This window comes from Triplophysa rosa, linkage group LG11 (genome assembly GCF_024868665.1).
Source record: "Triplophysa rosa linkage group LG11, Trosa_1v2, whole genome shotgun sequence".
Lineage (NCBI taxonomy): Eukaryota > Metazoa > Chordata > Actinopteri > Cypriniformes > Nemacheilidae > Triplophysa > Triplophysa rosa.
The window spans coordinates 739,505-861,400 of record NC_079900.1 but is presented as its reverse complement, the minus strand read 5'-3'; the positions used below and the strand labels follow the sequence as shown (position 1 = coordinate 861,400).

At 39.2% G+C, this 121,896-nt stretch overlaps 11 protein-coding genes across 21 annotated transcripts in view; 3 read left to right on the top strand and 8 right to left on the bottom strand.

Moving 5' to 3' along the window:
- Nucleotides 1-1,443: 1,443 nt before the first annotated feature.
- Nucleotides 1,444-37,876, bottom strand: LOC130561117 (gastrula zinc finger protein XlCGF57.1-like). 3 transcript variants are annotated; one of them, XM_057345259.1, is made up of 3 exons: nt 36,951-37,876; nt 3,971-4,178; nt 1,444-3,267 (listed from the first exon to the last, which is right to left on the bottom strand). In XM_057345259.1, exon 3 carries the CDS (start codon nt 3,263-3,265, stop codon nt 1,715-1,717), a length of 1,551 nt encoding a protein of 516 aa, XP_057201242.1. In that variant the 5' UTR covers nt 3,266-3,267; nt 3,971-4,178; nt 36,951-37,876; the 3' UTR covers nt 1,444-1,714. The 3 variants fall into 3 exon arrangements, with proteins under 3 accessions (XP_057201242.1, XP_057201243.1, XP_057201244.1); XM_057345260.1 differs by lacking the exon at nt 36,951-37,876 and adding an exon at nt 8,294-8,455; XM_057345261.1 differs by lacking the exons at nt 3,971-4,178; nt 36,951-37,876 and adding an exon at nt 8,294-8,473.
- LOC130561121 (zinc finger protein 501-like) lies at nt 9,938-14,197 on the top strand. The gene is made up of 3 exons (XM_057345267.1): nt 9,938-10,218; nt 12,597-12,900; nt 13,070-14,197. The coding sequence occupies exons 1-3, from the start codon at nt 10,060-10,062 to the stop codon at nt 13,996-13,998; spliced, it is 1,392 nt and encodes a 463-aa protein (XP_057201250.1). The 5' UTR covers nt 9,938-10,059; the 3' UTR covers nt 13,999-14,197.
- LOC130561218 (zinc finger protein OZF-like) lies at nt 15,251-18,958 on the bottom strand. Its single transcript, XM_057345403.1, has 3 exons — nt 18,763-18,958; nt 17,743-17,770; nt 15,251-17,613 (listed from the first exon to the last, which is right to left on the bottom strand). Exons 1-3 carry the CDS (start codon nt 18,956-18,958, stop codon nt 16,353-16,355), a joined length of 1,485 nt encoding a protein of 494 aa, XP_057201386.1. The 3' UTR covers nt 15,251-16,352.
- Nucleotides 17,502-42,584, bottom strand: LOC130561125 (gastrula zinc finger protein XlCGF8.2DB-like). 4 transcript variants are annotated; one of them, XR_008963787.1, is made up of 6 exons: nt 41,492-42,318; nt 38,404-38,611; nt 21,455-22,147; nt 19,252-20,838; nt 18,763-19,123; nt 17,502-17,683 (listed from the first exon to the last, which is right to left on the bottom strand). XR_008963787.1 is itself a non-coding variant. In XM_057345271.1 (4 exons), exon 4 carries the CDS (start codon nt 33,703-33,705, stop codon nt 32,416-32,418), a length of 1,290 nt encoding a protein of 429 aa, XP_057201254.1. In that variant the 5' UTR covers nt 33,706-33,707; nt 38,404-38,611; nt 41,492-41,618; nt 42,515-42,584; the 3' UTR covers nt 31,357-32,415. The 4 variants fall into 4 exon arrangements, 2 of the variants coding, with proteins under 2 accessions (XP_057201255.1, XP_057201254.1); XR_008963788.1 differs by lacking the exons at nt 38,404-38,611; nt 41,492-42,318 and adding an exon at nt 23,158-23,226; XM_057345271.1 differs by lacking the exons at nt 17,502-17,683; nt 18,763-19,123; nt 19,252-20,838; nt 21,455-22,147 and adding exons at nt 31,357-33,707; nt 42,515-42,584 and having other exon boundaries at nt 41,492-41,618.
- Nucleotides 42,585-45,108: 2,524 nt separating this feature from the next.
- On the top strand, nt 45,109-51,662 carry si:ch211-106h11.3 (CCN family member 1). The gene is made up of 5 exons (XM_057345280.1): nt 45,109-45,240; nt 46,374-46,587; nt 47,646-48,050; nt 48,465-48,643; nt 49,262-51,662. Exons 1-5 carry the CDS (start codon nt 45,181-45,183, stop codon nt 49,565-49,567), a joined length of 1,164 nt encoding a protein of 387 aa, XP_057201263.1. The 5' UTR covers nt 45,109-45,180; the 3' UTR covers nt 49,568-51,662.
- A 445-nt stretch (nt 51,663-52,107) lies between these two features.
- On the bottom strand, nt 52,108-55,541 carry ddx39ab (DEAD (Asp-Glu-Ala-Asp) box polypeptide 39Ab). Its single transcript, XM_057345273.1, has 9 exons — nt 55,416-55,541; nt 54,373-54,581; nt 54,155-54,282; nt 53,603-53,879; nt 53,391-53,509; nt 53,097-53,228; nt 52,642-52,896; nt 52,409-52,556; nt 52,108-52,315 (listed from the first exon to the last, which is right to left on the bottom strand). Exons 2-9 carry the CDS (start codon nt 54,578-54,580, stop codon nt 52,299-52,301), a joined length of 1,284 nt encoding a protein of 427 aa, XP_057201256.1. The 5' UTR covers nt 54,581; nt 55,416-55,541; the 3' UTR covers nt 52,108-52,298.
- A 31-nt stretch (nt 55,542-55,572) lies between these two features.
- On the bottom strand, nt 55,573-78,950 carry si:ch211-106h11.1 (volume-regulated anion channel subunit LRRC8D). 3 transcript variants are annotated; one of them, XM_057345230.1, is made up of 11 exons: nt 78,840-78,950; nt 75,919-76,050; nt 75,479-75,637; nt 75,260-75,392; nt 74,061-74,135; nt 73,547-73,639; nt 61,027-61,124; nt 59,889-60,743; nt 58,936-59,186; nt 58,304-58,681; nt 55,573-57,650 (listed from the first exon to the last, which is right to left on the bottom strand). In XM_057345230.1, exons 8-11 carry the CDS (start codon nt 60,738-60,740, stop codon nt 56,546-56,548), a joined length of 2,586 nt encoding a protein of 861 aa, XP_057201213.1. In that variant the 5' UTR covers nt 60,741-60,743; nt 61,027-61,124; nt 73,547-73,639; nt 74,061-74,135; nt 75,260-75,392; nt 75,479-75,637; nt 75,919-76,050; nt 78,840-78,950; the 3' UTR covers nt 55,573-56,545. The 3 variants fall into 3 exon arrangements, with proteins under 3 accessions (XP_057201213.1, XP_057201214.1, XP_057201215.1); XM_057345231.1 differs by having other exon boundaries at nt 75,260-75,297; XM_057345232.1 differs by lacking the exons at nt 74,061-74,135; nt 75,260-75,392; nt 75,479-75,637; nt 75,919-76,050; nt 78,840-78,950 and having other exon boundaries at nt 73,547-74,041.
- On the top strand, nt 70,340-80,125 carry LOC130561216 (zinc finger protein 383-like). The gene is made up of 7 exons (XM_057345402.1): nt 70,340-70,368; nt 74,001-74,129; nt 75,169-75,377; nt 75,453-75,601; nt 75,950-76,087; nt 78,774-78,939; nt 79,237-80,125. The coding sequence occupies exons 1-7, from the start codon at nt 70,340-70,342 to the stop codon at nt 79,461-79,463; spliced, it is 1,047 nt and encodes a 348-aa protein (XP_057201385.1). The 3' UTR covers nt 79,464-80,125.
- A 263-nt stretch (nt 80,126-80,388) lies between these two features.
- LOC130561124 (gastrula zinc finger protein XlCGF57.1-like) lies at nt 80,389-95,088 on the bottom strand. The gene is made up of 2 exons (XM_057345270.1): nt 95,023-95,088; nt 80,389-86,486 (listed from the first exon to the last, which is right to left on the bottom strand). Exon 2 carries the CDS (start codon nt 86,459-86,461, stop codon nt 85,133-85,135), a length of 1,329 nt encoding a protein of 442 aa, XP_057201253.1. The 5' UTR covers nt 86,462-86,486; nt 95,023-95,088; the 3' UTR covers nt 80,389-85,132.
- Nucleotides 95,089-101,220: 6,132 nt separating this feature from the next.
- LOC130561143 (gastrula zinc finger protein XlCGF7.1-like) lies at nt 101,221-106,375 on the bottom strand. 3 transcript variants are annotated; one of them, XM_057345302.1, is made up of 3 exons: nt 106,311-106,367; nt 105,757-105,799; nt 101,221-104,262 (listed from the first exon to the last, which is right to left on the bottom strand). In XM_057345302.1, the coding sequence occupies exon 3, from the start codon at nt 104,241-104,243 to the stop codon at nt 103,251-103,253; it is 993 nt and encodes a 330-aa protein (XP_057201285.1). In that variant the 5' UTR covers nt 104,244-104,262; nt 105,757-105,799; nt 106,311-106,367; the 3' UTR covers nt 101,221-103,250. The 3 variants fall into 3 exon arrangements, with proteins under 3 accessions (XP_057201285.1, XP_057201284.1, XP_057201283.1); XM_057345301.1 differs by having other exon boundaries at nt 105,757-105,894; nt 106,311-106,353; XM_057345300.1 differs by lacking the exon at nt 105,757-105,799 and having other exon boundaries at nt 106,311-106,375.
- A 5,809-nt stretch (nt 106,376-112,184) lies between these two features.
- LOC130561096 (NACHT, LRR and PYD domains-containing protein 3-like) overlaps nt 112,185-121,896 on the bottom strand; it is a 26,503-nt gene continuing 16,791 nt past the window's right edge. For both annotated transcript variants that reach the window (XM_057345221.1, XM_057345222.1), the window contains 2 exons: nt 116,172-116,218; nt 112,185-116,100 (listed from right to left, as the gene is read on the bottom strand). In XM_057345221.1, coding sequence (XP_057201204.1) covers nt 115,544-116,100; nt 116,172-116,218 — 604 coding nt within the window. In that variant the 3' untranslated portion in view covers nt 112,185-115,543. The remainder of the gene's footprint in view (nt 116,101-116,171; nt 116,219-121,896) is intronic.

The window sequence follows — 121,896 nt, the reverse complement described above, 5'->3', positions numbered from 1 at the left end:
TGAAGTTGATTTAAAACAGTTTTCACCAAAATTTTAGATAAAAAGGGGGGATTTGAGATTGGACGAAAGTTAGTGAGCAATGTCGGGTCCAAATTTTTTTTTTTTAAATATGGTCGAACTGTGGCAAGTTTAAAGTCATGGGGGACAGTCCCAGTATGGAGACATTTATTGATAATTGATAGTAAGTTGGGGCCAATGATAACAATAATTTGAAATGATTAAAAAAGAAAACGTGGTGGGATAACATCCTGAGGACACATTGTAGGTTCCAAACTAAACAGTGTTTTGGTTTAAGTATTCAGATTAACAGGCTCAAAAAGAGACCAAGTAGAACCTGAGTATGGGGCAACAGCTAGACAGCATAATAAAACAGCATTGGCACATTAGACAAAATTTGAGATATCTTGCCATCAAAATAATGAGCAAAATTCTCACACAACGAGACCGATGCATCATCAAAGATGGTGACAATTGGATGAAGTGCAGACTTAATAGCGGAAAATAAAATATTTGGCTTATTGCTGTTTTGTGTAATTAACTCTTGAGAAATATCTACTCTTTGCAGCCTTAGCCGCACGCTGAAATGCAAAGAGAGAATCCTGTAGGATTTTATAAAAGATTTGTAGCTTATGTTTTTTTTATGATATCAATAACTTGACGTGATCAAGTTAGCTCAGAGCGATAAACAGCAGACATCAGCATAGCGGCATTCCACCTGTCAATCAAGTGACCAGTATTGTGTAATTTCTGAATACAAACAAGATATATTTTACATGTATTGAGCACTGTTATTCACCAGTTTTATGATAAAATACCTAAAAAGTATTAAGAAGTATTCATAGGAACATTAGTACATAGATGGCTTGATCTGTAATGGATACAATCCCTATATCCCTGTACCTGTAACCAATGATTGTTTGTATAAATGTACTTAATGTCACTTTAAGCATTTTTTAAGCACATTTGAGCACAATGTAACAAGGTAAAATCCAGTCATGTTTTTAGAGGCCTAAAGTTTGAAGCATGTTGTGCTCTCTCTGAAACCTGGGGACATGGTTACTGTTTAAAAGTAACCATGATCACGCACGTATGCCAAGGTGTGTTTGGTGGTCTCGTACGGTGACCATGGCTTGTTTGGTGGTCTCGTGTGGTAACCATTGTATGCAAATTATTTTAAAAATGAGGTAATAGCCAGCGTACCACCATTAGATACGTACCTTGTTGCCTGGGACTTATTGGTGGCAGGCAATTAACAATTGGTTAATAAAAAATAAGAGATAACAGGAAAGTACCTGATTGGTTTCAGAAGAGACCACCTTTCAGAAGTTTCACTATAACTGTAGACTGAAAACACTTGGTTTTTAGATGACTTGGAACATCTCACTTTGTTTGGGCTCGAGCAAATAAAGTTAACTCCTTGACACCTGGACCTTATTTGTCTGAAAGATTTATTTGAACTACAAGACCAATAATTTTACCACAACACCGGCTCTAGCGGCCGATCGATGGTGATCTAGAAACAATTCCACACATTGATGGCACTGATGTTGTGACTACAACTGGACCGTTCTTGGTCGACATCGGCCTTCAATGGAAACATTTAGTTTCTCATGAGCTTTGAAACAGGTCTGTCGTGAGAAACTCTTTCCACAAACACTACACAAGCAAGACTTTACATTTGCACGTCCTCTCACAGGTATCTCTAGACAAACCTTTACTGCACTGATCCATTGAAGGGTTCCGCTCTAGTGTGAATTCTCATGTGTTTATTGAAGTTACTTGAGGCTGTAAAACTCTTTCCACACTCACAGCATGTGAACGGTTTCTCTCCGGTGTGAACTCTCATGTGTACCGTAAGTAAACTATCACATCTGAAAGTCTTTCCACACTCAAGGCATGCGTAAGGTTTGAACGGTTTCTCTCCAGTGTGAATTCTCATGTGTCTCTTAAGGTGACTCGTATTTGTAAAAGTCTTTCCACACTGAAGACATGCGTGAGGTTTCTCTCCGGTGTGAATTCTCATGTGACTCTTTAGAGGACCACCAGAAGTAAAACTCTTTTCACACTGTAGACATTTGTGAGGTTTCTCTCCAGTGTGAATTCTCATGTGTCTCTTAAGGTGACTCGTATTTGTAAAAGTCTTTCCACACTGAAGACATGCGTGAGGTTTCTCTCCGGTGTGAATTCTCATGTGTTCTGTAAGGTGACTTGTGTTTGTAAAAGTCTTTCCACACTGTAGACATGCGTAAGGTTTCTCTCCGGTGTGAATTCTCATGTGAATCTTTAGAGGACCACCAGAAGTAAAACTCTTTTCACACTGTAGACATTTGTGAGGTTTCTCTCCAGTGTGAATCCTCATGTGTTCTTTAAGGTGACTTGTGTTTGTAAAAGTCTTTCCACACTGTAGACATGCGTGAGGTTTCTCGCCAGTGTGAATTCTCATGTGTGTCTTAAGGTGACTTATACGTTTAAAACTCTTTCCACACTGTAGGCATGCGTGAGGTTTCTCTCCGGTGTGAATTCTCATGTGTGTTTTAAGGTTTCCTGTTTGTGTAAAAGTCTTTCCACACTGTTGACATACGTGAGGTTTCTCTCCGGTGTGAATTCTCTTGTGTCTCTTAAGGTGACTTGTGTTTGTAAAAATCTTTCCACACTGTAGACATGCGTGAGGTTTCTCTCCAGTGTGAATTCTCATGTGAAACTTGAGGCTTCCTGATTGTGTAAAACTCTTTCCACACTGTTGACACATGAATGGTTTCTCCCCGGTGTGAATTCTCATGTGTATCTTAAAGTGACCTGGGTCTGAAAAACACTTTTCACAGTGATGACACTTGAACGGTTTCTCTCCGGTGTGAATTCTCATGTGTATCTTAAAGTGACTTGCTCTTGTCAAACTCTTTCCACACTGTTTGCACGTGAACGGTTTCTCTCCGGTGTGAATTCTCATGTGTCTCTTAAGGTAACTTGTAGTTGTAAAACTCTTTCCACACTCAATGCATGTGAAGGGTTTCTCTCCGGTGTGAATTCTCATGTGTATCTTAAAGTAACTTGCTCTTGTCCAACTCTTTCCACACTGATGACATGTGAATGGTTTCTCTGCGGTGTGAGTTCTCATGTGTCCGGTTATTGGGGATCTCTTTCCAAGTTTTTTATCTCCTGTTCTCAGAGCTCCGTTTGGTGAAACATTCTGGGATTTTTGTGCACACTGATGTTTCTCATCAGCATCTTTTACTTCATCTTGACAGTCCTTATTCACTTCCATCATATCTGAAATGAACAAAACTCTGTGTTAACAACAGTTTTAAAACTGTACAAAACAACAGCACAAGACAAGATCATAATTTCATTTTCAGAGAACACAGTCATTAAGTGAGTATTGCTTTGGATAAAGTGTTTGCCATATACTGTAAGATGAGAACCTCCCAAGAGAATATTTTAATTCTATTCTGTTTAAATTACAACATAAAATGCACTCAGATGTTGCGGGACGCATTATGGTAATGAGATTACCAGCAGAAAAAAGCAATAGGATTAAAAAATAACTCATTTCTATGTTAAATTATTATTTGTGCAAGCCAGAGAACAAATTTATGTTTATTATAAAAAGTTGTGTCATTGAATTATATGTTCTGTAATTAAAACCATCACTTCCATGTAGTAGTCAGGTAAAAGGACATATGCATTCATGTTTTCTTTTTCAATTAGACAATAAAAAAACCAACATACTGATGAAAATGTGGAACAAAGGGTCAAAATGTTGTTTAAAAAACTTAAAGCAGAACGGGTGGTCACGATATTTCCATATGATTAATGAAATTATATTGAACTATACCAGATTACATCCATACAAAGTTATTAGATGTATTTTACTGCTAATCTTCTGCATTTATGGTCCACCAACAACCACTTAATTCATTAAAGTAGATTTTAAATTAATTCAGTAATAAAGCTTTAGAAACATAAAACCAACCTCTGTGTTCTTTAGTCCCTCAGTTTGTGTTCTGTGTAGTTCTGGATCTCTCGTGTTCTCAAGCTTCTCTTCCAGCAACTCCAACAACAGTCTGAAGATCTCAGTTCTGACACCTGAAGTGATTCTTCTGCTTGTTGGTTTCTGGTATTTATTGGTGGATTGATGTGGGAGGAGCTTCACTGAAGGTGTCAATCACTGTTTGTGTGAACTGGAGATGTTAGAGAGAACGATTCAGATTAGTCTTTAGCCAGGGGAGTAGCCGGCATTTTAAAAGTTGGCGGGGGACCCTTTTTATATATTAAAGCAATAAGCCCCACAAAGCAGTGGGTTAAGCCTGGCTCAGATTACAGGATTCTCGGCCAGAATTTACCCCGATTTCCCCTCCCGAGAATCTTTGAAAAAGTCCGAGGTTCGGCCCAGATTATCACGTAATGTGAGGCGTTCACAGATCGAATCTTACACCTCCCGATCTGCTCCGAGAGAGATCGGGGCCGCCCCGATCATATCAAACATGTTTGATATTTAGGATTTTAAATCGGGGTGATGACGTTGGTACTTTCGCAACAGCCAATGAGAGGCACATCTGCAAGGTGACGGAGGTGACTGACAGACCTTTAAAAATGTCGACCGCGAAAGCTCCTGCAAGGGTACGTTGGACAGCGGAGATGGAGGAACAACTTGTGGCAACAGCATGATTGTCTATATAATGTATCCTCCAAAACATACCACAACCGCACAGATAAGGAAAAGAGCTGGGGAGAAGTCGCGTCGGTTTTAAATGTACCGGGTAAGTTAACTGCTAACGCGCAGCTTGTAGTTTCGTTCAACAGATTGTTATTTGGCTATAGGCATACATATAACATGCGTTTATGTGTTTGTTTTTATGCTGTATCTTATAATCACATTGGCATTCATCTTTATTCTCGGCAGCAACTATTTTTTTTCTTCCGTTATTTATTAACATTAAACTTAAGCGGCTCGCCCAAAGCACAGTCATAACTTCAGCCCTAGCAAAAAGCATTATAGCACCCCCTGCTCAAAATACGTTCCCGCGGCTTTGGACAGACAGACAGAGAATCATTCAGAGAGCGACAAAGACGTTACACAACCGTTGCCAGGTGAGATCACGTGAAATTAACTTTGCGATGTCCCTTTGTTTACTTCTGTTTCCCGGTGAGATGACGTAAGAGGCGTCCTCTGGTATGATAATCTTAATATTATCCTGTAGTTTGGGTGTCTTAGAATGTCTTTTGATGTGCAATTATGAAATAAAAAAACTTCCAATCAAACTTTCTAAATTTTTATTTTTGCACTTGCTACCTTTAGGCTTATTTATAAACACAACTTTACGCCCCAACGTTTTCTTATCTGGACATTTCACATTCATAAATGCAAGTTTACAAAGGGCAAACCTATTTTTGTAGTGCTTGAAAAAGAGATTCAAATGTAGATGTGATGTCAACATCTAAAAATAGTAAACCCATTAAAACGGTTACTATTAGCTCCTTTTACAAAACTGCATATCCTATGGATATGTAAAATATGTGTAATTTAGTTGTACACTGATGAGTGTGAGCTTGTTTAAGATTTTAAATAAGAGAATCTGTCAAGATTCTCCTTATGTGTGTGCTGCAACCAGAATTTTTAATCTTTCCGGATTTTAAAACTCCTGTAGTCTGAGCCAGGCTTTACAGTGCATTTTATAACAGCTAAGGGCCTTGTGGCACGACACGAAGCACCTAAAACACCCTTAGCTGTTATAAAATGCACTGTAACCCACTGCTTCTTGACGCTTATTGCCTTTATAAAACTGTTATTCCATAGCAAGGTTTCATAAAATAAATTAAATAAAGTGATATTTAGGCTATGTAATGCGGTCAGCCGTTATAAATCGGGGTATTATATAACAGCTTACACCGTGTCTACACAGGACGCGGCACAATGCGACATGACTACCTGCTTGTTCTCAATGGGTTTGTGGTGTCGCGCTGCACCGCATCCAGTGTGGACAAAATTTGAAATTATAATGGATTCTAATGCGTTTCTAATATCTTTTGTTGTGTCACGTCGCGCCCTGTGTAGACACAGTGTTAGAACTCGGCTCAACCAATCAGAATCAAGGACCAGAACTGACTAATTATATATACACACACAAACACACTGTCACATATAATTAATATATTGCATATGTATATTTACTATATCTACAGGACATTGAGACTTACCAAAGCAGCATTCACCAGATTACAATGTAATATTTATATTTATGAAAAAAAACATTAAAATATATTATTTGCATACAATTTTAACCGCTAAACAGACGTGTTTCAATTGCACATACAACTAACATTATTCAAACGCTCTTTATTCTTGTTATAGATGCACAAACTAGTGGTGGGCGATACTGTAAAATTTGGTATCAATCCGATACCAAGTAAATGCAGGGCCAGTATTGCCGATATCGATATCGATACCAATACTCAACTCACTCAACTCAACTTTATTTATATAGCGCTTTTTACAATTTTCATTGTTACAAAGCAGCTGTACATAAGACATATTGACTATAAGCAAAACAATTAAAGTTGTACCTGCAAAAACAAGAAAAAGTTGAACACGGAAGACAGACATACCCACATACAAAACACCCCACACACACAATATGCACACGTACTAACAGTCATAGACATAGAGACACACACACACACACACACACGGATGCGCGACGCACACACACACATGTAAGTACGCACACACACACACGCTCAGTGAGAGCACACATTTAAGATAAAGGAGAGAGAAGCACAGGTCAAATATAACAGACTATAAATTCCTATATGCAATATTAATTAAGTAAAACTTTAAAATTCTAAAGCAGCCCCCCCGGCCAGGCAAATAGTGCAAAAACAGTATGCAAACGGTGGTGAGGAACCCAAAACTCTAATCGAGAAAAAAATATATATATATATACTTTTAGAAGCATTCTCTTGAACTTAAATTTACTTTCCTGTAGCTGAAGTGTCATGATTTTCAGATGAATGCATCATTAATATGCTAAATCTGAATACATTTTCATGACCACTAAAATATTTTGTGATTTGTGCTCTTAATGTGCATGTAGGCTAATTAATCATGTGCATGTTAAAACAGGACATATTTTAAACTAAATAAATATATTTATTTATTACTGTAATAGAATTTGCAAACATGAACTTTGCACCAAATTATTATTGGAAAATAGTAATAATAGATTGACGGGACAGAAAAACAATATATAACAAAACAATTTCTCCCTATCCCAGTACTACTTCTCTAGCTAATAAAAAATTATTACTGAAGAACAAAGATTTTAAAACTTCTTTTCCGTTTTTGTTCAGTGTTATATTTAGACACACTAATAGAACAAATTAACATGTCTACCTTTCATTACACTTTTTTAAAGTAAATTTATGAACAAAGTGCACACTATTGTTTGAAAAACAAAGTAAATTAAGTGCTTAAATAATAAAGTACTTTAACTCTCAATCTTTGGCTTTTTACCCCCAAAGCCCTACTGCCAGTGAAAGCAGTGAAATAACTCCACACGATGCTCATCTTCTTTCTCCTCTGCTCAAAGATATTAATATTAACATGCGCCACTGCCGTTACGATGAATGGGGAGGAATGACAACCTCTGCGCAGGCGCAGTAGATGAGGCGACCTCGAAAAAGGTGATTTTTAGCGCAATTTAAGCTTAGCAAACCAACATGTTTAACTATTGATCGGACATATGCTGTTTAGTTGTGCTTTTTGCCAGCAATTTTAGAAATATCTACCTTCCCCCATTCAAGTAGATAGGCCTGCGGACTTTGCTCTGCTTGCGCTTGGCGCTGCTGACTGAGTCACGTGATGGCGGACAACAAAACACAGCAGCGCAGGGAGGAGCAACGTGCGCAAAACTAGTCGTATGGGAAAAAGGTTTTCTATATTATACAATTGTTAGCTACATTAATAAATAAATAAAATCAGTAGTAAAAACACATTAGTATCGATATTTTTATGTTAGGATCGATCCTTTTCGATACAACCGCTGTATCGATACTTCAGGATCGATCCGCCCACCCCTAGCACAAACTGCGCTAAAAGTTTACGCGCACGCACATGATTCAATCGTTGTGTGGTGAGCGACTCCGTTCTTCTCCTTGCTTCAACTGCAAAGTGATAGAATTTTATCCTGTAAAACGCAGGTTTGCACCCTAAACAGTGCCCTTACTTCCACATACTCGTATCATACATGCTCGACACTACAGCAGCTTGTTTTTAACGTGTGTATATAGGCCATACCTTTCAGCAGCGCCAGTAGGACCCGTCTTCAGTTGCCGCCACAACAGAATACAACAGCACGCTTTTCCCGCTTCCATGTGTTTGAAGATAAACTGAAACGCGTCCACGAAACACGACTCGCCTCGTAACACTCACTTGTGATTGGCTGAATGTTAGTTCACTCAAATCTATGTAACAAACCAGGGAACGTGGGCGGTTTTTGATGGTGGCGGAGGTGTGTCGAATGAAGTACCACAGAGATGACGTATTTTCAATAGGGGCTGGCTCTAGCCGATGGGGCCAATAGGGGCTGGCTGCAGCCAATGGGGCGAGTGAAGCTCCACAGACTGGAAAAAAGAGACAAGAGAGGAATGCAGTTAAAGAATGCGCTCAAAAAATATCTAAAGAAATTCAAAATTTCTACAGCAAACTTTACTCTTCCACTTATTCGCAATTACATGCTGATGCCTTCTTTGATCCCATTAAGGAGTGGGTCCCCAAAGTAGATGAGGATTTAAAAAATGTATGCGATGCAGTCATTGATATGGAGGAAGTGGAAAAAGCAATGAAATGTTTGTCATTAGACAAATCACCAGGTTCAGATGGTATAACAAGTACTTTTTATAGGCATTTTTGGGAGCATATTAAAGACCTTGTTTTTCATATGTTAAAAGAAATATCCGAGTCCCATGTTCTCCCTACTACTATGAAACAGGGAATCATTAATATCATGTGAGTTATCAAGTATCATCATAATAAACACTTTATCAAAACCAACAAATTAAGGACATCCATCAGAAAAGGGACATAGCAAATTTTAGAAAACAAACTGTTAATATTACATTATTTTATATGATTAATATTTATGCTTATAACATAAAACAGTTTAAGAGAGATTTTTCTGAGATTTTTTGTTTTTCCCTCATTTTTTCCCCGTCCAACCATAGGAACAATTTGCATATTAATCTGTCAAATACCCAGAATTTAATGGAAAAAGCTAATAGTTCATAATGGTATTTTAATGGAAACCATTAGAATTGGGTTTCTGCTTTTATTTTCAGCAGTAATGCATCCTTGCTAAAAAATAGAAACCATCACAGAAATTAATTGTTGCCATTACGAACCATTAGCTTCTTCCATTAAAACCAACTACAAAATGTATTTTATTATTCCATAATGATTTAACATGATTATTTACCATTAAATCAATTAAATTATTGTTTTTTTCAGCATGGTTCTATAAGATCATCATGTTTGTAGTGTGTTCCAGGGGATTAAAACATGCAATATATATTTGAGACCTAGTGGAGAAATAGTAACTAATAATAAATGTGTAAAGTTGCACACAATGGAAATACTCAATAAAGTAGGCTAAATAGTTGGATTCGACAACTGATAACATCATACAAGACAATACAACATTTACTGTAGATGTCAAAAAAATGACTGATGACTTATTTTGATTATTTTCTATTGCGCTATTCTGGATGTCTGTGCTATTGTCCAGCTGGCATTTTCACCCCAAAATGGCTGCCGCGCTACCGAAGCGACACCTAGTGGCTGTTTCCCCAAAAGCACCAGAGTTTCGCCTCTTGGTATCTAACTGTGTGTTGTGTCTCCAGTCCAGCAGGAGTCGCTCTGCAGCTCTTCAGTCCGCCGATAAACCCACTAAAGAAAGAAAGAAAGTCAAACATCGAGCGCTGCGTGTTCACATCACTCTGATTTTCTCTCTTGAGTGTTTTAAACACAGTGTTGTGTGTGTGTGTGTGTGTGTGTGTGTTGTTGAGATGTTGAGGATGACGTCACAGATGTGCTGTAAATCAGTGGGAACTGATCTGTCCATGCTGGATATTGATGATTTCATCACAGAAATCTGTCAGCTGAAGAAAGAGGTGGCGTTACTGGAGGAAAAGCTGAGGACAAGAGGAGATGAACTCAACACTGAGGTTTGGACACATTCAACATCATTTACTGCTTTTAATGTTTGTATTTTAATACTGTTTTTAATCTCACTGTCATAGTTTATAGCTTTATCTAAATATATTCTACATACTACCCTGTACAATGTCTCTTATATGTTATTATCCCCCATTTTCTGTAAAATAGTCTTTATTTTATATATGCACAATTTAGAATCTTTTAGACTGTAAATCGTATTATATTGTATTGTCATTGTGTTGAATGTCTGTACTAGAAGCTTCCAACACCAAAGAAAATTCCTTGTGTGTGCAAGCACACTTGGCAATAAAGCTCTTCTGATTCTGATTATTGCCAAGTGTGCTTGCACACACAAGGAATTTTCTTTGGTGTTGGAAGCTTCTAGTACAGACATTCAACACAATGACAATACAATATAATACGATTTACAGTCTAAAAGATTCTAAATTGTGCATATATAAAATAAAGACTATTTTACAGAAAATGGGGGATAATAACATATAAGAGACATTGTACAGGGTAGTATATAGTAGAATATACATATTAACAGATTGTATGTACACTTGTGCAAATGGATAATTGTAGTAAGTAGATAGAGTAGTGTTATATACATGTATACATAAGATGTAGATATAATAAGGCACTATAGTGCACACTATAGGAGTAGTGGAAGTGGAATATTGCTCTTAAGGAGCAAGTTATCTGTTTAGGAGGGAGATTGCCTGGGGGAAGAAGCTGCTTCTGTGTCTGGAAGTCCTGGTGTTTGGTGCTCTAAAGCGCCGGCCAGAGGGCAGCAGATCAAAGAGTTTGTGTGCTGGGTGTGTGGAGTCAATGATGATTTTTCTTGCCCTGTTTTTCACTCTGGAATCGTACAGGTCCTGAAGTGTGGGCAGAGGAGCACCAATAATTTTCTCAGCACTACGAACTGTCCGTTGTAGTCTTCGTAGGTCTGATTTGGTGGCCGAGCCATACCAAACAGTAATTGAAGTGCACAGAACAGATTCGATGACCACTGAGTAGAACTGGGTCAGTAGCTCCTGTGGTAGGTTGAACTTCCTCAATTGACGGAGGAAGTATAACCTCTGCTGGGCCTTCTTTACAATGGAGTCTATGTGGGACTCCCACTTCAGGTCCTGAGAGATGGTGGAGCCCAGGAACCTGAATGACTCCACAGTATCCACAGTGCTGTCCAGGATGGTGAGGGGAGGAAGTGATGGAGGGTTCCTTCTGAAATCCACTATCATCTCCACTGTCTTGAATGCATTCAGCTCTAGGTTGTTTTGACTACACCAGGCAGCCAGCTGAGCAACCTCCTTTCTGTAGGCAGATTCATCACCGTCTTGAATAAGGCCAATGACTGTGGTGTCATCTGCAAACTTCAGGAGTTTGACAGAAGGGTCTGTAGAGGTGCATTCGTTTGTGTAGAGTGAATATAGCAGTGGAGAAAGAACACATCCTTGAGGAGCTCCGGTGCTGATGGTACATGTGCTGGATTTAAATTTTCCCAACCTCACTAGCTGCTGCCTGTTCGACAGGAAGTTAATAATCCACTGACAGGTAGAGGTTGGCACAGAGAGCTGGGTAAGCTTGGGCAGGAGGAGGTCTGGGATTATGGTGTTGAAGGCCGAGCTGAAGTCTACAAACAGGATCCTGACGTAAGTCCCTGGTCTGTCTAGGTGTTGTAGGATGTAATGCAGTCCCATGTTTACTGCATCGTCCACAGACCTGTTTGCTCGGTAAGCAAACTGGAGGGGATCAAGAAGTGGTCTGGTGATGTCCTTCAGGTGGGCCAGTACAAGTCTCTCAAATGACTTCATGACCACAGATGTTAAAGCAACAGGCCTGTAGTCATTAAGTCCAGATATTTTGGGTTTCTTCTGTACAGGGATGATGGTGGAGCGTTTGAAGCATGAAGGGACTTCACACTGCTCCAAAGATCTCTTAAAAATATTAGTGAAGATGGGCGACAGCTGCTCTGCACAGACTTTCAGGCAGGAGGGTGAGACATTGTCTGGGCCTGGTGCTTTTCTGATCTTTTGTTTGCAGAAAAGCTGGCACACATCCTCTTCGCAGATCTTAAGTGCAGGTTGAGTGTCAAGAGGAGGTGTTAATGGTATAGCAGAGATAGGGTCAGGGCGGGTGTGAAGGGTGAGACTCTGCATTTCAAAACGACAATAGAAGTCGTTCAGGTCGTCAGCCAGTCGTTGATTACCCATAGACTGAGGGGATGATGGCTTGTAGTTGGTAATGTATTTCAGGCCTTTCCACACTGATGCAGGGTCGTTGGCTGAAAACTGGTTCTTCAGCTTTTCAGAGTAGCTTCTCTTAGCTGCTCTTATCTCCTTTGTAAAGCTCTTCTGATTCTGATATTTTCCTCTCTGAACAGAAGTCCAGACACACACAGGACTCGGAGCTCAGCCTCACTTTACTCTGTTATACTGACACAAACCCCACAGACGCTCAGGACACTGTGTGTGACAGTAATCACACCTTGAATCAGGATGAATCTACTGATCAAACCTCCACAGAGTCTCTGGATTCTGTCTGTAACGCTGGAGAACAGCAGATCCTGAACACCAGACCACTCAACATGTGTTCTGTCACACTGATGGAGATTAAAACTGAACCCATAGTAAAGGAAGAACCGACTGATGAAGATGAGCATAATGATGATGGTTTTATTACTTCAGGTATGTTTCATCTGCTGTCTTTTCACAATATTTCATTTGAGAGTTTTCTGTTTCATAAAAGGGTTTTACATCACTTGAGTCACAAACGCACTAAAAGGTTTCTCAGTGGACACTGATGTAGTTTCAGATGTGCTGGAGGTTGTTGTTAACGCTGTTGTGTTTGTTTCAGATGAGAGCGGTGATTCATGTTGTGATGGAGAAACGGCCTCTACATCAAAACAGCGACTGACAGCACAAACTCTTTCCTGCATCACCTGTGGAAAGACATTCAGTTCACAGAGACGTTTAGAGACACATGAGAGAAAACACACAGAACAGAAACTCTTCACCTGCACCAGATGTGACATCAGCTTTCCTACCTTACAAGAGAAGAAACTTCAATCACAAGAGCACAGAGACCAGAAACACTTTCACTGTCAGCAGTGTGGGAAGAACTTTGCCTCGTCTTCTAATCTGAAAATTCACACGAGGACACACACTGGAGAAAAGTCTTTCCACTGCAGTGAATGTGACAAATATTTCACCACCAAAGGAAATCTTGTTATTCATCAGAGAATTCACACGGGAGAAAAACCGTACGCGTGTCCTCAGTGTGACAAGAGATTCAGCCACAAATCCCATTTGATGAATCATGTGCGTGTCCACACCGATGAGAGACCGTATGAGTGCAGTGAGTGTGGGAAAACCTTTAAGCAGTCAAGTTCTTTACAGAGACATGAAAAAACACACACCGGGGAGAAACTCTATCAGTGTTCACACTGTGATAAACGATTCCGTGATAAAGCTAATCTGATACGTCACGAGAGAGTTCACACTGGAGAGAAACCTTATCACTGCAGTGTTTGTGGGAAGAGCTTCACTCAACATAATAACTTACTAGAGCACCAGAGAATTCACACAGGTGAAAGACCTTACAAGTGTTCTCAGTGTGACAAGACCTTTGCTTATTCAAATGTCCTGAGAATCCATGAGAGACTTCACACTGGAGAGAAATCTTATCACTGCTCCATCTGTGGAGAGAGATTTGCTTATTTAAAAAGTTTGAAGACTCATCAGAAGAAACATGCTGAAGAACAAACTGCACTGGAATCATCATAGTGCTTTCTACTATTTTTGTGTGTAGAGTCTATAACCTTGCCATGAATGTGCCTAAAGGCTATATAACACGGCTAAAAGGAATATTATTGTTTGTTGTTTTAGATGTAATGTAATGTGTCTACAGGATTTAAGGTTGATAAACGCTGTATTTTCCACACACCGTGCATGTTTGTATCTCCTCTTTGCTCCGCCTCTCTGAAACGTGCAGATTCGTAACAAAGCTCATGGCTCTGAAAGCGAGGTGTGCTGTGATTGGCCAGTTCACCAGTGCGTAGTGATTGGTGGAATACTGCAAGCGTGTAACGCCTCTTACCATATTTGGAACATCAGGTTCCTCTTCAATTGTACTGACAGGTACGCCCACCTTACCGGAGTCTACATTTGGGCGGTCTCAGTCAAATCAGACCACCAACTGACGTAGATTTGTGGGGGTGTGGTTACACGAGGCGTCTCGGGCAGGTCTGGGTGAGCATTCACTTTTACATAGAATGACTCTTTTGTTCCCACACTTTCATTTCTGCAATTATACACGTCTAATACATGCATGAGCAACTTATAACACACCAAAGACACAGAAAAAACTCGTATTAACCTCACGTGTTTCATCGTCACAGATGAAAGGAAACATGGACGATGTCAGGTTCATTCTTGCTCATTTCTTGTGAAAATCAAACACTGTAAAAATGTTAAAGGCAGTGGTATTTGAAGTAAACGATTGTTGATCCTGAACATTTATGACTTATCTAAACTCCGAAAGTTGATCATTCTCTTTGAGTTTTATGTTCATGTCCAACTTCGGTGTCTAAGTGCATTGTTTACGATCATTCTGATGCGCATGAAGACAACAGTCGAGTTGTGTTTATTAAGAACTATAAACTCTGCTGGATGTGAGTCTGCAGGAGCAGAAACGAATTGCATTTTCTGTTAAACATGTTGCTGTTGTATTGAAGTAAATGACCTTTTAAGAACCGGCTAATGTGCTAAGTGATATCAATACCCTTATTTTTTCTATTCAGTGGAGGTTCAAACATATGCTACAAGCAAAGTAAATATCTGCATCGAATTTTCGTCATATTGTGTTTGTAGTTTGATGTCGTCTTAAAGCGACAGTTCATCCTAGAATTCAAATTTGTTGTTTATTTACTCGCCCTCAGGCCATCCAAGATGTAGGTGACATTTTTTATTGAATAGAACAATAAAGACGTTTTTAGGTAAACCTGCAGCCCTCTCTGCTTCATATAATGGATGTAAATACTCAACTTTATTTATATAGCGCTTTTACAATTTTCATTGTTACAAAGCAGCTGTACATGAGACATATTGACTATAAGCAAAACAATTAAAGTTGTACCTGCAAAAACAAGAAAAAGGTGAAAACACAGAAAACGGACACACCCACAGACACACACGCTCAGTGAGAGCACACATTTAGGATAAAGGAGAGAGGAGCACAGGTCAAATATAACAGACTATAAATTCCTATATGCAATATTAATTAAAACTTTAAAATCCTAAAGCAGCCCCCCGGTCAGGCAGATGCAAAAAACAGTATGCAAACGGTGGCGAGGAACCCAAAACTCTAATGGAGAAAAAAAACCTCAGGAGAACCCAGGCCCAACCAGGGGATTCCAGTTCCCCTCTGGCAAAAGCTGCTGCCTCTGCACAAGCTCGACGGTTTGGTCTTGTTTTGTGGTCGACGTCGGACAACAGAGGAATACAGTTAATTATGCCATTACTATATTTCCCTGGTTGTTCCTCTGTTGTCTGGTGTCGATCGCGGAACGGGACCGGGACCTGTCAGTTAGTAAAAAGAACTATGTAGGTCAAACGAAATGACAATACAAAATAGCAAATGATACCTTTCAAGCAAAGTCTCTTCCCCTCACATTTTATTAAAGAATACACAGTTCACGAGTTCGCCTGCCCATTCAGTCTTAACAGTTAAGTAGCGATAAGATACGAGAGGCCGTGCTATACTGTGAACACAAAATATGCTCATCTTAACTGCAAACTGTTATAAGCACAAGACGTTAATAATAATGATGTTGTATCTAACAAACATACAACACAAAACAGATTCATTTGAATTCATACACGAGAAAAGACATGAAGAGAATAACAGAATCATTTAAATTAGCACATAGTACACAGAAGAAAACTGCGAGGGGAATTATTCCAGGTTATAGATGCTATGATGATTCCAGTGCCGTTTGTTCTTCAGCATGTTTCTTCTGATGAGTCTTAAAACCTGTTAAATAAGCGAATCTCTCACTGCAGATGGAGAAGGTTTCTCTCTTCTCTCGTGGATTCTCAAGCTACCTGAATAAACAAACGTCTTGTCACACTGAGAACAATTAAGAACCACATTGAAGTCTCTGATGATTAAGAAGAGCAGTTTGTTGAGTGAAACGTTTCCCACAAACATTACAGAGATGAGGGTCTTCTCCAGTGTGATGATGTCTCTTGTGTCTCTCTAAATGGTGATGACGATTAAAACTCTTCCCACAAACACTGCAGTGATAAGGTTTCTCTCCAGTGTGGATTCTCAGATGAACCCTAAAAGTACTACGATCAGAAAATCTCTTTCCGCAGTGAGCGCAGACGTAAGGTTTCTCTCCAGTGTGAGTTCTCTCATGAGCTATCAGATTAGATTTCTGACGGAAGCGTTTCTCACAGTGTGAACACTGATAGAGTTTCTTCTCAGTACGTGTTGTTTGGTGCGACTTTAGACCAGTTTGTTCTTCAGCATGTCTCTTCTGATGATTCTTAAGACTTGCGAAGTGAGTGAATCTCTCTCCGCAGATGGAGCAGAGGTAAGGTTTCTCTCCAGTGTGAACTCTCTCATGAGCTATCAGACTTGATTTCTGACGGAAGCGTTTCTCACAGTGTGAACACTGATAGAGTTTCTCCTCAGTACGTGTTGTTTGGTGCGACTTTAGACCAGTTTGTTCTTCAGCATGTTTCTTCTGATGATTCTGGAAACTTGCGAAGTGAGTGAATCTCTCTCCGCAGATGGAGCAGAGGTAAGGTTTCTCTCCAGTGTGAATTCGCTCATGACGTAGCAAGCACGATATATTAACAAAACGTTTCTCACAGTGTGAACACGGAAAGAGTTTCTCCTCAGAGTGTGCTTTTTGATGTGACTTTAGATAATTTACCTGCTTAAAGGTCTTCCCACATTCACTGCAGTGATACCGTCTCTCATCTGCGTGTAATCGCACATGTTTCATCAGATTGCTTCCATGGTTGAATCTCTTGTCACAGTGAGGACACTCGTACGGTTTTTCTCCCGTGTGAATTCTCTGATGAATAACAAGATATTGTTTGCTGCTGAAATATTTGCCACATTGACTGCAGTGGAAAGGTTTTTCTCCAGTGTGTGTCCTCATGTGACGTTTCAGACTAGAAGACGAGACACAAGCTCTCCCACACTGCTGACAGTGAAAGTGTTTGTGGTCTCTGTGCTCTTGTGAATGAAGTTTCTTCTCTTGTAAGGTAGGAAAGCTGATGTCACATCTGGTGCAGGTGAAGAGTTTCTGTTCTGTGTGTTTTCTCTCATGTGTCTCTAAACGTCTCTGTGAACTGAATGTCTTTCCACAGGTGATGCAGGAAAGAGTTTGTGCTGTCAGTCACTGTTTTGATGTAGAGGACGTTTCTCCATCACAACATGAATCACCGCTCTCATCTGAAACAAACACAACAGCGTTAAGAGGTGCGTTTGCAACTTGAGTGACAAAAAAACACCTTTTATGAAACAGTAACTCACGTGACACTGAAAATGGGAAAAAAACAACAACAGATGATACTAGTGCTGTCAATCGATAAAAAAATCTGATTAATCACATATTTTTAATCACAGATTAATAAACAGATTTCTTTAACAGCATCATTTTATGAATGAAAGCCAACATTCTGATAGTAGTATTGCAACTGATGTCTCTATTAAATTGATTATTTTTTCTTTGTTTTAACATTAATTATTGCCATTTAACATTGAAGAACAGTATAACTGAGAGCTCTCATGTCGAACAGGTAGGAAATATACAGATCTCAAGTTCTCAAACACGTTACAGTCTTTAATTCTGTATTTAACTTAGAATTTAGCATTAAAGCTACAAAACAAATTGAATTCCTCTTTTCTTTTGTTCTTTGATTAACATTAATGACAGGACTCACAGCAGCGGGTTTAAGAATGCGGCCCCTTTAAGAGCTGCCGCTCTACAGCTCTGACGCCACTCCCATTTTCACAACTCTTTGCATTCATTTAGGATTTTATTTTACACGTTGAAATCTGTGCTTACGAAAATGCTAGACACAACGATCTTTCTGACATAATCGTGTGTGGTTTTCTGCATCCCACAGCTAGAAGCTGTCTATCGCTACTGAACGCTTCGAAGGAACCGTTTCAAAACCTTAAATGGTTTAAAGGCCTTTACATGAATAAAGGTCTTTGCACATACAGTCCGAAATTTTCGTATGCGTCTTTTCGTATTTGGCTCTCGTTTGTACGGCGTCTCTGAATTGTTAAAAAAACACCTCTCAAAATTCTTGACGGATGCGAAAAACGCAGAAAATCGAACCCTGTCCGAATTTTTTGATGACGGACGAAAATATCGGAGGCAGTGTGTAAATGTGATTGACACAACGTGAGGTCGTATTTAGTTTTTAACATGCGGAGATTTCGGACTCTTTGTGCAATTACCTTTAATCTGAAAAAAAAATCAATCACATGCGTTAACGTTGACAGCCCTAGATGATACATACCGGAAGGAATAAAATCATCATTCTCATCTTCTTCAGGCTGTTCTTCCTCTGATGTGGGTTCTGTTTTTGTGTCCAGTTTGATTGCAGGAACAAAATCATCATGATTCTCATCTTCATCAGTCTGTTCTTCCTTTACTATGAGTTCAGTTTTCATCTCCATCAGTTTCCTGCAGTCCACCAGTGTGACAGAACACATGTTGAGTGGTCTGGTGTTCAGGATCTGCTGTTCTCCAGCGTTACAGACAGAATCCAGAGACTCTGTGGAGGTTTGATCAGTAGATTCATCCTGATTCAAGGTGTGATTACTGTCACACACAGTGTCCTGAGCGTCTGTGGGGTTTGACTCGACCTTTACCACAATCTGACAAACACACAACACATCATCAGCACTGGAGCTTTATATAGAATATATGTGTGATGTCTCACTTTGGTTTAGTTTGACATGAATGACAGTATAAAAGCAGTAAATGATGTTGAATGTGTCCAAACCTCAGTGTTGAGTTCATCTCCTCTTGTCCTCAGCTTTTCCTCCAGTAACGCCACCTCTTTCTTCAGCTGACAGATTTCTGTGATGAAATCATCAATATCCAGCATGGACAGATCAGTTCCCACTGATTTACAGCACATCTGTGACGTCATCCTCAACACACACACACACACACACACACACACACACAACACTCTGTTTTAAACACTAAAGAGAGAAAATCAGAGTGATGTGAACACGCAGCGCTCGATGTTTGACTTTCTTTCTTTCTTTAGTGGGTTTATCGGCGGACTGAAGAGCTGCAGAGCGACTCCTGCTGGACTGGAGACGCAACACACACAACACTAGACTCACGAAGATCGTTTCATACATTCTTTGATTGTTTAGTGTAGAGGCTCTTTAGTCCAGGTGGAATATCCGCGTACTTTAGTTACTTTACATAAATGCCAAAAATGTACACAGTTGTATTTAATCTAGACGTTACTCTTCTTCATTTTGGATCTTATCAGTACGTAAATAATTAGAACATTAATGTACTGTTGATTTTATCCATCACCATCACATACAGAAGACACAAATCCAGGGATGCAAACACATCGGGGTCAAAAAAATCGCAATGATGCGAGACAACCCGCCCCCCATCGTTATACACCCTTACGAAAATTTACCATGGCTTTACTACAGTTCAAATTGAAAAACCATGGCTACTGTAGTAAAACAATGGTTATCACAAAATAACCATGGTTTTGAAAATCATGTTTTTTTGTCAAAACCATAGTAAACGATGGTTACTGTAGTAAAACCATGGTTTTGCCCTAAGTAATCAATGCACCAAAAACCACGGTTACTACACTTGTTAATTTTCGTAAGGGTAGGGCCTATATATATTTATACCACGGAGCTGTTGAATCCTTAAATCTGATTGGTTGACAAACGTTCTATGGGTATGCATTAACTTTCAGTTAAATGCACACCTATGAAAGTGTTCCAGGTCTGCTGACCGCATTACAGTTCCAACACATCGCCAAGTTTAAACAACAGAAGGTTATAGTGCAGCCTACCGGCCATCACACACACAGCACCTGCTCTTGATCTGACGTTTATCATGTCAAACTTTACTGTTAATGGAAACCTGTGTGTGGTTTCGTTTCTATCGAAGTCTACTTGAATTATAAACAGAGAGTGTCTTTGCAATAACTAAAATTATTTAAAAACTACAATACTAAATTCTCTCTAGAAATGCAATCAGAAGTTGTTGAAATTGAAAATTAACATATCTTTACAAAACAATGCTCCAAAGGGCGTTTCAGCCGCCATTTTATTTTTTGAGCTTGAGCGTTCTAGACCAATCACGCACCTCGCATGTTGTTATGGAAACGAGAGGTCACTGTCATTGGTTAGCTGTGAAAAGGGAGCTTGACGTCAGCGCTGTAGTCTCAACACGGCCGGGAGTGTAGCTATTAAATATATATATTCATAAAGAACTCTTGATAAAAATTGTATGGACACCATTGGATACCGTTTTGCTGATGTGTTTCGATGAATCTTTGTGCAGTTGCATTCTTTCAGCTCTGATGAAGACCTGTGTGCTGAAACACAAACTACATTCACTCTTTTTGACTTGTCCGCATCACAAGTTTTCCTGAAAATACTGAAATTGTTTTCAAGCCACCTTATTTTTGTGAAGTTGCGCGAGAATAACTATATCACCTCTGACCATCATGTGCTGTATTCTAATAACATCAGTCTGTTTGGAGCTACAGTATATTTTGCTGTACATTTATTGATTTAGCAGACGCTTTAATCCAAAGCAATTTAGGAATGAGGTGACATTTAACAACATAACACATGTTCTGATATCAATATCTTGACGTGATCAAGTTAGCTCAGATAAACGGCCGACAGCAGCGGCATTCCACCTGTCAATCAAGTGACCGGCTGTAGCGGCCGATCGATGGTGATCTAGAAACAATTCCACACATTGATGGCACTGATGTTGTGACTACAACTGGACCGTTCTTGGTCGACATCGGCCTTCAATGGAAACATTTATTTTCGCATGAGCTTTGAAACAGGTCTGTCGTGAGAAACTCTGGATCCTTCAATGGATCAGAGAAACTGATCCATTGAAGGGTTCCGCTCTAGTGTGAATTCTCATGTGCTTATTAAAGTTGCTGGAGTCTGTAAAACTCTTTCCACACTCACAGCATGTGAACGGTTTCTCTCCGGTGTGAACTCTCATGTGCTTATTAAAGTTACTTGAGGCTGTAAAACTCTTTTCACACTGTAGACATGTGAACGGTTTCTCTCTGGTGTGAATCCTCATGTGTTCTTTAAGGTGACTTGTGCTGCTAAAGCTCTTTTCACATTCATGGCATGTGAACGGTTTCTCTCCGGTGTGAATTCTCAAGTGTTCCTTATAGTTATTGTTTAATGAAAAACTCTTTCCACACTGTTTGCACGTGAACGGTTTCTCTCCGGTGTGAATCCTCATGTGTCTCTTAAGGTGACTTGTAGTTTTAAAACTCTTTCCACACTCACGGCATGTGAAGGGTTTCTCTCCGGTGTGAGTTCTCAAATGACCCATTAGGTGACTTGTAGTTTTAAAAGTCTTTCCACACTGTTGACACGTGAAGGGTTTCTCTCCGGTGTGAATCCTCATGTGTGTCTTAAAGTCTCGTTTACAGGTGAAACTCTTCCCGCACAGATGACACGTGAACGTCTTCTCATCACTGTCAGTTCTCATGTGTCCGGGTCTTAGGGATTTGTTTCCACACTTTTTATCTCCTGTTCTCAGAGCTCCTTTCTGTGAAACTTTCTGGGATTTTTGTGCACACTGATGATTCTCATCAGCATCTTTTACTTCATCTTGACTGTCCTTATTCACTTCCATCATATCTGAAATCAACAAAACTATCTGTTAACAACAGTTTTACACTTTTTTACACACATTATTTTAATTTTATTCTGTTTAAATTACAACATAAAATGCACTCAGATGTAGCGGGACACATTACGGTAATGAGATTTCCAGCAGAAAAAAGCAATAGGATTAAAAAATAACTCATTTCTATGTTAAATTATTATTTGTGCAAGCCAGAGAACAAATGTATGTTTATTATTTAAAAAAATGGGTTACTGAATTATATGTTCTGTAATTAAAACCATCACTTCCATGTACTAGTCAGGTAAAAGGACATATGCATTCATGTTTTTTTTCAATAAGACAATAAAAAAACAACAGACTGATGAAAATGTGGAACAAAGGGTCAAAATGTTGTTTAAAAAACTTAAACGATATTTCCATATGATTAATGAAATTATATTGAACTATACCAGATTACAACCATGCAAAGTTATTAGATGTATTTTACTGCTAATCTTCTGCATTTATGGTCCACCAACAACCACTTAATTCATTAAATTAGAAATTAGTCAGTTGACTTGACACTCTTTTATATATAATTAATGTATAGCATATATTTCAGCAGGACATTTAGACTTTAATTCACCAAAGCAGCATTCACCAGATTACAACGTATAGCCAAGACATTTATGAGAAATAACATTCAAATGTATTATTAGCCTATAATTTTAACTGCTAAACAGACGTGTTTCCATTGCACATACAGCTAACATTATTCAAACGATCTCTTTTTATATTACAAGTCTATTCTTGTTATAGACGCACAAACTGCGCTAAAAGTTTACGCGCACGCGCACGAATCAATCGTTGTGTGGTGAGCGACTCCGTTCTTCTACGCGCTTCAACTGCAGTGATAGCTCGGAACTTTTATTCTGTAAAACGCAGGTTTGCACCCTAAACAGTGCCCTTACTTCCACATACTCGTATCATACATGCTCGACACTACAGCAGCTTGTTTTTAACGTGTGTATATAGGCCATACCTTTCAGCAGCGCCAGTAGGACCCGTCTTCAGTTGCCGCCACAACAGAATACAACAGCACGCTTCTAATTCTTGAGTTATGATTTTTAATGGCGGTTGGCAAACCAAACTTAAAAGACGCATTCCCGCCACCTACTGGACTGGAGTGTGGAGTGGCGCATGATAGGTAATATAACAAAACTATAAATTAGGAAGAGGGCACTAAAATTCTGTTAATCAAATTAGTATCTTTTAAGAAATTAAATAATTCTTCGTAGGTTTTATACTGTTTTGGCCCATTGCCTAACAGTGTCTGAATAGATAAATCATCAAAACATTTAATGCGGAAATCTTTCTCTTAAATACGCCTCACACTTTATTAAGACATGTTCTACTGTTTCTGCCAGACCACTTGTTACATTTGCCAGTTTCATGTTTCCCAATTCTTAACAAACATTGATCCAATAGACAATGCCCAATACACATCCTTGATATTAAGACATCCTTCATGCTGTTTCCAAATTTCATTCTTTCAAAACCAACTGTTCCTAGATACCATATAAATGTCTGCCTTTCTTTCCATTGTCCCACTCCTTCTGCCATTTCTTTCTAATTTCATATGCAATTAAACCTTTGACTTCAGTCTTAAATACAATGTTAGAGCCTGTTTTGCCAAACTATGCACCTCTTCATTTCCTGATACCCCGAATGTGCTGGTATCCAAATAAAGTTAATACTAATTCCAGCTTGTCTTGTTATAAAAAGACTCTGTTATATTTCATAGATCAAATCTTGCCTAGTTGCCTAGAGGTTCCACTTGTTAAACTGTTAAGAGCAGATAAAGAATCCCTGCAAATCACTGACCTGATTGGTTGAACTTCTTCAACCCACTGTAGTGCTAAGGTCATTGCTATTAATTCGGATGAGAAAACTGATGTATAATTTGATGTTCTCTTCAAAATGTTTACTTTAAACTGAGGAATAAACACAGCTGCAGACGTAGTCCCAGAAACTGGATCTTTTGATCCATCAGTGTATATGTATTATAATAGACATGATCTATATACTGTTGTACTGTTATACTATTTTAAAAAAATGTCCTTGTGTCTATCCTCATGTAACTGGGCGTCTACTGAAGGCATGGGAAAAAGCCAAGGGGGAATTGCAGGCAGAGCCACAGAAGGAGGAGACGGACACGGGTTTCAAAAGCGTTCAAACACATGCTGCGCGCGCACGTAAAAATTTAAACAGCTCGGCTGAGTCCGAAATCGCATACTCAATGGGTAGGTACTTAATTTCAGTAGGTACGTACTCAACGGGGCTAAATGTGTACGTACTGTTTTCCCTGAATGGGTGTAGTATGAATGCGATCGGCCGTTGTCCGCCATATTGATGATCTTCTTCTCCTTTTTAATGGTGGGGAGCAAATTACGTTTGTGGTGCATGTCTATGAAGGTATTTCAGTAGCAAAACTTGAGAGAATGTAGAATTTAATTTGTAAACTTGTAAAGTAAGTATTTGTACCTGTACACTAAAATGTACACTCACAGCCCCAATGTGAAAACTTGTCAAATAAAAAACTGAAGTTGAATGTTGAGATTTGCACTCGTGGACAAAACTCACAAATCTGTCTTCTGAATTTGAAGTTGCAGAAAAATAGTCACAAACGTGTAAACTGGCATTTACAAAATACATCGGCAGATACAAATGCATAGCACATATTTACACGTTTTCCTAGATTCAGACTTGAATTGCAAGCACAAATAGGCATCTACAACCTCTCAAATCTGTCACTGCAGTTTCAAATCTTCCCGCCTTTTGCTACTACTGTCGCGATAAACCCGTTGCAAAACTAACTTGTGCACTTGAAAGCTCAGACGCGAGAGAAAGAGGTGCATTTGATGACGTCATGCGGCTGAGCCACACCGCCGCCTCAAGTTTTGCTACTGAAATACCTTCATACATGTCCTCCACCTACTGTACTGGAGTGTACATGGGCCAGAGATAAACCATGCCACATAATAACAAGCGCAACAACTTAAACTGTGAGAGACAGGTGCATTAACATCAGTAATGCTAACTTTACCTTCCATGAGTTTTCCCAACATTTGCAACATGTTTGTAATGCCTTCACAAAGGAGACGTCGGGCAGCTGCTCAAAGATCTCGCCTTAAGAGAGCACTGCTGATTTTATTGTCAAGGAATATAAGTATTATTGCTTATAAATTAAACGTACCCTAACCCTAGAAATGCATTGCTAGCCCACACCTACACTTGTGCACAATATTATTGATAAGTGCTGACCAATACTTGGTCAGCACTTAAACGCCCCCTTCCATTGATTGGACAACCAAAGGTCAGCAAGCGACTTCTTCGGTTGTCCCTCGGTTCCGAATAAATAGTCCTCCGCTGCTGTACAGTAGGGATTCTTAAAGTAGCCTATGTTTCATTGCTCTCATTAAACAACCGTCCACAAACCGTACGGGCTGGTCCTAGACTGGACTTTCCTCGTGCAACCTAGCGCATTTCATATAAGTCTTTATATCACAAATATTAATGTAGTTCGCATCCGCATCTTTTTAACTCTCCATGGTCTGTTGATTTAGATGTGTCAAATCAACCGTAAATCACGAAAATATAAGTTTACTCTCACATCTGTACGTTTTTAAATAAAAAATAATAATAAATAAACCGCTAAACTATGTGTTAGTGGGTGAGGTAAAACGAAATGACCGTTAATTTTTAAATGACGGGAGTGCGCGGCAGAGCGGAGTATGCACGTGCTCGAGCGCACACACATACAGTAAACAGACAACCACACTAAAGAAACACACATATTTTATTATTTTTCCAGCCATTAAAGGGCACATTTATTAATTTCATTTGGTCAGTATAACATGTTAATGTGATCTTATAATTTCTGTATTGCACATGTCACTAACCAGTTTTGACTATTTTTACCATTAAAAAAAAACCAAAAAAGAACCATCAGGGAACGTTATTTTCTGCTTATTTTCTGGATATTTAAAAAAACAGCCTGCAACGTTCTGGGAACGTTATTTTCTGGTTTCAAAAATAAAACCTGAAAAGAACGTTCTTAGAATATGTTAAAATAACCAAAAGGGAACCAAAAACTAACATTAGGGGAACGTTCTGTGTTTGCTGGGTTTAACTTGCGTATGGTTTTAATATATGTAACGTCTATGTCTACTTCGAAGATGCTTGTGTGCGTGGAACGCCACTTTAAGCTAGACATAATAAAACACTGCATTTTCACATCAAAATCACAAATATACTTTACTATGTAGCATCTTACAGGTTAACTTTACGCTACAGCACTTTATCAAATGCGACTGCAACGCAAAGAAATGCGTTGTTGGCTAGTAATACTCACATTTGATAAAACCTGCCTCGCAGTTCTCCGCCATGCTCCTGTATGAACTTGGGATATTGATATCCTAAGTATAACTATCCTGTATAACTATGGGATAGATAAGTATCCCAAGTATGGCCCTGTCCCAAATGGCGCACTCCGGTCTTGTGGACCTCCTCTGAGTCCACACTTGGTGACGTCAGGAAGTGCAGACCTATAGGGCACTAGGCACGAGTCCACAGGTACATGGGAGTGCATTTTGGGACAGATTTGAGGTCATCACACCGGAAAGAGCAAGTGGTGCTTTCTAACCTCTCTTGTGGTACTTTGTTGTCATTCGCTGATCAGTCTGCGCAGCGCCGCGTGAAGTCGACCACACTTGTTGTACCATTGTTGTTATTTGGGACTGGAGCTGCCGGTTTTTATTGTTCTGTAGTTCATATGTTGATATACCACCCGAGCATTATACAATAGATACTTATGTTTGTAATGCATTCATTTGTCATGACGTAAATGCAACTGCTTATGTATATGTATTTATTTGTAATAACTTATTTGTATTTGTAACTTAATATGCATATATGTTGTTATTTAATATTTCTCTGTAATGTAGAAGCAGTGTTGTTTAGCCTTACAGAACCCAGAGACAACTAGATATAGGCTAGATCTACAAAACATGGCCTTAAATAAGAAAATGCACTGCATTAAAAGTTGTTATTCTTGAATAACTGGATTAATAGAAAATAAATAAGCAATAATATGAATAAGTAACTAATTAATAAATTAATTTTGATTTTTATCAAAACATACATTTAAAAATGTAACCGTCATGTTTACGTATATGTCTGACATCCACGACAATCCTCCCATCCGTTCTGTGATTGGGCGCTCGCAAGGATTCCTGGGTAGGGGACTTCAGTGGAGTCTGCATCAATGTGGACTTCGCTGAAGACCGCATCGAGGGCACAAAGGAGGCGCTCGTGAGTATTTGGACTTGTGTATACTACTGTGGCGTCCGAAACCGCCTAATTACCTACTATATAGTGACACGGTTTGGCATGGAAAAGAACCCAAATGCAGGCAGGCGGTGGTGAAGGGGTTAAACAGGGATATTTATTAAATAATAAAACAAACACCCACGATGGGGAAAAACTAAACAAATGCAAAATACCACAAAACAAAGACTTCCCACGGGGGGCAAAAATAAACTAACAAACCAAACAGTGACACACGGCAGGGTAAAAACACAAGAAACTCACAGACCACGGCCAAGGCTAGGGACAGGAACGGGAACGGGAACAGGAACACTGAACGCAAGCACAAGGAACAGGTACACAGTACATACACAATCCACAAGCACAGGACAAAGAAACATGGGGGCATTTTAAAGGCAAGACAAACGAGGGATAATGACACAGGGCAGGTGGGAAACATTAGACACGGCAGGGAAGCAATACATGAAACGAGAGGGGCGGGGCCAAAGACAAGACACGAGAAAACACATGGAGTGTCAAAAGATAAACACCCCATGGTTTTCTCACACAAAACCAAAGGCTTTGTCATGACTCTGCCACAGGACCAAGAAAACCATGACTAAGTGAGGCAGAGCCATGACAATATAGTATGTGAAAACAATATAGTATGTCCCAAACCTCAGTAGTCATAAAAGAGTAGGTGAGAAATTCCTGGATGGCTTACTGGTCACGTCCACATTCTGAAGCACCCAGCGACAGATACTTGGGATACTACTATATCCCATGAGCCCACGGGAATTGATAAATTCAACTTCAAACAGGAGCATGGCGGAGAACTGCGAGGCAGGTGTTTTCAAATGTGAGTATTACTAGCCAACAACGCTTCTCTTGGCGTTGCAGTCGCATTTGTTAAAGTGTTGTAGCGTAAAGTTAAACTGTAAGATGTTACATAGTAAAGTATATTTGTGATTTTGCTGTGAAAATGCAGTGTTTTAATATTTCTAGCTTAAAGGGGCGTTGCACGCACACAAGCATCTTCGAAGTAGACTTAACGTTACATTAAAACCATATGCATGTTACAGACGCTTTTTAATGTCTGTGTAACATGTGACCTGTCATTTTCTCGATAAGTATTGCAAATGAGCACATCACAACATGAAATACACATCACAGTAATGGAGCTTATGTCTGTTAACATTCACTGCTTGCATAGATACATATAAGTAATGTAAATAAACATAATGTATATATTTTATTTGTCCATTAGTACTGATGATGAATTCAGGAAAATTTGAGCTGAATAAACAGCGAGTTAACACATGTTCCCTCCACATTTACATGCAGTATTGAGCACAAATCACAGAGGTCACTTGAATCTTGTTTGACTGTTACAGGGACAGATGAGCACACTCGTTAACATCACGACGGTGGCGACGGTGGTCAGCTGCGATATGGCAGTAGGATGTGTGGTTCAACAATAATTTGTTACAACAATAAATTGAAATAAAGCTTTGATTTATGTGATGTTTACTTGTATATGTTTTAATAATGATTAAATTAAATTATTTTCTTACATCAAATGCGCGTATTTTTATTCATGTTTATTCTATAGTTTTCTGTAAATAAAACATATTATATTACTTCATGCATTATGTCATTGATTCACTGAAAACGTATGCATTCACATTTTTGTAGTCTGTATTAATGCATAGATGACATATGGCAATACAATTAAATTTAATAGCCTATTTTAATACAATATATCATTTGGTCAGCACTTATCAATAATATTGTGCACAAGTGTAGGTGTGGGCTAGCAATGCATTTCTAGGGTACAGTTAATTTATAAGTAATAATACTTATATTCCTTGACAATAAATCAGCAGTGCTCTCTTAAGGCGAGATCGTCGAGCAGCTATCCGACGTCTCCTTTGTGAAGGCATTACAAACATGTTGCAAATGTTGGGAAAACTCATGGAAGGTAAAGCTAGCATTACTGATGTTAATGCACCTGTCTCTCATAACTTAAATTGTTGCGCTTGTTATTACGCCACATGGTTTAATCTCTGGCCCATGTACACTCCAGTACAGTAGGTGGCGGACATGCACCACAAACGTAATTTGCTCCCCGCCATTAAAAAGGAGAAGATCATCAATATGCTGGACAACGGCCGATCGCATTCATACTACACCCATTCACAGAAAACAGTACGTACCCATTTAGCCCCGTTGAGTACGTACCTACTGAAATTGAGTACCTACCCATTGAGTATGCGATTTGGGACGCAGCGCGAGGTTTCGGACATACTATTCGTTCGCATACTGCTTTTTGCCTACTATATAGTATGGCAGTATGCGATTTCGGATTCAGCCCTCGTCTGTTTAGTTTGAGCGATGCCATGTTTGGGTAGACACGCAACGCGGAGCGCTGCCAACCTCCAGCTGTTGCCACGCGGTGGTACTATCCTGTATGGTAATACAGAATTGGAGATCCTGGAAATATGCCTTAATCAGCTTTGTTACCTGCTCTGGAACGTGGAAGAAGTCAAAGGCTGTCCACAGCAGCTCATGTGGCACTGATCCAAAGGCATTGGCTAGATCTAGAAAAACCACATGCAGGTCTTTCTTCTCCTTTTTTGCCATTTGCAACCGGTGCCAGATGATGTTAGCATGTTTCAAACATCCAGAGAAACCCCCTATGCCCGCCTTCTGCACTGAAGTGTCAATGAAGTTGTTTCTCTTCAGAAATCCTGAGAGTCTATTGGCCACAACGCTGAAGAAAATCTTACCTTCCACATTCAAGAGGCTAATTTGGCGAAACCAGTCACTAGTGTCCATCTGGTGTTCTGGTAGCTGAAATGGGGGCATGTCCTCTGGAATGGAGATTGGCTCATGCCTCTGACTGTCGGAATACATTTTCCGTAGGTGTTCCTCAATATCTGTTATAGGTACTTTAACGGGTGCAAAGGTGATGCATTAACATTGACAAATCAACCGTTTTTAACATTGATTCAATGGTTTTCACGTGCTCTCTTGCTATCTGGGCTACTATTAATACAATATTATATATGTTATAGATTACTGGTTTCAGCTAAGAAAATAGATTACATGAGTTACTGTCGTGATTCTACACCTATCTTGTCATGTCTTCATTGATCTTGTAGCAGAATCACGGCAGGATCCCTTGTTTTATGTGAGAAGGCCATGAGTTGTTTACGTCTGTACATCTCATGTGTTTTCTCGTGTCTTGTCATTGGCCCCGCCCCTCTCATTTCATGTATTGCCTCCCTGCCGTGTCTCATGTTCCACACCTGCCCTGTGTAATTATCCCTCGTTTGTCTTGCCTTTATATACCCCCATGTTTCATTGTCTTGTTGCTCGTGCATTGTTTATGGTGTCTTCGGTGGCGATCCTTGTTTATTGTATCCTGTGCATACCTGTCTTCCCCTTGCTCGTGTTCCTGTTTTGGATCGTCCCGTCAGTCGTAGCAGGTGTTTAGTTTAGGTTATCTAGTGTTGTTTGTTTTCAGTTTAGTGTTAGTTAGTCGCCGTCCTGTTGTTATTTTATTGTATTATGTTTTCCCCCATCGAGGGTTTTGTTTTGTGTTTATTGTAATAAAAACCCACGTTAACCCCTTCATCCCCCGCTGCCTGCAATTGGGTTCTCTTCTGCACACATTTCATGACAAGTTACACCTCAGACGAGGAGGGCAGAGGGGCAGTGGCTCTAACCACCGGGCACTCCCCTGTAAACGACCCTGACCAACATGTGGTGTGTTGTGATATTTCAGTGCTGTATTCTAATAACATCAGTCTGTTTGGAGCTACAGTATATTTTGCTGTACATTTATTCATTTAATCCAAAACTATTTAGGAATAAGGTGACATTTATCAACCGATAAAGTGTGTAAAAACATAACAGTTTATTTTGCAAAATGTAAGATTTATTCATTAAAAAGGGTTGCTGCTCCGGTTAAGATCATTCACATTAATGTCGTAAATACTTCATAAACAGATTCACAGATGCTTGTCACTTAAGTTCATCTTTATAAAACAATTAATACATGATTTTAAAAGCATTAAGATGATCAAATCGAGGCATGTTGTCTGTACAAAGAGGGAGCAAAAATATATAAATGTAGGTTCCCATGAGACATTAATAAATTCACATTCATTTCATAAGAGGCTGCGCCTGTCTGTGTAAACCAGCTGAAGTCATTTTTGGTGATTTTCTATTTCTCTATAGTCTTATTGTAAATAATGTAAAGAACATTCTGCTTGAGCTTAACAGGAACAGGGGTGTGCTTACATAAATGTACTTTTTATGTTGAATGATGTCTATCTTAATTAAAATGATTTTGTCATTTCAAATAAAGTTAAGTATCAGTGTACGAGAGACTCATATTTTATTTTAACTTTTGTACTGATATCAATATCTTGACGTGATCAAGTTAGCTCAGATAAACAGCCGACAGCAGCGGCATTCCACCTGTCAATCAAGTGACCGGCTGTAGCGGCCGATCGATGGTGATCTAGAAACAATTCCACACATTGATGGCACTGATGTTGTGACTACAACTGGACCGTTCTTGGTCGACATCGGCCTTCAATGGCAACATTTATTTTCTCATGAGCTTTGAAACAGGTCTGTCGTGAGAAACTCTTTCCACAAACACTACACAAGCAAGACTTTACATTTGCACGTCCTCTCACAGGTATCTCTAGACCAGTGGTCACCAACCCTGTTCCTGGAGATCGACCGTCCTGCAGACTGCATCTCCAACCCTGCTTCAGCACACCTGTCTGTAATTATCAAGCAAACCTGAACACCTTGATCAGATAGTTCAGGTGTGTTTGATTGGGGTTAGAGCTGAAATCTTCAGGACGGTCGATCTCCAGGAGCAGGGTTGGTGACCACTGCTCTAGACAAACCTTTACTGCACTGATCCATTGAAGGGTTCCGCTCTAGTGTGAATTCTCATGTGTTTATTGAAGTTACTTGAGGCTGTAAAACTCTTTCCACACTCACAGCATGTGAACGGTTTCTCTCCGGTGTGAACTCTCATGTGTGTCTTAAGGCCGCTGGGAGTTGAAAAACACTTTCCACACTGATGACATGGGAACGGTTTCTCTCCAGTGTGAGTTCTCATGTGTTCTTTAAGGTGACATGTTCTCCTAAAAGTCTTTCCACACTGTAGACATGTGAACGGTTTATCTCCAGTGTGAATTCTCATGTGAATCTTTAGAGGACCGCCAGAAGTAAAACTCTTTCCACACTGTTGACATGTGAACGGTTTCTCTCCGGTGTGAATTCTCATGTGTGTGTTAAGGACACTTGTACTGCTAAAACGCTTTCCACACTGATGACATGGGAATGGTTTCTCTCCAGTGTGAGTTCTCGTGTGTTCTTTAAGGTGACATGTACTCCTAAAACTCTTTCCACACTGTAGACATGCGTGAGGTTTCTCTCCGGTGTGAATTCTCATGTGTCTATAAAGGTGACATGTACTCCTAAAACTCTTTCCACACTCATAGCATGTGAACAGTTTCTCTCCGGTGTGAGTTCTCATGTGTGTCTTAAGGCTACTTGTACAGCTAAAAGTCTTTCCACACTGTTGACACGTGGAAGGTTTCTCTCCGGTGTGAATTCTCATGTGTGTCTTAAGGCTACTTGCACATGTAAAACTCTTTCCACACTGTTGACACGTGAACAGTTTCTCTCCGGTGTGAATCCTCGTGTGTCTCATAAGGCTGCTGGTACTTGTAAAACTCTTTCCACACTGTTGACACGTGACCGGTTTCTCTCCGGTGTGAATTCTCATGTGCTGGCTAAGGACATGTCTAAAGGTGAAACTCGTCCCGCACGGATGGCATGTGAAGGGTTTTTCTCCAGAGTGAATTCTCTCGTGCTGCTTAAGATTACTTTTACTTCTAAAACTCTTTCCACACTGTTGACACGTGACCGGTTTCTCTCCGGTGTGAATCCTCATGTGTACCTTAAAGTAACCTGGGTCTGAAAAACACTTTCCACACTGATGACATGTGAATGGTTTCTCTGCGGTGTGAGTTCTCATGTGTCCGGTTATTGGGGATCTCTTTCCGTGTTTTTTATCTCCTGTTCTCAGAGCTCCATTTGGTGAAACATTCTGGGATTTTTGTGCACACTGATGTTTCTCATCAGCATCTTTTACTTCATCTTGACAGTCCTTATTCACTTCCATCATATCTGAAATCAACAAAACTATCTGTTAACAACAGTTTTACACTAGGGCTGCACGACAATTTATCACGATACCACTAAATCCGATTGTAATCAAGCTGGCTGCGATATGCAATGTGTCGATTTTTTTAATGCATAGCTTGTCCGTGAAGCACGTCTTTGGGATCAGTAGGAAATGCTGCTTGATCTAAAAGCAGTGCGAGTTAGAGTCACTTATAATGTGCATTTGAAAAAGCAACACCCGTCAAACATGATCATTATAAATATACTTTATTATCATAAAAATACCTGATGAGGCTTGAGTAACAGTGATAAAAAGATGTCCATAGGCATTTCATCTAGTAGGGATGGGGAGTCAACTCCAAAAGAGTCGATTCCTCAACTCTTAATGAAGTCGGAATCGACTCGTCGACTCCGTAATTTTTAATAGAGGTGCACCGATTGACCGGCAAGAGATCGGAATCGGCCGGTTTTTCGTATGATCGGCTCGACCGGTGACAGGCCGGTCAGTCTCACGTCTCGCCGATTCCAAGCCGATCTTCTGTTTCCAGTGATGCGGGCAAGAACGTCACAGCCGTCAGTACACTCAAAGGCGCAAGTAAACATGTAAACATGCGCGCGCACAGCCTGTCTTTCACGGCTCGTTTATACTCGCATGTGGGTCCACCGGACCGCGAGTCTCTGCTGACTGACGCGCATCTCTCATCTCTCATATCGCATCTCTCATATCCGCGCTGCACGCGCGTGCACACACATCATGTACTGTACAGACAAAAAGGTGCACTGTAGTTCATCTCTCGCTGCTCCGTCTACATGGGGTATGTATGCTAACAGTGATGCTATTAGCATCATGCTAAACTCTGACATTTCAGAAAAAATGAAATAAAGCAATGTTAGTTTCATAAACAGAAACAGACAAGAATAACGTTGAAGTATTTTATTGTTATCTTAGACTTTTGTGAGATGAGTACAAAAACGAAAAAGGTAAATTAAGTGACATGTTTAGTTATATTTTATTATTTGTACTTCTTTTCAGTCACAGAGTTATTCAATTTAAGAGTTGTTTGGTAAAGAGAAGATTCTGTAATTTAATGGATCTTAGAGAACTGCATTTAGGGAAATTGTAATGTTTAATCATTTATTCAATGAAAATAAAAAAAATTGTGTATTGAAGAAAAGTTAATATGGTTTTATATACAGTATACTGTCAATTATAGTTTGTGGATAGAAAATCGGAATCGGCAGGTTTCACTTGTAATAAAATCGGAAATCAGAATCGGCAAAGAAAATTGCAATCGGTGCATCTCTAATTTTTAATGTTGTCATTGACTCAAATCGGTTACATTGTCTTTGTGATTGGCGCAAAGCAACGAATAACATTTAAAAACCAATCAGGTAAAAGTCATACCTCCACTCTCTCTGACTACACGTTTACAGCCGATCCAAAACACTGCGTTAATCAGAGCATGAGCGACGCCTACTTGTTCGCTCACAAAAGTACACGCAATATTTCCCGTTCATTCTTCACCTTCAATCCGATCTCATTAAATTCTAAAAAATTCTTATTAAAAACTCTCCTATATTTCGTCTGTCCCTCTTCAAGCTTTTATTTCTCTAAACGACTGTTAAGACTTTGTAAGTTGCTTTAAATGAAAGCGTGGCGCTACGCTTAAATCTGAGTCTGTGCGCATAACTGGACACAAATCAAAATCAAGTTTGTGGAAACAAATTATAAAGCGTTTCATCCAGCTTAAAAAATCAGCAACAGTCAGGAAGTCACAAATCATATATAAAGTTACTGATGCTGGGTTATTATTATTATAGCATATTTGTTGGTTTTAAAATTACATGTTGATATTTTGAGTTATTTTGCAATGAGTTACATTAAGAATAGAACACAAGGTAGGCTCAATGCCTTTTTTTTAAAGTGTTGAACTTAGCCCAGGGTGAATATATAAACTCTTAAACGAAAATAAATAAATGTTTTAGGCTTGTTTAGCGCACATTTACGGAACCTCAATTCAAAACAATGAAACGCGGTGTCTTTACGTACAAAACATATTCATTTGTGTAACTGTAACTCTCCAAAATCGATGCAATAAAAAATATAAAAATAATAAAGGAAACGAAATGTCTTAGCCTTACCATAAGTCGGTTAGACCTGGGCTAGTCTCAGCCTCAGACGTCACGCCCACGATCCGTTGGCTGAACGACCGTCTGATACATTTGGCACACTTTTTTGGAAACACTTCAACGAGTTCGAAGTCGCAGGATTTCCGGGAGACGTGTGTCGTGTTCTTTAACGGTCCGTCGGGAAACAAAACAAAGCGGTCCGATCGAATTAGAAAGCTTCCGTGTTCATCAAGACCGACTAAACGCTGCTTTTTTAAAGTATGCGAGGTTCATAGTACAGATTCTTTAAAAGACGTCCAAGAGTTTTGTTTGAGGTACTTAGTGGAGTCTAAAAGAGATGTTTTAACCTGTTTGCCGACTGGATATGGGAAAAGTCTTATCTTTCAAGCCTTGCCGACCGTCTCCCAGAATTTGGAGGGGTACCATAGAGATACAATTTTGCTTGTTGTTTGCCCTCTCACATCTATTAATAGAAGATCAAGTAAAATACCTCGACGAGAAGAAGATATCCGCCGCATATGCGGGCCAAGATGAAAGAACAGACGCTGACATAGCAGTTGGACGGTTTAGTCTTGTGTTTGGTTCTCCAGAACTGCTTGTTGGAGTTAAAAAGTGGAGAGATATGCGCCAAACAAATGTATACCGGGAACGTCTTATTGGCATGGCTGTCGACGAAGTGCACACCGTTGTACAATGGTAAGTAATGCTGTTGTTCTCTGCCAAGTAGGTTTTGTGTATCTTCTGTTTTAATGCATACAACTTACTAAACAGCTGTTTTATGCTTACATTAGTTTGCTTTAGTTACATGTGTGTTTAAACCGGTGCTCTAGGAGACGCGCGCCATTGTAAAAGTAAATTGGGAGACGACCGTGAATTAATGATTTACTAGTTGCACATCGGTCTGTAATACGCCCTTTTCACAATGACGTCACTTAACTTCCGCCTTTTTGCAAAGCAGTGTATCATAGCATCCGTCTTGCAACAAACAAGAAAAAGAAGAAGAACTTCCGTTTTGCCGTCGCGCTGGAATTTAACAACAGTGAAAAAAAAACGGACAGAACACGTATTCAAGTACTTATCCTAGCACCTTCGCTAACACAAAAAGAAAACACTTACCTTCATAATCAAACAGGTACTGTTCAACAAAGAATTTGTATCCTTTCTCTAGCTTTGATCTTGTCGTTAGCGAAAAATTTTCTGCAAGACGTTGTACATCATCTAGACGTATTTGTGGCAGATGTGCAAGGGACTTGGTAAACTCCATTCTGAGGCGCTAGCGGAAGTAACTTCTTCTTCTTCTTGAGTTTTACTGGCGGTTGGCAAAACAGCTTATAGGTGCATTACCGCCACCTTATGAACTGGAGTGCTAGCGGAAGTAAAGATACACTGCTTCGCGGCAGAACGGAAGATGCGTGACGTCATGTGAAAAGGGCGTATTGTGGGGACATTTCCACGCCACTAAACATGACGCAGCACAAAACTATACTGGATTGGTAGCTTCACCTGTCAGTCATATTGTCTTTTGGGCGGGCCTTGACCAATAAAAGCGGCCAAAGTTACCAGACCTTCAGCATGAAAAACCACATCAGTTTAGGACCAGAAAGGAGTAACTGGTCTGACAGCACAAAAAAACTCTCTGTGATGGTGTTAGATGCACAAATGCATGTGTATTTGCTAGTGACTTTGGAGATTGGTTGCCAGCCCAACGTTCCCAAGCTGAAGTTCATTCATTTATTTTATATTCGTATTCCTGTGCCCGTTTTGAATGACAGTAAATGGAGGCAAAGTGTCGATTCCATCGACTCCAAAAGTGGGAGTCGACAATCGGAGTCGACTCCAAAAAACCCGGAACAGAACACCCCTACATTCTAGAACGTGTTATGGTCTTCTTCTGCAGTGCGTATTTGGAGTGTACGCACGAGAGCGCCCTCTGGCTTTCGGATGCAGCAGCATTTTCCCGTACTTCACTCAAGTGCATAAATCACGTGATATTTATCGTCGGTTTATCGTGACAGCCCTACTTTACACACACTATTTTAATTTTATTCTGTTTAAATTACAACATAAAATGCACTCAGATGTTGCGGGACGCATTACGGTAATGAGATTACCAGCAGAAAAAAGCAATACGATTAAAAAATAACTAATTTCTATGTTAAATTATTATTTGTGCAAGCCAGAGAATAAACTTGTTTATTATAAAAAGTTGTGTCATTGAATTATATGTTCTGTAATTAAAACCATCACTTCCATGTAGTAGTCAGGTAAAAGGACATATGCATTCATGTTTTCTTTTTCAATTAGACAATAAAAAAACCAACATACTGATGAAAATGTGGAACAAAGGGTCAAAATGTTGTTTAAAAAACTTAAAGCAGAACGGGTGGTCACGATATTTCCATATGATTAATGAAATTATATTGAACTATACCAGATTACATCCATACAAAGTTATTAGATGTATTTTACTGCTAATCTTCTGCATTTATGGTCCACCAACAACCACTTAATTCATTAAAGTAGATTTTAAATTAATTCAGTAATAAAGCTTTAGAAACATAAAACCAACCTCTGTGTTCTTTAGTCCCTCAGTTTGTGTTCTGTGTAGTTCTGGATCTCTCGTGTTCTCAAGCTTCTCTTCCAGCAACTCCAACAACAGTCTGAAGATCTCAGTTCTGACACCTGAAGTGATTCTTCTGCTTGTTGGTTTCTGGTATTTATTGGTGGATTGATGTGGGAGGAGCTTCACTGAAGGTGTCAATCACTGTTTGTGTGAACTGGAGATGTTAGAGAGAACGATTCAGATTAGTCTAGCTGGCATTTAAAAAGGCGGGGGGCACTGTAAATTGACATGAACCTTTATATATATATATATACACACATACACATACACATATATAATTAACGTATAGCATATATGTATATTTACTTTAGGGAAACAAGATTTTGCTGTTTCAGCAGGACATTGAGAGTTTAATTCACCGAAGCTGCATTCACAAGATTAGAATTTTTTTTTTTTAGATTTAGATTCAATTTATTGTCATTGCACATGTACAAGTACAAGGCAACGAAATGTGACCTCTGCATTTAACCCATCCAGAGAGTGGTGAACACACGTACCCCCGGAGCAGTGGGCAGCTATCACTGCAGCGCCCGGGGAGCAAGTAGGGGTCAGGTGCCTTGCTCAAGGGCACCTCAGTTGTTACCCGCCTGGGAATCGAACCGGCAACCTTCTGGTCACGAGTCCGACTCTCTAACCATTAGACATAATTGTAATTAACCTCCTGTTTGGATTATTTTAGTTGTGTCTCAGAGTCTGATATATCCTGACAATATTACTGTACAACATACAGTATCTCACAGTAACCGGCAACCTTCTGGTCATGAGTCCGACTCTCTAACCATTAGGCCACAACTGCCCTTCAATGTATTACAATGTATAGCCAAGATATTTATGAGAAATTAAATTCAAATGTTTTATCAGCCTACAATTTTAACTGCTAGAGAGAAGCGCTAAACAGACGTGTTTCATTGCACATATACAGCTAACATTATTCGAACGCTCTTTTTAAGTCTATTCTTGTTATAGATGCACAAACTGCGCTAAAAGTTTACGCGCACGATTCAATCGTTACTAATACTAGCACTTATTTCCTATCTCTTTACATTCTAAATTAAAAAGGTTAATAACATTTGCACACTGTTTCTCTTTTATTGAATTGGTTGCTTTGAATAAAAGTGTCTGCTAAATGATAACTGTTTTATGCTAAACTCATGCAGTGTGCTGGCAGTATATTGGTTTCAGGCTTTATCTGTTCAATTTCTTTGGTGTTATTTATGACGTGTAAAGATCCAACTGCTTACTCTTTAAAGTTTTTATTTCTAACTTTAACTCTCATTGAATGCAGAGATTGACTGTATGAATCTTTGGGTAGATGGCAAATTGATCAGATTCAATTTTAATCAACAAGTTTTCAATTAGATTAAAAACTGATCTCAGAATGAATCAATTCTGTTTGATTGACAATAAAAATCAACTTAATTCAAAAGAATTTCTGTTAAATTGTATGCAGCAACTCAGTTTAACAACTCAATTGAGTAACTTTCAGATTTTACCAATTACAACTAAGCACCAACCTATTTCAAGTCATCAGACTAAGCCCTAAAACTGATGGTTAACTTTTAGTTGAATGGTGTGTTTTAAATTACAAATATTGAAATCTGCATTTACCTCAGCCCATTTAAAACACAAAACATTTGTGTTTTAACATGTCCTTGTTTTGTGAGGACATTTACATGTTACATATCAGAATAACGAAGTAGGTGAAAATGGGAACAATGACGGCTATTAACGGCTATTAGCACTGATTAGTACTGAAACAAAAACTTTCACGATCATCAGCAGAAGACGGACAGCTGGATGTGTTTTCACAGGCGATTGTCAGTAACGATGAAGCAAACATCACTACTGACAAGACAAATATCAAAATCCTGATTTTTATTCTCAGTAAATATGAACAAAATATATTTTTTTGTGCGGTTTAGACACAAAGTAAATATACAGCTATCATTAAAATATCAAAGTGACACTTGTGGTGAGCGATGCATTGAGCAGTGTGTTGGAGAAACTACTCAGAAAATGTGTAATATAAACAAATCATATGAGACGAAAAACTGCTGTTATAAAATACAATGAAGTACTGTAGCTGTCACTGAATTAAAGTGTTTGTGTTTAAATTTCAGTTACTTTACAAAAGCATTTTGTGGTGAATGTATTTTGTAAAATATGTGTTTGGTGATGTAATGTTAAGCCATCAGGGTTCGTACGGTCATGAAAAACCTGGAAAAGTTATGAAATTTTAAAATCAAACTTTCCAGGTCTGAAAAAGTGTTGGAAAACGAATAAACCCAAAAAGTTTTGGAAAAGTCATGGAAATTGTCCAAAGAATACCTGTAAAAAATAAAATATGTTTAATTGCTAATTTTAACTAGTTGGTAAATCAGGTGATCTTGCGAACAGGCAAAGCAGAGGGAGTCCCAGCCAACATTTTTTTGTGGGCTTGAGGCATGGGCCCCAAGTGGGTTTGTCCACGGGTTCCATGTCGGCCCTATGTGAATTAGCCCATATGAATCCTACGTAGAATCTGAGTGGGGCCCATGTGGGACCCAAGTGGGGACATGCATAAGGCCCATATTGGTCCCACCTTATAAAGCCCATGTGGATTAAACCAAGGCCCTGTATGTTTAATGGAGGAGCCCTGCATAGTGTATACTTGAGTGGTTCTAGATGATGTTTTATGAGGTTTCCTACCTGGACAGTACAATTTTTGTTATTGTTAAATTGTAATTGACCTTTCCCATTCTTATGCTCTACCAAATACAATGCAATTTTTACTGATTAAATGATAACTGCAGCATTTGGATGTTGCTTTCTTAGATGTTAGTCTTCAAAATGAATAATCTACTACTTTATATTTGCCTGTACATCATAAACATAATAGGTGCATTCTGAAAATGAAAAACACATGGATGTTCAATATCAAATTTATTATAATTTTCTGATCCTTAACACAGAATATTTAACTCAACCTTAAAAACAGTCTTAAATGTTAAATTCATTAAAAATAGTTTGATAGATTTCAGATTAGAAAGGGTACTTTAAACTCAACTGAACAAAAAATATTTTGAACGCTTAAACTGCTGACAGTCTGATGTTTTGTGCCAGACTGCGTTAAGGGCTCTTTTTCCACCCCTGTCTCGTGCTCCAGTGGTTTCAGTCCACACCTGTAACAGAAGAACACAAATACAGTTATTTGATATGTCCAGCATCACATAGTTTACAGCACAAATGAGTACTCTACATGCTATCAATTTAATGTCAAACAATTCAAAAATGCATCACCTCACAATAACAGAATTATTAGTTGACAAGTACAGTATATACTATATAATCTTATGAACAATCTGTTATGTGTAGTCTGCATAATGAAGGCAAAGATGCTGCATCTATGTGCAGATCAATCATTTAACCCCCCTGGGGTCCGAGTGGGTTTTAAATCCTGGAGAAATTTTGTCATGTCCTGAGATTTGTGCTTTTTAGTAATGCACCCATATTTTAATACATCGTTATAAGTGGTGGGACATTATCACGTCGTGCTGTCAATCACTCTCTGGTAACGTTACGCTGAGAACCCTCAAAGGCTTTTCATTTATAATTAGCACTACACGAACCAGAAATATCACGCAAACAAAGCAAATACAACAAATCCGTGTTATATGATGTACATTGTCAGTAAAAAAACAAGGTTCTTGAAGAACACATTAACGTATTTAAAATGTAATGGGAACTAGCGTTAGCATTCTAGCACTACACAGGCTGCAGACAACGATAGCGCGGGATGCATAAATCTGGTCTCAGAACAGATTACAATTTAAGTCCTAACGTTACATCGTTTCTGACATCAGCCTTTTGAGCTTTACACGTCTGAGGAATTAAAAAGAATGGCATTAAATGGTTAAATATCGTAAATTAGTGTCACTCGTCATAGGCTGTGGTAAAGTCAATTCAATTTTACCTCAGGTGGAAAAATGGTAGGTACACACAGGCTTACAAAATGCAAAGGAAAATGACGGTCAAAACAGGGTTAACAAAAAAACGCTTAAGTAAATATGAATTTTACCTTCTTATTTTTGATTTTTCCAGTCCCGACTCGATAAACTTGCTGCTCGGTGGAGTTGCCAGCGCGCCACGTCTCTGCCAAAGATATCCTTCCGCCGATAAAGAAACTCCTCTGTAGTTTGATTTATTTAATTTATTTAAATCATAGCTGTCATTTAAACATTAAACATTTTCAACAAATGAATATTTAATTATGTGATATAAGAAAAATCTACCAAAACTCAGGAGAACTACTTTGTCAAGCGGAACAAAGTGCTCTCGGTCAGGGGTGTGCTCGACTGCATCACCTGCGCAAAGCAACCGGGTTATGACACAAGATACCGCGACATCGTTTCTAGGCAAGTGCTTCGTGATCGATCTCGCGGTAGTGTGACGTACACCGGTCGGTCTGCTCAGCTAAGTACGAAGTCGAAAGTATCTATCACATTGAGCAAGAACGTCGCTTGTGAGACTCATATAAATTGACCTGGATTTCTGCATTTATCTATCGTGGTTGATTTTCATACAGTTAGGACAGTGAAAGGAAGAAAATACTGATACAGGCCAATTGAATGAATTAACAAAAATATTCCAGAAACTCCATTTGCATGAAATACATAACAAAATCAGCCTAAATATCTGAGATATTTGTATGTTTAAAAGGATTATCAACCAAATATAATAACTTTAAAAAGTTCAAATGCATAATGTATTTTAAGCATGAAATCATATGCCAACTTGGAGCCCATGAAGGTCTCATATGGGCAAAGCTATGTGGGACCCATATTGGTATCCCACACGGGCCCATATGTTTTGCCCATCTTAAACCTATGCCCATGTGGAGCCCATATCGCCCAGATAAAACCCATATGGGGCCCACATACAAATGTTCAAATGTAAGCATTTAAAGGAGTTTAAAGGCATAATATGTATTTTAAGCATGCAATCTGTGTGCCCACATGCAGCCCATAAAGGTCCCATAAAGGCAAACCTATATGGGACCCACATTTGTAATCCCACATGGGGCCCATATATTTTGCCCTTTTTTATCCCATGCCCATGTGGAGCCCATGTCGCCCAGATATAACCCACATGGGGCCCACATACCAATGTTGGCTGTGATGTCGTTCAACCCGGAAACCGTAGCAAAACGTTGCGCACCGGTTTGAGCTTGAACATGCCCCTGGTCTTCAGATGACCTGGACACTGGTCATTTGATTAATGAATCTGGTCATTTCTATTTATGATGTTATTATAAGGAAAATTTATGATCAGAGTAAAATCTGTTATAATGTCAAGACGAATGCTATAAATCAGACTTCTGACAGCTATTAAACTGGAGGTTAATTCGATACCACAATTGCATTTATTTATTTAGCGCATCCTTTAAACGTTAACGGTCATTTCTTGTCTACTGATGGACTGATATAAACCTGTGCACATGACTCATTCAGAATAAATATAGCTTTTTTGTCTCGTCCGTGTGATGGAGTCGCTGCTCTCAGCTCCAGCAGAGGACGCTCTGTGTGTGTGTGTGTGTGTGTGTGTGTGTGTGTGTGTGTGTGTGTGTGTGTGTGTGTGTAGAGAACACACAGCTTCAGTTCAGAGGTGTTTCATGTGTTTACGCTGCTCTCTGACTTACCTGCCAAACAAACACAGGTGCGGAAATAACAGGGATTTGGGGGATTTTTGTGGGGTACCGGTGGAAAGAGAGGCAGGAAAAAGAACAAGTTGACTCTCTGTAGCACCCTCGGATGAAGTGTGTGTGTTGGGGTAAACAGATGCAAGAGGTGGTAGCGGTAGGTCACTACTGAGGGTGTGAGAGTAAAGTTTTACATGTGAAGCTGTTGGTGATGTTCAGATATAAATGACCTTTGACCCTGTAATTTGAACTGGAGTCGCTGCTGTTAACCCTCAGTATTAAACACAAGCACCAAATCACACGACCTGTTGAGGAGAGTTGTGATGGAGGCGGCGCTCTATCTGAACCTGTCAACAACCACCCAAAACCTCAAAACTTTAACTGGAAATAGTATGAAGGATTTCAGAACTGTTTCAATTACAAATTACATTTCTAACAACATAAATTGTAAACATTTTATGAGTCACTGACCCCTGAGAGTCACTGTAAAGATGATCAAAACAACATCATGTGACTGAAGTTTGTGTGTGTGTTTCCGGTGGTGTGTGAGGGTGTATTTGTGGAGTCAACACAGCAATTCCCGTTCAAGGTTAAAAATAACTGAAGGACTAAAATTCCTTCCTCTCTCTCTCTCTCTCTCTCTCTCTCTCTCTCTCTCTCTCTCTCTCTTTCTCGTGCAGGAGTGTTTTTCTTTCAACTTTAAAGCATTCATAATATTTATATTCACGCAAAAGTCAATAAACTGCAGCTCTTCGTCCATATTGCTTCAGTATTTTTATGAATGACTGCATTCATCGCTGGCCACGCCCCAAACTCACACATCATCCGTCTGCGGGCTCAAACCACGCCCCTTTAGGGAGACTGGCTGCACGCCCGCGCTTTGATTGGCGACAGGAATTCAAGTGGGCGGGGCTGAGCGACAGAGATATAAAAACGAGCCGAGGGACGAAAACAAGAGCTGCAAATGTGCGCGCTCACAGGAAAAAACGCGTTTACAGTTTTAATAAAATCCATTTAAACCTCAAACTGGAATTTACTGCTTTATCATGAAGATGAAGAATTTAATGTGTCTGATGATATTTATCATAATCAGCTTGATCAGTTCGGTAAGTTTGCTGTATGAAAAAGTTCTTTTTACAATCAAATACAAACGCCATATAGAATTTAACAGATCGGTACGGATATGCTGATGCAATTTTTTAAATATTTGAAGAGTTTGGTTTCAAAATAAGATTGTTATGTTTTATTATTGTGCAATCCAATTCATATCAGTCAAACTGCAGTTGGTTTGTTTTGATTTAAGCCAGAATAACACCTAAAATACTGCTAACCAACACAATAAAACACAACAAAAACATGACAACATAATAAAAAACATGATTTTTGCTAAAACGGAATGATCTAATTTTGGAACCAAACTCTTCAGTGTTTTAGAATGTTTTTATTTAGGCTATTATATAATATAACTGCTAAAAATGGTCTATTATAATAATCAGTTTGTTTATATTTAAATGTGATACAATTGTTTATATGTATTTATTATTATTTATATTTATTTGTTTATTAGTTTTGTAATATTTGTATTGCAAATGCATTGACAAAATGTTCACTGCTCTTTCATTTGTAAGTCACTTTGGGGGGAAAAGCATCTTCTAAAATAAATGAATGTAGAGATTAAAATGTCACCAAGAGTCTGTTACAAGTCTGAAGGATGGATGGTGTAGTTTATGATTTTTTTATTATTTTGTTGCTTTAAAAAGCATTTAAAAAAGGTAACATACAATACTGACATGACCTGTGACGTGTGGTCAGTTATATCAATTCAATAAGTTTTCTCAAGACCGAAGCTGAAATGATCTTCACACCTTTGAGAGTTCCACCCTTCACAGATCCTCTGAGAGCCCTGCTGCTCATAAATAGCCGAGCAACGGGATTAAAATAACCAGAGTGCAACAATCCAGCCTTATACCCCCCTCTATTACCCCACTCGCTCCAGAATCTGCCCCCAGTATCACAGAGTTATGCTTTGATCTCAGCAGCGATGGACAACATGAATCAGTCTGAATGTCTAGGGGCTAAAGATCTCAGCTCCTGCGACTTAACGTGCCGGGCGTTCACATGCCAGAGGAACAGGTGCAGTGATGTTAGAAATGAGCTGATAGACATCAGACGGGGAAACCTTCAATCTTCACTTGACATGATACCATTCAATCACAATCTGTCTGTCTGATCTGTGCAGGTGAAAGCAGGGTGTCCCGGCATGTGCGAGTGCCCGGCGGAGCGTCCCGTGTGCCCGCCGGGCGTGAGCGCTGTACCTGACGGCTGTGGCTGTTGTAAGGTGTGCGCCGCTCAGCTGAACGATGACTGTCACGCGGGACGACCATGTGACCATCACAAGGGTCTGGAGTGTAACTATGGAAACGACGTGGCCAGTCTCCACGGAATCTGCAGGGGTGAGTGACCGAATTGCTATGCAGTTAAGAGTCTGTGTGAATAAAAAGCATTTTATTTATCAGAAATTGTAGATGGTAGTTTAGATTTTAGGGCAGGTTTGGGAAACCCCTGACACAGATAATGAATATCACTGACGTCACATCTCAGGTTCATCTTCTTCACACAGGTTTCTCACATACAGAGGTTATTTAGTTCCTATATTAAGGAGGTTATTTGAGCTGTAAAGAGAGCTTTTTATTGGGTGGCTGGACACATCCAGTGACTGTGTGACGCTGAACGACATTGTAAACAAGTCAAAATTCCAGCACCTAAACATAGAGCCTCTCTCATAAAAGCAAAGGATTGAGTGTCTCTCTTTCTCTTTAACCCGTGGCGTGTAGTTTGTGTCTTTAGACAGCCAGCACTATCGGTTTCTTCATCTCTGACGTTTCCGGTGAATCATGGTCCATTTGTTCATATTAATATGTTGCCGTCTAAATAAAACGTTTTTTGGTGTATTTGGTGTTTTACCGAGGTTAATTTATGGTTTAACTGTAGTACACATGCTGTTTTGTTGTTTAATTTGTAGTAAAATCAAGGTTAATTTTCATAAGGTGCGGAGGTGACGGTTGTAACAGGATGATAACGTTTCTGGGTGTATTTATTTTAGACAGCTGTACACTTACAGACTTAAACTAAATGAACTTTGTCAAACCTTATGCTTTGCTATGATTCAGTATTTTACCTTAAAGAGAAATAGAAGAAATGCTGCTTTTAGCTTCAGGATCGTGAGTCTGGACCTGGAACAGGAATTCTGTAAAAGAAACCCAATCATTTTGTTCAAGTCAAACTTGGATTTTCTTCTGGCTTATAGCATTTTTAAAATGGTGTCAACAGCAAAATAACTAAAGACATTAATGTTCAGTAAAGAAAATCACTTGACAAATCTTTCAAGAACAATCCAAAAGTAATATGGATTATTTGACTCTCTTTAGCATATAATTGACCAGAACTTATAGTTATATCATTTTTTATTTATAGCATACGTATGACATCTCCCATGTCTTTTCTCTCACAGCCAAACATGAAGGGCGCTCGTGTGAGTATAACGGCCGGATGTATCAGAACGGACAGAGCTTCCACGCCGGTTGTAAACATCAGTGCATCTGTATCGATGGAGCCGTCGGCTGCGCGCCTCTTTGCCCCACTGATATTCCTGTGGCTACGCCCTCCTGCCCCGCCCCCCGTCTGGTCAAAGTGCCCAGCCAGTGCTGCCCCAGCGTGGACTGTCACAGCCAATCCTCCGTCCTGCCGCCCGTCTTCAGAAGGCCACAGTCGCCTCCGTACCTATTCCCAGACCTGCACACCTTCAAAAAGCCTGGACTGAAGCCACACCCCTACAGACCCAAAAACTCACTGAGCAACGAACTGATGGAGGTGGACAAAAAGTGGGAAACACCACGCAGTCGAAAGCACCTGCCAGGTGAGCGACTTTGCCAGCTAAACCAGCACAAGACCTACTAACAATGAAAGAATTATTATGCCGTTGTCGTATCGACATTTTTAGAACATTTAGCAATTACGTATCATGAATTCTCTTTTAAGGTTACTGCATAAACGTTTTGACTACTTTGAGAGAACCTTTAGTAAACGCTAGTCAAAGTTCTGAGACCGCTTTTGGTTTTGGTTCAATTAACAATCGGTCCCACTGTGAGCTGTGTGGCTTCTCCTCCACGTATTTCTGTGCGCGCTTGTGTTCAGAAGTCCATCAGAGGTTTTCCATTAGGTCCTTGTGCACCAGACCCACACACAGTTCATTCTGTATGCCTCACGTCTGCTGAATGGTGCCTGTGTACTGACCTACCGTCTCTCTCTCTCTCTCTCTCTCACTCGCTAGCATGGAAGCAGGCTGGGCGGCAATGCGTCATCCAGACGACAAGCTGGACACCTTGTTCCCGCAGCTGTGGGATGGGGGTGTCCTCTCGGGTCACCAATGACAACACTCAGTGCAAACTGGTGAAGGAATCCCGACTGTGCAACATTCGGCCCTGCAGCTCTGTGGCTGTGCCCGTGAAGGTAAAGCCGTCTCTTTCACTCTCTCTCTTTGATCCGACAAGTCATGAATCACCTGCGGCATAACGTGAGACTGAACGAAGAGACCTGAAAGAAAAAAACTTAGTGACAATAGACCATGAATCTGAAACACACTGTTGTGATTTGGAGAAGATCTGACGGATCACCGTGTTCAACAGCTCGTGTGTCACACCCACCCAACAGAATTGGACTCAATGTCTCCATTTCTAGTTTTGCTATAATTAGCGCTAACAGACCAAAAGCTTTTACCCAAGAGCACCTGTTAAAACCTACTGGTAGCTCCAAAGCCACTGCGGCTCTACACCGATGGTTGGGTCACACGGACACTATGGACAAACCCGACGCCTGCTGGGTTGTTCCAAAATACTGTTAGGTTAAATATGGACATTTTCTCGGTTCATTGAAACCAACGGTTGCATATTTTACCCAACCATGGATTGAAACAACCCAACCCAACCCTTACTTGTAATATTGACTAACAGCAAACAGCAAATGATGTAAGACTGCGTAGTTTCACTGTAGTCATTCTTGTCTGTGGTATGACCACATCTATTATGAATGCAATCATGTTTAACCCTGTGTCTACCCTGTGTTTTACAGAAAGGCAGAAAATGCTCCCGTACCCAAAAGTCTCCGGAACCTCTCCGTCTGCATCACGCCGGCTGCCGGAGTGCTCAGCTCTATCAGCTCAACTACTGCGGCATGTGCGTGGACGGCCGATGCTGCTCGCCTCGCCGCTCCCGGACGGCCCCCGTACTCTTCACCTGTCCCAGTGGCGAGCGCTTCGAGAGGGCCGTCATGTTCGTTCAGTCCTGCAAATGCAATGACGAATGCGGCCACCTGAACGACGTGGCCCTGCCTCCCCAGCGCTGGCTCTACGGCGACATGCATAAGTTCATCGATTAGCACCTGTTTTCTGGAAGTCCCCCCACCCTGCCCCGTCCCAGCAGATCCCCAATAGAGTAGCGTTTCTAACTGTAACCGAGTAGACGCTAGACCAGGGCCTTCAACTGGAATCCACATGGAGAAGGGGCCATTTTGGTTTCCAAATCCTTTGGCCAGGAGTGGATCGGAGCTTTAGAATAGATGCCCTTCCTGATGGACATCGCAGAAGGTTGTTGAACCCGGGTCGTAAATATATAGGAAAGAATTTTATGATTGGCTAGCCCTCACCGTGAGCAGCGATGCATTCTGGGGCATCCGCACAGGTGGACACGTGTAAACTTGTGCTGGTCGTCATGTGGACATTAAACATGTTCTTTGTTATTACTCATCATTGGAGGAACATAAGAGGATCGGAAACACTTGGGACCAACATCCGGCAAAATACAGAGGTACCTTGACAAGTCTCTGGAAGTAATCCAGGGTTTACCAGGGAGATATGGATTTGGCTCTGTTAAATGTAGACTCTCTGTTGAGTCCCAAACGAGATGTCTTGACTGGATTTGTACTCTGGGACTCCATCAACTTACTGAGGGACATTGGCCAAGCGCCACAGCACCCTGGCGTCAACACGCCAACTCCCCAACACCGAGCTAATTACAAATCGTGTGCAGGAAAGGAACTCAGTGACCCTCTGGTTGGCAATAAAATATGTTAAAAACACCAGCATCTGATGTAAACATGTAATTTAAAAGTAATGGGTGGGATGTTCTCTCAAACGCTGCTCTGTAATCTGCAATGTGATGCTCGTGTCTCAGGCGAATGGTGTTTTATGACCCATCTCTATTTCTGCCTGCTGGCACTGGTACATGAGATGATGGAGGTGATGTCATCCGAGTCGTAACGAGGGTTTGATCAGACATTGAAAGCCATGTTGACTTGGGGTTAAGGTCAAAGACTGATTTTGTTCCAAGATACAAATAAACATTTCTAAAAAAAAAAGTAGATCCATTTTGTACACATTCAAGTCACACGATAATGCCAGACTTGTGTGTGGTTACCATGGTATTACTATACTGTATCAGGCTGTTGCATTCTGGTCCAAAGAAGTGAATCCTCTAGTTCAGACCCCTCTAGCATCAAACTATATGCAAATGTTGGGTTGTTTTAATCCATGGTTGGCTCATTTATGAACAAACCCAAGTGTTGGGTAAACTAACTCGAGAAAATTCAAAATTCTTGTGGTTCGTGCTCAAATTGGACTCAATGTCTCCATTTCTAGTTTTGCTATAATTAGCGCTAACAGACCAAAAGCTTTTACCCAAGAGCACCTGTTAAAACCTACTGGTAGCTCCAAAGCCACTGCGGCTCACCATAACTACATTCAACTAAGAAATGTAGTTATGGTCACGCACTCCCACTGGAGTTTCCCATTATGGGCATTTCGGTAAAAGTCTTCTTTATAAAAGATAAAAAATCATACGCAATATATACATCTGTACCCAGAAATCAACGACAGAACAGAGTGTCCCCACACATACATAGGGATGTAACAATATTACCGATATTGTGTTATCGCAATAGCAAAATTCTCTCAATATTATCTCGGTCACATGACTGTATGAAACGATAGGTCTTCCCGGCTTGACGTAAAGTTAGATAAAAGAACAGATGTTACCTTTGGCAAGGTCCATCTGAAGTTATATCTTTTAAAAGGGATTTTTAGGTCATTTTACCCATCTCATACAGGCAAGCAAAAGTTATGATTAGAGGATGGGGAAAGGGGATGCTTATGGCACGTTTCCAAGTCATCATTGTCATTTTAAATATTGCAATAAATATATTTTTTCATGGACTTTATGCCGAGGTATTATCGTACAGTGAGATTTTGATATTGCCACATCTCTGCACATACACCTAGTGAATGTCTACAGGATTATGAACGCATGACAGACTGCTGGGTGACATTAAAGGTGCGAATTTGGTATACAGGAAATGACATCATCATTAGCAAAGAGCAACAGAAATTAGTTCCAGATTAAATCCTGTTTTAAAGTGATCTGTCATCTATTAAGGCTGAAGAAAACCACTCAACACAGATGAAATAAACTCATGTCAAACTCCCTGCAGGTGTGATTTTGATACGCCTAGCCCTCGTCTTGTGTTTCTGTAATATTCACATAAAGCATCTTTACTGCATTTGTACATTCAATTACTAATTTATCTCTCGTATCCAACTGAAAATAAGCTACTTTAAAGCACCTTTTAAAGCAACTTCAAACATATTAAGACTCGCTTCAGTCTTACGTTCAAGGTGCAGAAAATCTCAAAAGGAAGACGACGAAGCTTGGTCACTCACGGTTCGTGCTTTTCAAAGGACAGCCAACCGGTTAAGATTCGCTACATAAGGATTGAACAATTCAGATAAATAAAGAGGAGCCAAACCATCAAAGACCTCCTAAATTTTACAAATCAAGTCTTTTCCAGAAAATCATTTTTAATGATGCAGTACACCATTGATCCCTGTAGAAATTCTACCGTTACAACACTTGAGTAGATCGAAAACACATGACCAAGTCAAGTTGTAGTATAAAAAGATTTAATTTCATTAAAACCCAAAACACAAGTCAGAACAAAAATCATTACAGACATGATCATCGGCCAATCCAGAGACAAGTGAAAAACAAGCATGGGTTTGAGGTAAAAGGGTTTTAAAATAAGAGGCCGTGACCCAACAGCTGGTGCTTCAGGACCTTCATCTGGACTGTTCGACTGCACGAGAGAGAAGAGCAGAGAGAAACATCACCTACAACACACACGGATTACAGCAAACCACCACACAAGCAGAGATTCAGAGAGACTTACTGTACGTAGAAATGTCAATTTCCTCTGGTAACTCGGCAACGTTGACCTCAAATCGATCCTGCACGTCATTCAAGATTTTGGCATCTGCCTCATCAGAAACAAAGGTGACGGCTAAACCTTTTGTGCCAAATCGACCTGCACGAGCCACCTGAAATAAGATGAGACGCTTTCAAATCCACAGTCCTCAGAGGACGAGCAGTGCTTCAAGACTAATAAATCAAGAGTGTCTGTACCCTGTGCAGATACGTGTCTGAATCCTCAGGCATGTCGTAGTTGAAGACGATGTTGACCCTCTCAATGTCCATTCCTCGACCGAACAGGTTTGTAGCCACTAGAATCCGCCTCTGGAAGTCTTTGAACTGCTGATACCGTGACAACCTCTCCTCCTGCGCCATTCCTCTGTGGATGGCGATGGCGGGGAAATTCTGCTCCACCAGTAACTGTGAGAGCGCCACGCAACGCTGCACAGACTTCACGAATATCACCACCTGCAGGACAACGCGAGCATTACAACACCACTGTACTCAAAGACAGTTAACGTACAGAACACATTTGAGGGGAAACTACTGAACAGAAAACAATGTAGGATGAGACTCAAGCTGTGGCTTCAGAGCTATTAAAGTACTACAGGTTATCAAAGTTTAAGGAGCCATAACAATCTCCCCCGACAAAAGTCACCGTCGCTCACCTGGTTGAACTCCAGGACGTCGAGCAGGTCGAAGAGTTTGCGGTTCTTTTCGCTGTCCTTCAGTTTGCAGTAGTACTGCTGGAGACCGTGAAGGGTCAGTTTCGTCTCATCGTCCACGAACACCTCCATTGGCTGATAACACAAACAACAATCACACAATTAATCACTTACGAACACTAGCCGCGATCACTCGAACAACTGGAACATTCGTTCACTGTGAATTCACACAATAACAGCCTAAAGAAAAGTGAACGCAGGCGACATCAGGTTAGAAAAGAACACAGATTCGCTCACATCCTGCATGAACTTGCGGCAGACGGGTCGAATCTCTTTACTGAGGGTGGCGCTGAACATCATACACTGTTTCTCGTGGGGGGTCATTCTGAAGATATCCTGAACGTCACGTCTCATATCTGACAAACACAGAAAGGATTTTAAGGACGCCGTTGGTCTCGTTCATTTTAGAAGCTGTAGAGATTCAACTCCAATCGTGATCACACGCTCACCCAGATGCTCTAACATCTTGTCACACTCGTCCAGAACAAAGTGCTTGACGTTCTTCAGATTGAGGGTCTTGTTTCGGACCAGAGCGAGGATTCGCCCGGGCGTGCCGACCACGATGTGAGGGCAGCTCTTCTTCAGAACGTCCTCGTCCTTCTTTATAGACATGCCACCGAAGAACACGGCCACCTTCACCGTGGGCATGTACTTGGAGAAACGCTCATACTCCTTACAGATCTGAAACGCCAGTTCACGAGTGTGACACATGACCAGCACCGACACCTGAACAACACAAACAACCACGCGTTCAGATTAGGGTCGCGTCACAGTCAAGAATCTTTACAGTCAATGTCAAATTCCTTATGAAATATGGATGAAACCGCCAGCTTACATTGGATTTTATCAATGTAAAATCACCCATATCACGACAACATTTCACACTTTGTTCAATCCTCATTACAGCATCACATGTTTATGTATAACAAGAGAACAATCATTTCATTGAAGACTTGAAAAGTTTCCGCTGCAGATTAATACAGATTTCCGTTCGCACTGACCTGTCCATCCACAGGCTCGATCTGCTGTAGGGTAGCAAGCACAAACACGGCTGTCTTTCCCATACCAGACTTAGCCTGACACAGGATGTCCATGCCGAGGATCGCCTGCGGGATGCACTCGTGCTGCACTGAAAACAAGCGACAATTTTATATACACTTGTGATATCCAGAAACTCTAAAAATGAAAAGGAAGGTGTGAAAAAACACTCGGGCCATACCCTCAGACGGATGCTCAAAACCACAGTCCACGATGGCCCTCAGTAACTCTGGTTTGAGCAGAAAGTCTCTGAAGCCGGAGCTGTGGATGGAGACGTAGGAACCCTTCACGTCCTTCTTGCCCACCGGGATGTCGCTCTCCGGGGCTCCCTGAGGCTCCTCTTCCTCCTCATAATCCAACAGCTCGTTGTCAACGTCATTCTCGGCCATGCTGGAGTCAGGACATCAGACACATTAACACCTCAACAGCTGAGTCAACCGAAACAAATACTTCCTGTTAACCGGGAAGTACTTGGTTTTGAGGTCACAGCTTTGCAGTGAAACCTGTTTAACCTTCTGTAAACCACTATTGTGAAAACTACACTTGTTACTACAAAAATACAACGGTGTAGTGACTGTATTAGAGCTAATAACTCACATTTACCCTTAAATATGTCCAAGAAACTAGTACAATAACTCGTGATATTACCACGATACGATACCGCGCACACCCTCACTCCCCACCGGCTTCATACAGGCCTCTGTATATAATATGCAGCCATTCAAACGCGTAAGTAATCGTAATGTATAACTGAATTAAGCTACACAACTGGTATACACTTCTTACTGCTGAGATGGACACGATATGTTGCTTAGCAACAGTAAAACCCGTCCTGTTGTAGAACTATGCTGAATACAACCTTAAACGCGCGCAGACAATAGAGCGGCTCGCGCGAACCGGCGGGTAAATTACGGTAACCGAGAAAACGAACAAAAAAACCTCCACACTATGTTTAGGTTTACAACGCTCACCGGCACCATTCCCATAAAACGGCGAAACGCAATCATTAACGTAAAAAACAAACGAACGCGCACGCTGTTGTTAGCGCGCGCCGCTAACATGCTAACATCGACACAAAACAACTAACGTATTCCTTCTGAAAGAAGAAAAGCTGATAAATTGCAGTTGAATTAAAAAACAACACACAACGCTTTAGTAAATAATAAACTGTGAAAGAAAACAGGACGAATTTAATAAACACCCAAGTTGATAATTCCTCGTTACCTTCAGGTTACGGTGGACTTCAGTTGTTACTACACGAGCGCTGCTAGCTACCTAAAACCGCACGCGCCAGGCCGCGGTTTATACTTCCGTCCGGAAGTCCCGCCCACCGAATAACGCGCACGCTCATTGGTCTTCGTTCACGCCAATTCTAAACAAATCACAAGATGCAGCGACGTGATTGGATATTAGAGCTGCTTTTGTGAGAATCGCGTTTATCCTTTCATTGGACGGATGAGCGATAAGCGGGACTTTCGTAATTTCACAACACAAATTAAAATGAAGGCGAGAGATTGTAACGAAACACGGACATAATGTAATTAAAGAACTTGTAATAATGTTCAGTGTGCGTGTTAATTTGTATTTATTGTTTTATTTGTAGTAGAGCCATTGTTCATTTGAACCATTCTTTATGAGAAGTTTTTTGATCACAAAGCACAAGAGAAGCTCTACGTTAACATTTACTTAAAACGTTTTTGTCCAAACATTTTTTGGGTCAAAGTGTAAAACAATAAGTGTAGTCTACAAAGCTACTGTATGCTTGCAGGAATAGAGTTGTAGTTGTATGCTTTATACATTTTTAAGATTCTTTACGATATTTTAAAGTCACCACCACGTGACTTGTTAATAGTGACGTCATTCTCTTAAACAGCTTCTCTTTATCTGCATCCAGTTCCCTTTAGACCTGTGCTTATTTTTTAATACATTTTGTTAAGTCACTGTGCAAAATTATTATAATTTTTTATCTTTATTGAACAATTCTTTATGTTGATGTTGTCTTGTTTCATTTTCATTTTCTTTTTTTTCCAACCTATTTACTTGTTAATTATGTTACAATGTATTGTTTATTATCATAATTGAAATGTAAATGTATACTTCTTTATTCATAATAAAAAAAAATCTGCATCCAGTTCCCATGTATGCTATGTTTTTTTTATTCTAACCAAACTTTTGACTAGTAATGTACACAGAATCTCCCCTCTCATTATTTGCTGAAACTTCATTAAAAATCCAAATGTGACCACAACTCAACGTTTTCTTTTGTTAGCAGTGTGATCAACATACTGCATGTCTATGGATGTTAAAGAGCTTTATTTGAGCAAGATTAGTTCAGTTCGGTTTACGAGGAGGTTTTATATTCGAGACTCCAGCGCTGAGTGAAAGCTCCACTGTGCTGTGGAAAACACAGGAAAGCAGTCAGAATTGGGTCTGGATGGAGATTCTGAGGAAGGACAGGACAGGACGTCTTTGATCTGTCGAGGTAACGTGTGCATCAGCCCGTTTTCCACTAACAAACCTCCTCCACGAAGCCCAACACAACCCCCCAGCGCCAAGGGCAGCTCCTCCAGACAGTTTCCCCGTACATCCAGTCGAGAGAGCAGACGCAGACCGCCCAAACCAGGACCCAAGGAGACCAGCGAGTTATTAGACACGTTCAAGTTGCGCAGTTCCACGCAGTAAGCGAACAGCTCCTCGGGTAGATGTTCCAGCCTGTTCCCCATCAGATCAAGTTCAGCGAGGAGTTTCAGAGCTCTCACCTCCGCCGGCAGCTCCTCCAGGAGGTTTCCAGCCAGCAGGAGGCGTCGCAGCCGATGCAGCGTGAAGAGAGCCGACGGAAGATTCTGCAGCTGGTTGTGAGACAAGTCCAGGAGCTCCAGCGAGCGCAGAACTCCAACGCTGACGGGCAGTGCCAACACGTGATTGTGTGCCAACCGCAGACACGACAGATGGCGCAGGTGTTGCAGTCCCAGCAGCTCCTCCAGTGTGCGCAGAGCGTTGTGTCGCAGGTCCAAACTGCGCAGACCCGTCAGTGCCAGCAGTGCAGACGGCAGCCGTTCCAGCTGGCAGCCCTGTAACTGCACTTCAGCGAGTCCGGTCACACGTCTCAGTCCGGTCAACACCAGCAGTCTGGTGCCCTCGTTGTGTATCTCCAGTCTCATCAAACTGGCCGACACCTCGCTCAGCTCCCCGGGGATTTTCTGCAGCGTCCCGCGCAGCACCAGGACACGCAGGTGACGCAGCTGTCTCAGGCTGCAGAGGGCCCAGCCGCGTCCCATCCCGCCGTCGCTGCTCATCCTGCCGGTGAGGTGCAGCTCCTGCAGGCCGCGGAGCGAGTACATCCACAGCGGGATGTCAGCGGGTTGGGCGAAGGTGAGATGCAGCGTCTCCAGGTGCTCCTGCAGGTGTCGCAGTGCTCCGGGCTCCACTGATGCTGAGCAGTGATACAGATGCATCTCTCTGATGAATGAAGAATCATCAGTTACCGTCTCAATATAATCAGACTGTAATGAGGATGTTTGTATGGATTTTGTGTTTAAAACAATATGCACCGATCTTGAAATGAAAGATGAAATGAAATTAAAGTCTGAGACTTAAATCAAAGTCATATTACACATTTTACACAAGAATTGTATTGAAAAATACCATTTTAATTTCATGAAAAATGTAAATTCACAGCTGAAGACTACCACGTGTGTATTCATGTACAACTAGTTTAGGGTCACTTTACTGAAATATTTCTCATGATTAAAATTGTATTTAACAAAATGTGTTTTTCCAAATGAAGACATAAAAAATGTTTTTGAAATGGATGACGTGCGCCAAATACCGAAGAAAAATCAGTCAGAACACGTGAACACCATCAATACGGTTTAAATATTGTCATCTCAGGGTCAGACCCCAAAAATCTGCTTGATAAAATGACATTTCTGCAAATTCAATAAAATCTAGTTTTTGTGTGTTGTGAATTTTTTCATCACTCCCAAAGTTTTCTGATCAAATCTGCTCTAATTGATGAATGGAGTAGCGTAAAAACGTACATTGGTCTGAAGTCTCAGAAGCACCTGAAATGTGTGTAAATGTGGCTGTCTACACTATGTCATGTGTCATACCTGAGGGCAGTCATGTTGGATATCTGCGTTGTGAGTTTGGCGTCTGTGATCAGCTCTAACTTCAGCACCTGTAGCTGGTTGAGGGTGAAGAGAGCGGGTGGAAGATGTGGAAGAGCCACCAGCTGAAGAAGAGAACGACCCTCAGGGTCACATGTCATCATTGACCTCAGACGTTCAGATCCCCAGCGACGCTCCACGCTTTCCTCCAGCAGTCGAGTCTCGCTGACCGGTGACAGAAACACAGACAGACGCTGAGACAGAAGAGGATCGTACTGATCGGCCATGTGTAACAGAAACGCCAAATCATTGTGAAGATCCGGCACATCTAACATAGATCCTGTCTCACGCGGCTTCTGGAAGGAATACTGCCTCAAAGACCTGAGAAATCCAGAAAAAGAATCAAGGTTTCTTTTCCATAGCTCAGAAGATTGAGTTGAGTTCTCAGTTGTTGCTCTTAAAACTGCTCGGGACAAATAAAAAGAGAATTAAATGTGTAACACACTAATGCATACATTTAATGCAGTGGTCAGTGGTTTAATGCATAAGACTAATGCATACATTTCCATTTAATCTCACTGATGTATGGGAGAAATAACTGAGATAGTAAACAATGATATAACAAAACATCATACTTGTGAAAGATCCAGATGAGCGTGTAGACGGCGATGATGCCGAACAGGACGAGCAGTGAGATGTACGTCTGCATGAGTTTGCGCAGGATGGAGGAGAGCGAGTGACTGCACTGGTATGTGTTGTATCCGGTCAGCGTGTGTGTCTGCGGTCTGCAAACATGACTGAAAGTGATGGAGTTCAGCAGCGGACTCACGTAACTCACGATCAGAATGAACTTCAGCACTTTAAACACCGTCTGAGCCGTGTACACCTGCACACAAACAACAGCAACATCTCACATTCATACATGTCATGAAACATCCGTGCTGCTGCAGGTGTTCTAAATGGTTGGTTGGTAGTGCGTTGCTATATGGTTGCTAGGGTGTTATGGGTCATTACTGAGCTGTTGCTCCATTCTAAAAATGTTGGGTTGTAATATTGAAATATGAACAAACCCAACTGTTGGGTTATAAATGAACCTGTGATGGGTGGAAACATCCCAGCATTTTTTAGAGTTTCTAAATGGTTGCTGGAACGTTGCTAGATGGTTGCTAAAGGGGTTTTCAACGTGTTTCTCGTTGCCATGTCATTGCTATGTGGTGTCTAATGTGTTTTTTTAAGTTGTTATCTGTCAGCTTTATATTTGCTTAGGTGGTCTGGTTGGTTGTCAGTGTGTTGTTATGCAGTTGCTAGGGTGGTTGTCATGGCAAGTCTTTTTTTAGGTTATTAGGCCATTGCTTTACTAAAAGCCTGTAGCTTTACAGTTGCTAGGGTGTTCTGGGTGGTTGCTAAGTGAGAGAGGCTCTTGCTTTACAGCTGCTAATGTGCTCTGGTGGGTTGTCAATGTGTTGTTATGCAGTTGCTAGGGGGTTCTGATTGGTTTCCAGGATATTATAATGCGGTTGCTATGGTGGTTTTAGTATTTGACAGCGTGTTGATCAGTATTTAACTGAGTGAAATTAATTAGCGTCACCTTATAGATAACATCTGAGCTCTCGCAATGTGCACGGAACCTGCGGACTCTCTCGAACAGCGCTCGCGCCTGCTCACGATCACTGCGATCTAACGGTGCCGCCGCCCGAGAACCTTCCAGAGGATCCTGTGACGTCTGCGGGGGCATCACACGCTCCACCGGTGACAGACCAGAGAGTGTGGAGCAGCGAGAGCCGGCAGACGGGCACGGGGAAGGTTGAGTAGATCCGCTATCAGCCGCCGCCAGCAGGGGGCTGTCAGTCCCAGAGTCCACGCTTGACCTGCGTGTTTTAGAGGAACATGCTGCCTGACATTTGGGTCGCACCGTCTGTTCCGTCTCTGAGAAGCGGGCCGCGTCCAGTCTGGCCGCGTGGGACAGAGCCCGGGTCGTCCAGGGCGATTCGCAGCATTTGGCGAGGAGAGACAGAAAGTGCTCGATTCGGGCAGACGTCAGAGGAAAATGAAACCAGAAGCAGCCGCTGACCAGCAGAATCAACGTGTGCAGCAGCGTCACGTACGGCAGAAAGCGCGAGTACCACGGTAAAGCCTCGTGATAGCACACGTGACTGATGTAGACGTACTGCTGGAAGTCCAGGTTGGTGCGTCGACCCCTCGCCGGGCTGGTGAAGAGCGGGTCAGACTCGGGCTCTGTGGAGGAGCTGAAGTTACCGATGGAGGAACTCACGGGAACACACACAACACCGTCACGTGACAGCAGCAGAGTCCCCGCGAGGACGGACACCATCAGCATCAGCACCAGCAGATGATCCATGAAAACCTCCCACCACGGCTTTAACAGCTTATAACTGCCCTGACGCTCACCCATTGACCACAGCTCAGAGAGAGAGAACATCACCTGACATGACAGACAGAGAGAGAGAGAGTTAACTAATGACTCTACAAACACAAATCAAATCCAACGAAACTCGTTTCAACATTTGATGATTTGTTTTTGTTTTAATAAAGGAAGTTATGCTTTGTAATAGTGCAGTCCATTTCTACATTCACTTTTAGAATAAACTTTGAGAAAAACACACATTAACCTCTGAAATGTTTATAAAACACAAATATTGTTAAAGATTAAAGTAATACAATCTGTTACACTATTCAAATCCCAGATATGTTAAAAAAGTACTTACTCTGATGTGACTGTCCACTATTGTACAACTCCAGAGAGTTCAGTCCAGTGCAGACCGGATTCTTCAACAATACCCCTCAAACTTCACTAACTTTGCCCCTGTTTTCAGAGAGAGAGAGAAAGAGAGAGAGACACACTTGCACAGCTTTGAGATCACCATGGTGACCTGCACACAATAGCTGCTTTCACATCACGTAATGCAACACAGAAATTAACGTGATTTAAATAGACAGACTGTTACAATTTATACATACATGCTCATTTTTAATATTACAGTTTTCCTTCATTTTAAAAATATTAATTTCAAAAAGCGATTAAAATATGTTTGAAACACTTTTGGAGCTACTACAGAGTTGGCTTGTTGCTCTGCTCACTCATGTGTTTTATACATGTTGATGCAGGATGACTTTCTGTTGATCCTTTAATATCTACTAGAATTCTTTTGTTTCTAAAAACAATTAGGCTATATATTCTGAAAGAAATTAATACATAGGCGCTGCTAAAACAACACATTTCAGACCTGTAGGAATAAGTCTTGGGATCAAAGTGTTTTTAGAAATCATTAGGAATATAAATGTGTGCGTAATGTAGTTGAACAGCAGGTGTCAGCAACAGCTTCCTTCACGTCAATAAAAACTCCACTGCACTGGCTTCTTCAAGCACAAAACTAAACACAAATCTGATTTAGTCAGGTTTCTCTATGACTGTAAAAATGGATTTGTTGTTTCAACCTAAAAAAACTAACTAAAACTTTTAGTTAATTCAACATAAAAATGTTAGTTATTACGTGAATTTGATGCTAAATTGTTATGTTAACTAATATATTAAGTTGAATTAACTAAAACATTTAGGCAGCCATGTAACTTATTTTTTTAAGTTAAAGTAACAAATGATATCTGCTGAATCCCTGTGGCCTAATTATTGACTGAAAGAGATCACCCCAAAAATGAAAAGATTCTGTCATCGTTTATTCTCCCACATGTGTTTGTTAATCTGTATGTGACTCTTTTCTACAGTGAAACGCAAAAGAATATATTTTGAGAATAGAAGTCGTACAATAGAAGTCGATGGGGTTCAGTGTTGTTTGATTATCGACATTCTTCAAAATATCTTCTTTAGAAGAAAGAAACTCATACAGGACATGAGGATGAATAAATGTTGAGAGAATTCTTATTTTTTGGTGAACTATCCCTTTAAACATGCATTCAATTTGGCCCTCAATTTAGTTTACAACACCTAAAGTTGAAGTGTTCACAGACTACTACTAGTAAAATGCTGTTAGTATCTGTAGAGATGATAATATGAGAATGAATGTTTGATAGCGTGCAGGAACCCCCCCCCACATTCATAAAGTAACACCTTCAGTTCTCATGTGATGGGGATTTACAGCGAACCCACACATCTGATTATTTCAGATACAGTAACAACAACAACTGCTGAAATCAAATGACAAATCATCTTTATCTTTTCTTCATGACACCACTTTAAAAGCTTTAAAAGCTAAACATTTTCAGATTTTTCACACGAAGAGTGTGGAGGTGTAAATGAATGTAGATTGTCGAGATCAAATAATCTGGTTATGAGTAAATGTGATGAGAAATGTTTGAGTTGATAATGAGATCTTCAATTATATTGACTTTTGATTGCAGACAAATCTGAGCTCAGTTTGACACATTGTTGAGATGAGCGAAAGTTTCCATTATTATAATGTCATTGTTCTTTCTTGCGAGTTACAGCAAACCATGTGTCACATTTAAAGTGAAAATTCTGTCCGGACATTTTAAGAAAGCTGGTAACCGAACAAAGGCGATAACCATTGACTTCTATTGTGTAAACAAAAACACCAAATATAACCCGACAACCCAATACAATGTAATTGGACATTATCGTAAAAAGCTAATACATCCAGTATAAAATATATGTAAAAAAGTAATCAAAGCCACAGCAAAAAGACAATAAAACGATATTCACTGATCACATACTTGGCTCATTTTTAACTACAGTTTTAAGTTCATCTTAAACTGTGCAAAAGCAGGACATTGTCTTATATTAATTGCTAAGCTGTTCCAGCTAACAGCAGCTCTTACAGAAAAAGCCGAACGACCAAAGTTAGTACCTCTATACTTCACTTCACAAGTGTTTTTCTTACATTTACATTTACATTTACATTACGTTGAGCGACAAATTCATTCAGAGAAGAAGGTGAAAGATTCTTAACGATTTTATATATCAAACATGAGGATGTTTGATTTCTCATTTTTGGGTAAACTATCCCTTTAATGACCACGATTAAGCTGAACCTGAACAGACACACAAATCATAACAAGCACATTGACACAATTTCAAAGATTAAAGTGTGTGTGTACTTTCTGTGCTCGGATACATCAGTGTGTGTGTGTGTGTGTCCATCATCTCTTGCATGGACCTGTGGCTTCACACCTCTGGTTCTTCTACAGGGTGGAGTGTGAGTGTTCAGAGCTTCACGCCCTCCAGATTCATTCCTCTCTTCTATTAATAGTGCCGCGTCATGATACTGCAGAAGTGCATGTGAGCAGATCCATGTCAGTGTCTCTCTAAAGTTCATGTGACGCTCACGAAAAAATCATTGCAAATAATAAAACATTCACATTTTATCAGTTTGGCAGAGGCTTTTATCTAAAGTAACTTACAGCACACAGTCTCGACCAGGGGTTGGGAACCTTTTTTAACCAAAGAGCCATTTTTCTAGTTTTGGTTAATTCCATTTTGCAGAAACTACTATTATGTAGGGATGCACCGAATGTTCGGCCACCGAAAATGTTCGGCCGAAAATAGCAAAAAACGCAAGTTCTGTGAATGTGTGAAGTGGCCGAATAAACATTTTGGCAGTGCGTGTGTGTGCATGTGTGTGTGTGTGTGTGTGTGTGCGTGTGTGTGCGTGTGTGTGTGTGTGTGCGTGTGTGTGGAGCATTTTAAAGTGTCAGAGAACAGTACGGGACTTGCCGCACGGAAGTAAATGTCCGAATGAAAGCGTCTTTACCGGTCGGTCACTTTACTTCAGATGGAAGCGGGCTGTCTGACAGTAGCCCCGCCGCTCGCGACATCCTGTGACGTCATACAGTGGTCGCGAGCACACAGTTCCCTGTACTAAACAACTTGTCAAAGTATGTTCTGTGCACCTTCTGAGAGAACAGTGACAGTCAGCTTTTGTGGGCGGAGTTTGGAGGAGAGACGTGAACTGAAATGGTTGTCAGTCAACATCAGTCAGAATTGCTTGCATTGGATGTTTTTTTTTTCTCAAATCATTTTGCAATGTAGCCTATAATAATCCAACAGTTTTAGTTTATTCGTGTTTTTATCTTATAGGCCTAATGTGGAATGACAGTTTTTAATGAAGTGTTTTGTTGTAGGGGTTCAGAGTAACTTACATGACACTCTTTTAGCAGTCAGTTATAGGCCTAATTAATATAGGCTATTCATGAAGGGAGAGGGCTCAATCTTATATTAAGTTGTATTGTATTTTATTGAAAAGCCAGACAAATTATAAAAAGCACATTTTTGACTATTCAGTTTGTGCAATAGTGAAAAAAAATGGCTTAATAAATAGAAGAAATGCAAAAAACCATGTTTGGTATTATTCAGCCTTCGACCAACTGTTTCACATCATGTTCGGCTTCAGCCAAGAACTTTTGTTTTGGTGCATCCCTACTTATATACAGTATATATATGAAGAGTTTGGTTCCAAAATGAGACAACTCAGTTTTAATCATGTTTTTTATTATGTTATCATGTTTAAATTGTGTTTTATTGTGTTACACTTAGCTGTATTTTTTTGAGTTATTATGGCATAAATCAAAACAAACCAACTGCAGTTTGATTGATAGTAATTGGAATGCACAATAAAAAAACATGATTTTTGATTTTTTTATCTTAATTTCTTTTTTTTTTTGAGTTATCTCATTTTGGAACCAAACTCTACATATACATTTCAATGACTTCAATACTAATAACTTGATTTATGTCAACAGTCTCACTTATGGTCCCTGTGTGGATCAATTGTTCTTTTCCTTCGATAAGCTAACATGTCCACAGACAACTCAAAAACAGTGAAACAAACGAAACAGTCCATACATCTGAGGCTCCAAAAAAAGATTTCCATGACTTATAAACAACTTAAAGGTTTACATTAGGCCTCCATTTGATTAAACTTCATTATATCTCACATATAACAACTTTAAAAAGTGCTTGTTCCTGTAGTACTGATACTCACAAAATACTCCATGTGTGTCTTCTGCCTTGGCATGGGGTATGTTGATGTTCGACTTCTTGAAAGGCTGCAGACCGATCGGCGAATGTCTGACATCAGAGTATCGCGAGAACGTTTCGAAAGCACACAAATCTCTCTGCTCTCGCGGCACTCTGATGTCATATGCCGGCCGGTCTGCGCAATACCTTACGAAAGCGAACATAACTAGCGTCTTGCTAATAGCTTTGTAGTTCGGTTCGTACGTGGTCAAGACACTAAAATACCGGCATTGAAACTCCTCAGTCAACCCTGACAGCTGTATGTATGGACTTCATATGTGAGAAAGACTGCTCACACAAATATGTAAGGGATAATCCACAGCTAGCCGTGTGTTAAAGGGTTTTAAACGGGTCATATGACACGGCTAAAACGAATATTTTTGTTTGTTTTAGATGTAATGCGATGTGTATACACGATTTAAAGTTGGCTGTAAAAAACGCTGTATTTTCCACATACATGTTTGTATCTCCTCTTTGCTCCACCTCTCTGAAACGCCAGATTTTTAACAAAGCTCATGGCTCTGAAAAGCGAGGTGTGCTGTGATTGGCCAGTTAACCAGTGCGTAGGGACTCCTTTAATGCACGACATGGAGGCCAAGAACCACCCTACTTAAAGCATTATACCATGGTCATTTGCCAAGATAAAGCTTTTATTGATGTTTACGGTGTAATTTTAGATCGAACAGATGAAAATGGTGGTTATTTTGTCAGTACATTTCAAATGTAATGAAACTGACTAGAGCTACTAGTACATTAAAGGGTTTTAATGCACACCTTCCAGCCAATCAGAATCGAGCATTCAAACAGACCATGGTATAAGACGAGTTAAACACAGCACATCCATAATGACGCGTCGCAGTTTGCTTCCATCCGTTCACCTGATACTTTGCTGCATGATGTGTTTTTAAAACGTTTTACATGTGATTATAGCGAGGCAACGAGTTCTGTATCAAACACCACAGAGAGCCGTAACTTTCAACAATGCATGACGCTCGCTCTTCTAAACTCCTCGCGCTCTAGGTATCTTGAATCTGGGCGCGAAAGGTTACCATAGAAACGTTGTTGCGCATAGCACTGCATGCGTGTATTGGCCAGGACAACCTGAAATATTCATATATATTATGATGTTTTAACAATCAAATGATGGTGAAGGGTAAGGCCTGATTCACCTTTCGAGTCTTTTCCGCTCGCATATTCGTTATTTTAAATGTAGACACGCGGCAGGCGCGCGGAAATAGGGGGCGACGCGACGCGTTCTTTTGACAAGAACCAACCAGCCAATATAGACAAGATCAATTAAAATGGAGACACAGATGATCACAGCATAACTAAATCTAGTAGCAGAGTTATTGCAAGGTATTTTCAGTGCATATAATCCATACATCCTTTGTTTATACCTCGTCTCAATGGCTATCGTGGCCCATGGTTGCTTAGCGACGACACACGCCAGGAGAACGCAAAGTCCAGGCGCTTTGGAAAAAAAGGAGATCGCAGTGCTATGGAAAGCCAGGAGGGTCAAAAACGCGCGAATTTTAACACGTCAACAACGTGTAGAGTACGTGTTGTTCCATACAGTGCAGCTCGCACTGTTTTTCCACGCGGTTTTAGACGCGAAATGTTAATCGGGCCTAATACTGTGTTCACACCAAACGCGAGCAATCACGTTCCAGGCTCTTTATTACTCGCGGGAAAAGTTCGTTATTTTCGCGTGAGTGACGCGAAAACTCTTCGCACGAATTCATAGCTCGAGTTGAAAATGTTCAACTTGCGCGGAAGAACGCCTCAAACGCGCCGCCCGATTCGTGTCATTCGCATTCGTCTATGCGCGTCTTTGCATTGACTTGGTATGTAAACGTTACTACGCATGCGCACTTTTGTGACCCCACCTTAACTTCCGGTACACATTCACAAACAATAGAGTGCCTGTAGATTATTTCTGATAACAATCAAAAGAAAACGAGAAGAAGCGTTACTTGGCTTAACTTGTCTCTCCAATATTTTGAATTTAGACTGCGATACCAAGCTCAACCGCCAGGTGTCAGTGTACTATACGGTTTCTTTAAATGCGACCGAACTACAGGACCCATTCAACAAATTGTTTATTTAATAAAATGAACTTACAACAAAATTCAACAAATCTTTTATTAATACAATTATTATACAGTAAAAATATAATACAAATGAATATAAACATAAGTTAAATAAAATATAAATAGTTACAGTATATTATTAGACACTAACCAAACACAAACCGTAAATTAACTGGGGGTCAGGCGCACGCGTCCGATGAAACGGTGTATACAGGGCATGTCTTTTATCAGTATGTGTGAGGATCAAACCTTTGTGTTGCTAGCACAATGAGCTACAGGAAATGATTTCTGTGTGTTGAGAGTTGGGTTTATAATTCAATTCAAAGTCATATTAATAATAACTTGTTAACCCATTATTATCTTCATCTCTTTATGTTAAAATACACATGTACAGTAAGAGTTCTGTAGTTTCTGAAGGAGGATCTGAAATTGACTGTGAGTTTTTTCTTGTGATGATAGCGACAGAGAGTCTGTCAAATGTTCCGCACAGGTCTGATGATGTCACACAGTGAAACTGTGAGTATGTTGAGTACATCACAGCAGAGCCATTCCCACACCCACCAAAGAGCTCGCTGAAAATCCAGAAGACAAACCACACAGATGGTGTGAATACTGAACAGCTCATGAGATGGCAGAACATTGTAAAGAAATCGCATGGGCTTTTCTGAGACGATCTAATCACGCTATATGTCATCGTCCTTCACTAACTGCCTACAACTCTCAAACATTTCATCTGCTGACTTTTCTCACAAAACATTTTACACACTCACACATTTCAAACCATTCACAGCCTTGAGAAAGAAGAACACATGAGATCTCAGTTACACCACCGTTATGTCTCCAAGACATCAATGAGATTAAATACAGAGCAAATGGAAACTTTGGTTTGAATCTCATCTAATATCTCTCCTGAGAAGAAGAGACAAAATCTGACGAACGTCTCTGTCATTAGAGTTTGAGAAGAGATGTCGATGTGTCAAACTGAGCTCAGATTTGTCTGCAATTATTACGATATGAACTCAAATATTTCTCATCAAATTTACACACATTTTTTATTTAATTTTTTAAAAGTGTTGTCTGTTATTCTCTCTCATGTGGTTGTAAACCCGTGTGTGAGTCTTTCTTCAGTGGAACGCAAAAGAAGATATTTTGAGAAATGTGGTTTTGTGTTCATACAATGGAAGTCAGTGGGGTTCAGTAAAAAGCACATCACTCCATGACACTCGAAAGTGTTTTCAAAATTAAAAAGCCTTTATTGACACATGGCCTTATCTAAAATCGCATCGCACGTACAACGACGCGTTGAGGCGAACAAGCCATGTGTCAATAACGTTTTTTTTATTTCGAGTGTCTTGATGTGTTTTCTGATGAATTAAGAAACCCCAGATCCAAAGAGCACCGATTTATGGACAGTAGCATTCTTTGCAATTTTTGATGTATGATCGACGGGGTTCGGTGTTGTTTCAACTCGAATCAAATCCCTTTATTGTCACTCAACCGTATACACAAGTGCAACAGTAGGTGAAAAACTTGGCTGCAGTTCCGACCAACATGGCAGTATGACAGATTACAAGTAACAAAGAATTACAATACTTTACAGTGAACATTTCTTGTACAAGTGTTAGACCATAATATAACAAATGACACATAAAATCATGTTTAGAATGTTATCAACATTCTTCAAAATATCTTTTTCTTGTGTTCTGCTCACACAGGTTTGGAATGACACGAGGATGAATAAATGATGAAAGAATTCTCATCTTGGGGAGAAACTATTCCTTTAACAATCGTCTTGACGCATGTTTTGCACGAAAAGTATAGCAGGTCTTTCTTTTAAATGAACATGTTTAAAGATTAAACTACATAATATTAAAAACCTGAGTGTGGCCAAAGTGTCCAGATACTCTTTTGTGGTCACTGTGTGATGTGTTTGTGTGTTATGAGCAGGAAATGTTCTGTATATGTTTGCGGGTCATTATAAAGAGGGCCGTGAAGGTGTGTCGTGAGAAAGTCACACATTTGTTTGTCACCCGCTCATCTTGTCTTATCACTATAACCACAAACACAAGACCATGTGACCGTGCTCACTGACAGATAACTGACATCACGCCATGAAGCTCTCACAAAACTCTGCTTATCGACAGATTACACCACGAAATCTGTTGATACTCGTCAACGTTGTTAAACCTGCGGTGTGATATCACATCACAATAAACCTTTACATCTGAGGTTCATTTACATCTGTAGCACAAACACGCTCACGTTTATTCGTTTATCGTTAAAATCATTCAACAGAATGAGTAACACGTTGATGTGTTTACATGAAATCATATCATCATAGATTCAAGGTTCAGATTTAAGATAGTAAGATAAAAATGCTTAGTTACACGTATTTTTTATTTTATAAGAACATTTGAAAAGTAATAATGAAAAAATATATGTATTGTTTTTCAATTTAAAATGCATTTTGCTCATGCTTTACGCTCATTGAAGACCATTTGAGACACAGATGTAAAGCAGTGTGAGAGTGTGAACACACACACGGACACACACGCAAACAAACACACACGCGCACACAAACGTGCATACACACACAAACACACAAACACATGCACACACATACGGGCGCACACAGACACACACACACACCACACAAACAAACACACATGCATACACAAAAACACACGCACGCACACACACACACACGTGCGTACACAAACACACGCACATACAAACACACACGTACACATACACACAAACACACACACACACACACACACACACACACACAGGTGGGGAAATCTGGTTTCAATGAGAATGAACATGTTCAATCCCCCCACCACAAAGCCAGCAGGTTTGTGATTGTTATCGAGAGCACGTCTCTGTGTTTCAGGAGCGCTGGTACTGTGGTAAACGTGGTAAAGGGCTGTGTGTCTGCAGATGGAGCAGGTGAAGCACGGGGCTTGTGGGTAAGATCGAGCAGGAGCTTAAGGGGGAGATGGAGGGTCTGGTGGGCTTTTTCTTTTTGCCTTCATCTCCTCGTTTTTTCGCTTCGTCTTTTTGAACGTGTCTTTCTAGGAACTGGAAACACAACACACGGCACTTTCTCGTAAGTTGCTTTGGTTAAAGAAAGTGTCTTTCAGTCACAATGAACACAAAGTTAGGTGGGGGGTGTTGCAGAAACATCAGAAACACATTTCTCCCACTATTCAGAGTCAAATGATGCCTTGTTTTAACCCCGTGTTGGGTCAAATGTACACATTTTTGGGGTTCATTAACACACCCTCAAGTTGTTTCAAATATGTATAGATTTCATTGTTCTGATGAACACAGAGAAAGATATTTGGAAGAACGTTAGCAATTTTCTGTTCTGGGACATCATCCACTACCATAGTCTCAAGTCTACTTTATTTATAGAGCCCTTTCCACTACAAAGTAGACCAAAGCACTGTACAACCACAACAAAATAAGAAAATAACTTCAAGATCAAACATAACAGAAAACAAGAAATATTACAACAATTCATCTTACAAAAATCAACAATTAAAAGCAGTAGAAAACAAGTTTGTTTTCACGCGTGATTTAAAAACATCAACTGAGGGTGCGGATCTGATGTCAGGTGGAAGGGTATTCCATAGTCTTGGGCCGGCGACCGAAAATGCACGATCCAATAAGCAATTAAATGATCTTTGAGGTCTACCAGAGTTCATGTGAAACAAGTCCGTAATATATCCTGGGGCCTTATCATGGACAGCTTTAAAAACGTACAGCAACACCTTGTACTGAATCTGATATTTAACCGGAAGCCAATGCAGCTTTTCCAAGAATGGAGTGATGCTCCCATTTATTTGTACTAGTGAGGAGCCTCGCAGCTGCATTTTGGACAAATTGCATTTTTGCAATAAGAGATTGACTCTCTCCCAAATAAATTGCATTACAGTAGTCCAAGCGGGAGGAGATAAAAGCATGAATCACCATCTCAAGGTCAGAAACAGACAAAAAAGATTTCATTTTTGCAATAGTCCTCAATTGAAAAAAGCAACCCTTTACCACAACTTTTATCTGTTTATCAAACGTTAGAGCAGAGTCAAAAATTACACCCAGATTTCTTATTTGTTGCTGGACATTTATAGTCAATGTACCCAACACATCGTTTATGTCACAGTCAACCTTATTTGGCCCAAAAACAATTACTTCCGATTTATTTGCATTTAGCTGTAGACGATTTTGCTCTAACCAGTACTTCACCTCCTCAAGACATAATAACAAAGATGAATGAGAAGTTGATCCTCCAGATCTAATAGGCAAATAAATCTGAATATCATCAGCATAAAGATGATAAGACATACGGTGCTTTTTAAAAATATGCAAACAAAATAGGCCCCAATATGGAGCCTTGAGGTACTCCACAGTCAATAGACACTGACAAGGAAGAAAATTCCCCAACCCTCGCTGAGAAGGATCTTGCCTTTAAATAAGGAGAAAACCATTTTTAAAACAGTCCCTCTCAGACCCACAACATGCTCCAAACGTTTAATAAGGATATCATGGTCTATTAGATCAAACGCTGCACTAAGGTCAAGCATAATTAAAGCCCCTTGACTACCCGAGTCTACAATGAGTAACAAATCTCGCAATAGAGCTGATTCAGTGCTGTTTCCTGCCCTAAAACCAGACTGAAAAACATCTAGCACATAATTTTTAGCCAAAAAAGAGCTTAACTGAGATAAAACCACTTTCTCCAATATTTTCGAGATACTGGGCAGCTTTGAAATTGGCCGATAATTTGTGAAGTCCAAAGGGTCCAGAGTAGGCTTCTTGAGAAGTGGCTGAATGACCGCTTGCTTAAGGCATGATGGGAAAGAACCTGTAGAAAGGCTACAATTCAAAATAGATGTAATACTTGGTCCAATAAAGTCAGCTGTCGCACCAAGTAAACCTGAGGGCAAAACATCCCAACTGGTAGCTGGGCGTTTCAATTTAGCAATAATATCACTAATATCAATAGATGAAACTAGATCAAATCATCAAAAGTGTTGACAACAGTAGAGTTCATCACATGGACTCCACTCATCCACATTTATCCAAGTCACTGTGATAAATTAAAAGTCTAAGGCATTATGTGAAATAAAATAATTTAAAATGAAGGTTTTGTTTGTAATCGAACGTGCATTGACCAGCGACATCTTTAAAGTCTGCTTGACCAGACATTACCACCTCAGGATATAGTAGGTTACTAAATTCGGCACCACTGAAAGACGACATAGACTTTGCTTCCAGGTAAAAGCGCAACGCCGACGAACATCCAGCCAGAGAACACTGTACACGCGGTGGCAGCACAGAATGACGAGAGAAATACTTGTTTCCACTGCTACTCGACAAGTCCACAACAGTCGAGCGAATATGAAGCAGGGTACTGCGATCATAAACCCACCGCGACTAACATGGACAAAACTAAAAATATAAAAGAACAATCAGAGAGGAGCGACGGCAGGCCACTACACTGGTCGGCGCCATCTTGACTCCCTGCTGATGATCTACTGTATGTCTAGAGGACAAACCTTAGTAGGAAAAAATATTGCATTTTTAGTTCTGTTGAACACAAATTAGATATTTTGAAGAATGAACAAAAAAAACCCGTTCTGGGGCACCTTTGACAACCATTCAATTCTTCCTATTATGGTAGTCAATGATGTCCCAGTACTGAAAATTACTGACATTCTTCCAACTATCTTTCTTTGTGTTCATCAGAACAATGTAATTTGGTATGAAATTACATGAGAGTGAGTAAAATATGACATATGATGTTTTCAGAGAACACATGATCGCTGTGTGAAGCTGTACTATGCTGCCAAACTACATGGAACTGCACACATCTGATGGCATCACAACGGCGCAAATCACAAAACAAACTTTCTATCAGTTTTGTAGTTTGTTTCATGTGTTAGTTGAGAGTTTTCTTTAAGTATTCTGATAACAAACTGCTGGTACAAATATGACTTTTGTGCGGCTATGAATTCATGAACCAAAGCAGTGGAGAAATCACATGTGGGGGGGGGGTTTGGGGGCGCTCTGCGGTCTGTACAGGTCTGTAGTGTTCTGATGATCATTATTCACTGTGTTCGATGAGGAGGTTCTGGATCTTACTGATGTTTGGAGGATGCTGGTCGTCTGAAGATCTGGTAAGACATCGAGCTCCAGTTTTACTCCTCAGACATTATTGTGTCCCAGATGTTTCTCCTAAAATTAAAAAGACAAAAAAGAAATGAGTTGAACCGCTGACATAGAGTAAAAGTATGAAATGAATGTAGACACCACGAGCTCAGATCATTTGACTTGAATTAAAACGTTAACTGAGAGACTGTCCAGGTCTCTTCTTCTCAAGCTTGATTGACACACGTGAAATAACTGTTCTCAAATCATTGTATTCATCAGAACTAAACTCACACGCTTCAAGACATTTTTTAACTTATTTGGACACTTAAACTGTCTTATTAGAAATCAACAAACAACTCTGAATTTGTTCTTTGAGTTATGAGACATTATTATTTGCGAGATGTGAAATGACATTGATTGACACCTTGTGTTTTTTGACCATCAGGATTAGTCAACCGAATCTCGCAAAACTCACACACTTCCTCTCCCCCCACCACCCACCCACCCGCTTCAGAACCGAGACACGAGAGACACTCGCAGAAGCAGAAGAACATCTACAGCGGCCGTCTGACGGGTGAGTCTGTTGAGAGATAATCATACAAATATAAACACTGAGATCAAACAAAGATGTTTACAACAGTTCTCCGTCTGATTTTTCTTGTTGAAAAATTATTTCTATTATGTAAATGAATCATAGTTTTACCACCGATAAAATCTGAAAAAAGAACATGGCTAAATCAGGGAAACCACAAATTAATCATGGTTTTACCATGGCATTTAGAGTGAAACTGAGGTCTTCAGACGTGATCATTCCTCACAAATCGACTAATTTTCTGGAAATTAAAATCATGATTCATTTTCCTGTGTCATATCGCAGGATGCTTTTGAATGTTGTTTAGTTATTTTGACAATAATACATCAATATGTGTATTAGATGATTTGAAAATAACAATGTGTTTAAAATAAATACACATAATTACAATTGTTTTAAATGATTTACATCACAATGTACATTTTAAAACAACAGAGCAAAAGACTGTTTGCACAACTAATGAGTATTTTCAGAATGTTGAAGTTGTAAGGCCAGTGAGCTTTAAAAGAAAACAAATGCATTCAAATTTACATTTACATTTAGTCATTTAGCAGAGGCTTTTATCCAAAGCGACTTACAAATGAGGTAAAAAATGGAAGCAATTGGAACAACATAAGGACAACAAAAGCAAAAAAAAGTTTTTTTGGGGGGGAATATTTGAAAGTAATTCAATGAAAAATGGAAGTGATTGTTTCAGTAAGGTGGAGTGAATGAGATGCCGCAGGTGTTCAGCGCCGGTTTACTCTCTTAACCTCACGTTCACATGTAATAACTGAATTTACCCTTTAACAGGTGCCAACCAACCACATTCTGCACATGTGCTAAACGCTAGATTATTGTTGTACATGTGTTCAAATAATCCTTCGCAACAATACATTCTGGAAAATGTTGTTTTAAAAATGTTATATCATTGTTTTTATTTAATTGGTTGGATAACAGAATAAATGTCAGAATATTATGATGTAATTTAATATATAACATTTTCATAATAAATCTGAACTTTGTTGTGATTTAATTTCAGATTTTCAGTCAAGGGAATGCCACGGTCCTTTCTTGTGAAAAGTAAGAGGGCGGGGCATCGCTCCTCACGCTCCGCCCACTCCCAGCATCACCTGAATGATGGACGGGTGTCCAGTAATGAACCGCTGTCCTGTACGAACACAGAGAGAAGCGAGCCGTCATCAGAGTTCAGGAGTGAGACTACACAACACTGGTGTTCTTCTACAGCAGGTACACGACACACATCTGTCGACACACAATAAACAATAATCACACACACGATGAGAATAATGTTGCGTGTGACAGAGAAGCAGACAGACGCTCAGACGAACCTGTCGTCCTTCACCTCACTGGAGACAGAGACGGATGTGATGCGTCTGCTTCAAGTGTTCCTCGCTCACCATCAGCTGATGAACGTCCAGGCGTCTCTGTGTGAGTGTTTGCTCTGTGAGAAGGTGAGACCACCGCCATGACATCCTCTACATCATCACCTGAAACATTACGTTATTCACAAGGGTTTGTCTGAGAAATTGAGATGTTTGTTTATTGTTGCACAAATATAATACGTTCTAATAAGATCAGGCTGAATTTTATGTTCTGGAAAACCACAAGAATTCCTCAGAGAATCACGTGTGGTTTCAGAACACTTCACATGTAATCACACGCCAATGTCAAACCCCACGTGATACTTGAACAAAAATGAAGATAACAGGATGAATAAACGCTCGTTGTAGTTTTCATTTCTGCTCTCGGTACTGAGAAGTAATCTTACTCATGATTTATTGACGGATGTTTTCTGTCAGCTCCTGTCGTCTGCGGTGGGTTTGGCATCTCACTTGAGTAAGTCACATGTCAACGGCGCTGCTTTCCCATTGGCCGGATCCCCGGCTCACGCTCGGCAGCACTATGAGTACGGACCAACAGAAACTCTCAGAGTGAAGGTAAAACACATACTTGCATACTGCATACTAGAGTAATGCACAACACACTGCTTACAGGAGTAATAATAGTGTGTGTGTGTGTGACAGTGTGATCAGAGATGGGCACAATACATCAAAAACTATTTAGTTACAAATTACAAATACTTACTCATAAAATGTATTTAAATAAAATACAAAATACTGCTCTGAAAAATGTATTTAATTAAAATACAAGTAATTTGTAATTTGAAAATACAGAAATACAATATTTTTTACAAGCAATCATTTAAAGTGCGAGAGTAACACTGGCGTAGATACACAGAAGAAAGAAATAAAGGTTTCCTAAACAGAAGTCCATCAAACACACTTACATAAACACGTAGGCCTTCACGTCATTTTAATATTATTATCATTATAGATTTATCTGATTCTCCCGCGACCAAGGTCCGTTTACGGAAGTCGTGCCACTCGGCGGCCATGTTTGCAACGCCTCTGTGCAGTTAATAGCAAGTCCACTGTCCTATCTACTTTAATGGGGGAAGGCAAATATTTTTTAAATCGCTGTCAAAAATCACAATTAAACAGCATATGTCCTATCAATAATTAAACCTGACTTGAATTGTACCATAACTTGGGTTTGCTAAGATTAAATGATGCTAAAAATCTACTTTTTCCTGATCGCTTCATATACTGTGCATGTGCACAGCCTGGCAAGCGCCTCACGAGAGCCCCGCCCCAGAGAATCATCAGTCAACTCAATACTGATTGACGATTGGCCCGTATCACTGGAAGGCGGGACTTCCTTCGCTAGAGCGGCCATATTGAGCGTTGCATTCCTCCCCATTCATTGTAATGGCAGTGGCGCATCTTGTTAATATTAATATCTTTACCGCGACCCACCCGCAATTAATCTTACTGTTATTTTTTGTTACTTGTACCACCTGCCCACAGATATAACTGCGATCCAGCATCACTAGACAACACTCTTCAAGTTAGCAGAGTCACTCTTTAGCTAACAGATAAATTCTAGCTATTTGCGCTAATCTTTTGTCCTATGACTTTCAGTGAACGATATCTGATAGTAGATTTTACTAGATACTTTACCTTTAAGCACTTTGAGCACAAAAGCAGTTTCTTTACTTTCTTTGATTAAATCAAAGTACCTCGAGAGTGACTGGAAAAGGTTGCTTTTGAAACACTCTCGCGACACGTTAATGCGTGCGCAGCCTCGGAATAAGTCAATCGCACTTAATAACAGACGGGTCTGACTCGGTTGAAAAAACGATCAAAACGTATAATTCAGCTAGTGGGTGGGTTACCCGCGCTTTGACTCTCATCCAGATGCACTATGATCGTCCGTTCATTTTTGCTAGCATTTACAGGAACAACATTAATGTTTTGTCCTTAAATGAACACAAAATGTCTTGTTTTTAACACAACTGTTTTTAAAGTGTGTAGCGTTCAAAGCAAACTGCACAGTATGTTTTATAGACAAATGACAGGTGTACATCTACATCTTTTCTCAGACTCATCTAGCAATGAATGTCTATCTGTTTTTCTACAGCACATCAATAACTTTGACATTTTTAAAGATATTAAAGGTATACTTAAATATGCCTTAAAATATTACCTTCTTAAATATTTTCAGCAATTTAAAGGGATACTTCACCCAATAATGATAATTCAGTCATCATTTACTCACCCTCAGATTGATCCAAACCTGTGTAAATTTCTAGAGATTCTAAAGATTTCTAAAGATATTTGGAAGAATGTCAGATCTCATTCCCCATCGACTCCCATAGTATTTAGTTTAGGGTCAGTCGTGGTCTAATGGTTAGAGAGTCAGACTCGTGACCAGAAGGTTGCCGGTTCGATTCCCAGGGCCAGCGGGTAACGACTGAGGTGCCCTTGAGCAAGGCACCTGACCCCTACTTGCTCCCCGGGCGCTGCAGTGATAGCTGCCCACTGCTCCGGGTGTACGTTTGTTCACCACTTGCTGTGCGTGTGTTCACTACTCTCTGGATGGGTTAAATGCAGAGTCACATTTTGGGGTCACCATACTTGACAAATAATTGAATTATTATTATTATTATTTATTTTCCCTACTATGGCAGTAAAGGGAAATGAGATGTGAAGTATCCTTTAATGGAATGAAAGATCACCAAAGTCTAGGATTCTTTACTGTTTAATAAAATAAATTTAATTTTTTTTAATATTTGTGTTCTGCTTGCATTTACGGTGCCACAAGCTCAAATTATTATTGATAGCTCAAATTTTATTACATATTTCAGTATCAAAATTTGCCCCACCACTTTCGGAACAGTGCCACCACTGCCTGGTGAAATTATTGTAGGCAAGAATAAAATGACATATTTGAAAAAGTATTTAAGTATTTTAAAATACAAAATACAGTCTCTCAAAGTATTTAATTACAAATTACATTTGACTTTTTTTGTTAAGGAAAATACAAATTACAAAATACTCAAAAGTAATTAAATACGTATTTCAAATACATGTAATTAAAATACTGCCCATCTCTGAGTGTGATGTGGTCGAGTGTTCATGTTGTACATTTTTAATTCGTCTCTCTCAGTGGAAACAGAAGGTTAAGCTGACTGCAGTGCATTGTGGGATACAGTACATAGATGATTCAGTGTACTAAACTGTACAGAAACCTCACAGAAGTATGTTATTGTGTGTGTTTCAGGAAAGGAGTTTTGGTTGTAAGATTTGTGGGAAAGTGTTTAAGAGATCGTCGACTCTCTCCACACACCTGCTCATCCACTCGGACACTCGACCGTTTCCCTGTCCATACTGCGGCAAGAGATTCCACCAGAAATCTGACATGAAGAAACACACCTTCATACACACCGGTGAGACACACACACCAGGCTTCTCACCTGAAATACACGATCCTTCATGAGACACAAGAAACACACACATGATCTCACCCAGTGTGTTTGTGAGTGTATTACCTGTGTATGAATGCGTGTTTGTGCGTAGTTGTGTATCTCACCGATGTGTTTTTGTGTGTTCTCTCCCTGGTGTGTTTGAAGGAGTTTGCATTTGTGTATCTCACCAGTTTGTGTGTGTGTTTGTGTGTCTCTCTCACCGTGTATGAAGGTGTGTTTCTGTCTCACTCACTGCGTGTGTGTGTGTGTGTGTTTCAGGTGAGAAGCCTCACGTGTGTGTGGTGTGCAGTAAAGCGTTCAGTCAGAGCTCTAATCTGATCACACACAGCAGGAAACACAACAGTTATCATCCCTTCAGCTGTCCTCACTGTACGCTCAGCTTTCAGAGGAGACTGGAGCTACAGCGACACCTACAGACACACACTGACAACAACAACACTATCACAGGACCTGAGAGAAAACAGCTGTCTGACAACACTTACTGACAATAATCTGTTTTACACCTAGCGTTCAACTGCACCACCCGTGGTACAAACACCATTCCAAAGAGATCTCTGCATGAGTTATGATATTATGATGAACTAAACTCAAACATGACCGTGTGTAATAACTGTGACATTATAAAGATTTCCAGATAAATTGCTTTGACGTCGGAAAATTACACTATATAAACTCATTTTTACTAAAAAAGTTTTTAATACCAAAGAATTTTGTTGAATAATAGCAGAAGATTTTTCCCGACCCTTACATTTGTTAAATTAAGCCAGAAAATGTTTATATTTGACAGTTTAAGCATATTCATTTATCAGCCAATAGTTGGGTTTGTTCCTTTTCGACCCAGTGCTGGGTATTAAATATACACAGTCATTTTTTCCTTTCTTGACACTGTAATTATTTTAATGTATACGATCATACGCTATCACTCTGTCTATATAACATGAAAATAAACGTTTATACTCAATGTCTGAAAAATGCATTGTGTGCTCATGGTGGTCTTTAGCAACACGAGAATGATAATATACCATTATTAGTGTTTTAAACAAGCAAACTCTCATACTTGTTCTTCACGATGCGTTTGTGTTTGTCTTTGACTCTCCGAAGAACATCATCACTGATTCATCATGACAATCCTGACGTATATATTCAGACAGACCATCATGTTTACATCTAATGTTTGATCTATAAATCAACAAAAGACAGAAACGTGTGAACGTAAAGGATGTTTTTGTGTCAAACCTCATTTTACACCTGTAATCACGTGACCATAAGTCGTTTCACAATAGGCCCATATTATTACAAAAGAGTTTCCCCAATAACACCATAAAACAAAGTAAATGATCTTAATAATCTACTGTAACAACATAAACTATTTTAACATGTATTTATTTCAGATGTTAACTAAAGGCAGAATCTTGTTCGGATCTTCAACATCTCATCGGTTTTAAGATCGTTTCCAAGTTGTAATACAAGCATGATAAGATATAAAGACATTATATCAGAAGCTGAAGTGAAGTTTATCGTTAAATTCTTACCGTGTGTGTGTGTGTGTGTGTGTGTGTGTGTGTGTGTGTGTTTCACGTTAGTTTGAGTCTCTTAAATGGCGATGTTTTTATTTTCATGATCTGATCATCACAGTTCTTGTGTTTGTCTGCAGGTGTGAAAAAATAAATGATGAAGAATCGTCGATGAAAACAATACATATCTAAATTACGAGAATACGGTCGTAATATTTTTGAGAATACGTCATAACTTCAATGATGCAGTGAAACAGCGAAGCAAAGATCATTTACTCGCACACATCAGTGCTGTAAAATAATTTAACATTCAAATAATACATTTCACGTGCATTTCACTTTTCCATCTTCATAAAAGCGGTTTATTTGATCTTAAGCGTGTGACCTGATTAAACAAAAAGGTTTCTCCGACAGAGATTAATTCCTGTCAGTTAAATGCACTTCACGAGTTGTTACGGGTGTCAGTGGACAACCTGTCAGACTACAAGTAAACATTTTTTGTTTAATGTTTTACCACTACAATAAAATGTAAACAACAGAGATCGGTCCTGTCAGATGCAGTTTTGCTGCGCGCGCTGCTGCTGTATTGCCCTTCATCACAATATTAAAAGAGCAGCATGTGTGACATGTTAAGTCTCTTTGTACTTACAGACGGGACAGATGTCTTCATTAAAATAAAGCTCATAAATATGTAATTTAGGACACAATTCTGTTTTCTCTTTTAGAAATAGTCAATAGACAAAATAGTCTTCATTTATTTAATCATGTTTATTTTATTTGAAGATTTATCATATATATTCCATATTTCTAAGGGAGAATTTATAGATGATCCAAACATTAAAATACTACGAATTTTAATAAGTGTCCTCATTAATTACTTAAATTAAATCTATTCCACTAACAAGCAAATATAAATTATTTGGATTATGTTAAACCTGGCTCAGATTACAGGATTCTCGGCCAGAATTTACCCCGATTTCCCCTCCCGAGAATCTTTGAAAAAATCGGGTCCAGAACCTCGATCGGGTCCGAGATTCGGCCCAGATTATCACGTAATGTGAGGCGTTCACAGATCGAATCTTACACCTCCCGATCTGCTCCGAGAGAAATCGGGGCCGCCCCGATCATATCAAACATGTTTGATATTTAGGATTTTAAATCGGGGTGATGACGTTGGTACTTTCGCAACAGCCAATGAGAGGCACATCTGCAAGGTGACTGACAGACCTTTAAAAATGTCGACCGCGAAAGCTCCTGCAAGGGTACGTTGGACAGCGGAGATGGAAGAACAACTTGTGGCAACAGCATGATTGTCTATATAATGTATCCTCCAAAACATACCACAACCGCACAGATAAGGAAAAGAGCTGGGGAGAAGTCGCGTCGGTTTTAAATGTACCGGGTAAGTTAACTGCTAACGCGCAGCTTGTAGTTTCGTTCAACAGATTGTTATTTGGCTATAGGCATACATATAACATGCGTTTATGTGTTTGTTTTTATGCTGTGTCTTATAATCACATTGGCATTCATCTTTATTCTCGGCAGCAACTATTTTTTTTCTTCCGTTATTTATTAACATTAAACTTAAGCGGCTCGCCCAAAGCACAGTCATAACTTCAGCCCTAGCAAAAAGCATTATAGCACCCCCTGCTCAAAATACGTTCCCGCGGCTTTGGACAGACAGACAGAGAATCATTCAGAGAGCGACAAAGACGTTACACAACCGTTGCCAGGTGAGATCACGTGAAATTAACTTTGCGATGTCCCTTTGTTTACTTCTGTTTCCCGGTGAGATGACGTAAGAGGCGTCCTCTGGTATGATAATCTTAATATTATCCTGTAGTTTGGGTGTCTTAGGATGTCTTTTGATGTGCAATTATGAAATAAAAAAACTTCCAATCAAACTTTCTAAATTTTTATTTTTGCACTTGCTACCTTTAGGCTTATTTATAAACACAACTTTACGCCCCAACGTTTTCTTATCTGGACATTTCACATTCATAAATGCAAGTTTACAAAGGGCAAACCTATTTTTGTAGTGCTTGAAAAAGAGATTCAAATGTAGATGTGATGTCAACATCTAAAAATAGTAAACCCATTAAAACGGTTACTATTAGCTCCTTTTACAAAACTGCATATCCTATGGATATGTAAAATATGTGTAATTTAGTTGTACACTGATGAGTGTGAGCTTGTTTAAGATTTTAAATAAGAGAATCTGTCAAGATTCTCCTTATGTGTGTGCTGCAACCAGAATTTTTAATCTTTCCGGATTTTAAAACTCCTGTAGTCTGAGCCAGGTTTAAGATTTTAAATAAGAGAATCTGTTAAGATTCTCCTTATGTGTGTGCTGCAGCCAGAATTTGAAATCTGTCAGGATTTTAAAACTCCTGTAGTCTGAGCCAGGCTTTACTTAGTACAGATACTTCTCTGTGTCTATCTAAAGCAAAATAGGACACAGATGTTTTGTTATACCTTTTGATGGAAATCTATGGCCACAAATTTGTAAAAACCTATTCAACATCAAATGATTTACAGTTAAATACATTAACACATCTCACGCAATTAAATAAATAATTAAAATGAACTTGTGGAACTTAGTGATGTGTTTTAAATGTAATGTCATACATACCTCCATTCATTGTGACAACTCCTGTACAGCCTCGACATGACTAAAGCTTTTGATCACTTACAAAAGAAGCTTTTGCAGTTTTAAGTCACAGTTTTGCAGTTTATTAAAAAGTTTCCTCTGAAAAGATTGCAGAAAAATGATACAAAGGAAATTATATACTGTATATATCAATCAATATATCCTCCAGGGGCTCAGTTTTAAAACAATTTATGCAATTCAAGTACTGTTCAATTATGTGTACTAGACTGCATTATGCAGAAATTAATAAAGTTTTTTTATAATGTTTTTAAGTTCAAAATACTTAATAAACAAATCCCATACATGTTTATTAAGTTCAAAATACAGGTACAGGCAACATAAAAATATGTGCACCTCCTGACAATATATTCACATCTTATTAAGCAAACTAATCAATTCAGAAACTGAATGACATTATGACTGGTGATCTACATTCTGCCAAACTGCACTTTGCGTGTCTGAAACATCTGACGAGTTCCATGTTCCCTACTCACTATGAAGGGCAGTGTTCAGTTTCTTATAAATCTTGTGATGTGCTTCATAAGACATTAATATATCGTCAGGAGGCGCAGGGATTGCGTTTGTGTTGACCGTGTCTGCTTTTTGAACTTTCCAAGACACAGCGTTTGCATGAATGACCAAAGAACACGATTTCATCTAATGAATGTCTTTACTGTTCTACTTTGGAAACAACGAGTGCATTTACAAGCACAGTCTTTCTCCGGTTATGCTTAATAAGCTGATAACAAGTAGGCTAAGGTCATGTAAACACGTAAAACGATTTTCTTTTATCGGGGAAAGCTCATAAACGGCGTAAGCAAAACCCGCTCGGCAGAGGTAGTTTTTGCCCATTACTCAGATTTCGCGCTGCATGTAAACGCCTTTACCGGTTTTCTCCCAATTTTGTTTATGTGCGCATGTCTGAGCGCAATAGTAAAAGTCCCAAAAAGAAGTAATAGTAAAATAATGCATAAAAGTCTGCTCTAGAATCATGCAGTTGATGTAGAAACGTCAAAATGAAAAACCATTGTTGCATGCGGGTTCTGCGGACATGAGATGAGATATAAAATACAGCTTCTGACCGTTTTCCCGCTACATTTTTAACGACTAAACAGACTATCGACGGTGACGTCACTGCACGCGAGAAACCCGGCAAGTCTCAAACTTTAATGTAAACGCGGTTTTATGCGTAGCCGGTTTATTACTGTGCATGCAAACATGTTTCTTTTTAAGCTGATTGTTGATAGATATCCGTTTATTTTGTGCATGTTAACGCACTCAATGTCGCCTAAATCTTAGATGACACGAGGGGGAGAAACAGCAACTCCAGTGTTTCTCTGTCTGACACTATATTTAATGTTGCTGTCTTGAATATCCCACTGTAAAAAAAAACGTTTTTTTTTGTAAAATGTAAAAACAGAAATATACCGTAGAGTTCCCCCCCTGTAAATTATAGGATATAAGAATATATATTAAATCGGTTCCCCATTTTTCTTGTAAACTTGTTGTCTTTCTGTAATTTTTGACCGTATTTCTAAAATAAACTGTAAAAAAACACAGATATTTTCCCCCCTGTTGCTGTCTTTTCCTGTAATTTTATGACTTTTGACTGTATTTAAAAAAATACATAAAAATAAAAACAGTAACATTCAGTTTATTTTACATGTAAAATCTGTGAAAAATTAACATAACATTTCTGTAAAATTACAGTTTTTTTACAGTGCATGTTTCTCCAAATCTATTTCTCTGAGCCCGCCCCGTGATCAGTTCTATGATTCCTGTTGCCGGAAGCCACTGATTACAGTTTATAATTGTTGAAATACAAATATTTTACAAAAACCAATAGATTTAATCGATCCAAACTAATCGAATTGATTAAAGAAGGTCAAATACACATGGGACGGCTTGAGAATGAGTAAAATATAGGCAAAATTAATTTCTCAGAGCAAATCTACATTTTATGGTGAGAATTTCTACACTGAAGGCATGTTCATGGATGGTCTCTGGTGTGAATTTTCTTGTGCGCCTCAAGACTTGTTTTCTGTTTGAAACTCTTTCCACACTGAGGACACGTGTATGGACTCTCTCCAGTGTGAATTCTAATGTGGACATTAAGCTGATTTCTCTGTCTAAACCTCTTTCCACACTGATGACATGTGTATGGGCGCTCTCCAGTGTGAGTTCTCATGTGAACCTCAATCGTTGATTTCTGTCTAAATCTCTTTCCACACTGAGGACATACGTATGGGCGCTCTTCACTGTGAATTCTCATGTGGACCTCAAGCATCGATCTCTCTTTAAATCTCTTTCCACACTGAAGACATGGGTAAGGGCGCTCTTCACTGTGAATTATCATGTGCCCCTTAAGATGATTTTGCTGTTTGAAACTCTTTCCACACAGAAGACATGGGTATGGTCGCTCTCCAGTGTGAACTCTCATGTGCTCCTCAAGATTATGTTTCTGTGTGAAACTCTTTCCACACTGAGCACACGCATATCTATGCTCGGCAGTGTGAATTTTCATGTGCACCATAAGATAATTATTCTGTGTGAAACTCTTTCCACACTGAGGACATGTGTATGGACGCTCTCCAGTATGAATTCTAATGTGGACCTCAAGATTTGATTTCTGTGTAAATCTCTTTCCACACTGAGGACATGTGTATGGTCGCTCTCCAGAGTGAATTCTCACGTGGTCCTCAAGTTTTGTTTTGCGGTTGAAACTCTTTCCACACTGAGGACATGTGTATGGACGCTCTCCAGTGTGAATTCTAATGTGCTTCTCCAGTGTTGATTTCTGTCTGAAACTCTTTCCACACTGAGGACACGTGTGTCGGCTCTCTCCAGTGTGAATTCTGATGTGCTTTTTAAGCGTTGATTTGTGTTTAAAACTCTTTCCACACTGAGGACAAACGTATGGTATCTCTCCAGTGTGAATTCTAATGTGCTTCACAAGTGTTGATTTCTGTGTGAAACTCTTTCCACACTGAGGACATGTGTGTCGGCTCTCTCCAGTGTGAATTCTGATGTGTTTTTTAAGCGTTGATTTGTGTTTAAAACTCTTTCCACACTGAGGACACGCGTACGGTCGCTCTCCAGTGTGAATTGTCATGTGTCTCTGAAGATAACATTTGTGTTTGAAACTCTTTCCACAGTGAGAGCAGGTGAAAGGCTCGCCTGCTTCTGTTCTTTGTTTTCTTTTTGGAGAGAAAATCTTGTTCTTCTGCAAACTACTAGAAGACATTTCCAGCTTTACAAGATTCTGAGGTTTCTGACACTGATGTTTCTCCTCAACTTCATTCATGGCTTCACTGAACATCACTGTGTGGTATGATGGAACAGACCTTCCAAAAAAAATACATTTTCACATGAACAACTATGAACAAAATATTTGAACAAAATGGTTAAACTATTAATTAGGACAGATAATATGCAAATTGGGCCGCAGGGTCTGAGTTAACTAGAGTTAACTGAACTAGTCCACGCCCAAGGACCATTGGCTAAAAGTCTGATGCATAAGGGGTCCATCAGACAGAACACTCTTTTCATGTTAGAAAACGCGAGGTGTGCAGCGCTGCTGTTTTGGTTGTCTCTTGAAAAGAGCAGCGCGCATCGTTTTTTTATGTTGCTAGGTAACCACCGAAACAGCTGTCCTGTCAGTCAAGGATTATTGTGCGAGCGCTCTAGTTGCTGTTAACTGTCATATTATCAGAAACTTTAAAAAGGTACAAGCAGAGGGCGCTTTCTCTGACCTTTCTCGGTGAACCCGCGTCAGCCAACACAAGTTTCTCTATCATTGTAGTCTCCTCCGGGCGTTTCAAGTAGGGCTGTAGGCTATCGATTATTTTAGTAATCGAGTATTCTAACAATTATTCCATCGATTAATCGAGTATTCGCATAACAAGTACTTTTTCTTTATTAAGGAGCAATACTAAATATACAAGCGAAAACAAGACAGGTCTCTTAAAATGAACAACTAATTTGTTTCCTTTTTAGACAAAAGAAAATATTTATTGCTGAAATTGCATACATTCATATCTGTGAAAACTAAACCCATTTAGTACATTCCATTGCCATATTACATTCAAAAAGCAATATAATACAAATATATAAATAAGAAACATTAATAAAAATTGAAAGAATAATTTCAAGGGTAAACAACTAACTTCAGCTTACGCACGATGCATTTAGTTGACCTAAATTAGTTTTAATTTTGCAAAGTTTTGTTTTTAATATTTTTACTATTAAATAGTATTTGTCCACATAACTACTGTAGTTAACCAGACTTTTATTTTGGCAGGTCGTCGGAAGACACTTATCCTTCACTCAGTAAAATGTTCTGAAATAAACTCTCAGAGCAACTCTGGAGATGAAGTTCATCTTCATACAGCGCAGACGCGGACAAATCCATGAGAATCATGCGTGTAGCACGTTAAACTGTGCAGTTCATTCACTCAGACACGCAGAACAGCCAGATGGCATGTTTAAATAAAAGGATTCAGTGTCCACAAGTCTGCATCTAGTTATATGGACTCAATGCAGCCGGACAACAAGTTTCACTCGCAAAATAGACTAAAACTAAGTAAAATAGCGGTGCGCCATAACGTTACACAGAAACAAGCACAACGACCAACGCACTTCACACAAACAAGCGGCTCTGCTTAATGCACCTGCCAAACTGTATCGCTTGCGTGCTAAACTGGTAAATACATGAAATTTTATGTCGCACTGTACAGCCCTGTTAGGCGCGCATGTGTTAAAACAGCCACAAAGACAGCTTTCAGCCTTACGTACTGTGACGCGCGCTAGTCAGACAGGATACACTTTGCCGGCTGAAGTCCTAAAAGTTCGGTTTAAAGATAAGGAAGATACCAAGCACAATGTTCTTTCACCATTCTAACGCACACACACACTGTTTGTCACAGTCCTGCGGTTGTCAGAGCAGAAATGAAAACCGGTAGATTTTTCTGTAATTTATTCTGCAGCGTCTTCTGTGTTTACATAACATGTCCAGAGTTTTGCGGGCTGTGCGTCAGTAATCATGGTCCATGGGGAAACGCAGTGCTCCATGTGTACTGTAGTTAAATGGATTAAACAAAGCAAAGCAAAATAATTGCCTCGATGATTTTTTGTATTTGATTTACTTAAGTTAAGTTACTTGCAGCCCTAATTTCAAGCAACTGTAAAGTTCCGTCACCTAGGGAAATTTACTGGTACATGTTAGATTTCAAACGGTTCAATACCAGAATTTTGTTTGTTTCGGTACTTGAAACACTGCTGTTTCAAAGTTCACCGCTATGGGGCAGTATGCCACAGAACTGACGCACAACCGGCAATATAGAAGAACAAGATGAATCGCTCTACAAGCACTTTTGCGACCATTTAAACTGAGACACTGTGAGTGATTTATTACAAATTCGGCTCTTTCTACTTTTGCTGAGAGATCTTTAGATTGTTTTACAGTGTAACGTATATTCCACATGCTGCGATGCGTCTGTACATCCCCATTCAACGGCAAACATAGCATATACAACGTTATCCCTGTTCCAGCCATCTCAGTTATTCTACTATTCATCATGAAGTTCTCTTTCGCATCTTTTATATGTTCTTATACTGTCAAATACACACGCTGTTATGTCAAAAACACAAAAGGTTCACATAAGCACAGTCCGTTGTGTTTTAAATGTATATCTGCATCAAAAAAGAGTTTGCCTTAAAGTGACAGTGACCTAAATAAATCTGTGTCACTTATTAAAGAGAAAATGAAACTTTTTTAGCATTATTTAGAGTCATTGCATATTTATTTTATACAGTGAAGACTGTGCAGTGTTTTATTTTTATTGATCATTCAGTTTTCATCTTGAATGCTACTGTTAAATAGACCTACTTGTAACATTTAATTGTTGTTCAAAATTTAATTGTTCATATTTGTGGTATTATGATGATAAGTCTATATAACCAAAGCATTTTTCAATAATACAGTGTAAAAGTGTAAAAATAAAATGGTGCTATAGAAAATATAAAAATAATATATAAAATATGCATTAAAGCAGTTACAGCTGTTTCATGCAGTCTTCTTAAAATTTTTTCAAATAATTTATTTTGGGGCTGGTTATTGATCACCTATGGTACCGATATTTACCGGTATTAGATTCTGGTACCGTACCGAAGCCAAAATGTTGTTATCGAGTACGGATGGGCGATATGGCCCTAAAACTCTACCACAATAATTCCTGGTATTTCTTGCTATAACGATAAAAATGATGATATATCCACCGCTGTTTTTTGCGTCACGTGATAGTAGCTGCATGTAGTCTACAGGCCCGGATTAAGAACTCAGAGGCCCCTGGGCACAATTGTCTTATGGACCCCCCCATACACACACATGCGCACAATAAAGTTTTAAATTAGCCTAGGGTACTATGTGTATGAAACACCTCAATGTTTCAGGATTACAGGATTACATTGACAAGTTACAAACTATGATCACAACCTGAAGGACAATATCAACACCTGTACACATCCTCCATCATACAGGATTTACAACAAGATTGCAACAAGGCCTTCCTGGACCAGCAACAACCAAATTAAGACCTTTCCCTGCATACTGTAACTCACTGGCATATTCAAGCACACACTACCACACCTCAACCTTTTAATTCAGTTCTATCAGATTCTTCCATAATTCAACACAAACATGCCAGATTCACAAAACTGTTCTTAAGAGAAAATATAAGAACTTTCTTCAGATAAATTACAGAAAGTTTTTAAAAATATTCTTAAATGCAATTCTAAAATATTTCCATCTTCATTTTTTCAAAGACTAAACGGGCAGGGCAGTCTTTGTCAATGATTATACTACAAGAGTAATTTGTCCATTTGTTAAACTTTATTTGTGTAACAAGCACCTCTGGACTCACGTTATTATGCAAGCGTGTAATGTGTTACAGTAAACGACATTAACAAGTATTATAAGTATTATTTAGCATATATAATATGACATCTTTTTTTTAAACATTTTGCAATGTATGTAAAAGCACTGTGGATTATTAGATAAAGGCAGTTACTGATCAACATTATATCAACATAAAATAATTCACAATTGGCAAAGAAACACCACCAAATGTAAAAAAACCTCTAATCTTTTAAGATTTAAGACAGCCACGAGGGTATATCAACTCATTATATTTACAACAATAAAATCGTTCTCATTGACATATTTTCAGTTTCTGTTGTCAGTTCATGACGCGACATCATCTAACAACTTAGAATAAAAAGCGGTGATTTCGACTATCTTTCACACAGCCTCATGGTAACCATGTGCATATTTACCGACGAACTTTGTTCATATTTATATATCCAAACAGTCGATAACAGTAAGCGGGTTTCCATCACTCTGTTTTTATTTGTATTTTGAAGTTTCGCATCAGACACGAGTGATGGAAACGCCAAATTTCGAATTAAAAACCCTTAATTCGCAAAAAAGTTTTTAAGATCGCTTGAGGTGGTTTTTCATTTTTGCGAAAAAGGGTTAATGCGAATAATAGGAGATGGAAATGCATTTGCCGAATAAATTCCTCCAAAAAGTCACGTAACTGCACTATGAGACGGCCGGTGTAACCTGACTAACCAGAGAACTGATCTTGTGACACGGCATCAGAAATGTTGTGATGGTCATTCTTAAACGCCTGAGCAAAGTCGTCAAGTATTTCTGTAATTGCCTCTTAGAACTGTCACGGCTGTGTTTCCCGAACAGCAGGCATCCACAAAAGCAGCGCATTTATTGTGTTTTCTAATCGTCTGTTTGCGCAAGTATTATTATATATGAAAACTATTATATTCAGTGGCTTCTCTTACTTTTCTTACTGATATTTAGTGCCAGTTTATTAGGAAGTGACGGTTGACTAGTTGGATGGAAACGGTGCTTATTCGCAAATGTTTTATGCGATATTCCAATTTTGCGCATAAGCTAAATTGGCAACTTTGGATGGAAACCCGGCTAGTGACAGGTTGTTGGAAACGCTGTTTTGTACTCATTTTATTCACGAGTTACCTGTCGTATGGTGCTGCTTCTTCCTGCCGGGAAAGGGAGACCTTGCGCTCGCGGGGCAGCACTGGCGATATTTTCCCACTGAATGAAAGCTAAGGTTTATCCAAGAAGTCGCTAGATTTGTCGCAATGCGCTTCTTCTAAACAAAAGCCGCTGGAGGGCTCGTAAAAGTGATTAAATCAAAAGACAGACTTCCTAATTTAGAAACACTGTTTTGTGTGTGCACCTCCGTGTGCGCGGGAGAGAGAAGCGCTCGGCAGAATGAATATGGCGTAAACGCTGTTATGTCAAAATGTTTTCTCTTGCCTGGGCCCCAAGCGCGCATGGGCCCCTGGGCCTGTGCCCATAATGCCCATTGGATAATCCGGCCCTGGTAGTCTAGACCCTCAGAAAAACAAATATTATCAAAAAGTAAAACTTACCCCTATATATATATATATACCTACAGTATTTTTGTAAATATAAAATATAATAGTGAGATTCGACTTCAAAAGGTTGTAGTAAAGAAAAGTTAAATGAACTAAAGCTCAATAAACACATCATGTCATACCTAAAACTGTATATATTCTATTGTTGGGTGGAAACGATCGATCGCATCGCGCTGTCAATCACTCTCTCTTGAACTGTGTGAACCTTCTCTTCTCACAGCAACATACACTGAATCTGTCTATGACTCGCGCTACAGAAAGAGAACAGAAACATGCGGATAAAAGAAATCTAATTAAATAATCCATGCTTTCATACGCTCATAAACGTATTTAAAATAACGTAATACAAACTCGCATTCGTACTGTATGTAAACAGGCAGCAGTGCTGTGCGCGCTGTGTCGCTATGAAAGCACATGTGGGCGCGAGCTGCGCACGGGACGCTCCGTTCATCCTGTATATAACAGGCAAGAAATCATACTAAACTATTTGCGCACGCGCGCATAACATCTAACGAATGTTTAAATAAATACTTTTAGCCAAACTAAATGTTGTGGTGTAACGCATTATGACCATCAACGAATACTTAACAAACGAATTAAATAAAACGAAAGTGAAACTAAACATTAACTCGGATGCATCTACAGTGCCAACCTAAACGAGATTTAGAGCTTTAGTGCAAACTCTTTCTCAGCTTCACGTCCGCCCTACGCTATACCCGTTTTCGCTTTACATATGAGCTGTGAATGGGTCTCACAAAGAAATACGTCATCAACTAGAATTTATCGTTTATATCGCGGGAAGACTAATTCCTATCGTGTGGGGAATTTCTACCGGTATATCGCAAACGATATAATATCGCCCATCCCTAAACTAAAGTCTCCGTTAAATGCAATGTGTATTATTTACAGCAAGAATTTGACATTAATTAGATCGGAACGTATTTATTAGTAGACGTCATTACTCCACCACCTGTGTGGCGTCATCAACTAGATTGCTGAACCAACTTGGTTCAAACGATTGATCTCCTACAGAGTTACTACGGTTTCGGGAAACAGTCGTAACTACATCCTTAATTTCCCCAATGATCCATCGTACTATGGTGGTCAACCAGCGAGTTATGTCGTTGTTCGGGAAACACACCCCAGGTTAGGTTCACAGAGTAAGTTACTATGGCTACTAGGGGTGTAACGATACTTCGTATTACGATATTTTGCGATGCAAAAATGTTACGATGCACATCGTAGAGAGATGGGGATATTTTATGATATGTTTAATTCTATTCGTTGAGCGGTCAAGACGCTACCTACTCTGCGCCAGAGCGTCACGTGTGCTTATCTCACATATGCGCTAGAGAGAGAAGCACAAGACACAATCTGTGTCTCACAAAGCGTCACATTTTCCTTCACAATTGCCGTTAAAACACAGCAAACTTGAAGCGTGACTGCAGGCGAGTCACCCCGAAACTCATTACAAAGGAGCACAAACGTGTTTAAATGCCAATGTTCATTTATCCGCTAACGTGAGCTGCTGCATAACGTGATATGCAACATAACGTAAGCCAAAAGAAACCAGCGCTGTTCCGATCAGAGATGAAGTGAGTCGTACTGTAGATTAAAAGATCGAATGACATGCTAAAAAACAAGTATGTGATTTGCATGATTGAAGAAATGTAATTCAGTTTATGTAATATGTCTTTTTGAAAGATTTCTCTCATTCATTACCGTCTCAAGCAAAGACAGCGCAGCTTCAGCGCTTGAGCGTGAGCTCTGTCAGAGCGTTTCATTGGTTGAATGTACTGAATGAACACGCCCTTCACTGAACGAACGAGTCAATTGAGTCAAAATGAGACTGAATGAACTTCTACATGTCGTTCATGGTCTAATATTCTCTGTGTTACAACAATGCATATCCAGTAGTTACTCAACTCTTCTGAAAAATAAAGGTAATGGCCTGGTTTAATTTAATTCCAAGGTAAAGTCAATTATGTCGAAACAGTTAAATCTTTGTATGGAACATCTAATTACACCAATTAAATGAGTTAATCCAGATAGATTTTAGTAGACTAATATAATGTAGATTTCGTCGACTAAAAATAGACTAAAACTATGATAAATTGGGATGACTAAAACTAAATCAAAATTTGCTGTCAAAATTGACACTGATCTTAATTCTAATTTCAGTTAAGCCTTAATATGTTAAAATTCTTTATTAAGTTGTATGTGCAACAAAATAAGTTACTGAAATTGTTAATATTTTGAAAATAAATGTTATTTGAATTTCAGTTTCATTTTAGAATTTTGTTCAATATATTGTATCGTGAACCCAGCATCGAGATATGTACCGAATCGTGAGCTGAGTGTATCCTTACACCCCTAATGGCTACTGACTCCAATTATAAGTTTACCTCTCTTTTAGAAACGGACTTGAGTTTATAAGCGCTTTATCAGGTTTGACATACCTCGCATTCTGAAATGGAAAACCCAGAGTTTCCCTCATTTCAGGGTTAATATACTCAGTTTATCTCTAAACCTCCTTTCTGAAACGGGCCCCAGGTCCTGGTCTGGCTATGTGAGACTGGCTCTCCTGTTTTTGCCAAGTGGTTGATGTCCTTAGGGCAACATCATGTTGACCCTGGGACAACATTTAAATCAACCAATCAGATTTCAGAAATATGTTTACAGTTTATTTTAAGTTTAATCTTCCAACAAGGATTAGATGCTTCTCTAGAGACCATTGTTTTTCACTCATCATTTCTCTCTGATTTTAGGGGTAAGTTATGGTTAGGGTTGGGGTTTGGTGTGGGTTTAGGTTTTATTTATAAAAATGTTGTCCTTAGGTCATCAAAATATGTTGTCCTGAAGACATCAACCATTTGGCAAAATCAGGTCGAGCTGCGAGATTTAAGAACAACTGACTTAAGTTTAATCAACTCTGAGTAGTCGGACTCTCACACTGCATCCCAATTTGCATACTACTTGTCCTACATAGTAATGGCAATTAAAATGAGTATGGCCGAATTCATAGTATGTTTAAATAACTAAGTAAGAAATAATGAATGAAATGCGTGCATGCACACGCGCGCGCACACACTTTCCATAACAAAATGCATCCTCTTAGGGCATATTTAAATGAGTCACAATGGGACACAACATGAGTTGCACGGCTGCAGAACGTGCTTTTAAAGTGACACTTCATAAATAGTGTTAATGCATTCAAGTAACTAAAATAGGCTACAAATTTGGCTAACATTAGCGAATAACCTCATCATTATAAATCACATCTACAGATGGCTTGAAGAGGTCTCTAAAGATAGATATAACTGAAACACATAAGACCATGATTCAGTCTCAACCCTAACAGTTAAAATAACATGAAAACATGACATTTTGTTCTGATATTACCTCAAACAGTGCAGGGAAACAGTCCGCTTCTGTTAGCGCAGCTTCTCTGTTGTTGTTGATATTACCGTAAACACAGTGATAGTGCCGCACACTCTTCCGTTGACATATTACCGTAAACACAGTGATAGTGCCGCACACTCTTCCGTTTACATGATATTACCGTAATGATACTTAAACACGCGCACTCTCACTTGTCCAAAGTCGATTCCGATTTTATTTATAAACCAGAAGACAAAATAAATTGACCACAGCGCTGTACAGAAAGTTCACACAATATGCAAAAAATGATACTAGTTACCTTAATTAAATCCTTAGTTTACATCATTTCAAAGTTTAAAGCGTTTATTGTCAAATGCACAGTGAGGAAAACAAGTTTCCCTGTACAATGAAATTCTTTCTATGCTGTCCACAATGAAGGCCAAGACAAGTGCAAAACCTTGTAAGAATAAAACAATTAAACAAACAAACAAACAAATAAATAAATAATAATAAAACACACACACACACACAGGACAGTAAGTGTCAGTATTAGTGTTGTGTGTCATACTTGAGTTTGTTGAGTGTGTAGCTTGGATCATTGAGTTTATCAGAGAAACACACACACACACAAATTTAAATGCATTCCTTGTTAAATGAAATCCAAGCGTATGGATTTATGACTAGTATTAAATGTAATTACTTGTGTCTGTGGATTTAAATTATTTTAGCCATGATATTGTAAGACAACGTTTGTCTTGTTATGCCTGAATCTCTCAGCAGTGCAGTTAAGACAACGAGCTTGATGCGTCAGCTTGTGCCGAGCAAAAGAATAGACTACTGGTAAACAATAGCAAACACACATTATGGAATACCGCTGCGGGGACGGCGGCAGCAGAATTATTATTCTGGTTGAGTGCCATCTGTACATTTACCCATAAACCCTCCCCTCAAAGAAATCAGGACAGAAGTGGACAAAAGAAACCGATTACACAGGTGTACACTGTGGTTATTTGGTTATTTGCTCGTAATCATAGGGGAACCACTTTTAGTGCTATATAGAACCATATTTTGGCGGTTCTTTGGGGTGACTGAGGTGGGATGTATCCACAGTTTGGATGATAAATATATACTCATCATGGCTATCCTTGTTACATAAAGTGTAGATTTGTTGAGATGTTTGTAACTGTAATTTTAACGTGTTTACCATGCCAAAATTGTGTTGTGTATGTATTTGATCACATTGCAGGCAGTATTAAACCTCTTTTTTGTTCCTTCCCTGTATGTTCATTAAACAAATCTACCTTTATTTAGTTTTCTGAAAACTGACTTTGTATTGTATCAGCTTTATAGCATATTCAACTGCTGATGTAGACATATTAATTAACAATTATTTTTCAATGATAGAAACTGCTACAATTTTCATAACTTTGGAAAAACTTGTGTGATGCTTTTCAGTACACTACACTACGTATGATAATTAGAGGCTGAAGGTCTGCTGTGACCGAGGTAGAGGTATAAAATGTTAGGCCCAGCCACATGTCCAATATGTAATGTAGCCTAATACATATCCCTTTCAAATACATATACACTTTCTTTTTTTTTGGTTCTTCTGACTTTGTTTGCTAAAAGGCCACAGCTTTCCAAATGTTAAATGAGGTGTAAAAGGTCAATCTTCAAAGACCAATAACAAATTGTATTTTGGAGAAAGGCCTTTCAATACTGTAAAGGAGGCTGAGGATCATAAAAACATTATTAAGAAATACAGATAGTATGAAAACACTTAGAAGTCTTTTAATGTAATTTATTATGTATCTGAATTAAAGTGATAAAGGGACATTAAATCTCTAAACATTATGCCATATGTGATAACCTATAATTAAACTGCCAGACTGTGAATCAAACATGCAACCTTTGGGCTATAAATCTCTCTAACCATTACACCACAACTGCCCTGAGATGCGCCAAATATTATATAGTTAGTAAAAGTTAGTGGGGAAGAGTAATTAGATGCAAGTTCTTAATAAATTGTAAGGGTGCAAACTGTGCATCCAATAATATTTGGAGATTTAATAATAAACTTAATTAAAAGTGTGTACAGTATTCAATGTAATCAAAGCCTTAACTTATCAAGAACAGCTCACATTATTTTATAAAGATTATTTTATTTTAAAAAGGTTACAAATCATAAAATTAGCATAAAATCAGTTGTGAATGCTCAACCGCAATGGGTGTGACTGGATATGTGATTATAGTAATACTGTAAATTTATAATATATTATCGGCTACTTAATCTGTGCTTCCACGCCCACTTGACGCTCATCAAAAACCCGCGCATGCGCAGACAACCCTGAAGCTTTGAAACATTTCCTTTAAATGAGCTAACCCTGGAACATAACCTGCTCCGGAGCAGGTTATCTTCAGAGAGTGAGTTGCTATGGTTACTTACATACCCAGAAAGTTATCTCCGTTTTTGGAAACGAAAGTTGAGGTTATCAGCTCACTAACCCTTAAACTCACCTGGGTATATCACATAATCAGGGGCACGTTCAAGCTCAAACCGGTGCGCAACGTTTTGCTACGGTTTCCGGGTTGAACGACACGTTTCCTGGAAACGGTCTTCAACGTTGCGCAACAGGGTTTGAGATGCGTTTTCTCTTGTTTAGTAGGCGTGTCAAGAATGTCGACCCAATCAGCAGCAACATGTATATAACCCACGCGGTATTAAAGAGACACCTCGCACAATGGGTCTAAAACTCGTTTAAATGTGTCCGCTGCAGCTCGGTATACGCAACAATTGAAGATATTAGAAGAGATGTATTTTGCAGTATTAAACACGTATTTATTCCGATTTCATCAGGCTCTGAAAATTCTTCAAAAATAACTCAAAGAATGGCCTTCTCAGCTGCCATAGTTCAACTCTTGCGTCATCACAACAGGGTGTTCAACCGCACCACCGTTTCCGTTTAAAAAACGTTTTGCAACATTTTGTCGGGGCCGAACGCAGCCCAGCTTTCTGGAATACCCCCCCAGATCATCACAGTTCTTGTCTGCAGGTGTCGCTTCAGGAAGTTCGACACTGAAACTCATTCAAATCTCACCACGAGTGAAAAATAAATGATAAAGAATCGTCTATGAAAATAATACATCATATTTCGAAAATAAATATTTTTGAGAATAACGTCATAACTTGAATGATGCAGTGAAACACCAAAGCAAAGATCATTGAGGCTATACTCACCCTAATCAATGCTGTAAAATAATTTAACATTCAAATAATACATTTCACGTGCATTTCACTTTTCCATCTTCATAAAAGCGGTTTATTTGATCTTAAGCGTGTGACCTGATAAAACAAAAAGGTTTCTCCGACAGAGATTAATTCCTGTCAGTTAAATGCACTTCACGAGTTGTTACGGATGTCAGTGGACAACCTGTCAGACTACAAGTAAACATTTTTTGTTTAATGTTTTACCACTACAATAAAATGTAAACAACAGAGATCGGTCCTGTCAGATGCAGTTTTGCTGCGCGCGCTGTTCTGTTGAGCCAAACGCGGGAGGCGCGTGCTGCTGCTGTATTGCCCTTCATCACAATATTAAAAGAGCAGCATGTGTGACATGTTAAGTCTCTTTGTACTTACATAAGACAGTCTTCATTAAAATAAAACTCATACATTAGACGCTAAATGCACATAGCCTATGTCATTTAGGACACAACTCTCTTTTAACAAAATAATCTTCATTGTATTTGAAGATTTATCATATAATTTCTAAGGGAGAATTTATAAATGATCCAAACTTTAAAATACTATTATTTTAATAACTGTCCACATTCATCACCTGAATTAAGTCTATTCCACCAATATAAATTATTAGATTATGTTACTTAGTACAGATTCTTCTCTTTCTAGCTAAAGCAAAATAGGACACAGATGTTTTGTTATACCTTTTGATGGAAATCTGTGGCCAAAATTTGTAAAAACCTATTCAACATAAAATGATTTACAGTTAAATACATTAAAACATCTCACGCAATTAAATAAATAAATAAATAAATAAAATGAACTTGTGGAACTCAGTGATGTTTTCAATGTAATGTTAGTAGATACATACCTCCATTCATGTGACAACTCCTGTACATGGCCTCGACATGACTTCATAAAGCTTTTGATCACTTACAGAAGAAGCTTTTGCAGTTTTATTAAAAGTCACAGTTTTGCAGTTTATTAAAAGTTTCCTCTAAAAAGATTGCAGAAAAATGATACAAAGGAAATTATATACTGTATATATCAATCAATATATCCTCCAGGGGCTCAGTTTTAAAACAATTTATGCAATTCAAGTACTGTTCAATCATGTGTACTAGACTGCATTATGCAGAAATTAATAAAGAAATCCCAAAGATACTGCATGCAAAAAAAAACTTTAAATGTTTTAACCAAGAATTTGTTGGATTATAATTCAGTGTACATGTCTGTAGAGGAGTTGGCTGTGAATTTACTCGACCTCAGGCCATCCATGATGTATGTGACATTGTTTCAAGCAGAACAGTAAAGACTTTTACACACAACCTGAAATCCTGGTCCACGGTCATTCATAAAATGTAAGTCTACAAATTTAATGTTTTTTAAGTTGAAAATACACATACAGGCAACATAACAGTAATATGTGCGCCTCCTGACGATATATTCACGTTTTATTAAGCAAAAGATTGATCTGTTCAAGAAACTGAATGACATTATGACTGGTGATCTACAGTCTGCCAAACTGCACTTTGCGTGTCTGAAACATCTGACGAGTTCCATGTTCCCTACTCACTATGAAGGGCAGTGTTCAGTTTCTTATAAATCTTGTGATTCGCTTCATAAGACATTAATATACCGTCAGGAGGCGCAGGGATTGCGTTTGTGTTGACCGTGTCTGCTTTTTGAACTTTCCAAGACACAGCGTTTGCATGAATGACCAAAGAACACGATTTCATCTAATGAATTTCTTTACTGTTCTACTTTGGTGACAATGTCACCTATATCTTAGATGACACGAGGGGGAGTAACAACAACTGCAGTGTTTCTGTCTTTCACTATATTTAATGTTGCATGTTTCTCCAAACCTGTTTCTCTAGCCCAACTACCAATCCTGTTGCTGGAAGCCAGTGATTATAAATTGTTGAAATACAAATATTTTACAAAAACCAATTGATCCAAACCAATTGAATTGATTAAAGAAGAAGGTCAAATACACCTGTGATGGCCCGAGAGTGAGTAAAATAGGCAAAATTAATTTCTCAGATGAAGTGTTCCTTTAAATGGAACCCAGGGTATGTATGGCTTAATACGTTGTAAAAGCCTTACATTACTAGCATTCGTCGTTAGAAACACATAAAATATTTTTAATTTCTTTAAAAAAAACTCTAAATGTAATTCTCATTTTAACCTAAGGAGGCCGCCATGTTTCTTTTCGATGATGTAAAATGGTTGTACGCACAGGCAGCCAAACTCACGTGCACTACACACTGCCTGCACATATGTACAGTATACAAATATATATATATATATAAATCATGCTTAAAGGTGCAGTTTGTAAAAACCGATAAAAACAACAACATGCCGTAGCTCGATGACGCTGTGAAGGAGCATTGAATGTTTTATAAAGTTTTTATAATTGTTGCGAATAATTGTGGTCCATAAATAAGTGACTGCTGGAAACAAGTTAGTGGCTTGCTAGACGCTACACACTACTTCCGCATTTGTCCATGCACAACACAAAGGAGACGTCGGATAGCTGCTTGACGATCTTGCCGTAAGAGAGCACTGCTGATTTATTGTCAAGGAATATAAGTATTATTGCTTATAAATTAAATGTACCCTAGAAATGCATTGCTAGCCCACACCTACACTTGTGCACAATATTATTGATAAGTGCTGACCAAATGATATATTGTATTAAAATAGGCTACTAAATGTAATTGTATTGCCATATGCCATCTATGCATTAATACAGACTACAAAAATGTGAATGCATACGTTTTCAGTGAAGCAATTACATAATGCATGAAGTAATATAATATGTTTTATTTACAGAAAACTATAGAATAAACATGAATAAAAATACGCACATTTGATGTAAGAAAATAATTTAATTTAATCATTATTAAAACATATACAAGTAAACATCACATAAATCAAAGCTTTATTTCAATTTATTGTTGTAACAAATTATTGTTGAACCCCACATCCTACTGCCATCTCACAGCTGACCACCGTCACCACCTCCGTGATGTTAACGAGTGTGCTCATCTGTCCCTGTGACAGTCAAACAAGATTCAAGTGAATCTTGCACTGTGCTGTGTTTTACCTTTCTGTGTTTTTCTTATTTGCTCCTGTTAAGCTGCTTTGGAACAATGCACATTGTGAAAAGCGCTATATAAATAAAATTGAATTGAATTGAATTCAAGTGACCTCTGTGATTTGTGCTCAATACTGCATGTAAATGTGGAGGGAACATGTGTTAACTCGCTGTTTATTCAGCTCAAATGTTCCTGAATTCATCATCAGTACTAATGGACAAATAAAATATAGACACTATAGTTACTTAAGTAAATATGTTTATTTACATTACATGTATCTATGCAAGCAGTGAACAATGCTTTGTACCACATATTAACAGACGCTCCATTACTGTGATGTGTATTTCATGTTGTGATGTGCTCATTTGCAATGCTTATTGAGAAAATGACAGGTCACATGTTACACAGACATTAAAACGCGTCTTTAACTTAAGCATTAACTTAAACATATACAATATATGTAGCGTTAAGTCTACTTCGAAGACGCGTGTGTGCGTGGAACGCCCCTTTAAGCTAGAAATATTAAAACACTGCATTTTCACAGCAAAATCACAAATATACTTTACTATGTAACATCTTACAGTTTAACTTTACGCTACAACACTTTACAAATGCGACTGCAACGCCAAGAGAAGCGTTGTTGGCTAGTAATACTCACATTTGAAAACACCTGCCTCGCAGTTCTCCGCCATGCTCCTGTTTGAACTTATTCTGTCCCGTGGGCTCATGGGATTGATAAGTATCCCAAGTATCTGTCGCTGGGTGCTTCAGAATGTGGACGTAACCAGTAAGCCATCCGGGAATTTCTCACCTACTCTTTTATGACTACTGAGGTTTGGGACATACTATATTGTTTTCATATACAAATCTCGCGAGAAATAGTGCACCAGCCGGGAAATTCTCACCTACTGTTTTATGAAGACCGAGGTTTCGGACATACTATTCGTTCGCTTACTGCTTTTCGCCTACTATATAGTATGGCAGTATGCGATTTCGGATTCAGCCACTGTTGTCATGCGGTTTCTACGTCAGTAAAGGCGGTAACAATTACGCGGATATGACGCCATTGAAAGGCGACTGCACGGCCTCGTGTCACTGTTTAGAATGGCGATTTTCTCACGATTTACAAGTAGTTGGAAACATTTTAGATATTGTAAGTACTCAGCTGAACAAAATATATAACACTAGCTTAGTGTTTTTTGGATATTTTACTGCAAAATTGTTACAAACTGCACCTTTAAATAATAAAGAAAGAAAATAAAGACGCTATTTGGATTATTTTCATACATTTTAATATTGTTGAAACAGTACAAAACATTAATAACCAAAATCATTGCAAATCTAATACATACACAATGTTTTTAGCAATTATAAAATGCATTTTATCCAGATTTTGACTTTTTGATGTTGATTTATATAATATATATATATTCTCATGTCTAAAGTATATGATAATGGTGAATGATGATGTCTTAATTAGTCTTAAAGGCGGTACTTTAAGATATGATTTAATGCGTGTTTACCTTGAACAGACGCTTGTTGAACGCGTTCTTATTTTATGGCTGGCTGGCTTGTGTCAAGAGGACATACCGCCACCCACTGTCCCTGTGTGTTTGTATATCTGATCTTATGTTTGACGTCTGATATTTTACTGTTATATATGGAAAACGTGTGTGCTTCGCTGTAGCGTTAAGAGAACGGGTTTAGGTTGCAACCATTTGACATCACAGATTTTTTTCAAAGTTTATTAATACTGTGACAGTTACACCATTTTTTTTTGTTTCACATTTATAAAGTCAATATCATTGTTAATATATTAAGCCATGCATCTCTCTATACCCAATTTCCTTTTAAGAGCAAATCTACATTTTATGGCGAAAACTCTTTCTACACTGAAGACATGTTCATGGACGCTCTCCAGTGTGAATTTTCTTGTGCACCTCAAGACGTGTTTTGTGTTTGAAACTCTTTCCACACTGAGGACACGTGTATCGGCGCTCTCCGGTGTGAACTCTCATGTGCACCTTAAGATTATTTTGCTGTGTGAAACTCTTTCCACACTGAGGACATGTGTGCGGCCGCTCTCCGGTGTGAACTCTCATGTGTCCCGTAAGATGATTTTGCTGTTTGAATCTCTTTCCACACTGAGGACACGTGTATGGTCGCTCTCCAGTATGAATTCTAATGTGCACCTCAAGATAATTTTTCTGTGCGAATCTCTTTCCACACTGAGGACACGCATATCTGCGCTCTTCAGTGTGAATTTTCATGTGCATGTCAAGCGCTGATCTCTGTTTACATCTCTTTCCACACTGAGGACACACGTATCGGCGCTCTTCAGTGTGAGTTCTAATGTGGTTCTCAAGCGTCGATCTCTGTTTGAAACTCTTTCCACACTGAGGACAAGTGTATGGACACTCTCCAGTGTGAATTCTCACGTGTTCCTCAATATTTGATTTGTGTTTGAAACTCTTTCCACACTGAATACACTCGTATGGTCGCGCTTCTGTGTGAATTCTCATGTGTCTCTGAAGATGACAATTGTGTTTGAAACTCTTTCCACACTGAGGACACGCATATCTGCGCTCTTCAGTGTGAATTTTCACGTGGTCCTCAAGCGCTGATCTCTGTTTAAAACTCTTTCCACACTGAGGACATGCGTACGTTTGCTCTTCAATGTGAGTTCTCATGTGTCTCTGAAGATAACATTTGTGTTTGAAACTCTTTCCACAGTGAGAACAGGTGAAAGGCTCGCCTGCTTCAGTTCTTTGTTTCCTTTTTGGAGAGAAAATCTTGTTCTTCTGCAAACTACTAGAAGACATTTGCAGCTTTACAAGATTCTGAGGTTTCTGACACTGATGTTTCTCCTCAACTTCATTCATGGCTTCACTGAACATCAGGTATGGTGGAAAAGACCTTCCAAAAGAAATAAATACATTCATTTTCACATGAACAACTCCAAATAAAACATTTGAACAAAAGGATTAAAATATTAATTAGGACAGATAATATGCAAATTGGGCCGCAGTGTTAAGAACAACTCACTTAAGTTTAATCAACTCTGAGTAGTCTGACTCTTTCCCAGCATCCCAATTTGCATTCTACCTGTCCTAAATAGTATTGGGAGCCTCAATTGAGAGATGATGTATTTTTGTATGCAAACCCCGGAAGCGAGTTATCATTAGGACTTCTGGTTCCATCGCTCCAAAGTCTATGGGTTTTTGGTAAATCGCCTGAAATAAGGTCTGTGGTAAACAAAACCACTAAATATTTTCACGTTTTATTCTATGACATAAAACACACCAGTTATAACCCACTTGTGATTTTTTTAAAGCCTGAAACGGTCGTTTCTAACAAGTTGCTAAAAGCTATTTACTTTGGCGGGGACGTTAGTAGGGGTGGGTGAAAAAAATCGATTCACATATGAATCGTGATTCAGTCCTCTAGCGATTCTTATCAATTCACAGATTTCCAAAAATTGATTTTCTAGTTAAAATAACAATTGGTGATGTTGTTGGAACAAAAAAGCGGAACTTTTTTGCGAGAGCGGTGCAGCACCTGGACAGTTGAGAGACCACACACCTTGAGCTCAGCAACAGCGATGGCGGGGATAAAAGAAATACACCCCATCCCATTTTTAGCGAGGGCAAGTTTTTGGAAATACTTCGGATTTTATCAACTCTATGGTAAGAAGGAGCTTGACAAGACATACGCAATATGCAAGCTTTGTAAAGCGAAGGTAAAGTAATTTGAGAACACTAAACATTCATTTTTATTGGCACAAAAGGAATCCCATAGCCGTTGCCATGGTGAATCGTAATATCAGAGCTCCATCGATCATGGCTTGTCGTAGCGTACACACTTAACTCAAGGTAAGTCTACGCAGAGTTGATAGAACTAACTCAAATACGCTGTTCTGAAACCAAAAACTCAAAGTTTTGCATATCGATGTAAATCAACTCAGAGTTCACACGCTTACTTGGTGTTGGTTGAACCTCCTTATTGAAACGACTCCTGGCTTTCGCTGGGCGTGGTGTCTATAAACGTTTAAATTTCAGTAACAAGGGACGTTTTCAGTTCAGACACTTACAGGATGTTCGCTCGATTACCTCTTATATAACAAAAACTCGGGTTAAAATTGATGTCTTAATTCATGACACCTTTAAAACGTAGACGCGGATTCATTCACGGAGTAATTATTTACCAAAAAACATTTTTAATAAAGTTTGAAAGAGTTGTCGGAGGCTTGGTGGTGGTGACGTTGATATCGAGCGACCTTAAGTGTAGTCTGTTTATAGCATTGTGTTAGTTTTTTACTTCTGCCGCTTGTATTTCGGCTTCAAAAGTAACACATGTTGTGTTCATTTGTAAAAATGATCTTGATAGACAAAACGTGTAAACATCACAAACCTTTGTTAATCACAGCGCTTCCTTTTGGCTATCTTCCAAAAGTCTATTTGAGAAAAATGCATATGCTTTAGGTCGAGGGAATCACTGCAGCGCTAACTTCCGGGTTGGCCTACGAAAACATGTCATCTCTGCGGCTCACTAATGGAAATTAAGATTAGTATGGCTCAAATCATAGTATGTTTAAATGATTAAGTAAGAATTAATGAATGATCTGCGTGTATACTACACAAACACTTTTCCATAACCAAATGCATCCTTTTAGGGCATATTCACAGAAGTCACAATGTAACACAACATGAGTTGCACAGCTGCAGAACGTGCATTTAAAGTGACACTTCATAAATAGTGTTAATGCATTACTAAAATTAAGTAACTAAAATAGGCTACAAATTTGGCTAACATTAGCGAATAACCTCATCATTATAAATCACATCTACAGATGGCTTGAAGAGGTCTCTAAAGATAGATATAACTGAAACACATAAGACCATGATTCAGTCTGAACCCTAACAGTTAAAATAACCTGAAAACATGACATTTTGTTCTGAAATTACCTCAAACAGTGCAGGGAAACACTCCGCTTCTGTTAGCGCAGCTTCTCTGTTGTTGTTGATATTACCGTAAACACAGTGATAGTGCCGCACACTCTTCCGTTGGCACGATATTACCGTAATGATACTTATACACGCGCACACAAACAATAACCGATTATGAACAGAACAAGGGGTATAAATAACAAGACTAATTAGGGGCTAAACTGAACACAGGTGAACTGAATGAGTAATCAACAGAAACAAGGACAAAGAGAGAACACAATGAAGACACCAAATCAAGACTAATGCTGTGCCAGTAGTACCATGCACACGTATACAGGTGCATCTCAATAAATTAGAATGTCGTGGAAAAGTTCATTTATTTCAGTAATTCAACTCGAATTGTGAAACTCGTGTATTAAATAAATTCAATGCACACAGACTGAAGTAGTTTAAGTCTTTGGTTCTTTTAATTGTGATGATTTTGGCTCACATTTAACAAAAACCCACCAACTCACTATCTCAACAAATTATAATATTACATAAGATCAATAAAAAAGGATATTTTAAACAGAAATGTCAGGTTTCTGAAAAGTATGTTCATTTCTATGCACTCAATATTTGGTTGGGCCTCCTTTTGCATGAATTACTGCATCAGTGTGGTGTGGCATGGAGGCAATCAGCCTTTGGCACTGCTCAGGTGTAATGGAAGCCCAGGTTGCTTTGATAGCGGCCTTTATGGTGGATTTCTAGACATATTGTTGACTTTTCTTATATTCTAAATATATTGCTGAGTTTTCCAAGAGAACCAACGTGCACATTAAACAGCTAATGAAAAAAAATTCAGACTGCACAGAGTTTCTGATGAACACTTCAGAAAAGCAGAGGAGTCTGTGAAAGTTACGAAGATACTTTACTCTTCAACCCTCTGCATTTCTGCCTAAAGGAGCCCAACCCTAGGTCAGATTTTGCCAATATTGGATAAACTAAAGCACCATTTCACAGTTAATGATCAGGACTCCTCCTTCACAAAGACCATCAAGGAAACTATATGGAAAGACCTCTCTAAAAGATACAAGGTGTGTAATGTACTCTTATTGATTTCCCACTTGTTTTCAATAGGATTATTTAGGGACTTGTAATATGTTTCGGTCTTCAAGGTTGACAGCATATCAACAGTTCATATACAGTTCCTGGAGGAGGGCACAGCCTTGGATCCAAGATTCAAACCAAAAGTTGCAGACGAAGTGTGGATCAGACTGGAGTATGAAATGATGAAAAGGAACTCGGCACCGGTGTGAACTGTTATTTGTAATCTTCTACTTCACGGTAGTTGTAGAGAATATATATGACCCTCATATTCATTTGAATACAGGCTCAGGACCAGCAGATGGAACGGGTGCTCGAAGAGAGAGCATGTGAGCAAGATGACAGCTCATCTGATGAAAACAGTGCATCCGCAGTATGGAAGCATATTGGTAGCTATTTTCAATTTTAAGCGCAATACGCAAAATGGCAATGCAGTACAGTATGTAAAATGACAATGCAATTGTGTATTTAAATATACATTTTCAATAACATATGTGCAACATTAAGTGCAAAATGAAAATAAAAATTCAATTATATCAATTACATTTGTCAGTTACTACACTAGTTTTAATATGTTACTTAAATGGATATTTTTAATGCACTTTAAGTTGCAAAATGAAAATGCATTCCCTGGATTGATTTTACATTGGGGGAAATAATTATTTGATCCCCTGCTGATTTTATAAGTTTGCCTGCTTACAAAGAAATGAAGGGTCTATAATATTTATGGTGGGTTTATTTTAACTGATACAGACAGAATATTAAAAAAAATCAGGGGAAAAAATGTTATATAAAGGTTATAAATTAATTTGCATTTCAGTCAGTGAAATAAGTATTTGATCCCCGAGAAAAAATAACTTTGTACTTGCTGGAGAAACCCTTGTTGGCAAGCACAGAGGTCAGACATTTCTGATAGTTGGTCACCAGGTTTGCACATGTGTCCGGATACATTTAGTCCACTCCTCTGTCAATCTTTAAGGTTTAATGCCTCCTTCACAGAGGTTCTATAGGACTAGGGTCTAGAGACTGGCTAGGACATTTAATGTGCTTCTCCTTAAGCCACTCTTTGCTTGTCTTGGCAATATGTTTTGGGTCTTTGTCATGTTAAAGGAACATCCACGACCCATCTTCAGTGACCTAGTTAAGGGGAGGAGGTTCTCGTCCAAGATTTTACGGTACATGGGCCCGTCCCTCAGCCCCTCAATGCGGTGAAGTCATCCTGTATACCTGTAGCAGAGAAAAAGCCCTAAAGAAGATCTGGGCTGATCTTTAACATTTCTCATGATCATCTTTACCCCATTGGGGAAATATTGCAGGGAGCTCCAGAACAAGGGCATTTGATAGTTATTTTGTATATCTTCTATTTCCAAATAATCACACCAACAGTTGTCTCCTTCTCACCAAGCTTCTGTCTGTAGCCTAGTCAAGGTTTGTGCAGGTCTCCAATCTTGTCGCTGACATCCTTTAAAACCTATTTGGTCTGGACCATGGTGTTGGAGAGGTTGAACTGGAAGATACAGATTCTGTTGGCAGGCATCTTTTATATACATAACAAGCTGATTTAGGAGTACTTTCTTAAAGTGACAGGACTAATCTGTGGTCCATATAGGCACATAACCAACCTGTGGAGCCAGAATTCTTGCTGGTAGGGGATCAAATACTTATTTCACTGAAAATAATTTCACACAAAATGGTAGGTTATTTATAGATTTTTTGCTATGAATGTATGAGTTTATTTAAACATTGTTTTCTTTATTTAGAGATTATTAACAGAATTGCGGAGTTGCTGCCAGACAGCAGTGTAAACGAGCATGCTGTGCCAAGCAGTTCAGCTTGATGTACTACCCTTCAACCAGACAACTCTTCACATAGTTCTTCTGAACTGGACCATGTGAGAATACAATTTTTAGATTTTATTTTGACACCATTTAAATAAGTATATTAAATGTTTTGTGTGATTTAAGAAAACATAAGTTTTTTTGTAAAACACATTAAAAATTTTGCCAATTCAATTTATTATTTAATGTGTATTGCACAGGTTGAAATCCACAGAAAACGAAACATTGCGAAGGATACATTCCAAGTGTAGTGCTACAGGGGGCACATCATGGTCAGCCATGAACAAAGATTTAGCCGTGGCTGTTTTTGGAAGGAGCATGTTAGCTACCCGTAGCCTTTCTGAAAAATTTTGAAATGCCAACAAAGAATCGCAAGCCAAGCCTCCTTTGGACCCACACAAGTGGAACTTATTATAGGTATAAAAGTGATGAAGCTCTTTAAAGGAATAGTTTACCCCAAAATGAAAAAAATTTGGGTCACCATTGACTCCCATAGAAGTCTTTTGTCCAAGTATGGGAGTCAATGGTGACCCAAAACGGCTTAGTTACAAACTTTTGTGATTTGTGTACAGCACAACAAGGAAATGCATGAAGGTTTGTAACAACTGCAGGGTGAGCAAATGATGACAACATTTTTCATTTGTGGGTGAATTATTCCCAAAATAACAATAACAAGTATCTGTGTATTTACATTTCTCTTTCAGACACTGTTCAGAAGAAATTTCCAGCACCTCCCCAAAACCTTCTTCGGGCTGCTTTACGGGGAAAAAAATAATGATGAACATAAACTTCTTAGCAGGTTTTACATTCTAATTTATGTTTAATAAATGGAAACCAAAATGGCACCGTACAATTACAGCAAAAGTGAAAGTGCAAATGTTACAACTTACCCCATGGGTGGGGTTCATTGTAACACACAGAGGGTTAAGTTCTAACACTTGCTAGAACATTCTGTTTGAACACAAATAACTCAATAATATTCTGTCTATAAACTATATTGTTTGTACATCTGTCTAAGAGGTAGATATCCACACATTTATCATTCAGCCATCCCTCATCTAACCATCCTTATTATAGATCAATACAGATGAGAAAATACTGCGCAAATACAGTATAACAAAAAAAATCATAACAGTGTTTGCTTTTTCATTCGCCTCTTTGAAGCATGCCATTTGAAGTTCGCGTATCACAGGCAGTTTCTGCCAATATCATATTAATCTTGTGTGCCTATACAATAGGAATGCACCGATACCACCTTTTCCTTTGCCATTCCGATACCTGAATTCTGAGTATCTGCTGATACCTATCCTGATCCGATACTAGCACTGTTTTTCTTGATCAACGTAGAATTGCATATATTTGTATCTTTTATTTCCAGAGGTGGATAGTACTTAAAGGCCACATTCCCCGCCACCACATTTTTCAACCTTTAGTAAGTGTGTAATGTTGCTGTTAAAGCATGAATAAAACCTGCAAAATGATAAAGCTCAAAGTTTAGTGCCAAGCGAGATATTGTCTTTAACAGAATTCGCTTTTCAAGGACTACAGATAACGGCTGGAATCGGACTACAGCCCTCTACTTCCCGGGTACATGATGTCACTCTTCCGAGTACTAACCTCGAACCTCGAGTGTTTTTCTTTTGTACAAAAAATACTTCCCTACATCATAAAGCACATCATACTTTTTACTCCATTACATTTCATAAATAAATGTTGTTTTTAACCTTTTAATCCTTAAGTACATTAAAATAATGATGCGTCCTTGTGATGATCCTTCTGATGTCGCGGGGATCTTTGCTCCCCAAGTTCAAAACAGTTCTAACACAAAGAGAAGAGATATGTTATGCGTTTAACACAGGGTGCATTGCATTCATCCAACAGTTAAAAAAAGAGTTACTGTGTATGAATGATGCACAACACAGACCGCTTCCAGTGCTTTAATCTAATACACTCAGTGAGTACCGTCTCTGGCCAAATGCATTTTAAAGAAAACCATAAACTATATCTAGTGATTATAATGAAAACACTGGAACGAGTAACGTCCTGACTGTTACCGGACACATGCATGCTGGATGGAGATTACCAGATGACGGCACCAGCGGAGGTCAGAGTTTCTTAATTATGCTATATTGATTTATTCCGAAATGCATGACGTGGAATACAGTACATTAAAATTTTTCCGATACCCGATCTGCCCCTATTCCGATCCAGAGTATCGGTGCATCCCTATAGAGTAGTATTGCATACGTCGTATCTTCGAAGTGTATTTAGTTTGATCAAATTTATAAAAGGGAGAATTAGGCTGTACGATTATTTCCAGGAAAAAACGAGTTACTAGAGGTGGGACTAGTGGGGAGAGTGGGATGGAACTACAGCACGAGCATCCCTTCGTGTTGTTTACATTATGCCCATACACGCCGATTGCAAACAAAACACAGACGTATGACTTAGTTTGACTTATCACGTGCAGTTCATGTCCAGCATCTTTTAGCGCTGGGACCGCTCCATCTATCAGTTTCAAACCATCTGCAAATCCAGCGTTATATCCACCGTTTATATAAATACAGTGTGACGTGCCGGTGGACCGTCCCTCTTGAGTCGGTGGAAGGGGTGGGATCTCTTGTACGGAGAATTCGAGACACCTGGGAAGGACTTTAAAAGGTGGGAGCTTCCCGAAGAGAGGAGAGCATTTTGTCTGTTGCCCTTTTGTCTGACTTTAGTTTTGTTCAGTTCTGGTCTTTTGTTTTGTTTAGTTACGTTGTGTATGGATTAGCTTACTTGTTTACTTATAGTTTGGTTTATGATTATTATGTTTTATTTTGTATAATAAACCTTTTTTTTACATTAACTTGTGCTCGTAGTCTCCCTTATTTGCCATGGCTTTGAGCCGGCCGTGACAACAGTTGTCGAAGCAGACACCAGGAGACGTTGGGATATCTTTCATACAGAAGTTACTCTTTATTGAGGACTCGCTGTGCGTCGCTGCAGTCATCCAAGTCTGACTATAACTCAGCACAGTAGAGTTTATACCTTTCAAGGGGGAGGGATACATGGTGGAGACGATTTAAACAAAGCATGCAAATGCAGTACAGGAATCAGCCCGTTACCAGAATCTTCCCCAGCCCTGATCTCATCAGCATAACAGTGTCATTCAAATGCATAGGTGCTAATCCAATCAGCCTGACAGTATTGCCCATACAGTACCTTCACATTATCATAGAGACAAAGGCACAGCTGTGTCTTGAACTTAGCATTCTCCTTTAACTTGGGACCTTGCCCAATGGTCAGGAAGCGCATAAAGACAAAAGGGTGATGTCTCTGACACCTGGGCTGCCTGACTTGATCTTCTTAGAATGTCATCATCTTTACCTCAAAATGTGAAACACAATGTGCATACTATTACATTGGAACCTAGATATAACATTTTATAAATCTGTAATCCCACAATAACATCCATCACTGAAATACCGTGAACAAACACACCTAAACTTCACTATCGCAAGAGTAACGAGCCCATCATGATGCAGCGCAGATAACCTTGATGCTAAGCAGGTCTCGCTCGTCGAGTTGGCTCGTGGGCTGGCACTTTCTTTCGCCTTGCCATGCTTTTCCGGGAGAATGGCCAATAAAAGGATCACGGGGATCCAGAATTAGAAAAAACTTTCTGAAACATGTTGGAGTGCTGGGGGAGTGTATCAAGTACAGAAATACAGTTTTTTAGTTAAAAATCCACTCATCATCTAGTCTCATCCATCATCCCAGCTAGCCAAAATATGTGACTGTTACCCTGTATGTAACCTGATGACCAAACTTACATTATGGCGACGTAAGTGCAACCGGAAAAATTAAATTACTGGATTCGCCATCTCAACATAACTTTGTGACATAATCTGCCTGTCGTGACAACGCCATGGATAAAAAAATTCTGTTGGTAACAAATTAGTATTTTTTTATTTAATATTCTTTCGGTGGACATGCAGTACAACTAATTTAACTTGTCCTTATTTGCCCATAACTATTTTTTTTAATAAATTCAGTTTAGTCACAAATTTGCAGCACCAAGCTGGTCAACGCAATCCTCTAATCTTGGTAGAGGGAAGGAGTTGGGTTTCTTAACCAAATTTAATTTTCGATAGTCCATGCAGAAATAAAAGGACCCGTCAGACTTTTTAACAAGTAGACAAAGTAGACCAACTAGAGGAAGAGGGTTTAGCTAAATTTATTTAACAGATAATGAATCTCCTTTTCCTGAATCTCACGCGTATTTAGCAGAACTCTATAAAAACGTTGGCGGATAGGCGCAGCATCGCCAACATCTATGTCATGCTTCAACACATTCGTTTGCATCAGCACATCAGAGAGCTGTAGTGTATGGAGTGTTTAAGAAACTCCAGGATTGTTAATAATGTCCATTCTAAGAGAGTAACTCTTTGTATTGTTTTGGTTGACCAACCCTGTAAGGTGGTAGTAAAACTTTGTTTAGTAAACGAAGAAATACAGTCCATCAATGTCTCATCTTTATTTGTGTTCAGGGGTACAAACACAACAAGAGCAACTCCGGAAACTCAAACAGCAAACTGGTCAGCTCTTGCCGTTGAGCCGTGTTTAAATGGTTAAGTTCGGATGACAATTTTTCTATCGTTTTTGAGTTCTTTAATCGCCCCTGCAGCACACAATCATCAGGCATCTTTAATTCATCAGTGGACACGGCCGAGCCGAACTGAGGGGAGCTCCACTAGCACCACAGCACAGGCTTAACTGATTGCTGTCTGTGTCAGTCGTAGTACGATTTTAAAACATTTACATGACAGATCTGCAATTTCTTTTTCCGGTCAGGTGTTAAAATCGTGTAATTGTCGTCAGCGCCACAACATATTACTTTATAGGGCCCCGCGTATTTAGGGTGAACCTGCTGTATTACTTGAGTCCGGACTTGAGACGTTTTTTTCTGTGGTCTCGGACTTGTCTTGGACTCGTTGGTATCTTAACCTTACTATCCTAAACCTTACATTACAAGTGTATTGTCATTGTCAAAACATTTGATTTGATTTGATTTTATTTAAGTAGCAATACATCCGTATCATACTCTTGTCAAGGATAACGCAAGAAAGTTACACAATTTATTTCCATTGTGGTCCTTGATAGTCTAGATTTGGTGACGACAGATGTATTTAGCATGCATAGAAAATAAATGTAAAAAATAGATAAAGAAAATATTAATACAAACAATAAAAACCTAAATTTAAAACGACCCCTCTAAATAGTTTTTTTACCGCTATACTAAAATCATTATAATCCTTAATACATTTAGGCCCGGTTTCACAGACATGGCTTATTTTAAGCCAGGACCATGCCTTAGTTGAATTAAGTTATTTATGTTGCTTTTATAAAAATGCCTTAGAAGAATACATTACTGCTGTGCATCTTAAGATAAAACAATGGCACTGATATATTTTAAGACATTTCAGGGCAAGATATATCCCGTTAAAACAGGTCAAACATTACTTTAGTCTGGGACTAGCCTTAAACCTTGTCTGTGAAACCGGGCCTTAATGTTCAAAGGAAGTTTATTCCATTCAAGAGCACCTGCATACTGAAATGCTCTTTTACCGTAGGAGTTTTTTAACCTGCATAAATCCAGATCCATAATGCTCTGTCTAGTGCTATAAGAATGGCTTAAGTTAACCCGTGAGAAATAAGAACATAAGAACAACACAAAACATTTGATCATTTCATTGCTTCCAATTTTAGGTGAACTGTCCCTTTAAATTATGAGCACAGACCGTACAAAGGTTGTAGAATTTATTGTTCAATTAACTATTTGCAAAGATTTTTTTTTTTAAGATTTTTTGATTTCATTTGAACCACAACCTATAGACACCCTATAGACACCCTATAGACACCCTCCTTTCATTTGATTGGCCACCTCACTTATTTGGATATTTTAATGTTGCGTCAGTAATTTCACAAATGTTGACACACACCACAGAAAAAATAGTGGCTACGGCCCTACGTGATAAAATGGATGTGTGTCGTGAATATATCACAAAAAAGCTGTAATTTTGATGTGCTTTTGGGGGCCCGCTTATAGGGAGGGCCAGCTCTGCCTGTATCTGTGCATTGAATGTTCAAAATATGGCACACCCGAGGACTTACATTTTATTAATAATCAAAATACAGCGTAGGAACCGTTCTAAATTTGATCTTACGATCATTTCTAAAAGTGCACACGTGTGATTCATAGAACAAACGGATAGACGCCGGATAAATTATTATAGTATGTGCTACTCCTGAACTTAATAAAATATAATTAAGTGTTTTTTTCAGTCACTCACTGTATGTGTGTGTGTGTGTGTTACACAGAGACACTGAAGAGTTTAAATCAAAAAATCTAAATCCAGCACATAGCGGTTCAGTGAATGCGGTGTTGAATGTGTGTAAGTGTGTGAGTGTGTGTGTATCAGAGACGCTGTAGAAGGACAGCGTGCCGGCCGGCCAGTCCACATACACTCCTACTCTCTTACACACACCTGAAGACACACGGATGACTGTTTCATTATTATTGTGCCGAACAGTGAATCCGTCATCAGAGCACCCCAGACTCCATGATTTTACATTGTATCCAAACACAGTGTCATCACCCCATCCTGTCCTCCTGATGCTTTTATAGGACACTGATATATAAGCAGCTGATCCGCTCCATTCAGCCTCCCAGTAACAGCGTCCGGTCAGACTCTCTCCACACAAAACCTGATAACACTCAAATCTGTCTGGATGATCAGGATACGACTGACTCTCATCCAAACATGTGATCTTTCTGTTCTCTTCAGTCAGTTTGAGGTGAGAGTTTGCTGTGTTTAGATCCAGTGTGAGCTCACAGACATCTGAACACAAGAGGAGACATTTATAACACAACAAAACAACAATCACTAAATCAATCTGTGTGTGGACTTACACTTGCGTGGTCCTGCTGTAATTCTGAACTCTCCTCCATGATCCACACTACACAAACACACACAAACATGATGTGACATTCTGCTCTTCTGACACACAATTAATACACTGACTGATAAAAATGGATTTGGAAAATTTGTCCACTTTGATGACAACACTGCAGCAATCACAGCCGCTGATATAACAGCACTATATACACGAATACGAGAGGCATATTGCATTAATAGTAAATACTAAAGTATACTTTAGCCTAGTATTTTATGTGATGTGATACACATGTGTTATTGACTAATGTTGAATGAAAGCGAGAGACCTTTAAGCGGCAACTCACCGAGAATGTGTTAATTCCAATTCTATTAAACGCGTGATCGAGACCCCCGCGTCCCGCGCTGTCATTTTTTTAAAACCATGTGTGCAGAGCACTGTGAATAAATTGTTAAGTGACACTGCCAACACTGACAACATTTTTTTTTCACTTAAGTGCCCCAGATAGCACAATCCATCTGGTTTACGTGACGTCTGCATTTACATCTGCAAGACATCTTAAATACATAGTTTGCTCATCTGCAATACGTCTCGGAGACGTCTGAACGTCTGTAATACGTCTGCTAAAGATCTGGAGATCTGCTGATTAACTGCTAAACATCTTAGAAAGAGCTGTTGTACATCCATTCTAAATCATAAACATCTCACAGACATCTTCTAGATGTCTATATGATGTCTGACAGCAGACGTCTCCGAGACGTATTGCAGATGAGCAAACGATGTATTGTAGATGTCTTGCAGATGTAAATGCAGACGTCAAATAGACGTAAACCAGATGTATGTGTGCTATCAGGGGCATGTTCCAGTCGCCACCTAGTGGCCATTTTCCAATATTGATACATGCGCAGTGTTGAGATTTCATTAGTTCGGTACACCACGCGAACAATCTTTGCCTTTGAGAAAGATATGCCTGCAAGTTTATTTACTAGCTGTAAGCATTCATATTATGTGTTAACATAATATTGATTCTTGGAAGTTAAACTGTTATCGATATAATATATTAATGAAAGATCGCATATCACATGTACAGCCATTTACAGATGGCAGTGCACGTGTTTATATGTAACGATATTAATGTGCAGTTTGTAATTTCATATCTTGTTTATTGTATGTCAGTTTTACAAAAAAACGAGAAAGCATCACAGAAGTAAACGTTCTGGAAAGGATAAACTGCTTCGTGTGTGTGCGTTTGTTTGCTTGTTAGCTATCTAACTTCAGGGTGACGCAGTTGCGAGGACAGCATAGTCCGAGTTAGTTTAGTGGCGGAGTGATACAAACAGTGAATCAGTTTAATAGAGGGTATGCATTGACGTCACTTTCCCACGTGAACACGCCGGGACACGCTCCCTTGAGTGGTAAAACTAAGGCAAAATGGCTGCATTCAATAGGAGGGACAAAAAAACGGGACTAAAACACGCAATTATTTGCTGAAACTACAAGCAGCTGGACTCGACTCGACTCGACGGTGATCCTTACGACTCCCTTATGACTTACAAAGGAATCAGGTGTTCTTAGACTCTGAAATGTGGCACGGAATTGCGTTTATTGTAACCATTCATTTTGCCCAGTGTGGAGTGCAATAAACGAGGAGACAAAAACTAAGATGCGTCGGGTCCGCTTACACTCCACTTTAATAAAACTCTCACACCGAACAGCGAGTCAAGTAAACCACAGCACACACATCACTAACCGGAACAACACAACACAACTAACTCCTCCTTCCCTTAAAGGTACAGTACCTTGGTGAATGTCTCCTCTCGTATTACTTGTGTTTCGCCACACCAGTGTTTTACCACTCAAGCAGGCGCATTCTGGCATGCTCACGTGGGAAAGTGACGACACGTGCATACCCTCTATAGTCAGTTCCCGTGGTGATCCTGGTGGAATATCGCATGGCTCTCAGCCAATCAGATTCGAGAACCAGAAAGAATTGCTGTATTAAGTAAATAGTATATTGCAGCTGTAGAATATTATGGTAATTATCACACTCTATTAACATATACTAGTAGTAAATTCATACACTTTAGTAAATATTAAAGTATACTACAAAATTGATAAAGTAAAAAATGGTACTGTATCTACGAAATTTACTATACAGTTTGCTATAATCAATATTTTACTTTCAAAGAAGCTAGGTACTTTTTATAGTAACTTGTAGTGTAGCTAACTACTTTTTCAGATGGGTAGCTAAGCTCTAACTTAACTACTTTTATTAGTAGCTTGTAGCTAACTACAATTTCAAAGTAGCTTCCCCAACACTACCAATTTGCCTACTTATGCTAGCCCTAGTATGTAGTGTTTTTGTGTTGTAGTAGTAGGCACTTTTGAGTGCACGGCAAAAGAGATCGCACACACTGGGACATTCTTACAGGAGGCGGAAGTGGGCGTTGTTGCCTAGGCAACATTGTGGCCAATAGCTGTCATACACATCAAAATACAGCTCTTCTTTCCATTAAGGTATTTATTCATTCATCATTCCCTATGTAATGTGTACTGTATACTTACATTTGTTAATTTAGTGGCATCAGTTATATAATTTATTAATGCAGTGGAGCGTCACTAAACTTCGCCTACTCGCGGTGAGTTGTGGGTAATATCAGCCGTTACAGTGTGCATCATTCTGCACTTCCAATTTCTACCGGAAGTAGTCGACCACCCAGGAATCTTTGGAATACTCTTTTCAACATACTACGATTTGGGACATACTAGTTCTACTTTCGAATACTATTAGGACGGATAGTGTGCGGATTGGAACACAGGGTCAGATGGGTATCGTGACGGGGTACTTCTCAATTCTAATTTGTGCATCCTCGTTTTAGCTCCACCCCCTACAGGATGCGAGGGAAGGACACAAGGAAAAGACGAGGATGGAGAAATAGACCCCTTTTGCGCCAACGTCGTGATTACGTCACAGCATTAGCTGGAGGCAAAACGAGTGGAAAACTGGAGGCGGCCAATATAAACCAGCACAGAGTCATCTACATAATGAATTTAAAATATCAACTTGCTGCGTTGTTAAAGGCGGGGTGTCTGATTTCTCATAGCCGTTGTTGATGTTCAAATCACCAAAACAAACACACCCCTACCCCCATCTTTCGCTTTCGTCAGCGCTCGGCTCAGCTTATGTCCGTCCTGTGCACTGTGCACCTTACTGCTGATTGGCTACAAGGTTGTTTTGGTAGTCGGCCCGACTCAGTTGTCTAGACTCTAGAGCGTAATTCGGAAATCGGTTACCCCGCCTTTAAGTGCCAGAATCGACAGATTACAGACTCTAATCAGATATTTTAACACATACTTGCCGCAATTGCAACTTAGCAAACTTAGTACTTAATGCTAAATTTACATCACACGACAGCAGTTTGAAGTTATAGCTGCACTGCTTATAATATTCCTCTGCTGTTTGATATCGATCACAAAATAAGACCAAATTAGACCTAAACAGTTTCAACAAATAAAATTTCCTAAATCAAAACTAATAATATCTCCCTATTCTTCACAAACATTTACTCAGTAACTTTTAATCAAAGTCACTGAGTGCAGCTGTGACACGTCAGAGGAGACCTGGCCCTCCCGGCTGAGTCTGGTTTCTCCCGAAGTTTTTTCTCTTATTACACCGCTAAAGGTCCGCATATTCCACTCCGCGTTTTCCATTTAACGCTCGCTCCTCACAGTCTGTGTCCGCTCACTGAACACGACAGATCGGTTCATCGACAGGTAGATGCAGTAGAGTCTACTAGCTGTTGTTGTTGTTACACTTTCTTTGCTTTTACAAAAAACGTGTTATGAAAAGTGTTCTGCAGACAACTCTGAATAAAAACAGCTAATATAGAGTTTATTTCTAATATTTCCCATTCTGTGACCATAAGAGTTTCTCGTAAATAATACGCAAACACTGTTAAATCCATCCATGTAAATAAAAAATAAAAACATTCTGCTAACTAATAAACCAAGTTAAATGACCGAACTACGGGACGCTTGAAAGGACAAACTGCTCGTGCTTTTTTAAACCACATTTAAATGCAAGTTATTTCATGTCTGACGTTGAGATATCTGGCAAAATGTAAATGCTAAATTAAGATGATACCTTGCAGATATACCATTCATGGATTCAAGGCCCTGTGAACTGTATTAAACAATCTCTTAGATTTGCATTTAAGAATTTGACATGAAAATGATGTTATGTAAGATATAACGTAATTAAAAGATTTAAAACGATTTATAACAGAGGGGTGCCCTATTTGCCCCGTACAACCAACTGGCATCACCCCCACCCGGATTTTGGTACACAAATGTTGACAGGTATGGTCAGACCGGTTATATTAATTAACACTAATAACAGAAGTGTTTTGCCTTTTTATATTGGACCTATGTGTAAGTTGGATAATAAAACAAGCAGATTGACTAGGAGACATTTGCAAGAATGTGTGTAGCTGAACTCTTATGACCAGCTGTAGGACTGTGATGAAAGTGAAAGTAGTTTAGTGCGTAGCTCAGTCAAATGTTTACGATCTCTGATAACCAAACACTACTCCAGCGGCTCTTCCTCTTCTCTAAGGAAGGCCTCGCTCCTTTTTTGGCGAGTAAAAGCACTCGGAATAGTGACATCATGTACCCGGGAAGTAGAGGGCTGTAGTCCAAATCCAGCCGTTCTCTGTAGTCCTTGAAAAGCGAATTCTGTTAAAGACAATATCTCGCTTGGCACTGAACTTTGAGCGTTATCATTTTGCAGGTTTTGTTTATACTCGAACAGCAACATTACACACTAACTAAAGGTTGAAAAATGGGATCACGGGGAATGGCACCTTTAATTAAGGCAAGGCATTGACACATTTCACAGTTTGATTTCTAAGCTTGCAATTTCTTTTCCAAAATTCATTTTGATTCGATATCAATTTATTTGGATATATAAAGTATGAAAAAATGTATAGCTTGAATGCACTGTAATGGCTGGAATACACTACAAGACTTTTAAAATCTGAACAGATTTTTTAAAAACTAGACATCACACACTTGCAGACTTTTTGAAAGTTTCAGATAGAAACACACTTACTGATCAAATCTGCAGGCTGGCACAGACTTTCTGCAACAAGTCCTGACTGAAAATCTGGGCAAAAGTCTTGTTGTGCATTTTAGCCTTAAGTCGCTTTGGATAGAAGTGTCTGCTAAATGCATACATTTTCTTAAGGGAAAAACTCAACTAATGATGTAAAAACTATACAGGGAACCAAGTCAGTACAACACCATACCATTAAACGTTAAAATTATGCAACTTATTTGTATACAACTGCATATACTGTAGATTTTAAAATAATGATGTTCTAATAATAAATAATGATTCCAAAGACTGATCAATTACATGATTTATTTGAGATAAATATAGGCTACCCCAGCTGGAAAAAAACCAATAGAAACCCATCAAAGAAATGTGAATGGTTTCCATTGAAATACTATTATAAACCACAAACTTTTTTCATTAAAACCGTTACAAAACTCCTTTTTGTAGTTTGTTTTGGGCATTTTATCCCACCAATAGAATTCATCATGTAACAATAGACGTTAGACCATTACAGTTTCCATTAAAACCAATTAAATTACCATAATCCATGACATTTTCTATGGTATTTTGGGCAGGGTTCTATTGTTTATTCAGCCGGGACGTTTAATCCTTTTATGCAGGTACA

Bases quoted from the DNA above. Each gene is read 5' to 3' on its own strand.
- LOC130561216 (XM_057345402.1), top strand. From the start codon at position 70,340: ATGGAGCAGGTGAAGCACGGGGCTTGTGG. The intron at 75,378-75,452 runs GTACACGACACA...TGCGTGTGACAG, and splicing joins CTGGTGTTCTTCTACAGCAG to AGAAGCAGACAGACGCTCAG. The intron at 76,088-78,773 runs GTAAAACACATA...TGTGTGTTTCAG, and splicing joins CAGAAACTCTCAGAGTGAAG to GAAAGGAGTTTTGGTTGTAA.
- LOC130561117 (XM_057345259.1), bottom strand. From the start codon at position 3,265: ATGATGGAAGTGAATAAGGACTGTCAAGATGAAGTAAAAGATGCTGAT.
- LOC130561218 (XM_057345403.1), bottom strand. From the start codon at position 18,958: ATGTGTTCTGTCACACTGGTGGACTGCAGGAAACTGATGGAGATGAAA. The intron at 17,771-18,762 runs GTATGTATCATC...TCCCATTTTCAG, and splicing joins TGATGATTTTATTCCTTCCG to TGTCACGTGAGTTACTGTTT. The intron at 17,614-17,742 runs GTGTTTTTTTGT...GACAGCACAAAC, and splicing joins GAGTTACTGTTTCATAAAAG to TCTTTCCTGCATCACCTGTG.
- LOC130561125 (XM_057345271.1), bottom strand. From the start codon at position 33,705: ATGATGGAAGTGAATAAGGACTGTCAAGATGAAGTAAAAGATGCTGAT.
- si:ch211-106h11.1 (XM_057345230.1), bottom strand. From the start codon at position 60,740: ATGTTCTCTCTCTCTGAGCTGTGGTCAATGGGTGAGCGTCAGGGCAGT. The intron at 59,187-59,888 runs GTGACGCTAATT...GTTTGTGTGCAG, and splicing joins GCTCAGATGTTATCTATAAG to GTGTACACGGCTCAGACGGT. The intron at 57,651-58,303 runs GTATGACACATG...TTCATTCATCAG, and splicing joins TCCAACATGACTGCCCTCAG to AGAGATGCATCTGTATCACT.
- LOC130561124 (XM_057345270.1), bottom strand. From the start codon at position 86,461: ATGTTCAGTGAAGCCATGAATGAAGTTGAGGAGAAACATCAGTGTCAG.
- LOC130561121 (XM_057345267.1), top strand. From the start codon at position 10,060: ATGTTGAGGATGACGTCACAGATGTGCTGTAAATCAGTGGGAACTGAT. The intron at 10,219-12,596 runs GTTTGGACACAT...CTCTCTGAACAG, and splicing joins GAGATGAACTCAACACTGAG to AAGTCCAGACACACACAGGA. The intron at 12,901-13,069 runs GTATGTTTCATC...TGTTTGTTTCAG, and splicing joins TGATGGTTTTATTACTTCAG to ATGAGAGCGGTGATTCATGT.
- si:ch211-106h11.3 (XM_057345280.1), top strand. From the start codon at position 45,181: ATGAAGATGAAGAATTTAATGTGTCTGATGATATTTATCATAATCAGC. The intron at 45,241-46,373 runs GTAAGTTTGCTG...TGATCTGTGCAG, and splicing joins TAATCAGCTTGATCAGTTCG to GTGAAAGCAGGGTGTCCCGG. The intron at 48,644-49,261 runs GTAAAGCCGTCT...TGTGTTTTACAG, and splicing joins CTGTGGCTGTGCCCGTGAAG to AAAGGCAGAAAATGCTCCCG.
- ddx39ab (XM_057345273.1), bottom strand. From the start codon at position 54,580: ATGGCCGAGAATGACGTTGACAACGAGCTGTTGGATTATGAGGAGGAA. The intron at 54,283-54,372 runs GTATGGCCCGAG...GCTTGTTTTCAG, and splicing joins TTTTGAGCATCCGTCTGAGG to TGCAGCACGAGTGCATCCCG. The intron at 53,229-53,390 runs GTGAGCGAATCT...TTGTGTTATCAG, and splicing joins GCCGCAAGTTCATGCAGGAT to CCAATGGAGGTGTTCGTGGA.
- LOC130561143 (XM_057345300.1), bottom strand. From the start codon at position 104,243: ATGTTCAGTGAAGCCATGAATGAAGTTGAGGAGAAACATCAGTGTCAG.